This window comes from Podarcis filfolensis (assembly GCF_964270895.1).
Source record: "Podarcis filfolensis genome assembly, chromosome: 8".
Classification (NCBI taxonomy): domain Eukaryota; kingdom Metazoa; phylum Chordata; class Lepidosauria; order Squamata; family Lacertidae; genus Podarcis; species Podarcis filfolensis.
In genome coordinates, this window is record NC_139611.1 from 44,584,162 (window position 1) to 44,728,340 (window position 144,179).

The 144,179-nt window shown below is 43.3% G+C and overlaps 4 protein-coding genes and 1 long non-coding RNA gene across 9 annotated transcripts; 2 read left to right on the forward strand and 3 right to left on the reverse strand.

The window, feature by feature from the left end:
- The first annotated feature begins 460 nt into the window (after positions 1-460).
- On the forward strand, positions 461-18,958 carry TK2 (thymidine kinase 2). 2 transcript variants are annotated; one of them, XM_083626591.1, is made up of 10 exons: positions 461-751; positions 4,228-4,265; positions 7,349-7,423; positions 8,887-8,940; positions 9,933-10,022; positions 11,019-11,092; positions 13,849-13,937; positions 14,782-14,861; positions 16,312-16,392; positions 16,692-18,958. In XM_083626591.1, the coding sequence occupies exons 1-10, from the start codon at positions 577-579 to the stop codon at positions 16,788-16,790; spliced, it is 855 nt and encodes a 284-aa protein (XP_083482717.1). In that variant the 5' UTR covers positions 461-576; the 3' UTR covers positions 16,791-18,958. The 2 variants fall into 2 exon arrangements, with proteins under 2 accessions (XP_083482717.1, XP_083482718.1); XM_083626592.1 differs by lacking the exon at positions 16,312-16,392.
- Positions 18,959-20,364: 1,406 nt separating this feature from the next.
- LOC310768468 (uncharacterized protein) lies at positions 20,365-25,200 on the reverse strand. The gene is made up of 2 exons (XM_083626588.1): positions 24,641-25,200; positions 20,365-22,457 (listed from the first exon to the last, which is right to left on the reverse strand). The coding sequence occupies exons 1-2, from the start codon at positions 24,971-24,973 to the stop codon at positions 21,021-21,023; spliced, it is 1,770 nt and encodes a 589-aa protein (XP_083482714.1). The 5' UTR covers positions 24,974-25,200; the 3' UTR covers positions 20,365-21,020.
- Positions 25,201-28,654: 3,454 nt separating this feature from the next.
- BEAN1 (brain expressed associated with NEDD4 1) lies at positions 28,655-77,508 on the reverse strand. 2 transcript variants are annotated; one of them, XM_083625926.1, is made up of 6 exons: positions 77,014-77,508; positions 63,897-63,972; positions 59,872-59,991; positions 40,746-40,955; positions 39,836-39,968; positions 28,655-31,991 (listed from the first exon to the last, which is right to left on the reverse strand). In XM_083625926.1, the coding sequence occupies exons 2-6, from the start codon at positions 63,901-63,903 to the stop codon at positions 31,637-31,639; spliced, it is 825 nt and encodes a 274-aa protein (XP_083482052.1). In that variant the 5' UTR covers positions 63,904-63,972; positions 77,014-77,508; the 3' UTR covers positions 28,655-31,636. The 2 variants fall into 2 exon arrangements, with proteins under 2 accessions (XP_083482052.1, XP_083482053.1); XM_083625927.1 differs by lacking the exon at positions 77,014-77,508 and adding an exon at positions 74,650-74,674.
- Positions 40,826-44,228, forward strand: LOC310768183. 2 transcript variants are annotated; one of them, XR_014551197.1, is made up of 3 exons: positions 40,826-40,911; positions 42,412-42,632; positions 44,101-44,228. It is a non-coding gene; the product is annotated as an uncharacterized lncRNA (long non-coding RNA). The 2 variants fall into 2 exon arrangements; XR_014551198.1 differs by having other exon boundaries at positions 40,898-41,007.
- A 10,829-nt stretch (positions 77,509-88,337) lies between the features above and the next one.
- On the reverse strand, positions 88,338-121,766 carry CDH5 (cadherin 5). Of its 2 annotated transcripts, XM_083626586.1 has the most exons (14): positions 121,464-121,627; positions 106,646-106,714; positions 104,945-105,061; positions 103,750-103,949; positions 99,881-100,169; positions 98,292-98,408; positions 97,225-97,392; positions 96,023-96,210; positions 94,819-95,072; positions 94,224-94,354; positions 93,033-93,157; positions 91,535-91,643; positions 90,820-91,065; positions 88,338-90,536 (listed from the first exon to the last, which is right to left on the reverse strand). In XM_083626586.1, the coding sequence occupies exons 3-14, from the start codon at positions 104,949-104,951 to the stop codon at positions 90,028-90,030; spliced, it is 2,343 nt and encodes a 780-aa protein (XP_083482712.1). In that variant the 5' UTR covers positions 104,952-105,061; positions 106,646-106,714; positions 121,464-121,627; the 3' UTR covers positions 88,338-90,027. The 2 variants fall into 2 exon arrangements, with proteins under 2 accessions (XP_083482712.1, XP_083482713.1); XM_083626587.1 differs by lacking the exons at positions 104,945-105,061; positions 106,646-106,714 and having other exon boundaries at positions 121,464-121,766.
- Positions 121,767-144,179: the final 22,413 nt, after the last annotated feature.

The window sequence follows — 144,179 nt, forward strand, 5'->3', positions numbered from 1 at the left end:
TGTTTGAAGTGGTGCTTGTATGCTCAGAGTATCCATTCAGTCAGTGTTATAAATACATAGGTTCACGTTGCATTCCACATTCAGTCGCGTAAGTCCACAACATATGGGTACAAATTCCAGCGTGCAGAGGGGAACCTCTTGTTCACCCTGCGCCCGAAGTGACAGCAACAGTCTGCTCGATGGGGCGGCTTACTCGCAGGGAGGCGTACATAGGTTTGCAGCCCTAGTAAATGCAGACAGATGCATTCGGACGACAGAAGAAGGGAGACGCATCATCGTTTGAAAGGTCAGATGGTGTCAAATGGTCACCTGAACACCTCCTTCCCGAAACGACAACAATAACAACCCCCGACGCGAACAGCTTAGATCGCGATGGTCAACAATCCCTGCTGCGCCTTTAAAATTCCCGCTTTGCAAACGCTTCGCTTGCCTCCGGGAGCAGGCGGAGGCGTCACGATCTTGCACAGGAAGTAGACGGTCTGCAGTGGCGAGAGGGGCGGAAGGAAGCGGGCGCTGCATCGCTTGGCTTTGCACAGCTAAGCACCATCCTGCGAGAGCTGCCTCCGGACATGGGCGATGTGGTTGTTGCAATCGCTGTGCCGCCCGCCCCTTCTAGGTTCCCGGTGCGCGCGAGGGATTCGGCTCGCCTGCGACTTCTGCACCTGGAAGGGCAGGCCTGCAAAGCCTGAGCCGCTTCTGCAAAGAGATCCGCGCTCCCGCTGCATGACTGGATCTTCTCAAGACGCTTCCTGTAGGTCTGCTCCTAGTTTAGAACCCTGCATGTCTAATCAATATTATTTTTAAAAAACCCCCAAAAACAATTAAAATCCAGAGACGCTGTTCTTTTTCCATCAGAAACCTTCCTTTGCTGGTTTGGAAGATGCAAAACAGTGTCTGTAGTTCTTGTGCGCTCAAGTACTAAGCACAGTGAGCCTTCCTGTTGAGTGGACACTTTTAGGGTCGTGCTGTTAATGTTGTTTTAGCACGTGGATTTGAATTGATGCCTGGACTATTGTAGATACATGCCACAACCTGTATGTAAGTTTAGCTGGGAAGAAGCTCTGTTGAATTCAAATGAGTTTTATTTATGATTCTGCAGTAATGTGTAATGGTTACCTTTGGTTTTGCTTCTTCGAATACTTGCAGTTTCTGCCTCTGCTCCAACAACTCCCCTTTAGCATGTGTTTTGTGTGAAGTATTATATCACACAGACTCAAAATGGGTCAAGGGACCTGGGTTGTGCATAAACACACTCCTTAGAGGGTTTATTTACAATTAAGCAGGATACAAATTACAAATTCTGTTATATTGAGAGAGATCAAAGTTAGTGATATTTCTCAACTTCCCTTTGTACAGATAAAAAACATACAGTGGTTATACCATTTTACTTTCTATTCTGGCTGTGCACATAAATGATAGTGACTTGAAAAATATGAGGAAGCTTCTTTATAAACTTGGGTCATGAGAGCCAGTGTGGTGTAGTGGTTAAGAGTGGTAGATTTGTAATCTGGTGAACTGGGTTCACGTCTCCGCTCCTCCACATGCAGCTGCTGGGTGACCTTGGGCTAGTCACACTTATCTGAAGTCTCTCAGCCCCATTCACCTCACAGAGTGTTTGTTGTGGGGGAGGAAGGGAAAGGAGAATGTTAGCCGCTTTGAGACTCCTTCGGGTAGTGATAAAGCGGGATATCAAATCCAAACTCCTCCTCTTCTTCTTCTTCATGATGCACAAATGTAATAACTAAAATCCTTCAGTCAAAAGAAAGAAAGAAAAGTAATATACACAGATATAGGGATCTGCTGAATAGATAATTATTCTTATTCACAAGTTGGATGTGCAACAAAATATAGCATCATGAGATGCTTCTGAAAAAGTATTTGAAGCACTCTATTTAATACTGCCCTGTAATAGATTTCTGCAGGAAAGTATTTACTACCCAATTCCCCCCATGGAAGATGTAGGGTGGAATGGGAAAAAAATGGGTAGACATCATTAGGAGATAGGCATACGTCTTTGGAAGCAGTTTTCCAAAATATCTGTCTTCTCAGAAAACAGGCAGAGGGGAGATATGTAGTTATGCTTGATTCTGATCTATCTGTTGGACTGTTTATACACACACACACACACAGAGAGAATCACAGTATTTTAAAGCACCTGTCAGTAATAGGGGATGGAGCCCACAAATCATTCATCAGCAGGTAAATTTATCTCTCACATCTAAGCCTGCTACTGTAGGGTTCTGGAGTGGAGTGCTGCTGGAGGCCTCCCTCATTCCTTGACTGTAAACCTGCTCTGGAAGTCGTTCTTGTGAAGACCAGCTCTTCTTCACTGTCCTCTCTGGCATCTGCTCTTAAGCAGATTACTCAAGCTAATTTTGTCCCCTTAAGATTGACACAGGAGGATTGCACAGAACAGTACTGGCTTTTGTGAATATGCTGGGTCAGACATGTATGAGAAGGTCCCAAGGGTGTTGCTATGCCAGCACTTGACTTTCCCCAACCAGGAACATGGGAACTGCAGTGTTCTGACTGGGCTGAAACTTTTTTCTGGCGGAGTTTCAGAAATTTCAACCTATTTTCACACTTAGAAATGTGTACAGCTCCTGGGGATCTTGGTTGAGCTCCATGACAAGTGGTGCTCGTTTATGTTTCTGCTGTAATTAGGCCTGCAGTACAGTCCTCTCATGGGCCTCTCAACATCAGAGAATGCACATGGAAAATAACTAGGCCTGAATTATTGCCCCTCCCCCCTGCTATCTCTCTGTAAATGGAAAGTTAAACAGTGGAGATGCAACTGACAAAGGATTGTACTATGTGTGTTAGGAAGAGCTCTGCTAAATCACCCCAAAGGCCTGTCTTCCTAGTCAAGAATCCTGTTCCTCAAAGTGGCCAACCAGATACCTCCTCGAAGCCCACAAACATGGGCAAATAACCCTCTCCCACTGCCATTCACCAGCAAGTAGTAGTTGGAAGTATATACCTTCAGAACATAGAGGTTTTATTTAGCCATCAAGAGTGTTCGCCTCTCTGTGTGTGTTTGAATAATCTGTTGTTTAGCAACTTGACTTTGCTTTAGTCTGTGATGTTGATAATGCCTTGTGGTAGTGTTGTTCTTGTATGATGTGAGTCTTCGTCTTGTTGTTAGCAGTATACATAGTGTTGCCTCTACCACATCCTTCCTGTGCTGCAAGCTGTCTCTCTCAACATCTGATATGTGGAGGGCCTTGCAGTGTGCAGCTGAATGTGTTGCACCTGTACTCCTTTCAAAAGTATGACTTGCAGCATTGCATTGGCAACAAGAGCTCTTGCAGCAGACCATACCTGCTTTTCTCCTTGCACAAAAGACCTAAGTTGAAAGACCTAAGTCCTTACGTGTGATGTTTTCTGACCAGTGAGACATACTGGCTGTCCACTACTTCTAGCATGGCAATACATACCATAAGCTGAACGAACTGTTTCAAATGGGACCTTCAGCAAAATGTTGCAGTGTGTAATGCTTCCGTTGAAGATACTTCATTCCCACCTAGTTATTTGTTTCTACTCCCCAACAGTTAGCTTTCTGTGGCCGTTGAGCATACTCAGCCCTCACTTAATTGTTCTGGATGTCCCTTGCCTTTAGGGTGTCCCCCCACCATATTTTGTACACACTACTGCAAACCAAGGCTACTGATCTGCATTGGTTCCATGTGCAATGACACTCATGGCTTGAACATCAGTAATAGAATGATTTGAATTGTCTTATTTATTACATTTTTTGTCCTGCCTCTTTCATCCAAGTAGCTCAAGGTGTACATGATTCTTTTTTGCATTTTATTCTTACAACCCTGTGGGGTAGTTTAAGCTGAGAGAGATGCACCTCATCTACACTAAACATTTAAAGCACTATGATGCTATTTTAAACAGTCATGGTTTCCCCCAAAGAATTCTGGGAACTATAGTTAAGTGTGTTGAGATTTGTTGGGAGATCCCTATTTCCCCTCACAGAGCTACAATTCACAGAGAGGTGTATCATTCCCTCTTCCCAGGGAACTCAAGTAATTTTAGCTCTCTGACCAGAATAGGGGGTCTCATGGCAACTCCCAGCAACCTTAAGAAGCCACAGTTCCCATGATTCTTTGGGGGAAGCCATACTGTTAAAAGTGGTATCATAGTGCTTTAAATGTATGGTGTGTATGTGGCCTTATTGTCAAGGTTAATTTTCTAACTAGTGGTTTGTTTATTTTTTAGATAAACACATGGAAAATGGAGGACGGAAGAAGACAGTTGTAAGTACCGTATTTTTCGCTCGATAACACGCACCTGACCATAACACGCACATCGTTTTTAGAGGAGGAAAACAAGGGAAAAAACATTCTGAATGAAACAGTGGATGTATCATTTTTGTGCTTCATGCTGTGGCCACAGACATGTGATCTGATGGTGAATTTGGGGTGACCCAATGCAAAAATCCTGAGAATCCCTGTGGATCCATGCTTTGTAACCACGTTTTTGCACCATTGCAGCCCCAGGCAACAGTGGGTGTGTGATTTTGGGGGGGGGGCAGGCTGTAGCCATGGACATGCTATGTGCTCTGATGGTGAATTTGGGGCGACCCAATGCAAAGATCCTGAGGATCCATGTTTTGTAACCACGTTTTTGCACCATTGCAGCCCCAGGCAACAGTGGGTGCGTGATTTGGGGGGGGGGGCAGGCTGTAGCCATGGACATGCTATGTGATCTGATGGTGAATTTGGGGTGACTCAATGCAAAGATCCTGAGGATCCATGTGGATCCATGCTTTTTAACCACATTTTTGCACCATTGCAGCCCCAGGCAACAGTGCGTGTGTGATTTTTGGGGGGCAGGCTGTAGCCATGGACATGCTATGTGATCTGATGGTGAATTTGGGGTGACCCAATGCAAAGATCCTGAGGATCCATGTGGATCCATGCTTTTTAACCACATTTTAAGTGGGGAAGGAAGGAAAAATACAGAATGGACAAGGAGCACGAGAGGGGTGTGCAGAGAAGCAGCTGGCTAAGAATGCAGGAGAGGGGTATAACGGGAGGGAGGAAAGGAAGGCAAAAGTTTTCCCTCACCTACCCACCCAAGCCAGCCAGCTCGCGCTCTCTCTCTCTCTCTCTCTCTCTCTCTCTCTCTCTCTCTCTCTCTCCCTCCTGCATGTTTTCAGCAGCACCGGAGCACAGAGACGACACTCTGCTTTCCCCTCTGCTTGCCTGGAGGGGAGGGGCTTTCCCTGCTCTTTGTTCCGTTTGAGCAAACACAGCAAGGAAACAGAGGAGGGTGGGCAGTAAGACCCTGAGGCAGAATGCAGGAAAGCAGCCACTTCCTCTTTTCAGGTTTCCCTTCTCCGAGACGCGCGATTTGATTTTTGCCTGATTTTTTTTGCCATTTGGCTCCAGGGACCACACATTCGCTCAATAACACGCACAGACATTTCCCCTTCCTTTTTAGGAGAAAAAATCTGCGTGTTATAGAGGGAAAAATACGGTATAAGGCTTCCCAGTCCCCCAGTAAAGGCAATGTTCTTGATATTTGAGAAAGTTATAAAATGCATAGAAAGACACACCTGAATGCTGAAGTACTAGTTTAGCTTTTAATACCTTCAGTCATAAGGGATGGAAATAATTGTACTTTGTTGTTATTGTTGATTAATTCTTACTAAATATTTGGACTGGACAGATACTATGAAGGCATTTCGCCAAAAAGAACTTTTGAAATAGATGTTGGCAGCTGCCCGGATCTCTATAGCACAACAGTGGAAATCATTTATAAAGATCTGACTATATCCTTATGGTATAAAAATCTCTGGAATTTAGTTATTGCAGGAAAAAATAACATATAAGTTACAACTCTCATGGGGAAAGAAAGATCCTGATCATTTCTACTCAGTATGGTGGGATTTTATTTCAGATAGTTTAGTTTCAGATTTACAGGTACCTCTTCCGAGGCGTGCCTGGAGAAATACGGATGTTGTCATTTTAAGTAGGGTGTTATTATTTAACATAGGTTTTGTATTCTGTGCCTTTAGTTGGCTATATTATTGAATTTTTGTTATCGTTTTTCTCCATGTTTCTATAATAAATTGAAAACTAATAAAGTTTTCTTTTTGAAAAAACCCAAATCGCTTCCTCTGAAGCATCTCAGAAGTGATTCCACAATACAATAAAAACATATAAAAACAATTGCAGCTATACGAACTCTTAAAACCAGTTTCAGATCAATAGAGATACTGGTTGGGATAAAAATCTCCACATAGGAGACCTGTTAGAAGATTTGTTGCAAGTCTTCAACAGGTGCTGAAAAGACAGGAGAGACAGCAGCTGTCTGATACGTAACGGGAGTGTTTTGAAAAGGTTTAAGTGCCCCACATGTATGAACTAACACTAAAAAATCAAGTATAAAGTGGGATAGCATAGTTATCTCCATTTTACAGCTGGGGTGACAGAGGTGGTGAGAGAGCATGGCTTGTGTTAGGCTCTCAGTAGAATTTCCAGTGCAGGCCCTGAACTGGGACTCAGACCCTACCTATTGACCGTATCCCTTCGTATATTATATTTGATACATTTTGGAAGAACATACAAAATACTCAACTATCCTTTTACCACAGACTTCAGTGTAAAAAAAATCCTTGTGAAACAGTACTATACATGTGCAAAAGATTGCGAGCCTGATGTGGGAGAGCAAAATTGCTGATTTTCACTGCTCTAGTTCCAAGCTGTCACAGCAGCCTGGGATTAGGTCCATTGCTGGTGGCTGAATTGGTTTAGGATGCAGTGGCTCCTTGGTCTGCCCAGGTCTTGCCTCTCTCTCTGTCTCTGAAACACCCCATTTCATGGAGCCATGCTGGTTACTGACAGCAAAGTTTCTGCTGGTGGTAGCTTCTTCTCTATCCACAGTATCATTGGGTGCAGAGAAATCTATTCCACATCCTAAGACCCACTCCAGTGCAGTGGATCAGGGATTAAGATTGCTCTCCCTGCTCATCATGGCCTTCAGAAAACCAAACAGTGCGTTTTTTGTTTGCAACATGTGCAACTGTAAAACACTTGTGAAATATACATTCAGAAGAGGAGAGAAGTTAAAGCAAAAACACGGAAGTGACCTGTTAGTCTTTTTTAACTCTAAAAAAGTAACTTATGGATGCCAAGCTATGTACAGAAAAGTGTAGAATTTTCAGAGGTGAGAAGTTTACTTTTGCACCATTATTCACATTCTCCTTAGGGGAGGAATGCATTTCTCAGCTTTTCCTCCACTAAAGTTTTGAGCAGCACTTCTGTTTGCAAGTCTTTTGTTTGCTGACATTTAGTATTATGTATTGTTCCCCCCCCCCCACCTCTCTTACTAGATCTGCATCGAGGGGAATATTGCAAGCGGGAAGACAACATGCCTGGATTATTTTGCCAAAAATACCAGCATTGAGGTGATGTGTTTTGAGATTTCACACAAGTTTTCTGATGATGTTTGATCTTAGGTCACATCCGCACCATGCATTTGAATAACTTCTAAAGCAGATGGCTTGCTTCAAAGAATCCTGGGAATTGTCATTTAAAAGTGCTGGGAATTGTTGGTCTGTGACAGGTAAACTACAAAGGATTCTTTAGGGGCAAACATTGTACTTTAAATGTATGGTGTGTATGACCCAAGTCAGGCTCTAATCCAAAATACGTTTAATGAAGAAGGAAGCCCTGATAAGTTTCTTTGAGTTAAGCACGCTTAGGATATGGTTTCAGATTTATCCCTTAAATTTCTTTTCATTCATTCATTCATTCATAAATAAATAAATAAAATGTCAGTAGATGGGAATGCCAGTAGATGGGAACTGGTTTTCCTGGAAAGCTACACAGAGCAGGGACTAAATTGCCTTCCTCTGTACAGATGCAGCCTGTAGGCTAGCAAGTGAAATAGGCAGCTCAGTTGTCACCTAATGCAGGAGTACATTACATTCCACCCCCCCCCACCACCCATAATCTGCTGCAAACGGAGTGCAAACACAGGATCTCTTATCACATCTGAATTATGCTTTAATTGTTAAGTGATCCTGAGTATCTTGTAGAAGCAGCCCTTAAGTGGCTATGTTTAGCTTAGAGAAGAGAAGACTGAAGCTGGGACATAACAGCACTCTTCAGGGTTTTTGTTTATTTGAACCATTTATATGCTTCTTCTACAATAGCATCTAAGCATATTACAAAGTACGATACAAAAAAATACAATCCATTAAAACCATAAAGTCAAACATTAATTACAATGCCTGCTGGAATAAAAATGTCTTCAGTAGGTGCCAGAAGTTCACCAAGGGAGGGGCCTGTCTGACCTCAACCAGAAGGGAGTTCCACCAGAACTAACTGCATGGCTCCTGGTACTTCGAAGCCATGGGGGGAACACCAACAGTGACTCACCCCAATCTCCAGAAAGTACAGCGCCTGGAAGGGCTGCTGCATTAAAGAGGGAAGAGACTGTCTGAAATGAGAGGATATAATGAGCGTAGATTACAGGAGGTTAGGTTTTTGATTGAAGCTTTGTGATGGTAACAGCGGTTTGAGAATGGAACCAGTTACCCAGCAGTGGGTTCACTTCAGGCTGAATAGCCCCTGGATTTCCAGCATCAAGCAAGCAGTTGGATTAAATAGCCTACAAGGACCTTGCCAACTTTGTGATTGAATTAGGAATTTGGGGAAAGGCTGTAGCTCAGTGATAGAGCGCCTGTCACTCAAAGCATGCGGTCAAGCACAACCCCTGCGAAAAATGCTCCCATTATTAAAGCAAGTCACCCAAACCAGCTAAAACTGAAGGCAGCATCAGAAAAGAAAGAGCCAGAGCTAATAACAAATTAAGCAAAAGCAAAAATGTTTTATCATTTTTAATTTTTATAAATTTCACACTCAGGTGTTGACTGAACCAGTATCTAAATGGAGGAACGTTCGTGGTCATAACCCTCTGGTAAGCTATCTAATAGCAATAATAATACCAAAATAATGAGTTACTGTTGTTTTGTAGGCATGGTTCTGTTGTTTGAACGTAATGTGGGTTATGGTGGTGATTTGAAACAAAAATAAAGTGCAGCTGTGATCCTGCTCTCATAATGCTGCTGCCTCAGCTACCTGGTTTAGGAATGAAAATTTTGAATAGATAACGTCCCATGTCCTACCTTAATTGTTGCGCCCACTAAACAAAATGACCGTGCCATTGCTTCATCTCCTGGAGCTGCTAGTAAATATAATCCATTTGACAAGGAGATAATAAAAGGTATTATGGAGTATGATATGCCATATGTGCCTAAGGTTGCCCTACTTGGTTATCTGAAAAAAACTGATTTTGGATTCATAGGGAAGGGCTGTAGCCCAGGAGCAGAGCATCTCCTTTGCATGCACAAAGTCCCAGGTTCAGTCCTGAGAATCTCCAGAAAGGACTTGGAGAGACCCTGTCTGAAATCCTGAAGAGCCAATAGCAGCCAACAATACTGAACTTGATGGACCAGTGGTCTCGCGCTGTATATAGCAGCTTTCTATGTTCCTATGACTTGGAGCTCATTATAATCAGACATTCCACAGCAGCTCATTGGGAATCTTTAAGAGCTCCTCCCGTATAGCATTGTTATGGATCAAGATGGTTGCTTATTCTGTCCTGCCTCCTGAGCTCCTTTGGGAGGGAGGCCTGGAATATATATTTAATGAATAAATAATTAACCAAGAACTCTTTTATTTTACGAGCAAAGGAATCACAAGAAATAGATCTATCTAGAAATGGAGTTTACTTGTGAATCACTGAAATAATAATTTCCAAGGTAATATTTATATATATACCGTATCTCCAAGCTTTATTTTCTGTCAAAGGCTTCACTTTATTTTGTGATAATGCCACCAGACATTATTCTAACTATGAAAATGCAATAAAAATAGTGAGGAAAGCAACACTGCTTCTCCTTCTTTCAGGGCTTAATGTACCAAGACGCATCCCGCTGGGGGATAACGTTACAGACTTACGTGCAGCTGACTATGTTGGACCAGCATATAAAGCCAATGGTAGGTTTTGAACTACATTTGTTTCTTTTAACACTAGACCAGGAGTGGGAAACGTTTGGGCTCTGGGGCTGAATGCACATCTCAAGACCTCTTGCTTTGCCTCTTGCTGGTCCTGCTCTGTGCCTTCCTCGAGAGCTTTTGCCTGGCTGGAATGTGCCCTTGAATTGGTGGAAATGGTTCTTGCTTGCCTGGATGGAATGATGCGTAGGAGTGTAAAAACACCTGGTTTTTGCCTGGCTGGAATGCAGCCTACTGTGCAAAGGTCAGAAATTGGTCAGGAAGGCCTGGCCTGATCTCCTTTGGAAAGGCATTCCGTAAGGTGGGTGCCACCAATAAAAAGGCCCTGCTCCTGGTAATGTCTTGTTGTGGCATTTGGAACAAGATCTCATATGATATTATGTAGGAAGAAATACATGGAAGAAGGAGGACCTTAAAGTTCCTAGGTGCCAAGTCAGTTAAAACCAGCACCCTCAACAGAGTTCTTATGTTGCTCTGTAGAACGAGATGCACACCAGACTGCCTGTGGCCTAAGAGGCCCTTCTTGTATTCTGTCACTATGATCACAGGTTGGTGGGCATGAGGGATGGTGTCTTCTTAGTAGCAGCTCCTTAACTATGGAACTTCCTTCCAGGAAGAGTGTGGTTGGCCTGGCAAGCCCTTGCCTTCAAGCCCTTAAATGGACACAGACTATTCATTTGCTTCAGGTAGTTTTTTTGTTTTTAGAGTAATAAGTTGCTGTGGTCCTATAGGTTTCTTTTACTGTAAAAAAAAATTAAAATATTGGCTGGTTTTAAATAGTCATAGCATGTGTCTTAATCTTGTTCCTGATACAGCCGTTTTTCATGAATCTATGACATCCCCCCCCCATAGTATTGTATTCTGGCTTTCGTAATCCGTTTCCTGTTACAGTTTCTGTATCAATACTGTGTGGATGCCCTCCCTTGCGACATGGGGAAGGAAACGGCTAAATGTCTCTTGAAATCTCTCAATTTGCAGATTTCACCCATTAGAATGATGGAAAGGTCAATCCACAGTGCCAAATACATTTTTGTAGAAAACCTTTACCGAAGGTACAGTACCCAGTTTTTTTTTAAAAAATCTTGACTTGTGTTTGCATTTTGAAATGTTAGAACCATGCTTTTAGCTTATTCTCTTGCACTGGATATCTGAAATTTTGCTGTATTGTGTTAACTACTTCGATCCAGCATGGTGTGTTTTTTATTTGCTGATGCAGATGCCAAGTAAAGGTTAAGGTGGAAACCTGCTCCTTTTTATATTCTTGAGATTCAAGATTAATGTCATGTGCAAAATAGATTCTGAATATTTCTGATGTTCAGGCATGATTGCTGTGGTTTTATGTAGCCAAAATGATACCACCACCCACACGGAGAAGCTATGGCCGCTTCAGGGAAATGGCAAGGTTTGCAGAGGTTCATTTGTTGTTGTTTAGTCGTTTAGTCGTGTCCGACTCTTCGTGACCCCATGGACCAGAGCATGCCAGGCACTTCTGTCTTCCACTGCCTCCCGCAGTTTAGTCAAACTCATGCTGGTAGCTTCGAGAACACTATCCAACCATCTCGTCCTCTGTCGTCCCCTTCTCCTTGTGCTTTTGCATAGTCAATGAAGCAGAAGTAGATGTCTTTCTGGAACTCTCTAGCTTTCTCCATAATCCAGCGCATGTTTGCAATTCAGAGGTTCATACCAAAACATTTTACAGAAAAATCCTTTAGGGCAGAACTCCCCCCCCCTAAAAATACCCCCAGCCCAATGAGAACTGAATAGTTTCAGTGGATACTGAATGACTATTGGGGGTGGGGGTGGGGACATCAGAAAACGGGATGGTTGGCTAGAAGCCTTAGAAAGGAAGCACTCCACATTGCAGCATTTTGTTGCAGGTCCCACTAGTGTATTCTGAATAAGGATACCTGATGCAAGAACATGTGCTTCTCAGCTGGAGCCTGCCACCCACAGTGGCTACAAATGACATGCAAATTTTTGTCATTTCCTTGTGCCAAAATGTGCATGCTAGCTGCTATTGCTGCTGCCATGCTGTCATGTGACTCTGTGCTAAACAGGAATTTATATTCCTTCTTGAAAAGACCCCAGAATTAATGCATTTCTTTGGAAGGGGTAAAGGCACCTTCCTGTTAATCCACCAGGTGGCATCTGTGCTACATAGTCTCTGCTGATTTTCTGAAACGTGCTGGTTTTATTATGCAAAAATAAATCGGAAAAGTTCGGTGTTCGTCCATGGTCTGCTGCGGGGTGGGGGTGGGCGAATAACACTTGCTATTTCGTTTGCAAGTTAAAACATTCATTTGCATTGCTTTTTATATATTGGGCAGAACACGCAAGCCTGCTGACAGTCTTGTGTGAGCTTAGAGCCTACACATATTATTACTGTTTTCAAAATTGCCTTAAGAGAGTTGGCAGGGCCGGCTCTACCATTAGGCAAAGCAAGGCAGCTGCCTCAGGCAGCAGATGCCAAGGGGCAGGCAACAACCGTAAGATGTCGGAGAACAATGTTGTGAATGCCACACAGGCTCATACCTCATAAACTAGCCTACTGCCCTTGGGTGCAGTGGATGTGCTCTCCTATCATCAGAAAGATTTAACTACCTGTCCCTTTGGCTTGTGTACATTGATTTTAAGGGGATGGGGAGAGAGTTGTGCTATCTTGTCTGCCTCAGGCAGCAAAATGGTCTTGAACTGAGGAATGGCCTGTTTAGCGTTTGTGTGTTTAACTTCAGGAAAGAAGTAATGGATTTGTTGGATTCAGTGCATCAGGCTGCAATGCAGAAAGCCTAATGTGTTTTAATCTTCCTTTATGCTTGATTCAGAAGCTGCAGGTGATGCAGAATGCTGCAGTACAATAGCTGACAGGAGTGAGACCCTCTCAGCGCCTGTGCTCAGAGACCTGCACTGGTGGCTAGTTAGGGCAAGCCTGCTAGACTGCTGGCAGGGCAAGGTCAAGCCCTTAACAGCTTGGGACCAACTTACCTGAGAGATTGCTTTACCCCATATATGCCCACTGGGATTGCTTTGATCTGTGGAACTGGCAGTGTTGCAGGTGCCACAGAATGCTTGTTCTGCATTTGGAAGAACTTGACCTTTTCATGTGGCAGAACCCACCCTTTGGAACTCCCTGCCTATTGATGTCAGATTTGGCACCAGCTAAAAACATTTTTGTTTAGACAAGGCTACCTAGATATGTAGAATATTAATGTGTTTTAATCTGTGTTTAGCTTATCACTCATTTTAATTATTAATGTTTGGAATAGCTGTTTTTACTGATAATTTCATTGTTTTACTCTTTTTGTAAACCTCTTTGTTTTTTGTTTTTTAAACTATTGAGTGATAAGTTTTATGAAATAAAGAGTGAAAATCAGCATTTCAGCCAAAGAATATTTCAGGCTTTTGAAAGGGATAGAGGATGACTTAAAGATGAAGAGGATAAAAACCCTAAAATTACTCCACACCACCTCCATTTGTGGATTTTGAAACACAAATTGTGTATAGTTGCAGATAGTATTGCTTTCAGACCTGTTTGAAATCAATCCAGTGAATGTGTTTGATACACCAGTCAGCTTGTATAGAAATATTTTGGCTCGTTTGTGATTTGGTTAGAAGTCATTGCTGGTTTACAGTGAGGGTTTCCAAGGAGACAGATGCAAATTGTGTGTGCGTGTGCCTGTGTGTGTTGCCTCAGGATGGCACCATCTGTTGTATAACAGTGAAAGCTCTCTTTAAAAATATTTTTTATTTAAGTTGCACAGCTCTGTACATTTCCTCAAATATATCCATATTATGTGTTTCTTCTTTACAGTGGGAGAATGCCGGAGGTGGATTACGTGGTATTGACAGAATGGTTCGAGTGGATCATAAAGAACATGGATGTTTCAGTTGATCTGATAGGTAAAGTGCTTATGCTTTGGAAGTCCCCTCCCCCCCCGATTGTTTTCTTTGCCTCCAGGTTACTAGTTGAGCTGGCCAGATGTGGTAGCATTTTAGGCTTACCTTTTGCCATCAACCATCCTGTGGGAAGGATTCTTGGAGAGAGAAGGGCACAGGTAAACACCACCACTAAGCCTCCTCCACCTGGACCTTCCTCTCATCCCACCAGGATCCCTGTGGGGGAGGGGAGGGAGCGAGGGAGGGAAGAAGACATTAGGGCCCGATCCAGGTGAACTCTCCCTTCCCTCCCCAGCTGCCCTGTGACAAGCATTCTGACATTTTACATATTGATCTTATTCTGTTTGTGTTTGATAAAAATATAGTTTAATGCTACTTGTAAACTGCTTTGGAAGCATCTGTATTCTTGACGTTCTCTAGATTTGTAAAACACTGAAAAGCCTATTTAGACATTAAGTGATATATAAGTTAATAAATAATAATACAAGTGACTCTCAACTTGTGCGGGGATTACGTTCCAGGGGATAGTGCAGAGAGCCAAAATCCCGTGTAGTCAAAATACATTGGGTTCAATGTCAGGTGGGATTGCCAAAGTCTTTTTTTTCATGGATGCCTGCCCCATTTGTAAAAAAAATAAAATAATTATTGCCAAATGTGTAAAACTGAATGTGCACAAGTTAAATGTGTGTAAACTGTGAGATACCTGTACTAGATTTGTAAATGAAATACCGGATAGGCTGGGTGTAGGTTTTTTCCTGAACTCTAAGCCAGAAATGTAACTCATCTCCGAGCCTTCAAGAGCAGGACGGACCATTCAAAACCCCTTTCTTTTTCTTTTAAATGACAGTTTATCTACAGACCTCTCCTGAGACATGTTATGAGAGACTGAAGAGAAGATGCAGGGAAGAGGAAAAGGTTATTCCTATGGTAAGGAGGGAGTTTTTTAGCATTTTGGAATGAACTCACCCAAAGGGCCTTTAAAGGCTAACCACACCAGAACTTGACAGGGTGGAAGAAGAATGGAAAGAAAATGAAGCCTTAGTGCAAGGTGTGCGTTTTCTCTGCCAGAGGTATCAGTCTGGAAGTTTATTCCAAGTCTAATGCTCCTGTGATCTTGACAAGATTCCATAATGCCCCCTCCCTCAACTTAGCAGTTAGGCTTGGGGAAAAAGACTTCCATTGGATAAAATGAGAGGCTTTCCTCAAGCCAGATTGCTGCATGGGAGAAATCTGTGGGGATGGATGTAACTCTCTCTCTGTGTGAAAGTGTATCATTATCATCATCATCATCATCTCACCCTTCACCCCAAGGGCCTAGGCTGAGCTTCAACATTTTAAATTAAAAGACAACATTGAAAACAGTTTAGAAAACATAATAACGAAAACCCACAATCACATAAAATTGGGTAGGTCCTAAAATATATACATCCTGGGTGTCAAAAGGCCAGGGTAAAGAAATGCGTCTTCAGCATTTGCTGAAAACTGTATGATGAAATTGCCAGATGTGCCTCTGTAGAAAGGGAATTCCACAACTTAGGGGCTGCTCTAGAGAATGCCCTTTATTGCCCCCCCCACAAGCTGCTGAGTGTGGAGGAACAATCAAGATGGCTGCCTCTGCTGACTAGCACCCAAGAGTGTCTGTGGTGAAGGAGGTGGTCTTTCAGATATTTGAGGCCTGAATCGTTGAGGGCTTTGAACACCAATGCGAGCACCTTGAATTGGGCCTGGAAACAGTGCAGCTGTTTTAAAGCTGAGCTTATATGTCAACTAAAAGGAACCCCGGCCTGTTATCTGGCTGCTGCATTTTGGACCAGTTGACATTTCCGAGTCGTCTTCAAGGGGATCCCCACATAGAACACTTTGCAACAAACTAGTTTTGATGTTACCAGAGCATGGAGTACAGTGGCCAGCTTTGAGTGTGCAGGGGAGGGGGAGGGGGTTCCCCCACTTGCTTGGATGGGGAATGGATGAAGAGAGGAACACCCATTGCTGGCATGCAGCCCCTAGGAATCTAACCAGGCTGAAAAAGATTCCCCACCCATGTCCTAGAGTTTTGTGTCTACTGCATGAGGGGGGGAATTTTTTCCAGCCTGGGGGCTGCCTTCTTTCATGGGACACCTTCCAGAGGCTGCATCCATGATGGATGTTGGGTGCCGCCAGACAAACACCACTCGTCGGCCTCCATCCAAGAGGCTTATTGTACTTACAGGGACATTTCAGCCTAGAAGGGAGGGCACAGAGCAGGACTAGTGAGGAGGATGGCCTTGGCCAAATAAAGGGCTGGATAAAAAGGCCCGGAGGGCCGCATTTGGTTCCCAGACCTGAGGTTCCTCATATATTGTAAAGAAAACAAAATATTTTCTCCTTTTTTGGACAGGAATATTTAGCAGCTATTCACCAGCTCTATGAAGAGTGGCTCATTAAACAAACAATGTTCAAAGTTCCTTCCCCGGTTCTTGTAAGTATATATTAATGTTGAGTTTTTAAGCCAACCCCTTCCTCTTTTGGGGTTTAATGCCAGCACACACACCTTGCCCAGCCCAGCCCAGCCCAGCTGACCTTCCAGGGCTTTTCAAGCTTTTGACTGACTCTCCAGGAAGCTGGAGAAAATTTCATTTGATGTCTGCAGTGAGCAGTGATCTCTGCACTTTCTTAAGTCTTTAAAGCCACCCTAAATGTTAGCATCAATACAATGTTTAATGACATCACCCACAGCTTCTGAATGACACACTTCAAATGTTTGGTTTCTTTTCAAAGGTGCTTCAGGCTGACCACGACCTACAGGATATGATGGAAAAATACGAAGAGAATCAGGACCGAATATTAACCCTTTGCACCAGGCAGCATTGTGTATAGAAACAGATTTCCCTTAATGTACAGTTCTTGCTTGTAGAAACCAGTTCTAAGGAGGAGACCTGAGGAAAAAAATGTTATATGCACACCTCATTACATCCTTTCTCTGAATAATAATTATGAGGGTGTTTTTTTTGTAGGATGCAATATTGTACACTCCTTGTAATTGTAAAGTACCTTTTATGTTGAACAAGAACTTAGGGAAAAACAGGTTTTGTTATAAACTTCCATCTTCACCTGTAGTTATACACTGACAACTTCTATTATTCCAAAATGTTGCTGCTATTATAAAGCTATGTCTAAGACTGCTTTCTAAGAAGGCCTGTCTGAAATGTCCATGTATATTCAAATCTTACTCTTACTTAAAGGATTTTTTTTGTGAGTTGGGAAGAAAAATCAAGCACTGGGTGGACTTTCACACTTCTTTCAAGTTCCACTGTGGACTGTTGCGATGTCTAGATTAGCTCTAACTGTAAGAACCTTGCAAAATTTTGCAAAACCTATCACGTCTCCACTTGGATGTATATGTACAATGTATTTCCCATCTGATGATTATTTCAAGGGATAGGAAGCTGTGGTGTCACTGCTGGGTTTTTTCTCCCCTTGGCTTTTAAAGGGATGAGAGAGGCAGTTGCCATCATGCTTTGGTGCTTCTTTCTAGCTAGCACTTGGTTGTCAGAGAGGAAAGGAGGAGGGAAGGGCAAGAACTTGTCAATTACGCCTTGACTGAGATGAAGCAATGGCCGGCAGATGGCACCTGCGCTTCCGGTGGAGTTTTGTCAACATTGCCAACCTGGTTTGCAGAACCCTGCTGAATTGTGAGCATTGAGTTCTTGAAGGATGTTACATATAAATATGTCTGAGTACACCAGGCTGGATCCAAACTTAAGGTTCTGTTGATATCAATGTGCAAAGCTAGTCACGACTCACTTAAGTCCCATTGATTTCAATGGGATTTAAGTGCAACTCATCTGCGGCATCATCCTAGGCAGATCGATTTAGATGTCATTCCTATTACTGCTGGGCAAGCGTGTATAGGATGGTTGCTTTAGTCTAGATCCAGCCCTGAGAATTTTAAACTTAAAGCACGTATCTAGGGCACCATTGTGAGCCGGGCTCCACAGGTGTACTGCTTTAAGCTCTTTTGTAGATTGGTCACAATGTATGTTTTAACATGATGACAATAAATGCAGTTATTGTTTTATTTATATCCTGCCTCACCCCCCCCCCACCCCAAACTGGGACTCAAGGCAGGTTACAACAATTGAAACAAACACGGATAAAACACAGAACGCTAAAAAACATATAAAATAGTTGAAAAGTAGAATTAAAATGATATACATCTAGTAAAAAAACAGCACTGCACTATTAAAAGCCCTTTTCTTAAAAAAACAGCCTGCCGGAATAAAGCTCTTCACCTGCTGGTGGAAGGATGCCAAGGTAAGAGCCTGTCTTTTCTTTCTCGGAAAGGTGTTCCAGAATCTGGGAGCAGCTACTGAGAAGGCCCTCTTATGCATCCTCGCCAAATGTGCCAGTTAGGGTGGTGGGGCTGTGAGAGTAGGGCCTCCCCTCAGAGATCTCATGAGAGAGAATGCAGCCCTTCAGATAGCCTGGGCCTAAACTGCATACTGTGTGCAGATCTCCTATACAGTGGTATCTTGGGTTACAAACACTTTGGGTTACAGACTCCACTAACCTGGAAGTAGTACCTCGGGTTAAGAACGTTACCTCAGGATGACAATAGAAATTGTGCGCCGGCGGCGTGGTGGCTGTAGGAGACCCCATTAGCTAAAGTGGTACCTCAGGTTAAGAACGGTTTCAGGTTAAGAACGAACCTCCAGAATGAATTAAGTTCATAACCGGAGGTACCACTGTACGTATTCTGTCTTCCATTGGCAACCTAAGCCTAGTTGAAATAAGTGTGAATGTGGGTGCAAAATACTTCCAGTACAGAATATATCCCACTCGGGACACACTCCCATTGCAATGGAACAAGAGTATAAGTTGCTTTTTTTTTAATGTGTATGTTTTTGGCCAGATGGCTACCTAATCTGTGTAAACCTTTTCAAGAGTGTTTATGGAAAGTAACTGCAGGGTTTCGAAAACGCAGTGTCTCAAAAACATTTTAACATTCCTTCTACTACTTCATTAAATTTCTAGTGCTGTTTAAAGACATCTCTTGAATACTTACTTATATTAAACAGAGCAGTTTTAAAGCAGTTTGCTTAATTTATTCTCTTTGGAACACTGATTTCTGAGGTATAACGGATCTTAACTCTTAGATGAATGGGCTAGTTTTGAAATACTGGTGGAAAAAACCCACAGCAAACCCCTAGAGGAAGTGTTCTTGGGATTTGATTCAAATATACTTTTACACTTCTGAGCTGGGATAAGACTGAATAAAAATCCAAATGCCCATCAGAGGAATTTATAATTAGCTAGTTTAATGGTATTGCCAAATGACCTGATTTATGTCACATTAACCTAGAAACATTGCGGTCATGTTCCAGATTTATAAACCATAAAAGATGCAACGTTTTCCAAACATGTATAATTGTAACCAAAAGAAGACACTAGTCACCAGTCAACTTTCATCTGTTACTTGGATTGAAACGTCATCTGGGATTCGATCCTAAGAACCAGTTCACATGTGCATGTTCATTACCTGGTGACTTAGCAATGCGAATTGTCACTGACGAAATCCCCAATCTAGCCCCTTATCTGCATTCTCTTTAATTCCAACGTTGGGACTTCATATGCAATTTGCTTGCTTGCGTGTGTGTGTTTTTCAGTGGTCTTCCATACATATTAGAATGCAGTGCTATGCCAGTCACATTCATTCTGTAATGCTAAGCCCTTCCCGCTTGACAGTAGCATCTTTATTATGGAGACTGACCCCTCGTGAGAAGGGCCATAGCTCAGTGGTAGAGCATGGGCTTTGCATTCCAAAGATCCCAGGTTCAATCCCCAGCATTTCCAGGCAAGGCCGTGAGCCTTTCACAAAGCCCTGGAGAGCTGTTGCCTATCTGTGTAGGTAATACTGAGCTAGATAGACCCAACAGTCAGACACTGTCTAAGGCAGCTTCCTATGTTGCTAGATGGGAGTGCAACTGCTTATGTAGCCATGACTGGCTGTCAAGAGTTTACCTGGCAATGGTGTTGGTTGGGAGCTGCCACTTTAATTTCCCACAACATTCCAGTGTAGCATTATATCAGGGTCATTGTGGGAAATGAAAGGAGTACAGCAACTAAATTCAGCTGCTTGGAGCAGTGTTGTCAAAAAAATTAAAGGGCAGGAGTCAGCAATAAGCCCAGCCAAGGCATGGGACCCCATCAACTGCCAGGGGTTCATGCAGCTTCTAGTTCCTAAAACCTGTATGAGCTTTCTCCCATTTTTCTGTTCTCTCCAACATTCTGGGATGCATCCCTTTTGCCACTTGGAAAATACAGATAGGATTGATGTGCCTGCTTCTGATCGCCTGGCTCCACAAACCTATAGGTTCCCATTGCCTTCTGTGTTAACATTTTTGGGTTGTGTGTATTGCATTTACTTTTGTAAAGATTACAGGGAGAGAAATCATTTTCACACTTTTATTCCAAAAAAACCCCAACAACTCCCCCCCCCCCGCATTGATGCAGAAATAGTTTAGCAGAGAAATTTTATTCTTCTACAGAGGCCCACCAGTTTGCAAACACTGACAAGCCACCCTTTTTTAGCAAGTCTACCCATTTCACTTATACAGTCTGTGTTCTGCTTGAAATTTAAATCCAGCTGTTTGTGCAATAAGTGAGAAGGAGAGGGCTAGGGGTTCATGACTTAGCAGGTACCTATTGATTTTTGTAGGGGTCGTCTTGAGTAATGCTATTGGGACTAACTAGGAGAAAGGGAGCATCATGGCATTGATATGGGATATATATCTCAGTAAGGTTTAGGTGAGTGTTCTTTTTTCCTGCTATAGGACAGTACAGTCCTACGTAAGTGTACACAGAAGTAGATCTTAATTAAGTCAAGTACTTAATAAATAGGCACAGGATTTGGCTGTTTTATTTTTGTACCTCAATAGATTCCTTCTGCCCTCCTCTGCTTTCCTCTAAACTCCACTAAAGGCAAATGATGGTTGTGGAATGACATAGAAGGAAGCTGCTTGGCACGAGGCAGTCCACCACTTACACCCTCCGTTCTCAAGAAACCACCTGCTGTTTGGATGCAGAAGGCTTTGTTGGACTAATTTCTTAATCATCTTTGTTTATAATGACATAACCTTCTGGGCTAGTTTCATTCACTGGTACAACACAACGATCGGAGTCTGCAAAAGAGGAGTGACATCCTTCCCCTCTGCACTGAATGTTTGCTGGAGCACCGCCATGATATCCAACCTCAGGGTGGGTGATACAAGTTGAGTCGGGTGGTTCACCCATGTGCCTAAGGTACTCCACAGCTTCCCCTGACCGCGGAATGCCTACCAGAAGTCTCTCATAACCTGAACCACCTGTGGGACAATTGCACCCAGCAATATCGCAGAAGAGCTCTGATGAGTAGAGGTCAACGGTGAAGCCCTCTCTATCCCCACCAGGTTGGTCTGAAAGTTTCATCCTAGAATGTTGCAGTTCCTGGATGCCTCTCTTGCTACTTAGGAATTCTGGCCCTGCTGTTTCCTCTACGGGATACACAAGACTCTCTACACCATCTTCCTTAAGATTAGCCAAGGATGAGTCACAGGTTCCCTCTTTACTTGCATTGTTGCATGCCGCGAATTTATTGTTGTGTTGCGGAGTGTTCCCTTTCAGTTCTTTTGGCTGGTCTGTTGAATCTGATCCATGAATTGCAAGGCAGCTCATGGCATCACAGATCTGAGATTCAATAGTCTCCTGAGAGGATTCTTGGCTCCTGTAGCTAAAAGGGACTTCGCCTTCCAAAGCAACATCATTAAGTATAGCTAAGGCTTGGGGGCCACTGGCACCAGGAGAAAGGAAAGTGAGTGGCCATGGTTTATTTGCTGGTGGGCCCCGCCTTGACCCAGGGAATCCTGTGTTCTGAGTCTTGTCCTCTGAGGCTTTTGGATGGGTCTCTGCAAAGTGGAGCGGCTTTTGCGCAATGACAATGTCGCTGTATTTAATCAAGAAATCCTCGCTATCGGAGCTTTTGATGCAGGAGTTTGCCAAAGCACTTCCCTGGGCTTGGCTTGCATTTTGCTCACTTGTGAATTTGGAAGCAGCCAGCGGAGAGTCTTCCGTAGTCAATTCGAGAGAAAGTTCATTTCTTTGCCCACCATTTCCAGCTTCTTCAGAGGCCTGCTTGCTGTGGGTCTGCTGAAGATCAAGCATCTCACTTCTTCCTCCAATAATCATGTATTCCTTTCTCTGGCAGGGCCAGTGCTTTCTGTCTAGGTTATCTTCAGGAGAGCAATGGTTTTGGGCTCTTCTCTTCTGTAGGATATCCACCAGATCGCTGTCTCTTACATCCCCTGCAATTTCAAGGAGGTCTTCACACTGGATTCGTGCAAGGAATATTTCAAAGGCAGCTTGTTCTGTTTCCTCCTCACTGAGCTTCTTGGCCAGCGAAAACTCTGTGGTGGTAGTTGCAACGTAGCCAATTTCCTTCAGTAGCTTTTCTACTATGCCTTCTGGGAGAACAGATTGCACATAGTAGACAAAATTTCCTGTAAAAGTCTGGGGAGGGGGGAGAAGAATGATGTTAGGAAACAAGATGGATGGGGAAAACCAAGCACTCGGTACTGCTATGGGTTGTTGTAGCCCATACAATGCTCTACAATGTTGGAAGAACCATAGCTCAGTGTTAGTGCCCAAGCTTTGCATGCAGAAGGTTCCAAGTACAATTCTTAGCACCTGAATACTGAAAAATTCAGGACACAAAAGAAAAGTACTTATTCACACCACACAAACTACAGGATCCACTCTGTCAGCTTCCAATGACTACTAGAACTTCAGCCTTTCCTTACTCCTGTTTTTCTTTATGGCATGGCTGGGGAACCTTTGACACCCTCCCCCCAATGATGCTGTTAGGACTGGGTATTGTCAGTTCCAGCCAGCATGGCCAATGGTCCACAGATGGTGGGAGCTGTCATCCAGCAACATCTGGAGAGACACAGTTTCCCTGTCTCTGCTTCCCCCAGCACTCCAATTCGAAATGTGCCCATTGTTCCGAAAAGGTAGGTGGCCCCTGTTCCAGGCCTTATGGACAAATTAAAAACAAACAAACAAATCACCTGGTTCAGATTGAATCCACTAAAAAGTTCTTAAAAGGACTCAAAGATGACCTTGTCCCCAAAAACATCTTCAACACCAGAGGACTTAAAATAAGAAGAGGCAGTGCTTCCCATGGGGTTACTCAAGGGTACGCAGTACTGGCACCTCTTTTTTTGTTAAATAGTGTGGCACTTACTGTAACAAATTCATGGTGAATAGTGGCACCCATTTTTCTAGAAAAACAGCATTGAGAAGAGGGAGATATCCAGGAAATTAGCACACCTGTTATCTTAACATCCCTGTTCTGGGAAAACTGGTGGAAATAGATAATTATCAAGCATGCAGAAGAACAAGTGCTGCTGAAAAAGAACCAGTATGGCTTCCTCAAGGATAAGTCCTGTCTAATGATAATTTTCCAGAGTCTAAAAAAGTTTGTGGATAGGGATTTGCAACATAGCAACATTCTGCTTGTACAAAAAGCAGAACCTAAGTTGCCAAATATGTTATGCAGGTACAGCACAGCTTAGGAAATAACAGGATTTCCCAAGAAAGGCAGAGAAACCCATCTGTGAAATGGAGCAGTTGACCTGAACCCTATTAGAATGGTCCATGACAGGAATAGGTGCCCCCTGAAAACAATCCTAATAGCACACTTTTCACCATGTGCCAATTTTGTGTGAAATGAAAGGCACCCCAACTGTTTTTTCGCCTCCTTGAGTTCTGCAATCCCTCCCTCTAAGCTCCTCTTTCTGCCCATGATGATTTCTCTACCTTTCCTCCCTCATGAAGGTGAAAATGTAAGATGGGGGGGAAACAGTGGTGCGGCAACCTGTGGTCCTACAAAGAAGTTGGAATAGTTAGTGTGTTGGACTAGGGACAGGGAGGCCCAAGTTCAAATCCCCACTCAGCTGCAAAGCATACTGGGTGATCCTTGGGCCAATCAGTCTAACCTGCCTCACAGGGTTGCTGTGATGATGTAATGCAGGGGGTGGAGAGAATTGGACAAGGAATGGGGAGGCTCAGGGCTGACCCACATGCCACATTTAAAGCATATCCAACACACTTTTAAAGCACAGGACTTCCCCCAAAGAATCCTGGGAACTGTTGTTTGTCAAGGATGCTAGTAAGGACACCTCTGTGAGGGGAAAACTACAGACCCCAGGATTCTTTGGGGGAAAACCATGTGCTTTAAATGTGCATTGAATAATAATAATTTATTCTTTATACCCCACTCATCTGGCTGGATATCCCCAGCCACCTCTGGGCGGCTTCCAACAAAAGATTAAAAGTACATTAAAACATCAGTCATTTAAAATTTCCTTAAACTGGGCTGCCTTCAGATTTATGCTTTCATGTTCAAATCCCCCCCCTCCTGCAAAGCTTACTGGAGTGAACATTGGGCTAGCCACTGCCTCTCAACCTCGGCCTACCTCACAGGGTTGCTGTGAGGATGCAATAGGGCGGGAAGAACCAGGTACACCACCTTGGGAGGAATGAGTGGGGGTAACAATGCAAAAAATAAAACAAACTCCCCCCACCCCATGTCTGGCTGGGGTCGATGGGACCTCTAGGGCAGCAACCCCTGGAGGGCACCGCCTTAGCTTGCCCCTGCTGCTTCCTCCAAGGGGACCCGGCTGCCCGCTTACCTTGAGCGACTTGATCTCTTTCCTCCACGGGGAGAGGAAGAGGTTGACGCAAATCAGCTCCAGGAACTCAAAGGCTTTGAGCAGCTTCCGAAAGACGACGCCCCCCGTCTCCCCCTTGGCCGCCAGGCAGCTCTGGGCGAGGCCGGCGACGTCGACGCCCCCCGGAGCCCCCGCCAAGCCGGGCTCCGAGGCCAGCAGGCGCCGCGCGCGGCTCTTCACGGCCGCCTCGTTGCAGACCAGAAGTTTCCCTTCCGCCCCGTTGGCGCGGTAGAAGGCGAGGTAGTCCCGGAGCAGCTCTTGCGCGGCGCCCGCCCCGGCCGCGGGTCTCTTCATCGCGCCCAGCCAGCCTGCGCGGGAGGCGGAGACGACGCCTTCTCCCTTGAAATAAGGGCAAGAGGGGCTGAGGTCTTTTAGATAAAAAAATTAAGGCACAAACACACACACAACGTGCCCGAGCACTTTTAAGGACTCATCCGGACTGAGGAAGTTGTGGCCACATCGGAGCTCGCCCTGCTTCAGCCTCTTCATTGGCCTGCTCATTAATCTGCCCGTGATTTAAATGGCTACGCCGGCTGTCAGTCAAGGGTGGATCAAAAGGACTTTTGTTGCCGGCCCGAATCAGGAAGTGGTGGGGAATTCGAGGCGCGTCAAAACGAAAGTGAAAAGAGCCGCTTGGGATGGTGTCTGACGCTCTTGGGAGTCTGAAGAGTGGACGCTGGAAAGTGGCAGTCAATTTTTTTTCCCCTCGGAGTAAAACCTATTGAAATGCCAACTTGCGCCCATTGATTTGAGGCTGTGTATACAGCATATGTTCAAAAGACTTTTATTAAACCACATGTCGTCCCACCGACCCCCAAGAATCCTGGGAACTGTAGTTTACCCCCTACAGAGCTACAATTCCCATTACAGTACCCTAAAAAAACACACCTCCCAGGATTCTTTGGAGGAAATCATGTGCCTGCTTTGTGTAGAATTTAGTTAGTTATAACCCTATTTGTTGTACTTATTACCCATTCTTCAATCCAATGGTTCCTAGGCAAAATTCAACATTTATTTTATGTTAATTCATAAATGTGTGTCCCCATCCTTGTTCCCAAAGGAGGCCAGTAATAAAACAATAGCATTAAAAATGAATCAAACTTTAAAAACTTTCAAAAACAATTTAAAACATCTAAGAACCTTTCAGAACAACCACATACTGTCATAGCCAATAATTTCAGCGTTTTGAGGAAGAGTGTCTTTCATCCATCAAATGCCTGGATAAATAGGGATGTTTAAACATTTCTCCTGAATGTTAATAATGAAGCAGGCAGATGGACCTCACCAGGGAGGGCATTCCACAAATGGGGGACCCTTTGTTACTCTGCTTCAGGTGCAAAATATTGTTATGAGTTGGGAGGGTAAGTCTCCGTGAAACCTTGGGCCTCCTTCCAAGCCTTCCATCTGGTATCTGTAAAGGCAGAATGTATGCAAGGAAGCCTGCCAAACTACTCCCTTTGTCAAGGGAATGGCTTTAGCAGGCCAGTTAAGTGCTCATCAGCATCTCAGAGAATGAGCTAAGGGGTGGTGCTCTTCAGGACAGGTGGGGCATTTCCCCACATTCCCCTCACCTGGCTGGAGGCCAGGTGATCCTCTTTAGCCAGAGTTGTTGTTATTGTGCGCATGAGCTAAAAAGCTGAATGCTAGAAGCTGCACACAAAGAGTTTTGCTTGCACTGTGTTGGACTTTGGGGCTCCCCTGGAGCTGCTGTGAGCCCCTCCATCCTGTGCTCACTGTAAATAAAGCCATATATCCCAAAGACACCAGAGTCTCCACTGACCTTAATTCTTAGGAAACTGAACCCTGGGCAGGTGTTTGGAACTGCTGGAGTCGCTCACCGCTCAGAGATTGAGGTGGCCCTCATGGGCTGAGGGTTGTTGCCTATGTTAGCTCTACTCCAAGGAGACCCACTGAAAGTGATGGAAATGACTATATTAAGCCCCATTAAAATTTCAGTGGGTCTACTCTTGAGTATGACTTAGCTGTATACAACCCTTAGTGTTAGAATTAAAAACTGGCTTTGCAATGTTGTCTCTATTGAGAATTTCAATATTATCTGCCTAGCTCGGTTTTCCCTATTGCTGCAATATAATGGTGAGAAAAGTCTGCAGTTGCCCCTCTAAGGTGCAGTGATTTTATCTATAGTGAGTCAGGCAAACTCTGGGTAAGGCATACCACAAAGACTCCGGATCTCAACCACCTGCCAAATCCTACTCCATGTCAAGTTAGCAAGATAAGTGTTTGCTTTCATGATCTAATTAGACAGCTGCTTCAAGAGTCTTCCATGAATTGACCTGTGATTACTTTTGAGTTGCAATCAGCAACACCATAATGTTATAGAGCAGAAAGGCCTTATTCCCCAAAGTAGCAGGATGGATCTTTCGAGCATCATTTATAAATTAATAATCGTAATTTCCTTAAGGAGTCGTGATGATGCATTTGCCCTTCAATAGAAATATAAAAATGGGCTTTCACATTCCAGATCTGATAATTATCCAAGATTCAAAGAGAAGAGTATTTTAGATTGAAAACACTTCAGAGTGAAAACTATGAATGAAAACAGGCAAGATCCAAACACACTGGTGTTTGAAACTAGTGGAGGTTCGCCACACCATGTAAGGAAGGTAGAACTGGCTGGAATTTTCCCTCTTATTCCACTTGTTTAAGCCTTGTTCTGGGAAAGAAAAGAACATAGAAAGCTGTCTTATACTGAGTCAGGCCATTGGCCCACCCAGTTAAATATAGCCTACAGTAACTGGCAGCGGCCTTCCAGGCTTTCAGGCAAGGGTCTCTCCTAGTCCTACCTGGAGATGCTGGGGCTTGTACCTGGGTCCCTTTGCATGCAGAACAGATGCTGTACCACTGAGCTCTGTTCCTTCCCTATGGCCCTCACCCAGGCATGTGTGAGCAGCCAGAGCAATAGATGGAGGGGACACTGTCTGGCAGTCAAACCAGGCAACGGGGCGGGGGGGGGGCTGGTCCAGTGGTAGCTCGGCTAGCCTGGCTATTGTTGCATTGCAGCAGAATTGTTGGGAAGAGTGAAGGAGTGTGTCTTGCTGTCAATTTGTTGGAGATCTTAGCCATAGATCTATATAAGGCCATCATTGCTTTGCAGCTTCCAATGTCCCTAAGGTGCCACAAGCCTCTTCTGTTTTTGCCCTGGTGGACTGATATAGCTCCATCACCAGAAGTGACTATTATTATTATTACTCCCTAATGAAAGGAAACACAGGAAGGGAATGTGTGATGAATGGACACCTGTCCTACCCCCAGCTTGCACACAATGACAAAAGGGAGAAGATGGAGCAGCAAAGCTTCCACTAGTCTGACCCTTTCCTTCCAGGCAATTGTACAGATTGGGCCCAGAGGGAGAGGGCAGGGGTGACTAGCAATGAGGAGGATGGGTCACTCAGAAGGCATTTTGACTGAGGTTCCCCCTAAAACCTGTAGACCATTTTCAATTCGCGCTCCCAAAGGGGTGAACAAATAACATGATTCCAATAAGTAAAACAGTGCAGTATCAAAATTGCTACACACACACACACACACACACACACACACTCATTCACACACACTCATTCACACCACTCATTCAAAACCCATATACATGGTTCCCTCCCACCCCCAAATCCTAGGAACTGTAGTTTGTTAAGGGTGCTAAGAGTTGTTAGGGACTCTCTCAACAAACTACAGTTTCTAGGATTCTTTGGTGGAAACGTTAAAGTGGTATAAAAAGGTAAAGGGACCCCTGACCATTAGGTCCAGTCGTGGCCGACTCTGGGGTTACAGCACTCATCTCGCTTTATTGGCCGAGGAAGCCGGCGTACAGCTTCCGGGTCATGTGGCCGGCATGACTAAGCCGCTTCTGGTTCACCAGAGCAGCGCACGGTGTGGCTGTGACCATACTCACAGAATCATATATGAGAAATAAAAAAGCAGCAAAAATAAAGCACCAGAGGGGGTTAAGTCCCAAAGTCATGGAAGCATAAAACTGTCTTTACTTGGTTACAAAATTATATCACTGAGAGGGATAAACAAACAGCTTGTAAAAGGGCTTTCCAAAGTTCTGGTGCTGCAACCAAGTAGAACCTTTTTCTGCTGAAAGTGAATCCATGATCCATTGAGGAGCCCATGATAATCTTCTGAACACTCCAAAATTCTTTGGAACACCATCTGAAAAAACCCTTGCTTTATATCCACCTGTTGGAGCAAAGTTATGAGATAATTTGGATGTCTTTGTGGGGTTTAGATTGCATGTTACTGTTAATCACCAGCCATCAACAACAAACAACATTTTTATCCTGATGTCCTTCCAAGGAACTTGGGCACAGTCTCTTTTGCACCTTTCCCACCCTCACAACATCCCTGTGAGGTAGGTGAGATGTGAGCAACTGGCTCTCAGTCACCGAGGGAGCCTCACTACTGAGTAGGGATTTGAACCTGCATTTCATTGCTTTATAAAGACAACTGGAGAAATCTGAGGGCCAAGCTAGACATGATGTTAAAATTGGCATTTAATATACAGGATTTTTAAAAAAAGGTTTGGGGCAGGGGCTGATAAGTATTGGGGTGGTAGCAGGTCTCAAGTGGGGAATTTACTCTTTTCCTTCCTGAATTTTTCTTCTTCTCTGGAGCTGCTATTTGTCATGACCTCAGAGTCCAGCAGTGATCAAAGCTCAAAGCTGGAGGGCTTACGAGTCTCCAGCTACAGAGGAAGACTAGATTCACAGCTTTGAGCCTGCTCTTGGAGATCAGGAGACCCCCCCCCCCCGAGCTTGCCAGACAGGAGCCATTCCCTACCACTAGGGCCTGCAGAGTCAGAGCCAGGACTTCCACTAGCATCTTTTCCTGAGCCTAAGGAATCCAGTGCCTCCTGATGGTCACTGGTCCAGCAGTGTAGAGCATACACTGGAAGGGAGGCGATAGAATGGAGGATGAGTGCCTGTCTTCAGCCAGAGGGTAGGCCCTTTAAGAAGTTGAAGTTATCTACAAGAGGGTGGAGCCTGGGGGAGGTAGTCTGGGAGCAAAGGCTGTAAAAAGGCTGTCTGCTCACTTGGTGCTGTCCGTGGTTCTGCAACTCCTGACCTGACTTGCTCAGGGGGACACAATACTCTATTGCAGGCGTAGGCAAACTCGGCCCTCCAGATGTTTTGGGAGTACAACTCCCATCATCCGTAGCTAGCAGGACCAGTGGTCAGGGATGATGGGAACTGCAGTCTCAAAACATCTGGAGGGCCAAGTTTGCCTATGACTGTTGTATTGGCATTCCCTCCCCCCCCCCCCAGCGCAAATATTGCCTTTGGGATTTCCCCCAAGACTGAGCAGGGGAGGAAAATGTTAAATCACCCTTCCACCCCTGCTGTAACCCTGATAATCATCAGCTGCTACAACCCCACTCCAAGTTGACACTATTTGCATTTTTAAAAAAGAACTCTGCACATTACATGCAAATACACATTTAACATCAACTCTACTTTGGCTCTGAGTAGTTGTTAGGTGCAATTGCTAAACATGATCTTCACAAGCAGAGGCAGTATGCCTTTGCATAGTAGACACCAGGGACACAGTAAGGCAAGGCGATCCATCATCTATATGCCTGGCTGCTTGTGAACGTGTCAGAGACAGCTGATTTGTCCCTGTCAGAAACAAAATGTTGGGTTAGATGTACCTTAGTCTTATGCAGAAAATAAGGAGATAAGAGCTGCTTTTTAGCCCCAGTGATCCTGTGAGGGAGAAGAGGCTACAAAGCTAGCAATTTGCTGAAGGCCACCTAGGAAGCTGTGGAAATAAGAAGGGATTTGAACACAGCTCTTCTATATTCCAAACTCAGCACTCAAATGATTGCATCACATGCCTCTTTTTAGTAAGACCTCTTCCAGTAAAAATAGGGAAATGCATGTTTTCTTTTGCTTTCCAGTTCTTTGGTATGCAACATAATAATCATGTCTCATATCACAATAAATCTCCCCAGACAGCTTGATCACTGAGGTGGGTAGGGGAAAAGGTTTGTGACAGAAAGTAGATATAATATTTGGGTTTGGAACCGGGTTAGCTTAGAAATTTAACTGGGAAGCCTCCTGTCTCATTCTCTTAAATACACAAACATTTCCCTATTTATAAAATGAGGATATTCTGATACAAACTAAGGATATCTTTTTATCTCTCTTGAGCTGAACTCTACAGCTAAATGAAACACTGAATCCTCTCCTATTACTAAGTCACTGGCTTACATCTACTAACAATTCTTAAAAAGATAGATGCAACCCCTTTATCATATATTCCTTTTGTTCTAAGACATGCAAAGCACTGTAACAAACCTGACAACTAGGTTTGACCGTATGACATACATCTACATTAGAAGTATTTTAGTCAGATGTGCTTTCAAATGCTACAAAAAGACCTACAGGAGATACCCTAGCACAGGAGTTCCCAAACTGTGGCCCATGGACCAAGCTTCACTCAGGTGTGTCTGTGGATTTGTGGTTGAAGACGGGAGATGGCACATCCATTGCATTAAATATCCAGATTGATTTTTGATGGTATTGTTATTGCTTCTTTTATTTTGCGATATGTTACAATAAAGAAAAGAAACAATAAAAATACATTTAAAAGCTGTACAGCATCTAGTACAGAGCATTTCAGTTGCTACAATACGCAGAACAATCATTAAGATTGTCAGTTGGTCCATTGGGTGTGGAGGGAAGTTTGGGAACCACTGCCCTAGTAGATGCATTTATTGTTTTACATTTTAGGGGGAGAAGAACAATCTAAAACACAAAGAAGAATGTGCAGGTAAACTTTCATATTTTTCCCCTGTAAAAACAAAATCCACAAGTAGAAAATAGATAAAGTTTTGTTAAGTATTATGGGTAGGTGGGTGATTATCATTCCAGGTTATCACCCTTTCTTAGTCTTGAAGGATTCCTTCAGAAGCACAGGTCAGGAATCATTGCCCTTTTACATTATTCTGTTGAAAAAAGTCTGATAGTGTTCTGTAGAGGTTTTCAGTAAATCCAGTGGGACCAGTGGAATAGGGATGTTCTGTTCACACACAACAGTTTCGTAGGGAGGGGCAGCTTCCATCGGGAATGACGAGGATAAGGAAATGGAAGGGATGGGTTGCGGCAGGCCCTGCAGTCCGACCAAATACCCAGCATCCCTTTCTCCTGCAGCCCCTGGAGTCACCTCTTCTTCCCAGGGAATGTTTATAGCGGAGTCATTCCATCGACAAGGGTCTATCAGGGAGTAAGGTGGAGGGTCATCTGTAGGAATACAGATTTGCACAGCTCCAGGCCCCACACACTCATCATAGCTGAAAGAAAACAGAGCCTCAGGTTAGCTTTGCCACATAAATATCAGAGGAGAATTGTGCTTACAAGAGAAGAAGAAATGACAAACAGGGAGAAAAGTTTTAGCCGATGGCCTATCTATTCATAGCACTTGCTCTTAGGTTGGGAGGGATAGATCTGTCCATTTTCATTTTTCCCAAGCTTAAATTCATTTCTCCATATTTCTACAGCAATTTGTAATTAAAAAAAAATTATCATGAAAATTCAGCAGCATTTTGGAAAAAAATTATTCCAATAATCACATTTTTGTATGTAGTTTTACCTAATCTACGCTTTTTTTTTTTGCAAAGCAATGTTCTCTAATATAATGCATTTTTTGTATGTTGTGTTCACAAATATATGTGTTTTTGTGTACATGCATGTATATGCATTTTTGTACACACTGCAAAATTTGGCAAATCCTGAAGGATGGCTGTGTTATGATTCTATATTGTTTTGGAAAATGCAACTTTGGTAGGTTTGCCTTCAAATGTGATCTGTACTGAATCCCCATCCTCCAATATCAAGTCACAAGAAGCAGATTACTTCAGTGTTAGGTTATTACATATCATTCTATTGATTTCTCATGTTCAGGCTCTGTGTCCTGTTGCTTTTTAAAAACTAAAATAACACCATCCGCACAAAAGAGGGAGGTATATCAGCTGGGGAGAATTTCCTGAAACAGCCCAATGAGGACCACTGGAATGCAGGGCAGACTGTTGTTGGGGGAAACAGACTCCACACTGCAAGATTTTGCTATAGGTCCCACTGATGACAGTGATGTAAGTATGCACAGGAATGCAGTCTTAGGGTTATAATTCTTGTTTGAGCAATCAAAACCAAGCTGTTCTAATTCACTGCAGTCCATAACCTTGAGGCTAATGCAGGATTAATGCTTTCTGAACATACAAATGTTCACTCCCTGTGGGCTCCTGAGTAAGGAGTCTGCTTCATTGGTTTCTAATGCACAATTAAGGTTTCAAAAAGCTGTGGACACTGCTCACATAAACCTTTTGGAGGTAATGAAACATAGGATGCATTTCAGAAGCTGGCAATGACAGAAGGAAGACCCCTGGAGAAAGTCAGGGGTGGGGTGGGAGGATAGGATGAGGAAGTGGGGGGTTAGAGGAATACAAAGGTGATGAGGCAAGCATTTTTGCAACAAAAGTATCTGGGAATATATTAGGAACAAGGATGCTGTGCCATTTCCTAAACAGCCCACAATAAGAAATTATCAAAGACTCCATAAAAAAGGATCTCCAGAATTAGTTTCACTGAGCTAGAGGGCTGTTCTCTGTGTGAAACATGCTAATTTAGGTTCCCTACCCCAACCCCCAGGCACCAGTTGACAGAATGGTAGGTTAAATGTCCTTCACTGTAATTTTAAAGAGATGATGGGATTCTAATAACCCTACAAAGAAAAGATGTCAGATTTCCATTACAATTGTCTTTTTAAAAAACAGCATTGCGTTATAATATACATGTGTGTGAGAGGTGGGTGGGAGTTGCTGCTTCCAACAGAACTGTTGAATATCTCAGAACTGAATATCTCAGTGATGGAGCACATGCTATGTCTTGGGCTCAGTCCATTGCCCAGTGGTGGCAGCTTTCCACTGGGACTGGTAGGGTGGAAGGCAGGGAGCCAGAGCCAATGGCAGGTGTGGCAACACTGAGACTATGAAGGCAACACTGAGACTAAGGAGGAGGCTGATGAGCAGTGCCACTCTCTGGGCTGGATGTAAGAAAGGAGGCAGATATATGGGGAGTTGGCTGAGGGCACCCTGAGGTTGGTGGGGCTCTGCCCACTTGGCCCCATGGACCAGCTTCCATTGCCATGACATTTCCAGGTAGGTAGAATAATAGAACTGTAGAGTTGGAAGGGACCCTGAGGATCATCTGGTCCATCCCCTTGCAAGGTGATGAGAAAGACCTTTTCTGCCCAAGAGCCTAGACAATTGTTTCACTCTATGGCAGACAGTGTGAACTAGCTGGATCAATGACCCAGCACATAGACAGCTACTATATATGTTCATAGCAGGTCCTGATTCCAATCTTGGCGGCTTGTAGTAGCAGTGTGATTTGTCATGTCTCAGTGGAAGTGACTTTACCACACACACACACACCTAGGCAACATGAAAGAGCTTACTAAACAGGCTGAAATTTGTAAGTTTTGATCTTGAGAACACAGAAGAGAGAAAATTTTGAAGATGCTCCTTTTTACACAGGCATCCCCTTGATCTTTTGATGCGAGTTTCCTATTTTAATTGCTATGCTCTTTTAATGGGATTGTTCCATTGCATATTTTAATTACGGATGTTTATATTCTAACATGTTAATGGGAATGTTTTATGGTGCGTTTTAATTATGGATGCTTATATTCAAATTTTTGTGTACTTGGTTGTTATATTTGTTCGCCGATAAACCTTGGCTTAACACCACCTACGAAACTTCCATCTTATTTAACTACCTTATCTGTGGTGACGCACAGGTATGCCTTTATAAAGGCTAGATTCAATGTTTTCCCATCAAACGTGTTGGGTAACAGACTCTCCAAAGGACAGATCTCACTCCTCTGTGACTGTAAAAGTGGATCTATAGAATCGTTATACCATATAATCTTCTGTTGTCCATTACATTCGGCTTCACGGTCCAAGTTTCTGGCCCCATATTTATCGAGAATAGCTGATAGACCTCAGGAAGCCCAAATAATATACTTATTAAACGACGAAGATACAAGTAGATCCCTTGCAGTCGCTAGATACCTGATTAATGTTTTATTTCAAAAGAGGAGAAATGGATCTCTGTATGACTCTGACAGCTTAGCTAAACTTAAGTACCATCAATAAGTGCCAGAACTAAGACGCATACCCCCCAAAATCTGATGGATTTGAATTGCAGTTTACATAGAGGGAGCTTATTGTGTATAGTGTTTACTTAACTGAAGTAAAATTGGTTTTATATGGGTGTTTTAATTTTGGAACTGTTTAAATTGTATTGTTTATGGATAAATTTTGATGTATTGTTTCTGATATGGGCCAATGGCCGCAATAAATCAATCTATCTATCTGTTATATTTGTAAACTCCTTGGAAGCTTATTCTGGAATTAAGCAGTATATAAACAAACAAACAAAAAACTTCTCATGCAACTAGTAAAGGGAAATCATGATAACCAGAAAGCACATGGAGCATGCTCTAAGAAGTTGGTGTGTGCATTTGTGTGTACAGAATACAAAATCCAACCCCACTTGGACTCAAACCAGACCCGAGATCCATAGTCAGGATCTCCCCCATTTCTGGTAGCATAGAGCTGAGTGATCCTAGAGAATTGGTGAGATCGATGGGGCATCTACTCTCCAGTCACACAAATGGGAAGGATGATCCTGACGCTTTTTGAAGTACAAGCTAAGAAACGACGTTGATGTTTTCTGTAAGGGTTATGTGTCCAGCTCACTGTCAATGGCCAGTTCGCATAGGTAGTAACAGTCTAGGACAATATTTCAATGATGAACCGAACAAGGCTTCAAAAGGCTCATATGATAACCTTTTCATTTCACAGTTGTAGCAGGGAGAAGAGGAAGTCAGTGTTACTCAATGTCTTGCTATTTTGCCAATAAAGTCAGTGGAACAAAAGTTTTTGTCTGAATCATTTTTTGTTTTGTCTTCAGTTTGGATTCTTTTCATTACTGTTCTGTTGCTGAGTTTTAGCTGCATTTGTCATCTGTTTCTAAGGCAGAAGGAATGAAACACTGAAAATCGTTTTTGCTTTTGCATAGGTTGGTTGCAGAATGTGGGTTTTCAGATTTTGAATTTTGGGACTGGGAATTGGGATGGATTTTATGCTACAGACTTTATGACGGCAGTTTTATTTTGCAGGCTCAAAGATCCCACTTACACCATATATTTAAAGGACTCATATCACTTTAACAGCCATGGTTCCCACCCCCAAGAATCCTAGGAACTGTGGTTTACTAAGGGTGCTGACCTTACAGAGCTACAATTCCCAGCACCCCAATAAATTAGTTACCAGAATAATTCATGACTGTGATATTAGAGTGACTTAAAAGTATGGTGTGGATGTGACCTAGACATTGCTGGACTGCCAACCCCCAATCAGCCACAGCCAGCATGACCAATGGTTAGAGATGATGGCAGCTATAGTCAGCAACATTTGAAAGGGTGCAGGTCCCCAAGCACGGCTTTACTGAGACTCTAATGGAAACAGTTGTAACAGATGTTCTGGGAAGTTTTTGAGAATTTGAGATCTCTGGAAGCATTAACCGCACCAGCACAAAACAGAAACTATTGATAAAGGGCAGCCGGATATCATTTGAACCCTCCTTTACAACAACAACAACACCACTTTGCATCTGCCATTTTAAAAAAATACCTCTCACATCAAATAAATCTGCCATGCTCACAGAGATCCTGGGTCCATGAGAAAGCCATTAATTCACCTAAAGGGATGATTATAGATATCACTACCATCTAGTTAGGGTTGTCAAGACAAATTGACCGCATGGCTTCCATCTGATTGCCTTGTGAGCATGGCAGGATTATGATTTTTAAAAAAGATAAAGAAATAAAACTCAAATGAGAGCTGTAGCAATTTTCTTAAATCTAGTGTGAGAACCGATTAGGGATACATCTAGAGAGATAATCAAATTGAGTCCTAAATGAGATTTCAGTCATTTGTACATCAAAGCAATTAAATTATTAAACACCCCTAAGGCATCTTTCATAAATTAATTTCCCAATTAGAATTTTATATAAATAGTGTTTCTGCCCTAGACGTTGTTCAGAAAACACACACACACACTGGCTCAGATTCATCCTGCAAACTGCTGAGTGGTTATCTGTGTCTTGCAAGGGCTTAAACCCTAGAAGATGCTAATTCTCTGCCATATGGTGACTTTGGTCCTGTTTCAATACCTGTCACTTTAGCATTCCTGGAGGGATCATTTCTGGGTGAGGACCTGACAGCCCCATTTAGTTATGCAGTTGTAGACCTGAGAAGCAATGTACAGTTTGCAAGTGGTGAATTGGCCCTTAGATCCAGTTACAGATAGGTAGCCGTGTTGGTCTGCCATAGTCAAAACAAAAAAAAAATTTTTTCCCTTCCAGTAGCACCTTAAAGACCAACTAAGTTAGTTCTTGGTATGAGCTTTCGTGTGCATGCACACTTCTTCAGATACCTGAAGAAGTGTGCATGCACACGAAAGCTCATACCAAGAACTAACTTAGTTGGTCTTTAAGGTGCTACTGGAAGGAATTTTTTTTTTTGTTTTGGCCCTTAGATGTTTGGCTAGTATTACTTCATAAAATGGAGGGGATCTTAGCAAAATTGAAAAACAATTTTGCAATTCGGTATTAAAACCCTACTCCCTGCATATAACACAAAGCAAACTCTGGGTTTTCAATTTTGGACCTGAGGATGCCAGTAATGAACGAATGAATAAATAAAGTTGTGTGTGTGTGCACGTATGTGTATGTGTATGTATGGCTTTTTCATTACTATTTGATGCTGCTCTGTTTCAAATCCTCATCTTGGATCAGTGGAGTGAAAAGCCAATCACACAATTCATTTAAGAATTCAAGCTGTCCAGAGGAGACAAGTCAGCTTGCCCTTCTCATACGATAATAACTCCAACTGGATATCTATTCATTCTAAAACTGTAGTTAAATAACTGATTGTGCTTATTAATCGATTCATCAGACAGCACCATGAATTACACCATTCAGCCCTCCTCTTTTGTTTTTCTTGCCCACCTCTGCCAAAGAGAATATGAGACACAAGGCATACCTCTTCTGCTCTGTTGGTGATTTGGAAACTATTCATTCAGCTTCCACCTTCAGAAAACTATTTTAAAAATCCATTTCTTACTCATCAACTTCTACAACATAATGCTTTCATCCATGGGAGCACTTTTGAAAAGCATTCCTTTGGAGGAATATAGGCAGGAAATATTATATTAATTTATTATTATTATTATTTTAAAAACCCACACCATTTATTTTTAGTGAATGAAAAAGCTACGGCTGGCAGAAAGCTAATGCTATTTATTCATTAAAAGCAGCAGGGTGGATTCTCAGATCCCATAACATGGAAATCCTTCGGTACAATCCAGAGGAAGTTGGGAAGGGCTGCTTTACATGGTACTTGATCTAGTGAAGCTGTATTTACAATGCTTATAGTCACAATGGCTATGTTCTGCCTTCACTGTTAAGAGGCAGTAGGCCACTGAACACTGAACTGCCTACAATTCCCAGAGTTCCCTGGGAAAGGAGGGATGGATTGTTAAACCACTTTAAGAACTGTAGCTCTGTGAGGGGAAGAAGTGTCTCCTAACCACTCTCAGCACCCGAAACAATCTTCAGTTCCTAGGATTCATTGAGGGTAAGCCATGACTGTTGAAAATGGGATGATACGGCTTTAAAAATATGTAGTGCAGATGGTTACTTGGAGGCAGGGAGAGGGGCAGAGAAGGAAAAGAAATGGCATAATCTTTTTTTTAAAAAAGAATAGAGGTGCAGGTACTGCATACCATTGAGTACCCCCTTTTAAAAAAGCACTGGGTGTAATGTGTGGGTGGTCTTTGCCTTTGCCCGAAATAATTCTGGGCCCCTACACTGTTCAGACAGCCTCATTTTTCAGTCCTTTTAACCCTGTTCTACAGTGGTACCTCGGGTTACAAACGCTTTGGGTTACAAACGCTTTGGGTTACAAACGCTTTGGGTTACAAACTCCGCTAACCCGGAAGTAGTTGCTCTGGGTTGCAAATTTTGCCCCAGGATGCAAATGGAAATCGTGTGGTGGCAGCAGTGGGACGCCCCATTAGAGAAAGCACGCCTCAGGTTAAGAATGGTTTCGGGTTAAGAATGGACCTCCGGAATGAATTAAGTTCATAACCCAAGGTACCACTGTATCGGAGAGCTAAACGAGAAAGACCATCTATTATCCTGACAAGTTGCTGTAACTACCGTGTGCTCAGCAGAAGAGCAACAAATGGAAATCTATAAAAGGAAGATAGCTACAGCCACCCCAGTTATTTATTTATTAAACGTCCATTCTTCCCGCTTTTTGCCAAAGGAGTCCAGGGCAGCAAAAAAACAAAATATCAAAAGATACAATTAAAACAAAACAAAAAACAAAACAAAAAATCCCCAAACCAGTTAAAAAACATTGAGTGGTATCTGATGCTAGTCCTACTCAGAGTAGACCCACTGAAGTTAAATGGGTATGGCTAACCTAGGCTCTGGTTCCTCAATTCTGAGTAGGCCTTAGATGGATAAAACCTATTAAAAACATTTTGGGGAAAAGTTTTTTGTTTCATTTAAGTTCTTAAAATAAATTATACAATTATAATGATTTAATAAATAAAATTGTAATAATTTAATATTTTCAATTATTGTATTTTTTATTATAGCCAATAATTTCAAGGTTGCCAGAATCCTGGGGAGTGTAGTTTACCCCACACAGAACTACAGCTCTCAGCACCCTTAACATGTCATGATTGTTAAAAGTGGTATAAATGTGTTTCAAACGTATCATGTGACCTAAGTCCCACTCCATCCCTGAAACTTGCCTTTGCCCTCATCACTCCTCACAACTCCGACTTCCACCTGTAGGTCTTTATTGCCTTCCCATCACCTGTTTCTCCCACATCATTTATAGCAGCCACTGGGGTTTGGAGACCCTGCCCGTGTCTCTCACCCACACTCAATGCTGAGAGCATATTCTGGTGGAAGAACATTGGGACTGAGCCCAGCAGAGCTCCCATTTCCACACCATTCATCCCAGTAATAAAAATGCATTCGAAAGGTGCTTACTGGGGAGGTGAGTCGGGGCAGGTGACATTGACCTGTGTCTCCACATAAGTGCTGAAATAGAAGGCTGGAGGGAACTCCTCTATGCAACTGGATCTTAGTTCTCCAACTGAGCCGCCGTAGAAGCATTCTGGAGCTGGAAGAAAGAAGAAAATACTGGTCCCACAACACCGCAAACAGGCATTTTGTAGATTTAAAATTTGTATGCTGCTTTTCAGACCTAAAAACCCCCCACACAGATCACATCTGCACCACCCATTTTTAAAAAGCATTCTCATATTGCTTTTAACAGCCATGACTCCCCCTCAAGAATCCTGGGAACTCTAAGCATGTCAAGAGTTGTTAGCAGACTTCTATTCTCTTCACAAAGCTACAATTGATGAGTTCCCTGGGAAGAGGGATTGATAAACCATTCTGGATAACCAGACCCCTGCAGAGCATGTGTGACTGAGAGCTCTTGAATGGATGAAATTCTTAAATCATTTCTGGAAACTGGTGAATTGCCTTGGTCTCTACGCCTTTCTCCACCAATCCCAGGTTATTTTCATGCCGATAGGGTCTCATACACACCATACATTTAAAGCACACTGGTACCCAATGCTTTCCAAGTTACTTTGGCACCTGAGGCAGAAAATCCTACAAGTGCTTCTCCCTGGGAGTACAATGCAATAAATGTAAGTCAAACAACCAGTGATTTGTACCCTTCCATGCCACCCCAAATCAGCTGCATCACTCCATCCAGTGGAAAGGCCCTGTTCAAACACACAAAGCCTGGCTCTGCTGTATCCAGTTTGCAAACTAAGTGTGACAGCAACAGAATGAAAAGGGGCTGGTGGGAAAACACACTGGAAACGTTTGCAGAACATCTATATTTTTGAAGAAGTTATTTTAAAAATCAGAATAGTTCTCTTACTGTAACTGGCATCCCTCCTCAGCTGGAGATGTTGAAAGCACCTATTCTTTCGCAGGCTGCCGATGATGATGGCCACGCAGGAAAGGAAGAGAACTGCTCCAATCACTACACCAGCTACCAGCACAGAAGAATCCGACATGCTAGTGTCAGCCTTGCCTTCAGTGAAGTGGGTAAACTCAGTGATGGGGATGGTCTGGTTCAGATAAATTGCTACACACCAGTGAGGAAGAGAAGAAGAGGGAGAGTTGAGGCGATACTACTGGTAGGGATGGGCAAATTGGTTTATTTTGGTTTCTCTCAGTTCTTAATTTTTCCAGTCTTCAGTTTAATTCTCCACATATCCACATCAGTTCATGATTTTTTTACATGAAAAAACAACTATTCTCTCATATGAACTTTTGCATGCAATTTTACCTAATGCACATATTTTTTTTACCACTTGGGGATTGAACCTGTGACCTTCTGCATTAAAATCAGATTCTCTACCAATGAGCTACAGTCCACCCATCACCAGCTAAAGTCCATTCACTTATAAACACAATTGTGCAAAGCAATGTCCCCCAATAAAATGCATGTTTGTATGATATTTTCACAAATATATGCATTTTAATCCACCTTTTACCCCAGTATATGCATTTTTGTACATGTTACTTGGCTGGAGAATAGTACTGCAGAATTCAGAGAAGTGCCAGTTTCAAAGGATAGCTGTGTTTTGGTTTGTAGATTGATTTGGGAGGTGTGGATTTTGCAGGTTCACCTTTAAATGCAAACTGAACCAAATTTCTCCTACATCTCATACTACAACATAGTAGGCCCATCTGCTCCAAAGAGCTACTGTTTTGATCAGACACACGAAGGAGCCCATGTTAACATAAAACCCACATCCCTATGGAAACCTAGCTGCTCACCAATGGGATATACCCAACAGGATGAAAATGGAGTGCGCAAGTTCAGGGAAAGGGTGCAGTGAGGGGCAGACACAGGTTCATCACACCCAAACCCTCACCGGCCACTGGCAATGCTCGTGTAACCAGGTGGAATTGACACCACCAAAAGGGAAGGCGTAAGGAAATTCAACTCCATAGGAAGCAATGGAAGAAGCAGAAATGAATTTTACCAAGTTCCCCCCACCCCACTGATATGTCCACAGTGGCACACGAGAACTCAGGATATGATGGATCTCAACAGCCAATCACAACACAATCCCTCATCCCTCGTGCTACACACCCTGTGAAAATAAGACCACCAGTGATGGGTTCTCTTTAGCCTGCTTAACAAATGTGCCTGGGGAAGATATAGCCAAATGTCCCATTTTGCAACTATGCAAATTTACTCACAAGTAGTCCCATTGATGTTAGTAATATTTACCTAGGCTGTGATACACTGTCTCCTGGGTGATTTGTAAGCTTCCATTTGCATTCCAATTTCACCTGTAATGTGCAGCTGGCAGCCTAAAATTATTTTTATGCTAAGTCCCTGCATTAACACCCTATGCAGCAATTAATAAACGTTTCCTCAGATGCACTCAAAAGGGATATATTTAAGGGAGTACAACACAAGCCAATAGACAGAAAATCTACCTTCCAGTGACCTTGACTAGCTCATATGAGGCGAAAGAGCTGGCCACCCCTTGAGATCACTAACTCTGCCTCTTATTTCCATGCAGCTATCAGATAATGGCCTCCGCCTGGTGCATTGACATCCTTATTAAAGAGTCAGAAGGAATCAGATTGGATCACCAGCGGCCTGCAAATTGAGAATGTCAGAAGCAAAAAAGCGTGTCGCCGCAAAGGAGCTCTGGAAATAAATCTTTTCAGATGCCTCTGGCTTCAGGTTATTATGTTGATGTCACAGTACCTTGTATAGGTGCTGCTTCAAATTAAGCAGGTAAACAAAACAAAGCAAAACAAAAAAACCCTTCCAATCTTCAGAGCCAGGGCATCTTTCATCAAGATGATAAATATTGCTACAGCGAAACAAATCACTTGGGAGGCAAAGCGGCACATGGTGTATGATGCTGCCCCTCGCCCCCTTTCTCCGGCAGAAAAACCATTCTGAACTCATGCAAGCTTTTTTAACGGGGCTTCAGGTCCCTTTCCATAAACCATTTCCAGGCACTGCAATAATTCCAATGAATAGGTCAGGGTGGCTTTGTTTGTTGACATCAGTAGTGGTTTCTTCTGGCCCACCTGAAGTCAGGAAATAATACTCTGCCCCAAATTTTGTCCTGCGATTTTTCTGGGTTAATGGGGTTGCAAACAGATTTATTCTGGAAGCAATTAACATGGACATGAGTGCTAAACGTCTGCTAGATTTCCAAAAGTGGCTTCTATATGTCGTGTGAAAGATCACATACGATGCAAAAATGATTAGGTTAGGAGACATAGGGAAAACGGAGTAGTGGTGCCTGAATGCCTCTTTAGTTTTGCTCATCTTTGCTGTGCTGTAAGTAGATTCTGCCCTAATCTTCCCTCACCTCAAAGATCTCTGTTTACTTTCGAAATCACATACACATTGGTTTGAAAAAGTCCCATTCTAAAACAAAAACCCAGCTACCAAAGAGAAATAAAATCTACCCAAAGTGTTACAGGGTTTTTTTTTATGAAGTCTGCAAAATGAGACAGGAAGGATCATGTATGAATTTATGACCCCTGTCATAATGATCGCTGGCGACATTAGTTATGGCCTCATTTCCTCTGACTCTGGCACTGAATGGCGTTTTGCTACTCTGCTGCATAAAAGATGGAACGTCGTCAGTGAACAATGTGTTCCTCAGCACGCTTTGCTAGTGCACCTATCTTTTTTAAAAAAGAAAGCGATTATTCACTATTTATTAGGCTCTGCAGCAAGGAATAAATCCTTGGCTCGTCAGTAAAATTCTCATGCTGTGTTTGCTGCATGTTCAACTGTAAAGTCTCACAGTAAAACAAAAATTCAAATTGATTAAAGGATGAAGGAGAGGCAGAACAGCACTGCTAATTTATTCACCGTTCACTTTGAAGAAAAAACACCTTGAGCATCTATTGCAGAAGGTGGGGGAATCTAAAGCCCAGGGGCCAAATGTAGCCCTTCAGGTGTCTGTCTCTGGCTCCCAGGACTCTTTCCAGGCCCTGCCTGGCTCCCTGAGTGCTTTGGCCAGGCTGGAATGTGTCACTGAGTTCTGATCATGCCTCCTGCTTGTCTGGATGGAGGATAGAGAGGGCTATGTCAATCTGTGTATGGAGACACTAGCCCACTTTAGAAGGGGGGGGGGAATGTGCTTGTTGCTCTGCCCAGTCTTGCCTTTGCCCGCTGCTAACATGTGGCATCCAGAAAGGAATGTGATACTTGAGCCGAGGAAGATTCTCTATTCCAGATCTATTGCCTAAAACTCTTTGTAGCAAAGCCTCTGGTACAATGAGTAACAGAAACCATGCAGTTCAGAGAAATCCAGAAGCAAAGAATGGATGGCCGATAAAGGTAAGAGGTAAGAGGTCCCCTCTGCCTTATATTTACTATCTGAGATGTCTGAGGACTGGGGCATGGCAAATCTCACCAAGTGATTTTCAGCTGTGCCCCCCATTACATGTCCTCTCTGCATTCCTTATACAACAATATTGCCCCCATTTGATGTACTAAGGGTGCCAGCTTCCCCTCCTCCACCAAGCTGCATGCTGGGAGGATAAATGTAATATTTCCTCTCTAGTGCTGACATGACAGTTTCTTTAAATATTTTTACCAATGTTGAAACTGGGTAGTGTCTGTGATGTGCAAAATGTCATCCTGACTCACTGCAGTGGCACACCGTTGCGTCTCCCCCCCGACTCTGACTCGTTTTGTTCTAAAAATATGTGAGCACCAAAAATAAGCAAGTCAACCATTCTAACAAACCTGCTCTACTTGTTTCACATATATATAAATACACACAAACACATCTTATCACAGGCTGTTACTGTGATGCGTTACCAAGCCAACATTAATGTGGAAAGCAGATTGTCATCAGCTTTCATTACAACTTTGATTAATCATCTATACACCAAGATGCACATATTGTTACCAGTAACGTTGCTGCCACAACCTGCATGCTGAAACAAGATCTGCTCTGTAAAGGGGAAAATCAGCAGGAAGTTTTCTCTCTGATCCATAACTGAAGATTGAACTTCCTTGTTATAGGATCAATGGCCAACCAGAGGCCTCAAGGAAGATGTGCAGGTAATAGACCCCCCTCTCTCACAATAGTTCTTTAGAAGCTGGTCTTCAGTTGCTTGTAATCCTGGAGATTGCATTTAACAATCTTGACCGGTAGCCTTAACCTCCAACAGTGTGGATGGCACTTAGTCTTCAGATGAATTATTCCACGGATGTGCAGGAAGAATTTGTGTTCACAAAATCAGAAGGCTGCTGGGAGGAGGAATGCTTCAGGAATTTGATATACGTGAACTCCTAAATGTAATGGTCTGATCTGTAATTTCTAGACTAATGTGCAGATCAGAATTCAGCTGTCCACTGGATTTTGCACTTCTCTGAATGTGCACTTGGATGCAGAAATGCTTCTGAATACCAGCTGCTGGAAACCACAGGAGGGGAGAGGTCTCCTTTTCTTAAATCTTCCTTGTGGGTTTCCCACAGGCATCTGGTTTGCCACTGTGAAAACAGGATTCTGGACAAGATCCCATTGGTCTGATCCAGCAAGCTCCTCTTATGTTCTTAGGTTAAATGTTTAAACACCTTTAAAATCTGCATTTAAACATTTTGAGATGATTAAGAAATTGCAGGTTGATGTAGAAATGGAATAGTATTATGGGTAGGAACATGCAAGCCAGAAAGAGTGACATAAGCCAACAGCAGTCAATGGTTACATCACCATTCACAATACACAACATCCTCCTTGTTAGGCCGTATTGCAGCTATAAAAATGAATGTATTGCCAAGAATGTTGTTTTTGTTCCAAGCATTGCAAATAATTGATAAAATGGATTGTTTCAAGAGGTGGCAAAAAGACATATCTAAATTTGTCTGGCAGGGCAAAAAGCCCAGAATTAAATTTAAGATATTAACGGATTCAAAGGAAAGAGGGGGGTTTGCCCTGCCAGACTTTAAACTTTACTATGAAGCGGCAGCTTTCTGCTGGCTGAAAGAATGGCTACTTCTTGAAAACACAGACATTTTGGATTTGGAAGGTTTTAATAACATTTTTGGGTGGCATGCATATTTGTGGTATGACAAGGTTAAAGCACATAAAAGTTTCAAAAATCATATTGTCAGAAAAGCACTATTAAATGTCTGGGTCAGATATAAAGACTTGCTGGAAAATAAAACTCCAAGGTGGCTGTCGCCAATGGAAGCTAAGGCAGTTAAAAAGTTAAATATGGAGTCCAAGTGGCCAAGATACGGGGAAATTTTGGAAAAGGAAGGGGACAAATTGAGATTGCAGAGTTTTGAGAAATTAAAAGGGAAGGTGAGAGACTGGTTGCACTATCATCAAATAAATGAAGCGTTTAAACTGGACAGTAAAATTGGCTTCCAGGTGGAAAAATCAAAATTGGAGACAGAACTGTTAGAACCCAGTACTAAGAATTTGTCCAAAATGTACAACTTGCTGCTGAAATGGAATACACAAGATGAAACGGTTAAATCGGTCATGATTAAATGGGCTCAGGACATTGGTCATAATATTTTGTTTGCTGATTGGGAAAAGTTGTGGACCACCGGGATGAAATTTACGGCATGTAATGCCTTAAGAGAAAACATTATGAAAATGATATATAGGTGGTACATAACCCCAGTCAAGCTTGCAAAGATTTACCATTTGCCTGACAATAAATGTTGGAAATGTAAAGAAACTGAAGGTACATTTTTTCATCTTTGGTGGACTTGCCCGAAGATTAAGGCATTCTGGGAAATGATCTATAATGAACTTAAAAAGGTATTTAAATATACTTTCCCCAAGAAACCAGAGGCCTTTCTCTTGGGTATTGCCGGCCAAGGGGTGTTAAAGACGGATATAACTTTCTTTATGTATGCTACAACAGCAGCTAGAATACTCATTGCGAAGTACTGGAAGACGCAAGAACTACCCACACTGGAAGAATGGCAGATGAAGGTGATAGACTATATGGGCTTGGCAGAAATGACGAGCAGAATCCGAAACCAGGGAAGAGAAGCAGCGCAAGAAGAATGGAAAAAATTCAAGGACTATTTAAAGAAATATTACAAAGTTAATGAAAGTTAGAATGATGTTGGACTGGAAAGTAAATGGTTACTATTAGTAATGGTTAAGACAAGGAGAATAAGGAAGAATAGTCTAAATTTAAATTAAAATAAGGGAAGATTTGCTGAACAATCGATAAGAATTTGGAATACAGAAAGGGGAGGCATGAGGAAGTCGGGGAAGATAGGATATGAAATTAGGATATGAAATGATACATGTTTTTTGTTTTGTTTTTGTTTTTGTATGTTTATGTTTGTTGTATTGTGTTTATATCGAAAAATAAAAATATTATAAAAAAAAAAACACAATACACAACATCCAATGGATGAATGTGAATATATTATTAGATGTGCATACTAAACATGCTTTATTGTTTTCAGACCAATCCGTACACCCTGGGGTGGAACAACATACACAGTTAGCGCTAGACAGGTATCTGCTACAGTCAGTCTTCCATAGCCAGATGCATTTCTACCAAATAGCCTTCCTCAGTGGCAAACCAACAAACCTGAACAAACCGCTTGACCACAAACCTACAAGAAGCCCTTGTGAGGCATGCTCATGTTTTTGATATGCTGTTCTATCTAATTCCTTTCCCCAATTTTTCAGAAGTTAAAGCTGTGTTGTATTATTGTGCATTAATACACAATTGTGCATTAGTACAATAATATTGTGTATTATTGTACATTCCTGATCTTATCTCTCTATGGCGTAGGATGTACTTTGGTAAATATTCTGGAGCTTTATTTTTCCATATTAAGTTGCTCTTGGCCCTTTGAAGTAGTACTGTGTTTGTTTAGTTTAGCTAAGAAGTGATTACTTTGGATGAATACTGCATGAATGAAATTAGAGAGAGAAAGCTGATATGCAATTTTTGCCCATGTATTCCCCAACTCATAAGTTCATATCCTGTGTCATGTGTCTGAGTCCTCTATTATATCCCTTTTATTTGTTTTTATGCATTTCTATACTGCTCTTTTATTGGCTTTGGGTTATGTTTTTGTTTTAACGTTTTAATGACACATTGTTTGTTTTTTAGACTATAACCATGTAATTTTTTTTTAACATTAAGTGGTTTATAAATGCATTTATATAAATAAAATGAATGTCATGGTTAAGGTAAGGATAGTGTTTCAGCAGTTTCACTGAGTGCTATTTATTGCATTCTACCCTTTATCTTGGTCTCTGTTTATAGTACAATTTTGGTTGGTGTACATTCCATAAAAATTTCAAAACCCCATCTAATATCACTGTGAGGGTTTAAGTAGAAGTCTGAAGTTATTTCTCCCTTCGCTGAGCTTCAGAGGTTAAAAGGTTTATGCTTTACCTCATCATTTATTAATTTTCATCACCAGATAACCCAAATAACCTTCATTTTGTGTGATCTAAATTACTTTGCATTTTCTCTTGGGCTCAGTCCACTGGGGAATTCGATTGCACAAACCCCATCAAAACGGCTGAGCGGCTAAAGAGCGTAATAATCCATTTCTAGTGACTGGTGCCCCGAGTCAGCAAAGCCAGTTTTCAAGTTCTTCAGAATGCTACTTCAAACTGGATTTTAAACAAAACAATGTGGAGAGGAGGAGATACAAAGATATCTCTTGGCCAAGCTCACCCCTAAATGAAAAAAACTGTATCGTCAGAGAGAGAGAGATTGAGAGAGATACCAAAGAAGGGATTTCTACATGAACCCCTCCACAAGCTGAATGAACACATGGATCAGGCTTGCGGGGGACTCTAGTCTAGCACAGATCACAATGTTCTCCTATCACCTGGATGTTAAAAGGATGGTTTGAAGGAATTCTATGCACATATGGATGTTCCACAATGCAAGCAAGGACTCTGCCCAATTAGAGTCCCTCCTCAGGTGGACAAACTCTACGCACAAACATGTGGATGCACACAGAACTGCATCCAACATTTGTAGAATGCAGACCTTGAGGAGCATGACAGGGGGCAGGGCTGGATGGACCACATTGCACTGTCACCCCCACATCACACTTTCTTTCCCAGAGCCTGATGATACACAGAAGGAGGGTAACTGGCAGCCAGGACAGTTCTTTTCGCTGATGAGAGTTGTGGTCCAGAACATTTGGCAGGCACAAGGTTGGAAAAGGCTTCAGCCATGTTGTCTGAACAACAGGCAGATGAAAACTACAGCTGAACATTTTTTTTTTAAAAAATACAACCCACTGTGCACCAAAACCAATACCTGAGGCACTGCAACACAATTCTAAAACACATTAGCTGTCATAAAAACACGAGAGTGGATACACAAAGCAATTCAACTGACAGGGAATAAAATTTTTTCAATACTGAACTAGAAATACCACAAAATTGAAACAGTATGTTCACCCTAAAGCAATATGTTCACCCTATAAAGACTGGGTGAAAAACAATAAAAAGTTGTTGTCTGGTGCCAAAAATATATTAATGTAGATGCAAGAAGGTTCCAAGAGAGCACATTCCATAGCTGAGAGGCCACAACAAGGAAGGTCCTGTTCCTTGTAGCCACCCGACAGAGTGAGGGGGCACTTGAAGGAGGGCTTCTATTATTGATTTAGGGGGTTGCCAAGATACATATAGGAAGCGGCTATCCTTTAGGTAGTGGGGGTCCCAAGTCATGCAGGGCTGTATTAGTCAAAACCAACACCTTGAGTTGGGTCCAGAAATGGATTGGGTGTCAGTGAACTGCTCTGTTGATAGGCATGAGACCAGGGGTCGGCAACCTAAGGCCCATGGGCCACAAGTGGCCCATGGGCGTCGTTTAACCAGCCCATGGACCCCCGCTGCCTGCTCGGGGACCCCCACTGCCTGCTTGGTTGGCTCCCATGCACCACACTAAACCGGCGCAGAACAGAGCAGGGACCACATTCCGCTACACTGGCCAGCTTCCCATTGGCTGCAGGAAGCTCCTGCAGCCAATGGGAAGCTGCGCACGCCTCCTCCATGCCAGAAGGAGCACTGGAAACAGCGTTTGCGTATTCGTGCACACGCACGCACTTCAGCCCACTGCAGGGTCTGCGGGACAGTGAACCGGCCCAAGCCACAAAAACTTTGTCAACCCCTGCATGAGACAATCACACTTTCTATTATAAGGGAAGCTAATGCCACACATAAAGTGGCTACTGTATATGTGACAAACAGCAAAAGCACATTGGAAAGGGCAAAAATTATTACAAGCCACACTGGAGGATCATGCAGTCAATCCTGTGCATCATCTTTTCAGATACGATCACAACAACTTCCTATTTTTCAGGATAAGTTCTACCTCCATAGCCACATTCTCAGCTTCTGCACATGAATTCCCATGCAGGGAATTGTGACACTGATTGACGACTAAATAAGGGCAACCCCAACTTCACAGGCGTGATCATATGCTATGTGAGCTGATGCCACTTGACAAATCTGGGCCCTTCCTATTTGTTTTTGTCAGGGTTATTGGCTGCATCGTTCATTTATGCTTGCTCTGTTTAGCACCCGAGGGTCCTTTTGAAATTCACCTTCGCATCTGCTATGCATCAATAAGTTCTCTGCTCAACTGCAATTTCAGCCTCCACTTTGTAATCAAATGCTTAATGAAAAGATAAGAGTGATCAACTTGAAGATGGCTGGGATAAAATGTTCACTTCTAATTAACAGTGACTCAAGGGCCATTCTAGGAAATGCTCCTGTTGAGCTTCTCTGTACATAGACTGAGACAAGCAAGTTGGAATCTTGTTACCGTGGAAAATTAATACAGGCAGCTTCTGGCAATCTAGGAAGCAACCAACCAGAATTCATATGAAGAGCCAGAAGAATTTCCGAGCCATTGCTTCTTTTTTCTTGTCCCCTGTAAGGGTGTAGTGCAGGGGTTGCTAAGATGGTGTGCTTCAGATGTGGGCTACATCTCCCATCATTCCTAGCCAGCATGGCCAATAATCAGGGACGATGGGAGTTGTAGTCCAAAACGCATGGAGAGCACGACAATGGTTACCCCTGTTAAAGTGGATAGATTGCAAGGATGTGCATTGGGGACAATTATATTCAGGTCCCTGTTCAGTTGTGAGGCTTAATGGATGACCTTGAGCTAGTCACTTTGGGCTATGCCTGCACCAAATGAATTCAGTGCAGATGAAGAAAATCACATTTAAAAAATAGACGAACAAATGGGTTCTACAGCAAAATGTTATGAGCATGCTTGTTCCTTACTAGGCTTATCCCACCCCCAAAATATGATGTTGTGCTTTTGCAAACTTTTGATTCCCCCAAGCCTACTGATCTCTTCCTCTTCTGTGTGGGTGATACTGTTTTGGCCATAAAAACAATTAATAGCACGTGAGTATTGAAACAATTACAATAAGAGATCTTACAAGAGATCTCTGTTTTCTTGTCTTCATGTTTCTTTTTTTAGCTAAATTCTAAATGAAAGGGAAAGCGGAGCAGCACCAAAAGGCAAAAAAGCAAAAGGGCAGAGAATTTTTCAACCGGTGTGACCCCCCCAGAATATATTGAATTTAATGCACACTGTCTTTTTTGACAAGATACATCTCCCCCCCAAATACATTTGCCCGTTCCAGCAAGGAGTTTTCTCAAATTACCCCTTCTCACATGGAATCTCCCAAAGGAGTTTATCGAACCACTGAAAATCTCTGAATAAAAGCTGGTTGGCAAGGCTGAGGGCAAACAGGGGAAGGAGGGTCCCCTAGTTGTTCAGAAAGGGAAGTGGTGGTGGAAAGGAAGCACCCAGGGTCAGCTCAAGACAGTTCGCTGCCTGAGGCAAAGACAGGAATGGCAGTTAAATCTTATTTCAGCTCTCGTAAGGGGCTGACATTCTTGTCTGTTGCTGGCGAGTATAGGGCAGAGAGGGGGATGCTGAGGCCTAGGTGTCAAATGAGGCCCTCCAGACCTCTCACCTCAGGCCGTTTGAGCCACACCCTTCACCAGCCCTGCACTGCACCCTCCTTGAATGTTTTTGCTTGGCTGGAATGTGTCTTTGGACTGATAATGCTTCTTGCCTGCCTAGATGGAAGATAGTCACTATTCAAAAGCCACAATTATTGCTCTAGTCAATCTTGCCTCTGGCCCTGCCCCTGCCCCCCAAAATTTGCCCAGAAGGGAAGGTGGCTCTTGGGCTAAAGAAGATTCCCTACTCCTGGTTGAGGGGATGTGGGGCAGGCTGCACAGCACATATAGCTCTCTTCTTCAATACTTGTTGCTGCTTCCTGCACCTCAGCATTTGCTGCCTGAGGAAGGTGCTCATTCTGCCTAGTGATAGGGCTGGTCCTGGTGGCACCAAGCACCAGAGGAAGCAGAAGAAGAGGCAAAACCTCAATATGGTAGAGCAGAAAACCACGAATCTTTAATATTTTTAGTAGGCCTATGCAATACAGCTGTAGGCAAATAGGGAAACCATTTCAGACATCCTGCTGAATGTTAGGGGACACTGAGGACATAATTAGCAGGCGTGGCCCCTCCCATTCTTCATCTGTATGTATGGGGGGGGGACAACTGGAATGAACTAACTGGAATAACTGGAATGAACCAAGGCCTTCAGATTCTGCATCTGATTACAACAATAGATTTTACCATGTACAGTGGTACCTCAGGTTACAAACACCTCGGGTTACAAACACTTCAGGTTACAGACTCTGCTAACCTGGAAGTAGTACCTCGGGTTAAGAACTTTACCTCAGGATGAGAACAGAAATCGTGAGGCGGCAGCAGGAGGCCCCATTAGCTAAAGTGGTAACTCAGGTTAAGAACGAACCTCTGGAATGAATTAAGTTCGTAACCAGAGGTACCACTGTATAATCTTCACTTTGGCTCAAAATGTCAAAAATCCAGAGCCAAGAATTGTGCCTCATTATACAAAATCTCTCACTTTCCCTGTAGGCATGCAGTCCTTGCACAAAAGTTCACATGACACAGTGGATGGAATGAGGTTCATTGTCTCTCGATAAATGACACTTGCGCATCCTCCCCCCCCCACGGTTTCCTGGTTATATAAGCTTTAAGACGCGAACAATGCTGATAAAGACATGAATATGTACAATGAAAAACAGGCTGCTAAATTATCAGCTAAACAAAGCAAATGTTTTCCCCTTCAACATAGCCCTGGCACAACACAGATCAGAACAACTTTTTTTTTTAAAAAAAGCCTTGATTTTATACTACTATAAAATCTATCGCCCTGATCTCGCCAGTGTGATCCATGCAACGGTCACCTCCAGGCTTGATTATTGTAACTCACTCTACGTGGAGCTGCCCTTGAAGCTGACCCAGAAACTCCAGCAGGTGAAGAATGCTGAGACGAGACTCCTTACAGGGTCTTCGCCGCAGGATCACATTCATCCAGTGCTATATCAGCTTCAATAATAGTAGTAGGAGTAGTAGTAGTACCGTATTTTTCGCTCCATAGTGCGCACCGCCCCATAGGATGCACCTAGCTTTTTCGGGGGGGAAATAAAGAAAAAGATTTTTATTCCACCCCCCGAGCTTCCCCCGACCCCAGCCCCCAGAACAGCCTGCTATCCGCAAGCCTAGGGAGCCCGGCGCGAAGTCGTGCCAGTCTCCCCAGGCTTGCGGAGAGGTGCACGAAGCCCGGGCGCGCTCTTCAGCGCGCCCCAGGCTTCGGAATGCAGGCAGCTCTGCGCAACCCTTGGGAGACTGGCGCCACTTCGCGCCAGGCTCCCTAGGGTTGCGCAGAGCTGCGCGAAGCCCGGGGCTGCAGGCAGCTCTGCGCAGCCGCCGGGAGCCCGGCGCAACTTCATGCCGGGCTCCCGAGGGCTGCGCAGAGCTGCACGAAGCCTGGAGAGCGAGAGGGGTCGGTGCGCACTGACCCCTCTCGTTCTCCAGGCTTCAGCGAAAGCCTGCATTCGCCCCATAGGATGGCACACACATTTCCCCTTCATTTTTGGAGGGGAAAAAGTGCGTCCTATAGGGCAAAAAATACGGTAATTTATTTTCACCCCACCCATCTGACTGGGTTGTCCCAGCCACTCTGGGCAGCTTCCAACATATATAAAACATAATAAAACCTTAAACCTTAAAACACTTCCCTATACAGGGCTACCTTCAGATGTTTCCTAAATGTTATATCCTTAACATCTGATGGGAGGGCATTTCAAAGGGTGGGCACTACTACTAACTGAAGCCAATGCTACAGTCAAATTTTGCTTTCAAAACCATGTGTTCATATGCCCATCATGCACTGACATAGGGAGCAAGCTTGCACTGACAGGTGCTGATGGGAGTTGTAGTCTAAAGGGCTACAGATTGGGGAAGGCTGCTCTAAGAAGTCAGTAGAAGATAAACTACCACTTAACCGTTCTCCTCCCAAAGTTGGGTCCACTGGTAGCAAGACACTTGGCTGTACCCAATTAAGTTCTGTTCAGAAGACACCCATTGAAAACAATAGACCTAAGTTAACCATGGCTATTAATTTTAAGAGTCTACTGAGAGTAGAACCAACAGTGACTACAACCCTGGGCAACTGGCAAGAGGAGAGGGGAATCAAGGTTTTCCTACGCGGGTTATTTATAGTATTTGGCAGGAAATTGTATGTGTGCAAAATAAAGAAGTGTAAAGAAGTCTCATCTTTCCTAAGACTTTGTTTGGAGAGCAGCACTGCCCCATCATTATCATCAGCAGCATCGTCATTTCTTAAACTCGCTGTTAGCATTCCATTTCCATCTAATGAATCGCCTTGCCAATTTCGCCTTCCTGAACCGCTCCCATTGTAGCAACTGACTTCTTCCTCGGCAGACACTGTGGTCATCTGGCTTCCTTGAAAAGCTGGAACAAAATGCTCTCCATCACTTCCTTTCATCTGGCCATTAAATAAATGAATACAGGATATTAGGTTAAGGCGTTAATGACTCAGCAGACCGGGGGTAATTTGGAAATTGCTTCCGATCTCAGCTGCGGTGATGCACTGCCAACATCCTTCTCCTGGCAATGTCTCTTTCTCCCATGGACACCCACCCACCCAATGTCTCCCAGATGTCTTGGCATATTGGGAAAACCTATTCATTCTTTGAGTCATCCATGTATGAATGCATTCTCAGAGAGGGGCAAAGGCAGACACAGAAGACATGCTTATATTAAAGTGAAGGCATTTGAAAGCATGAGTTGTCCTCCAGCCTATACAGAAAGTATCCACAGAGCAATATGATAGATTGCCTTAGCAAATTCAAAGTGAATCATGCTTCTGAGAAGACATGTGTGTGTAAGAAGGAAGTGTGAAATGCTATGCTGGATCAGACAAAGGTTTGTCTAGTATAACAGGTGTGTGCAGTCAGCAACCCTAGGACCTAATTACAAAAGCCCCCTGCAAGAGACCAGTCATCCAGCAAGAGCAATCTGTCCCTCTTGCAGCAGATTGCTCAGTGGGGAGGAAGAGGGAGACAGAGATGGGGAGCAGAAAAAGAAGAAGGGAGAAGCCCCATTCACCCCTGACTTTGGCCCCACCCACAGTCAGCATGCAGACTGACATTACCTCTGAGGAAATGTTCTTTATAGAAAAAAGGTTGGCAGCCACTGTAGGCTAGCATTCAGTTCAGCAGCCAACCAGATGATGCTAGAGAGCATCATCCTCTTAAGTGGGCCGTGGAAGTGGGATCATCACTTCCATGACCCACTTCCCAGAAGGTGGTATTCAGCTACTGTATATAAAGCCCCCATACGCAGAGGTTCTGTTTAGCAAATGGTCATGTCCCACCATGTCCCCTGGCAGGACCAGCCTTGAAGCGTGTGAGACCTCAGCAAAAGAGGAAGATCCAGCACAGGAGTCAGTGGAGATTAATAACTCACCTTGAAAGATAACTAACATCAAAGAAGCTGCACGTCAGGAGGAACCAATGCACCCTGACTGGTTTTACCTCCTCATTAAGACCTCAAGCACAGACACAGTGGCATGTCTGTATGGAAGTACAAGGTCCATTAACAGCAGGACACTCCCTGAACTCCTCTTGTGAATAGGATGCTCGATTCCTCAAGTGCTCTGCATAAGGGCCCTGATTATAAGCCAAGAAGTGGTGGGGCAGCCACATCAACCATTAAGCTGCTCAAATAAAGACAAACCAGTGTGGAAGCAACATCTCTTCTTGCCTCTGTTCCCTCTTGGACAGCACCCCTGTTCTAAATCTCCTGAATTTTGACTTACTGGACAGTTCCTGATCTGTGTGGCATACAAAGTAACCACTCTTTCTCTGAGCCATGACCCTTTCCCTGAAAAATCCTTCCATGATTTTAAGAATTCCTGTAAACTACTGCCCTTCATCGCATCTTGTGATAATGACTTCCATAATTTCTTACATGTTGTGCAAATAGTTCAAGGTTCTTTATTTCAAAATATTTGTTTCAAAATTACAGTGGTACCTCTGGTTACGTACTTAATTCGTTCTGAAGGTCCGTTCTGAACCTGAAACTGTTCTTAACCTGAGGTACCACTTTAGTTAATGGGGCCTTCCGCTGCTGCCACGCAATTTCTGTTCTCATCCTGAACAGTTAGCGGTTAGTGGAGTCTGTAACCCGAAGTGTTTGTAACCTGAGGTACCACTGTACTTACAAAGATATAAAACATAATAAAACACACTTATTACAGATAAAGAAATACAAAGTATAGCAATACAAAATTTAGCAAAATCATTTAAAACAGCACAAGACAATTATAAAACGCCTCCCAGAGTTTAAAAGAAATGTTCAGCACCAGTCTAAAAATGGGAGGACTTCTCTGGGAGAGTTCCAGAATCACAGGGCCAGCATAAAAAAAGCCTCTGTCCCTGGTACTAACCAATTGGAATATCTGAAAACAACAAGGCCAACAAGGGTTGGACCTTAAGCCTTTAGCACCCCTGTAAGGGAGTCTAGGCTGAGAGAAAGTAATGAGTCCAAGCTCATTCAATCAGCTCCAAGTCTACATGAGGATTTGAACTCAGGTCTCCACTCCAAAGTGCTATATGGGGAATGGCCATAGCTCATGGGTGGAGCATCTGCATTGTATACAGAAGGTTCAATCCCTTGCATCTCCAGGTATGGCTGGGAAAGAACCCTATCTAAAATCCCGGAGAGCCACTGCCAGTCAATGCAGACAATATGGGGCTAGGTGGACCAATGGTCTCACTCAGTATAACGCAGTTTCCTATGTTCCTAAGCACCACACTGCACTAGCAAAATACTTTGCAAACCAGGTAAATGAAAACATGCAATTATTTAAACATGCCACCCCTAACTTCTGAAAGCATTATAGTTCCAGGACTGCATTTTGCTTTCCCTGAACCTGTAGGTTGGTTCTAACAGAAGGAAGTGAGGCAGATAGAATGGGACTTGCCCAAGTGTTGGAATATGTGAGCAGAGTTTGGCCATCCACCCATCGAGGAAACCTTCGGATCTAAGACCTGCTGACATAACTCCTGAAAGGGTGGACTCACATAACCAGGAAATCTCTTCCTGAAAGCCCACATTGTTAGTTGGCATTGTTAGTTCCAGAAATGGCCAATGAAGGACTTCCTCCCAATGCAAATATCAGGATCAGATGAGGGATTTCCTTAAACTGGCTGCTGGAAAAGATTGCATTGCCCCTCCCCTGTAGAGATCCTGATAATTATCAGCTGCCTTCCATTTGAAGCAATTTACATTACATCCCCATCCTGGGTGCATGATAATTGCAGAGACACATTAAACATCTCATGCAGTTTCGCCCTTAAGTACGCTCTTTTCTTAAGTGCACAGAACAAATGTTAGAATTAGGAAGGATGGAGTGGGGAGGAGTAATACAATGGGGAAGGAATTGGCATGCAATGTGCTTTTACGGATGTGAACGGAATCCCAGTCAGTCAATGTTGTGCTCTCTAAAATTGCCAGCTGGTTGCAGATACCATTAATTGATCCTATTACAAAAGTGCCTGACTCATTATGCAGTAAAGAGTTTACTTGTGAGTAGCACATGGAGGATTCAGCTGACATCTGCTGTCTTGCTGAAGCCATGCACACTCCATACTGAATTCTGTCTTCCTGTCAATGGTAGGGATATTTCAAGCAAAAAACAAACCCATACATAGATGCATAAAAAGAAAAATCTAAAAGACAATTATATTTGTTAAAAACTAGATTAAAACATCCCACCCAAGCAAAAGGGCCATAGATAATTCAAAGTCAATGGCCTGATAAAAAAATCAATGTTTTGCCTAGTGTCTAACAATATGTTAACAAAAACATCAGGCCAGCCTTCCCAAGGAGAGCATTTCACAAGTGGGGAACCACTACGGAAAAGCCCGTTTTTGTGTTGCCTCCCTCCGGATCTCCTGTGGGGGCTTCTGATAACTATTCCAGGGTCCAGGTCAGTTCATAGGAGATCCCAGCACATTGAATTGATTCTGGAAACTGACTGGAAGCCAGTGCAGTCAGGCCAGGGTCAGTGTCTTACCCAGGTGAGCAACCTGGCCACTGAATTCTGCACCAACTGCATTATCCAAGGCATCTGCAAAGGTAGCCACAAGTAGACTACATTACAGTAATCTAACCTAGAGGTTAGTATCCCTGTCCAAATAGGGGCAATTGAACTCACACTTTTCCATCCATTGGGAAGCGCTTGATGGGATGTATTTGTACTGTGTGTTGTTGTCCTTTTCCCTTAATTAGTATTTACCCACATTCCCTTAGTTCAGGAAATCTGAGGTCCACTGTGGGCATGAATGCAGGTGTTTGTTCAGTTGTGCAGGTGGCCAAGTTGTCTGATATGTCAGATTTGCACAAAACAATAGGTTAAAAAAAGGTGTCATGCCCAGCCACACCAGCACTGGAGTGAGAGATGGCACCCAGCAAAATGTCACCACACATTTATTTTATTTATTTATTGAATTTATATACCACCCTATACCCGGAGGTCTCAGGGCAGTTCACAGAAAAGATCACAATATATAAAAATAAAATAAAAACAATAACCCAATAACCCCCTGCCCAAATAACACATTTAATAATAAGAATAAGAATAAGAATTTTATTATTTATACCTCGCCCATCTGGCTGGGTTTCTCCAGCCACGCTGGGCAGCTTACTGCATATATCAAAACATAATAAAACATCAAACATTAAAAACTTCCCAATACAGGGCTGCCTTCAGATGTCTTCTAAAAGTTATGTAGTTCTTTATCTCCTTGACATCTGAAGGGAGGGTGTTCCACAGGGAGGGCGCCGTTACCGAAAAGGCCCTCTGCCTGGTTCGCTGCAACTTCGCTTCTCGCAGTGAGGGAACCAGCAGTAGACCCTCAGAGGAGGATCTCAGTGTCTGGGCTGTATGATGAGGGTGGAAACGCTCCTTCGGAAATACCGGGCCGAGGCCATTTAGGGCTTTAAAGGTCAGCACCAACACTTTGAATTGCGCTCAGAAACACATGAACAATGTGCTTTATCATGCCCACAGTTGGTTAACTTGAAATTTCATGTTGGATTCCCCCTTTACTGGATCAAATCCACTGTTTAACTGCAGAAGAATCACACGGTACAGCCATATTTGGGTGCATGGCTTCAGAATGATGAAAGTGGTGAGTTCACATAATTAAATGCTCCCCTGTCTCAAGAACTCCCTGCTCAGGGGCAGCTGCAGTTAACAGGTTATGGGGAAGGTTAGGCTAGCCTAGAAAGAGTTCTCTCTAATGTGCTAACTTTCCTAGTGGAGGGTATTGTTGACACGCAATCCTATCATTTTGAAGCTGTATGGTCCAAGGGGGGCTGTGCTAACTCTTTCAAAGTGTTCAAAGGGTAGTCCAACCACTGTGGCTGTGGGAACCCAGCCGAATGGGCAGGGAATAATAATAATAATAATAATAATAATAATAATAATAATAATAAGCTATAGAGGTACCAACCAAACCACCCAGTCCCATCTAAGGTCTCTGGCCTGGTCAGTATGAATATAACTGATCCCACTGAAGAATATCCTGAAGGATTACTCACTTGAACAGGTGATCTTGATGGACCCATAGTCTTTGCCACAGTTCTTCTTGAAGTGGCAACGCAGGCAGTTCAGCAGGCACTGAAGTTCCTCCTTTCTGCAAGGCTGGATGCCCTTTTCATCTGGGCGGAAAAGAGAGGAAGGAAAAAAAAGGGGGGCAGGGGCAGGTTGATCAAGCAGTGAAATATGTACATTAACAAGGGCTCAGATCTTTGCAAGACTCATTGCTTGGGTGAGAGTTTTGTTTTGCTGTCTTTCCATACAACTCAGGAGCAAAAACCAGGCTTTGCCTTTCCTTTTATCAGTCAGTGGGAAAACAGTATAGGACAGGACTCAAGCAAACCTCTGCTAATTTGAATTGTGTCTCTAAGCTTGGGCATTGTGAAATTCAAAAAAGTGCAAATTTGGAAAGATAATGTGTGAAATGAATCTCAGCTATCTTTCCAAATTTGGACTTTTTTTTAGGAAGTACGAGAAAGGTATGTTTATATTAAAATGTGAATGCCAACCACCACCATCTTTAGTCACGGGTGATGGGAGGCCACAGTGCAGTCAAAACCTCTGCAGGGCCACAGGTACTTCATCCCTGCCATGAAATATTCTTGGGGAAGGGTGTGGGGAGCAACCAGTCTCAGAAATTGTCTCCCTGCCTCTTTAAGCCCCAGGCAGACAGAGAAATCACATCTCTGTCTTGGCTGGCTCAGCATTCACAGCTGGGCCCTATTTTCTGCTGCCAACATTCACTGGCAGTTGGAAGGCAGAGGGCACAGGGGGCCCTGGGCACCTGCCAGTTTTTCTAGGGTGGGCTTGGGTGGGAATTCATTTTGATATCCCAATATTTTGGAATGTATCCAGTCCTAGTCCTACTCAGAACAGACTCAATGAACTTAAAGAAAAATACCTTGGGTAGAGTGGGATTATATGAGTTGGTGGTATATACATAAATCAAATAAATACCGGCATCCTTGCCACCCCCTGGGCTCAGGCCACCTTCATCTCTTAATACTTTGGCACCATGCAATGATGTAATGGAATAATTTGAAAGTGAAAATAAATGAGAGGCTGACCACAAACCAACTGCTCTTTGCAATCAAGGATTAGGAGACTGGTAGCCCAGCCTTCAGCCAGCCGTGCAAAAGGCAGGCTGCCTAAATCAGGTTTTTGTTTCTCTTCCAGTCTATTTAATTCAAGGCCTTTGTGTCAGCTTTCATAGCCCAAAGCCCATGCAGTTAGGCGTAATTGTTTGTGATTTGCAATTCTCCATACAGCTGCTCCAGCAAAAGATGTCAGTACCCCCAATGCATTCCCCAAATATCACTGCCTCTGACCACACGCTGGTTTTGTATGGCTTAGGCAGCCACAGGCTTGCAGAAACCTGGAGGCCCAGCTTTGCATGGAGACCCATAATGAGATCAGTTTGGCTTCTGTGCTTTTAGCACTTGGCGGATAAACGTTCTCTGCACAGCCAAGTCATTAGTAGCAGGTATCTAAAAGTCAGAATCTTGGAAACAAGGGCATTTCCCCAACAAGGGCAGTGTCGACTCAGCCTCCTCTAAGTCACACAACATATTATACCCCAATCTAGCACTCTTTACAGGAATATTAAAAACCCCCAAGACAAGACTGTCTTAGAAATAGCTGCCCACAAACTTACTAACTAACCTACAACTATTTGAGTAGCCACAAATACTTAACGTCCACAAATATTATGATGGCCCCAAAATGAAAAACAATATTCCAGTCTGCAATAGGTTTTATTTATTTTTTGGTGGGGAGAGTTTGAACTTTATTGCTAGCTGGCAAGAAACAGTACTGAGGTGCTATGAAGGTTGTTTTGGAAAGACTGGTGCTGCTTTAGACGACCACAGGGTCTATGTCTCTGCTTGCTTCCCACCTGCTCAAACTGTAGGTTTCTAACAACGCAGGCGGATCAGCAGAGCAGCAGGCAGCAACACAGAAAAACACGTGTTTTTCAGAACACACAGCTAGTCTTGAAAAAGCATCCTTCTCCCTTCTCAACAAAGCAGCAGCTAGTTATTACAAAAACAATTCAGGTTTCTAGTACTCATCTCTCCACTAGGAAACTGACCCTCTGAATCTTTAGAACTTCCTACTGCTCAGAGAAGTGCAGATTACAACAATCCCCTTTATTTGCAAAGTTTAGGGATGAGTATGGATCCTTATGTAGGTAAAATAGTGCCATCCATGCAAGAGGGAGATATCAGCAAACTTGGGGGAACCTCATGTTTTGCAGAAATCTCAAAAATCTTATTTGGTAAAAAAAATCTAATACCCAATGATGACTGGGCATGTTCAGTAGACACTGAATACTGAGTTGCTGTTGGAGCAAAAGATGGAAAACTGGATAGGGGGGATGGAATGGAGTTTCCTGGAAAAGAGCAGAGCTAGCTATAACCCTGAATAGGAATATTCCATTTTTATGGATTCACAAGGCCCTTTCTCGTCTCAGTATGCAATCTTATTGCTGATATAAATCGTATCATATTCAAGATTTGCCTGCTTCATGTCTCGTCTGTGCAATAACCTGATTAGTTTCCAAAGCCATATGAAAATATCCTCACCTTCTTGTTGTTGCAGCCGCTTTCCTTCCCACCCCCACCCTCTCCTTATTATGAAATGCTCTTTGGCTTCACAGTACATGGAAGCTGTGTTTGAAAATAAAATTGCACCAAAGCTATCAAAACAGGTCTCTGTTGTATTAATTGGAAGTGTTAGAGGAGGGCTCTGGGGAATGATATGATATTTAAGGGAACAGAAGGCACAAAGAGTGACTTGTTTAGAATCTGATGGCAGAGGACGCTGAGGCACCCTCAAAGGAGGCAAGCAGGAAGTGACCCAGAAACACACGTCCTCCTGAATCAATTCACAACAGGTGCAGAATATCAGAAAGTTCTAAATTAGCTGCCTATGCCTGGGGACCAACGAGAATCACAGTGTTGAGTTGATTAACTGGTCAGCTTTATCAACACAAATTTAACAACTAAAAAGGTCTGGCAAAATGCAGTTATTTATTTAATAATTTTAAAGCACCACTTAATATTTTAAAACCTCTAAGGGGTGTATAACATTTAAAACAATCTGAAATACAAAGGAAGATAAAATAAAACCAGTAAAATCATAGTACAAAAACCATATAAGAACAGGAATGCAGGGCATCCAAACAAGTAAATAACAACAACAGGGTCCAACCTTAAGGGTCAAGGAAGGCCTGACCAAAAAGTCAAGTCTTTACAATACATCAGAAGCAAATGATGGAAGGGTGGTCCATAGTACAGGGGCAACAGTGGAAAATGCACGTTTTTAGGTTACAGCTCTCTGACGTTCTGTAGGGTGAAATGTGGTACCACAGGTACAATTGCCCCAGATGACTCAAGGGTCCCCAAGCGATAGTAGCTCCAAGGAGAAGATGAACCTAACTCATTTCCAGTAAACCTGTCAGCAACAGATTCTGCACATGGCTCCCTGATCTGTGATGATTAACCTTTGCCAAGGAACTACCAACTCCTCTGAAGATGAAGAAAGTTCTGAACAGCTTCCAAGGACTATATCATGGCAGCCTCAAGCCCTGCCAACTAGAGCACTGGTCAGTTGGCGCTCTCAGAATGTGTGGCTTCAGTCTTGATCCTCCAGGGGAGACTGTAAAGCTGTGGAAGGTGCTGCAGGCCATTGCTGAGGCAACTTGCTCCTCTTGTTCTTCACTGTAGGATCACTGTCCAGGGTCCTGAAAATCTTCCTTCTGTTTTCCAACTCAGCACCCTTCAGAATCCTGACCTCATCCAGGCACAAAGATGACTTGGCCAGTCCCGCCTCTTTCCCACCACCACTTTTCCCCAGTGATGGCTACTGCTATGGGTCAGGACACTACAACAGTCTTACACTTCAATCAATAGGAGAGAGAACAAAGGAAAGGAAATACTGGGTGACAAGCAAAAATGGGAGTAGAAGACTGGGAAAGTTGAGGATAACGAGGGATGAATATAAGCAGAGAAAATTTCTATGTACTTACGGTTCATTTCAGCTGCGGATGAGGACAACACAGGTAAAGCCAAAGGCTACAGAAATGGTAGGTTTTGAAGAGGGATCTGAAGGAAGAAGGAGACCCAGCAATGATACATCTGCTGTGTGAAAATCTGAGAACATTTTCCATGCTTCAACGAAGACCGTATTAGTCATGGTGAGGCAGCTGGGCACCAGCATAAAATCCTAAAAATGATTCTCTGAACCCTCTGCCCCCCCCTTTTTTGCCTTTCTGTTCAAAACAGCAAATCATCCAGGAGAAATCACTCACCTCCCATTTAATAAGAAATAATAACCATTTTGGAGTCATTGCTGAGCCTCAGCAAGCAATATATATTTCTAGGCTGAGTCCTCGACTGATGTTTAAGACACCTCTGAGCAGAACAACACCACAGTTCAATATGGAACTGGAATATGCTCTTAATCCCTCTAGGAATCCATACAGACTACGAGTGCAGGAAGGATCATAAAAGTGTTCTCTGTGAAGGACATGACACTCTGGAGGGCTGCAGAGCTTTCTCAACAAGTCATTTCCCATGAAGGATTCAGCTGCTCAAAGGCAAGCCACAGTTGATTCATTCTGGACTGGTTCAGATGTTATGCTGGGATATGAGGATGCTAGAGGAGGGTTGTATTTTGAGGTATATTTTGCCAGAATCTTTCTGGTGCTAGAATCTGAGCCAGCACACCAGGCTCTATAGGGTAAACTCACGCTTTAGACCAGCTTCCCCCATCCTAGTGCCCTCCAGTTGTTGCTCACTCACTCCAACAACACCAGAAGGACTCCACCTTGGCTACCCCTGGGTTAAATAAACAACAGTTCCAACAAGCTCAGAAATTATGGGAAACTGGTTAGTTTAAAAATCAGAAGCAATTTTTTTTCTGTCTCCTTCATGCAAAAGAGGAGGAGAGGGGATGCTTGCCCCAGTTTGTTTACAAACCCTAAATTCTGAGGGAATGTTGGGGCCCATCAGGGGTTCAACACATCACCCCAAGCAGACAAGCTACACCAGCTCTGGAGCTGGAGTAATTTATTTCTCTCCCACTGGAAACTGGGAGCATGTTGGGGGCCTATTAGAAGAATACGTAGATTCACAGCCCCTCTTGGCACACCCCTTAATCACTCCTAGAATGCTTCCTCTGACATTGGAGAGAAGCCAGTTGTGGACTTTTCTGCAGCCTTTCAGTGGGGGCATCCAAGGTTGGATCTCCCTTTTGAGGGTAGATCCATCTCTTTTTCCTTGGAAAGAGAAAGATGTGGTTGTTCTTACAGCTCATGTGATACCCTCCTGGGGCCCCCACATGATTTCAGTCTGAAAAGTGGTTTATAAATCTTTTAATAACATTTAAACAAACAAACCACCACATCCCTTCTCAAATATTAATAATTTAAGAGACAGCCAAATTTGCACAATTATTCTTAAGCTGAGGCTCCCAAGAAGCTGAATCCTAAGCCAAATATCTACGTAATTATTTAAAGCAGGTGTGGGGAACCCTTGGTCTTGGAGAAGTTGCAAGACTACAATGCCCATCATCCTTGACCATGCTTGCTGGGGCTGATGAGAGTTGCAGCTCAGCAACATCTGGAGGACTAAAGGTTCCCCCCACTCTTTTCACCAATATAGCTGAGGCAGCATACACTATGAAAATGGTAAAATCCAAATTGCAATTTTAAAAAATTGTTATTTAAAAACATCAAAGCCAGCAAGGTATTAACCCCCCCACACACAATTAACAATATAAAGAAACAAAAACTGCAGCATCTAAAAGCCACAATATAAGATAGAGGAACGGCAATAAGAACGACAAATCAAACATTAAAAAGCCTGCTGCCGTTTGCCACTTTAAAAGCAGCTAAGTTTGACACATCAGTAAGTCTGCAAAGGGCACTCTTGAAAAAGGCATTCCCCTGTGCCTGCAGGACTGCAAAAGCAGAGCCTACCTATCAAAAAGACTTACATAGGAGATGGGGGTCCTGCAGGGATGGTGCAACTAATCCTCTTAAGTTAGAGCAGGGGTGGGAGTATTTTTCAGCCAGAGAGCTGCATTCTCTCATAGGCAACATTCTGGGGGCCACAGGCAGAGCCAGAGGCCAAAGTGAGTGAGGAACTGGTGCAGAGGTTTCCACGTATACCCTACCATTTCTCTATCCTCCACACAGGCAAACAGGAGGTACTATCCCAATTCAAGGATATATTACACTCTGGCCAAAATACTCAAGAAGTGTTTTAGCAGGGTCAGAATAGGGTGCATAGCCTCTGGGTAGGCGGTGTGGACTGGGAAGAGTCCCACCCCTGGTCCTGAGGTTTTGCCACGCCTGGATTAGAACCTTCACTTGTCATATTCTGAGTTTCTTCTGTACTTCCTATGGAACCACTGAGAACACACACAGCCTGTAGCTTATATGCTCCTAATGCCAGTCCAGAGTGGTGCTCCTGGTCACTGAAGGCAATGTAGGAAGGACATGCAAGTGGAACAAGGGTCTCTCTCTCTCACTCACTGTGCTGGGCATCTCATTTTCCCTACCTGGAATGTGGGAGGGAGGCTGTACTTTTTACCAGAGGTGACAGGATTCACACCTACAGTGGAAATGCATTAACTAAGGAAGGGAAGGGGGAAAAAAACTGAGGAAAATGAGGGAACCAACCCCGCTCAAGGATTCCGCTTGCAAAGCAAAGGAAGGCACAGCCATCGCCACACAAGCTTTCACCATAAATAAAAAACCCTTGCCTCATTCTTACAGTGTTCAGTGGTCACAAGCAATATTTAATAAATGGTGATGATGATGGCAGGAGGAATGGAGGTTCTACAACAGTGGTTCTCAAAGCGGGAGATACCTCCCCCTGGGGTTACCTGGGAGGTGGGCTAGAGGCAAGGGTGCAGCAGGAGGATGCTGGAGGTGTAAATGACTATCTGACTTTGAAAAGCTGGTACCAACCTGAACCAATTTCATCAATCTTGTTGAATTAACTGAACTAGTTTTAATTGGATTTTGAATATACATGCAATTAATTGTTACTGTTTTGAATTTTATTGTGTTATTATCTTCCCTTATAGGGTAGGGTACGGGGCACTGGGGATGAGGTTATGGAACACTTCTTGTCATTATGCAACAGCATCAATTTTGAAATCATGGTTGATGTACCTAAGGGAAGAGGAAAAGGTCTGTATAACTACCCTGGCCTGTCTTTGCCAACCTGGTGCCCTCCAGGTTGCCTCCATCATCACCATGCTGGCTAGCGCTGATAGAAATTGGAGTCCAACAACATCTGGAGGCAATTTCACTCTGTTTCGGGGCAGTCCTATACATAACAATTCAGAAGTAAGCCCCATTGCTTTTTGGTAGGGCTTATATATATTGGATTGCAGCCTTAAACTACTTGGCTGCTCACGAATTGGAGGAGAAAAGAAACAGCAAAAAGACAAATCCGCCAGTCCAAGCTAAAATCAGTTATATGACTCAGACCACATTCTAATTAGTGTAATAGGAAAGGAGTTATGCCTGGCAAAATGTTGATACCTCTCCTGCCAACTTGCTAGACTTATGCAGATTCCACAGTGTGCAAGTCATCCTTGACACAAGTTCAATGCAAGGCAATCAGAAGCTACCCTCAAATGACCTTGACTGCACAGGCTGTGACTTTGGGGCAATGGGAAGATGGAATTATTAGCTTTGGCAGATACTTTCCTTGCTTCTGTACTGTGTTTTGCTTGGGACAGGTTTGTAACAGGGAGAAAAACACCTTTGTGTGGTTTTGTCTTGATTTTTTTTTTTGCAATGTTTAATGAAAATAATAAAAATTGCTTCAAAACAAAAAATTTAAACCAGGTAAAAACGGGCATGGCTCATTAAGGTGGGCTAGAAATATTGTAAATAAATGAATTCAAGATGAAACCAAGAACACAATGAATAAAACCCAAAAATGGGAAAATAGGCAGTACACCCTTGGTAAATACATAAAAGCGGTAAAGAGGACAGAGCAACAACTTCACTCCCCCATGGGAAAGTGGAACAAAACAGAACAATAAATAGGCAGCCAGGCAGCATGAAAGTCAGGAGCTAATTGGACCCCATAAAAACCGGATCACATTTGCTAAAAGATTTCTGAAAGAGACAAGTCTTGGCTGGACGCCTAGAATAATATAGTGTATGGGAGGTGATTCCATCAATCCTTGGCATCTCCAGATAGAGTTGGAGGAAGAATCTCTGTTTAAAACCCTGGAGAGCTGCTGACAGCCAGCGTAGACCAGGGACAAGCTCCTGTTTCAGCCAGAGGGCCTCACTCCCTGCTGGACAACCTTCCGTGGGTCATATGTGAGTTATGGGTGTGGCCAGCAGCAAAAGTGGATGGAACTACCGTTAATTTTACCTTGATACGGTAGACTAGTTTCTATGCCTATACATACAACCCTCTCAATCATCCACCCAGAGCAAGAGAAACTTGCTTGTTTTTGCCAGAGTCTGGCAAAACCACTCAATGAGGGTGGAAAGTAGGGCCAGTGGGGGTCAGGACCAGCCCAAGACATTTTGGCGCCTGAGGCAAACCACAAAATGGCACCTCCTCCTTCCCAGGGAAGAAGGGGTGAGTGAAGATCTACATCAGGAACAAGGAGGAAATAAAGATCTACATCAGGATCTGCTGCACCTGTCGCCTAAGGTGGCTGCCTCCCTTTGCCTCATGGGTAGACTGGCCTTGGTGAGGGTTGTATCAGGGAGTTCCCAGGGCCAGATAGAGGCCTGGAGAACCGCATTTGGCCCCCAGGCCAGAAGTGTCATACCCTAGTGCAGATTGGCCAAATGGATCTGTGGTATCTGTCTCGGTGTAAGGCAGATTTCTATGTTCATTCAGCAACAGCCCCTGGAAAGAGGCCTCAAATGCAGAACAAATGAAAGCAGCCCTTAAGATGCCCTGGTCCAAATCTCTTTAGGCTTTAGATATACCAGATATTTATTTGGTCCAATGTGCTGAGTCCTGGCACCCTCAGACCAAATTCAGTCTTGCACATATCTGCGGAGCAAGCAGAGCAAGCTTCAGACTGGACAAACGTGTCTGTTGCTTCCTGCAGCAGCATCCAGCTTACAGAGGGATTATTCTGTCTTGCTGGATGAAGGATTTGGTTGGGCAGGACTTAAATGCTTTCTCAACCTCTGGCCTCTCTGGTTCTGGTTTCTGGAGCCCCAGATTGCACAGGCGCCAGCTGTACAAGCAGGCATGATCTGAAAAAGGGCGTCGAGCGGGCAGTGCCTTGCATGCATTTAATCAAGAAGGTGCCAAAACTGGGGCAGAATTCCTTGTAGAAAGATTCTCAGCTGGCTCTTAAAGGCCCTGCTCCCAGATGGGTTAAGAGCATGGGAGCTAAGCAGCAGCTGCTTAATTAAGAAGCTCTGCCCTTCACAGTCACATATGCCACTTCTTTCAAGGCCAAGGGAAGCGCTGCAAATGCTGCAAAGCTCAGAACCAGGAGACAGCGAGGAAAGACAAGACTAGGACTCAGCCGCTGTTTAGTAAGTAGAAGACCCCAGGTGCAACTCCCAGCATTCCCAGGGCTACATCCATGCCATACATTTAAAGCAGAGTCATGCCACTTTAATTGTCATGGCTTCCCTCAAAGAATCCTGGGAACTGCTGTTTCTTAAGGCTACTGGGAACTGGAGTTCTGTGAGAGGTAAACACTAAAGCAGATCTGTATGTATTAGGGCTAGTCCATAGTGGATAGTGGCACCCACCTGACCTCCTGACAGCTGAGTCACTGCTGCTTACTGGGAAAGAGAATGGGGAGGTGATAGGGAGGTTGGCATGGTAGAAACGCACTGCCAGGAGGGCTGAATTGGCTCTGCTGGTGCTTTTGCGCTGTGCCAACCTCACCACAGCCTTGCCCTTTCCTTCCCAGCAAGGAGCAACAATTCAGTTGTTGGGAGGTCAAGTGAGCGTGCCACCCAAAACCAGGGCTGTTCCTTCAGAATATGCTGCTCCTGACCTAAGTGTCAAGAATTTAAGCTAACCTATACTGAAATTAAACACAAAATCCATGTTAAAGTATTTCCTTTCTGGGAATTGAGGACTGCCAAGTGTTCCAAAATAAGCAACTGAGACACATTCTTGGTCAGGGAGCAACCTAAATGGACTACTTGTTGCTGTACTACAACTCAGCCACAGCAAGGAGAGAAAGGGGGGAAATCCTTTGTTTGGTTTTAGATGATGTAGTTGTGTTTTGTGTTTGTTTTCTTACAAGAGGTATCCATCCTTACTTGACATTCCTCTTAAGATGCCAGAGACAGGAAACCTGCATCCCTCAAGAAGTTGCATGCCTACAACTAACATTCCTCTCTGTTGGCCATGCTGGCTGGAGCTGATGAGAGTTGGAGCCTGGAGGGCGTGAAGGGCTACAGGTCCCGCACCTCTCTTTTACATATTTACGATAAAATAAAGACTTAATGTAGTCAGCATACACAAATTCAATATTAGTCCATATTATTTTAAAAGAACCATACTTTGTTTCCTTCTCACCAGTCAGCAAATAAATCAACATGAATCTGTACTATTTAATCATCATCATCACCATCACCATCATAATCTTACATAAGATTCTAGATTGCACCCAGTACTGCAAATGGTGGCAGGAAATCCTGTACCTCCAAGTTCCAATTCATTATGAAGTTACTCCATCTTCCAGTAAACTTTTTGTGTGTCTGTGTTCTCTAACACCGACATAATTTGTTAATTCGATCATATCCACAATAACAGAATTTTGTATTAACAAGATGTCTCTTCCCCCTCTTGCTTATTGTCTCCTTTCCGCTGTAAGAATAGCATGTTCTAATCATCTGCTGGGATTATTGGTCTGACATAACAAAATAATACAGTTAAAGGGTTCAACGATAGGGTTCATGCCATTTCCTTTATGTGATTAAGAACTAGCTTCCAAATGTTATGACCCTAGGACATGTCCAGTAAATATGACCTATATCTGCTTGCATTGAATTACACTGCCAGCGGTTATTATTAACCCCAGGGAAAGTTCAGTTGGATCTCAATAGAGTAAGACACCACCAGAATAACAATTTGTAAGAGCGTTCTTTAAGATTCACACTTTGGCATTCACACTTAAAGAGGCCTTTAATGGTGGTAACCAAGTTCTAAACCCATTTTTAAATAGCTGCAGAAATATTCTGCTCTAACTCGTTCCCCCTGGCTATCACGTGTGTGTATAGGATTGCACTGTAGTCCTATTCACATTTACCTGGGAGTCAGTTCCATTGAACTCATGGGACTTATTTATTAGATGACAGTAAACGTCCAGCTTCAGCAGTGCTATAGCTGTTCCAAGGTCATTCCCTGGTTCTCTAGTGAATCAAGACCTTTGCAGTCATACTCACACTCATCATCATCCTCATCCTCATCACTGCTGTTATTGTTATTTTATTGCCTTCTGGGCATATGTTTCAAGGCAATGCACAAAATTCAGTACAAAACTGCTGAAAGAAATAAAAGAAATAGCAGCAGAGAAATTTCAAAACGGCCCAAAGCAGACACCCATAACAGAGATTTATTTATCCAGCTGGGTAAAGCCTGTCAGAAAAGAAATGCCTCCATTTTTGTCTGGTGCCTGTTGTATCTCAGTGTTGTTCTACAGAACAAGAGCAACCACCCTAAAAGCCCCCTCTCTCTTCTATTGAATGCCACACTATCCCCATTCTCAACTTCAGAAACACCTATCTTAGAGGAATATAGGCTTTGCAGATTCACCACTCAGAGCGTGACAAAGTAAATTCAGTTAATCTCATTGGGCTCCTTTGTGTGTAACAGCAACGTTCACACCTACAGGAAGATTCAACCCAGAAAGCGAAGATAGGAAGCTGCTATATTAACTACTGGTCCATCTAGCACAGTATTGTGTATGTTGACTGGCAGCAGCTCTCCAGAGTTTCAGACAGGAGCCTTTGCCCAACCTATGCAGAGATGCCAGGGACCAAGCCTGGGACCTTCTGCATGCAAAGCAGGCGTGCTCTGCCACTGGGCCCTTGAAATGATCTGCTTCCTTCTATTTTTGTTTCCACTTCCAGATCAGGAAAGCTGGTTTCACAAGCTCTTCCCAGCCTGAATGACCACCAGACCAACCAATCTTGTTTCTATTTGGCCAGGGAGTTCAAGGCGGTGTGCGTGACTCCCCCTGCCCCACAATTTCACTCTCACAACAACCCTGTGCGGTAGATTAGGCTGAAAGGCTGCAATGTCACCCATTGAACCTCATGGCTGAGTGAGAATTTGAACCAGGGCCTCTCCAGTCCCAGCCCGAGTCTCTAACAGCTACAAATGAAAGAAATTGCTGTCAATGAACCTCAATAGTCGTAAACCCAGTAAGCTCTATGGTAGTGATGTGGCCATCTTTGGTCCTCCAGATGTGTTTGGACTCCAGCAAAGGTCCATGGTTAGGGATGATGGCTGGTAGCTGTAGCCCACATGGAGGACCACAGGTGCCCCTGCCCTGGTCTAGGGTGCCCAAGGCACAAGTGTTGTTCACCTGACTTGATCCACTGTAATCTGCTGTGACAGGCAGGTTTGTCCAATCAGACATAATGAACAACTCCTGGCAGGGGAGAAAGATGACAACACTTCGTTTGCTACACTGTCCTAAGAGCAAGTGTACCTGCACAGCAAATTTCAAACTACCAAGATACAGACACCACACACATACATTAAAAGGTCTTCAAGTCCCAGGCTATACAAAACACACACGTATATGTCCACTGAACATATAAGGGGAGTAGGACAGGATCTTGCCTGTTGGTCACACACCCAGCACTGATGTTGCTGCTAGCCATGTCCGTCAGGTGACTACAATGTTAGTGAGGAAGGGACTTACTGGCATGCAAGCAGTCAGGGATCCTAACTGACACATAAATGATAAACACAGAGTTGTAGTTTCTTATTAAGGCAGAGCAGGCAACTGCCAGGAGGGGATATGGCCAGTGAATTGGGACAACCCTGCTCAAAGAGAGGGGATGGGTGGACAACTCTTCTCTTTTATTTAATGAGGCTTACATTACCGAAGCTGGCTAAAAGTTTGGGCAATCTTATAAACAGCTCTGTGAATGCAGCAAGGCTTTTGCTCTCCCCTTTCCTGATCGATTTCTTTGTGGGAATTTTCAAGGGAATGTTCTCAGAGTACAGCAACTGCTGACTATTAAAGCAGCTACTGATCTCCCACACGGACACATGCACACATGCACTCTCTGGAGCAAACAAATTCGTAAACACTGGCAGATTACTTTTGCCGTTTGGAATAATGGCTGCCTCTTCCCAGATGGATAATGCTTCCCAAGAAAAGAGAACGGTGGAGGTAAAGAACTTGGTGTGTGTGTGGGGGGGAGAAGAGTCTTAATAACAGTTTGTTTTGGTTTGCACAGCAGATGTCATTTAGTGGTACATGACGTTGTCAAAGCACACCCACTCAGTTTACTAGCCAGATTTTAGGAATCCATTAAACATTCGCTCCAGTGAGTGGAAATAAAATCCAGTCATTCACTTACATTTTGGAAAGCCTCCTGTTTTAGGGAGCAATGTGCACAGCTTTCTGGTCTCTTACAGGGCAATCCTATTCATGTCTACTCAAGCATAAGACATGAGACTTCAGTGGGGCTTACTCCCATCTAAGTGGGCAAAGGATTTGCTGTCTTAAGGCCTCATAGGGGCAGAGACAATTGTGGGCTGTGTAAGTGAGCACGCTAAGGGTGCAACTCTGCCAGTTACCAAGGAAGATCCATGCCCACAGGATTCAATTAAGTCTTTCTTCTGAGCAGACATGGTTAGGATGGCACTGTGATTCTCTTTGCTGCTCTGCTTTGCCACTGCTCCCCACTGAAAGGAGAGGGGAGGTTTCAGACAGTCCTGGAGGACCCTGGACCCACCCAGCACTGATTTGCAGCAGCTGGCCTGACAATGGACTTCCGGGTAGAAAGGGAAGGTTAAGGGGGGGAATGATGCTGGGTTGATGTGAATGGTTTTTGGGGTTTGTTTATCTACTGGTTTGTGTTTATCTGCTGTTTAGTGGGTGCGAGTTTATTGTCTGAAAATGGCTAATGTCTTTTTGTTACTGTTTAGGGGACTGGTGTGTTGCTTTTATTTTCCTATATGGTGTATGAAATGTTAACGTATTATATGGCCTCTCCTGATTTGGATGTTATAGAGAAATAGATTATCCATATACTGGTGACATCTCACACCAGACTTCAAAATGATCACTTCCAACAGTTTCATGTAGATGTTAAATACTAATGGGTACAGGATGACACCCTGTGCCACCCCACAATGCAGCTGCCAGGAGGCCAAGAAGTGATCACCCTGTGATAACTCTGAAACTGACCCTGGTGAAACAGTACTTCAGTACTCATCTCACATGGCCAATTCAGGAAGGTATCTGTTAAGTTGCGGGTGAACATATCAGACAACACAGCGATTCTTCAAACAGCTCTTGTTTATTCACAGGCCCAGAACAGCACTGAGCTGAAGGGTTCAGCCAACCTGCTTATATAGAGTTCAACTACAAAGCAACAGTACCAACTTTCTGTAACTATCCAATCACCGAATGTCACTTTCAATTCCTTATTTGCATATGTGGACCTGAGTGAAAACTATCTACAGTATCCCCCTGCTGGCTCAGGGTGAGAACTTCAGTACATAACAGTATCATGGTTAAAGACACCAAAAGCAACAGAGGAAGAGTAATAGGGTCACACTCACTTTGCCTTTCTCTCAACAAAGGCCATCCATCAGGGTGACCAGAGTTGATTCAGTCCTGTAACCAGCTCTGAACTCCAACTGAAATGTGTCAAGATAATCAGTTTCACCCAAAAGTCACTTGCAACAGTCACACCATCACCTTCCTCCATCCCAAGCATATGATGTAAACAACAGGAGCCTATTGACAAAAATGTACTTCAGTCAGTCAGTGACCCTAAAAGGTATCTCACACATTATGAACAGTTTTACTGAAAGAACACAAGACCTACCCAGATATACACTTGCACCCTGTCTCACACTCAGAGAACAGCAACCCTCTGCCAATTACAGTTTCTCACCCTGCACAGGAAATGCACCTGACTTATGCCCTCACTACATTCAGTCTCTTCCTGGTTGAAATCAAAATAGAAGAGTAGTAGTGCCCTTGTCCTGGGGACAAAGGGGCTCCCAAACAGAGGGATAAATAGATAAATATATAAACAGAATGATATCATCAAGACAATACTTTGGGGCAGAAGCTCAGGGTTCTGCTTAAGAGAATGAGCAGGAAAACCCCCAAAATGCAACGGGCTTGGTTTTTGACATTTTAAATTGATACATAGGGCAATCTGAAGTCCAGAGCCTAAAATTATCCTAACTGCATCATTGCATGCAGTGTATCCGTCCCAACCTGGCATCTTCCAGATGTTTTGGACTACAACTCCCACCACCCAAGACCATTGGACATGCTAGCTACAGCTGATGGCAACTGTAGTCCACACCTTCTTGAGGGCATTAAGTTGAGGAAGGCTGATACAGAGGATTGACTTGTCCTGCTTTCGTTTAAGATGAGTTAAGTATGGGGCCTTGCATATAGTGCTTTTAATATTTTATTACAGCATCTGCCTTGCATGCAAAAGGCCCCAAGTTCAGTCCCTGGTGTCTCCAGGCAGACCTGGGAGACTCCTGCCTGAAACCCTGGAGAGCTGCTGCCAGTCAGTGTAGACAATACTGAGTTGGATGGGCCAACAGTCTGACACAATATAAGGCAGCTTCCCATGTTCCAGTGTGCCTCCAGTGTGAGAGAGCCCAGCACGCCTCTAGGTAATCAGTTCTATAGTCAAACTGCTCTACCCATCAATTTCCCCCCTCCCTTATGTTCAATGGAAGTCCACCATATTGTAACTTAAGCCCATTAGACCCAGTCCTACCCTCCGGGGCTGCAGAGAACAAACCAATTAGATGTATACCAGGTTTTGAAATGCAGTTGTCTAAGTTTACCAAAACCAAAACAAACCCCCACTCTCCTTCTGCTACCATTTGTGCAGTTATAAAACACCCAGCAACGATTAGCATGTAAATATTATTTTATTGTCTTTCTTTCCTCCTCCCATCAAATAATATCAAAGTAGGAAACAGAAGCCCATCTGCTTTCTCGCTGCAAGTGGCCCCATCCCGTGTGCCAGGAATGGAGCAGGAAATGAGAGAGAGAGATGCTTTTGTAGCTGTACTTACGCATGCAATGTGTTACAGATGCTTTAAAAGTTTCAATAGAAAACCCCACTGCCGCTGACACAATTGTGCCAAAATGATGTGTTTCACTGCAGGGCTCTTAGACACCACATGCTCATCAGCACAGGTGCTCTCCTCCTCCTCCTCCCTTCCTCTCCCTCCAACTATACAAAACCAATTAAGAAGGGAGGGAAACACAGACCAATTCATAGATGTGACTAACAGGTGTACATGCAACACATTTCCCCCACCCCATGCAGAGATGCAGGCTTTCCCTTTCACCCACTTGAGCTGCATAATCGGGGAGTGGTTAAAAAAAGAGGTTTAATCCATACTCTAAAAATTTAGACATACAGTACTGCATTCCAGAGCGCTGTTTCTACCCTGCCTGCGTTTCCACGTTGCCTGGCTGAGTGCAAAAACATGGAAAGGGTTATATTATTTCCGATAAAATCATCTGGATTCTCCTCCCCAATCAAAAGGTGAATTCCCATGAAACAGACATCCACCCGTTTAAATTTAGCACAGCCCTCTCCAACCTTGCGCCCCCACCCAATGTTTTGGACCACATCTCCCATCATCCCTGAGTGCTGGCCATGCTGGCTGGTGCTGATGGGAGTTGGAGTCTGACAACATCTGGAGAGCACCGGCTTGAGGAGGGCTGACCTGGTGCGTGGGCATTGCAAGGGATGCGCGCCCGGGAAGAACGATGCGCGTGGGTTTCGTCTTAAGGATGGATGGAGGAAGGAAGCCTTTGGAAATGCAGGGTGCAAGTGCACAGCCGCGTGGGCTGGCGGGGAGAAGCCCCGGCAGCAGACCTCCCCGCCCGCCCTCCCTCCCGCAGGATCCGTCGCTCCGTCCCCTGCCTCTTACCGGAGCCCATTCAGGCGACCGATCTCTCCATGCGCTCCGACGGCTGCAGCCCGGCGACGACGGCGAAGGCGGCGGGAGAGGCAGACTTCCGCTTTCGCCGCCGCCGCCGCCAGCCCGGCCAGAGCAGCGGCGAAGAGGCGGAGGCGGGACGCGGCGCTCCGTGACCTCCGACCGCCGGCAGCAGCAGCGCCTTCCCAGTGGCTGCGGCGCGGCGCCGGGCTGCCGGCTGCCGAGAGAGCCCCGCGTGGCCGTGCGCTTGGCGCCTGCAGGCAGCCGCCGCTGCCGCGGCATCTGGGCTCCCTCCGAGGGCCCAGCCCGCCGCCCGCCTGCTCAGCCGCCCGGTCCGCCTGTAGCAGCAGCGCCTCGACGTGGCGGAGAAGAGGCGGGCAGCGGAGCGCGCCGAGGGGACTGGCGCCGGACGCCCCCCCCCCACCTCCCCGCCAGGCAGCGGCGCTTCCTCGGCTGCCCTTCTCAGCTGGGGTAGAAGTTCTGCTCAGCCAAGCGCTCCGGAGGAAGTGGAAGAAAGCGGACCTTTAGCCACAGGGAAAGGAGGATGTGAGCATCTCGAGTGCAGAAAGAAAAGGTGGATTTCCTCCCGGCCATCCCCCCCCAATGCATTCTGTAGCATTGATTGATTGATTGATTGATTGATTGTCTTTCTATGCCAGGTTTTCCACCAAGGAGCTCAAGGTGGTCCCTGTCCTCGTTCAATCCCCATAACCCTGTGAGATGGGTTAGGGACTGAGAGGCGGTGGCTGACCTGAGGTCACCCAGTGAGCATCATGGCTGAGTGGGGATTGAACCCTGGTCACACAAGTCCTAGTCCAACATTCTAACCACTGCATCACACTGGCTCTTGCGTTAGTAGCAGTATTTGATGCAAGAATAGCATATTAATGACGGATTTATTCCACACACTTTATCAGCTGTTCTGCAAAGCTTTCCCATTGTTATTACACACACTATGCCTTCAAGGCACATTCTTTCCTTCAAAGAATTCTGGGCACTATGGTTTGTTAACAGTTGTTGCTGGGATCTATAGCTCTGTGAGGGGTAAACTACACTGCCCAGAATTATTTGAAGGAAAGAATATGCTTTGAATGTGCTTTAAAGGTCTAGTGTGCACCTAGCCACATTATTGCCATCTGGAGGCATGCTGTTGTGCCGCAAAACCTGTGATTTAGCTGTTATTGCAGGGGGTTGGACTAGATGACCCTTGGGTACCTTCCAGCTCTACATTTCTGTGATTCTAAAAGGAGGACAAAAACAACAACTCTTAGAATATTTATGGTATAAAAAGTGGGATTGTGTCTAACTGCCCTGAGATCATGTGGGCACAAGCCATCCTGAATGCACAATGAAAATGATGTCTTTGCATTGTTTTCTCTTTACCTAGTGTTCTCTAGGTCAGTTCTAAGAAATCATTGGATGAAAATAGCCCTACGATCAAAAGCAATTTCAGCTATCAAAAGTGACAGTTTGGAAGCAATGCATTAATTAGGAAATGATTAGTTCACAGCATGATTGCTAAGAATCTAAGTCTGGAAATATATGCTACGCTGTTAGCAGTAGGACTTAAATCAAATTTATTCTGTGGTGATTGAGTTGGTTCCCCAGCTATGACTCAGAACTTTTCAGGTGATGCTGGTTCTATCCACTTTAATATGACTATTCCAGAAAAAGAAATCAGTTTGGCATTGCAATATTTTGGCTCTGGTTCAGCAACGCAGCTGCACCATCTCAGGTGTATGAATGTTTCTTGCTCTCTTTTTCTTGTAGGAGTGGCATTAAAAAAATAAAAATCAACAGATCAAACTAGCAGCCAAAAATTGCCACCTAAAGGGACAATTGTGATTTATTTATTCATTTCCAAACTTCACTGAAAATTTTAAAAACAATTTCCAAACACCAAGTGTTGTATTCCAAGATAAATACATGTGCAGTTGTTAAGTCTTGTATGCAGTCATCCAGAGGGTGGATCTAAAATGTTAAGATAATTTATCTGTAGTGGCTGCTGTAACTGAGATGGAAGGGGGATTACTGTACAATAAATGATATATATCAAGGCCATTTGGAGTCAAACCCATCTTTCTTTGTTAATCCTCTTATCGCCCTCCAATGGTGACCTAAGCATTCCATAAGTGCTACATGTTCTGCACATATTATTGGGTCCAGGTTTCTGTGGTGGGAGGGTTTTCCTCCTCCAACTGGAAGCAACTATTTGTCTTGCTGCTGTCATAAGAAAGAAGACCAACTCTTTATGCTGAACACTTGATTGATATCATTTTGCATTGACAGTAGGGCTAACCTGGGATTGGGTACAAGATGTTGCCCTGTAATGTTGGATGGCAATGGAAAAATTTGGGTCCAGAAATCTTTAAGAAGCAGACACTCCCATCACATGTGGAGGAATGTGCCTTTAAAAATACATCCTCTCCAGCGTAAGAGCAAAAGAATAGTTAACTCTTGAAAGGCATAGGGACATCTAGTGCCCTCATATGATCTTTAAAGAGGTTTCCTGCAATTTAGCCAAAATGGTAAGCAGTGGGTGTTTAGACCATAAAGAGCTCCATTTGTGTTCATCAGTTTGTTGGCCTAAGTTGGTTTCAGCACTTCTCTAAGACTCTGCCCAGTGTCCATTTGTGGGTCCAATAATGTTTTATAAAGTAGAGAAGCTTCATCTTGAAACTCTGTATTAGATCTAATTCCTAATGCTTCAGACTTCATCGGGGATCAAAGCCCTTGGATTTAACAAATGAGTGAATGTATTGTATACAAATTTGTTGCATTTGGAACCAATTAGTTGAAATATGAAGAATTGATGCTTTTGAATTATGGTGCTGGAGGAGACTCTTGAGAGTCCCATGGACTGCAAGAAGATCAAACATATCCATTCTTAAGGAAATCAGCCCTGTGTGCTCACTGGAAGGACAGATCCTGAAGCTGAGGCTCCAATACTTTGGCCACCTCATGAGAAGAGAAGACTCCCTGGAAAAGACCCTGATGTTGGGAAAGACGGAGGGCGCAAGGAGAAGGGGACGACAGAGGACGAGATGGTTGGACAGTGTTCTCGAAGCTACAAACATGAGTCTGACCAAACTGCGGGAGGCAGTTGAAGACAGAAGCGCCTGGCGTGCTCTGGTCCATGGGAGAGTGTCCTATATCCTGAATACTCCTGCTCTTGCCCATTGTTTATAATGCCTATACTTGTCTGTATAGCGGAACCTTAGGTGGTCTAAAATAGGTATATGAGGGGACACTGCAGTTGCCAGCTGCACTTCCCATAGTTTTCAGACTTGAAAGGGAACCTGCAAGAATGGGTTTTCCAGTTTTTTAATTGCTGCTCTGGAGGGATGCAGAAACGCGAGCGCACAAATTGAAGCTTCCATGGGAATGTTCTCCAATTGCATCCAAGGTATCTCAGTTGAATTCTGGACTAGCTTTAAGAGCTGTTTCAAGTGGAATGCCTTGAAAGAAGATTTTTAATGTGGCATCCACAGTCCACTCTTTTTGCATTGTTTGTGAAGTATTTGCTACCTAAATGGGTAATTGTACATTGAGGCTCCACTGAACTTTACACCACAATACCACTTTAATCAGCCATGTCTCCTCCCCAAGAATCCTGGGAACTGTACCCCAAAGAATTAAGGGTGCTGAAAGTTGTTAGGAGGCCCCTTCTTCCCCTGAAAGAGCTACAATTCCCAGAGTTCCCTGGGAAGAGGAACTGATTGTTAAATCATTCTGGGAATTGTAGCTCTGTGAGGGGAACAGGGGTTCATGAGTTTCAGGCACAATAGCCTCCCTAGCTGATGCCCCTGCAGCCTCTGACTGTCCAGGTTGTTGCTAGAGTCAGGGGTCATGACACCATCCTGCTCATCTGGATTTTGGCCTGAAAGATCACGGAAAAGCATAAGTTGTGACACTGCACATCACTGCTGATCCCAGGCACATCTGTTAAGGTGGCAGCCTTAGCTTCTCATTTCCTGGCTTTGTGGAGTTTGGGCCTACATGAGGTAGTCTTAACTCTGGTCATAAACCAGCAGGGTTTTTATTTTTTATTTTTTAAAAATGAACTGCTTTCCTACTGAGAATATCACCTCCCACTTGGCACTTTGTGGTGGTTAAATGGAAGATGGGACTCTGAATTTCACACTGCTGGAGGCCATCCTTGCCTCTTGTTAAGTGCATGCAACTCATGACACATTTTAAGCAGGGAGCACATTAGCATCCCTTGGACTTGAGAAAGGGCACATTTCCAGAAGAGGTGGAAGAAAAAGAATTCTGAAGGAGATCATTTCAAAGCTAACCAGTTTATCCTCAGGTATGAAACTCTGAGAACCCCCCAAAAAGAAATGGCCTGTCAAGTTACTCAACTTTGCAGCCTTTTGTATTCTCCTGGATTGTTCTCTGTTATGAACTGAAATAGAGAATTCAGTTTCACAGCTTTGGCTATGAAGTGTCCATAGTTCCCTTATGAGAATGTGACACACATTTCTCCTCTGACAGTATGTGTTTTAAATAAGCTTGACCTGTAAAAAAGAGGTGGTAAGATGATCAGCCAGGACTTCTTTATATTTTGGAGGAAAAAGGAAGGGCAAAAAGGCCGAGGTCCTAGGTACACGAGAGAATAGCATCCTTAAAGGGCTGCCAGCAGATTGAGACGATGGACAATCCATTTGCAGAGGGATGTGAGAGAGGTTTAGAAGACCAAAAGGAAAGGATGCACACAAAGAGGCTCATTGAGGGTCATGGCATACAAAATCCTGCTAGAAGAAAGAGTCAAGGTTTAGTAATGGATAAAGGAAAGGGGGAAAATCATTGTTTCTGAGAACTCTTTATGCTGCCTAAAGAAAGAGAGAGCAGAGAGCAAAGCATATGTCAAGAGCTACTGGATATAAGACACTTAAAATTCATCCTTTGCACTTTCTGAAAGGGCTGTTGGTAAACAAGGCCATGCTTGAAAGGCTGAATGCATTAAGACTGACCTTCATGGAGAACAAAAAATATATCTATGGGGGGCAAAAAAATATCCAAGGGTGGCTCAAAACTGATATGATATTTTACAAATGAAGTGGTGAAAAGGAGGAGGAGAAGGAGATTGGGTGCTGGAAGTATGGTAGGATACAAGTGATTCCCCCCCCCAATTTTATCTTGCCTCACCTCCAAATATGCTGCCCTGCTATGAGTTTAGGGTGGGGGTAGGGTGTGTGCAAAATCACTTCTAATTCCTGGATCCAGCATGGATTCATTTCCTGGAATAACCAGGCTAGCTTCCTGGTGAGGTAATGGCCTAAGTATGAGTCGTTAACATAACAAAGGAAGTGAACCTACAGTTCTACAGTTCTATGATTTGATGACCCTGTGCCTGAGTGCTTTGCTGAAATTTCCTAAGTGCTGCTAAAAAGAAGAAAGTGTTCTCCAAAGGGGAAGCTGCAAAGACAGCCTTTGTGTGGTATGTCCCCCCCCCCCCGTTTCTACCGGCAACAGCACTGCTGATAAATTGGGTGGCAGGTCACTCAGGAAGTCTTAGCAGGCCAATTCTGAAGGAACGTAACACAGAATTTGAGTTCATAGATTTTGCCCCCTAATCCACACACAAAATAATTCTATGGGGTGTGATATAAGGCAAAACGCTATGCTGGAACCAGTTTTGGCATTCTGAAGAACACAAGGACAGCCCTGCTGGATCAGGCCAGCGGCCCATCTAGTCCGCCATCTTGTTCTCATAGTAGCTGGCCAGATGCGTCAGCGGGAAACCCACAAACAGGGCCTGAGCACAACAGCACTTTCCCCTCTTGCTGTTTCCAGCAAGTCATATACTTGGGATACTTGGGCTTGCCTCCTGTTTTTAAAAATACAGCAACATTTGGAACAAGGGGTCTTCCCACAGATGTGTCACTGTGCTCTGAAGGGTATCAGCAAGCAGAAAATGCACCCAATGGCAACTTGGAGAAAAAAAAATGTGAGGTTATATGTCTGCTGGTTTTTCACACAAAATGTATGGAGCTGCCAGTGGCAACAGGCACATGTGTCAGAGGGAAAGTGTTGTATGAAGACCTGCTGATAAGGACTGCCATATAAAGAGAAATGGGAGGCATGGCATTTTTGCAGTCTGGGAAAGAAAGAAAAGGCATTTGCAGAGGGGCATGGAGACTTTACGTAGCCCAGTGCTTTCCTTCTAGGAAAAAAGGTGTCGGTACTCACCATGAAGTTGTTACAGTAAGTGCCGCACCTTAAAGAAGTGCTTTTCTTCTAGAAAAAAATGGTGACGGTATTGCGTACCCTTGAGTATCCGCAGAAAAAAGCAGTGACGTAGACTTTTATTTTGTGTTTTCCCATAGAGGGTCAAGATTCTTTTATAGAGACCAAGAGAGCTCTTGAAAATTCAACAGCATCATCTGCAAACAAAGGTTTGTTACGAAGCTCACATATAGCTGTTTTTCAGTTTGAAGGACCTGTTGGATTGCCTTTATTATGATTTGACAATGGCCTCAGAAGTTTCTAATCCTTTTTATCTCTTTTGCAGCACCATTCATTCATTCATTCATTCATTCAGTCCTTTTATTGGTATGCCACTTTTCCACAAAATATTCATGCTCAAAGCAGTTTACATCAAAGGAAGAAGGAACACATTTCAAACAAATACTATAAAAAAAGTCATAGTAACATAGCAAAACAGCAGCAAATGTAAAAACATACAAAAATCCAATGCCCTGGCAGGGCTTGCTGATGAAACCTGCTATGGGCTACCCTTAACTTTGCTTTTCTGGAGTATCAAGCACCTGGATCTAGACCAGGGGTCAGCAAACTTTTTGAGCAGGGGCCGGTCCACTGTCCCTCAGACAGACCTTGTGGGGGGCTGGACTATACTTTGAAAAAAATAATAATGAACGAATTCCTATGCCCCACAAATAACCCAGAGATGCATTTTAAATAAAAGCACACATTCTACTCATGTAAAAACACACTGATTCCCGGACCGTCTGTGGGCTGGATTTAGAAGACGATTGGGCCAGATCCGGCCCCCGGGCCTTAGTTTGCCTACCTATGATCTAGACACTTCTTAAATTTTCCCAAATACCCCCATCCTAGCATCTCTCTTGGGTCGTTGTTGGAAACTAAAATGTGGCAAGAGCCAGGTGCTTGGCACTGCTCAGAGTGCTGCCACTGCAGCCGGGTAAGCTTGCCAGGGCCCATTGGCAGAGGTGGGGGGAATTGTCAGACAACCTGGAACTGTCCCAGAATTCATTGCTGTGAACCAGCTAGAGGTGGCTACTGGCTTAGATGTTCCCCCTCCTTCTTGCTGTTGTTGCCTATTCACTTGCACTTGCCCAATGAGCAAATGAGAGGAAAGAGAAAAAGAATAGTAACCACAGCACATCTTGTCCTCTAACTCTAGAAGTTGTTGTGATTAGGCCCAGAATTAGGCAAGGGAATGAGCAGTGCCAATAGTACTGAGTTGCTAATGGCCCTTTGTGTTAATGACCTAGGATTGCCTCCCATTATGGGCCTTGGTGAGTACATAGCTAATGCCAACCCTGCGAACAGCTCTTCCCAGTGCCCAGGGCAAGTCTACACATTGTCTGAGGTGGCAGACTGGATTGTACCATGTCAGACAAAATTTGGGTAGGGACATTTTTAAATCTTCTTCCTCATAAAGAAAAATAAAAACCTTCCTGTTCAAAACTAGGAGATTAGGAAGGAAGAGTCTAGCCCAGTCTTGTTCCCTGTTCTGCTAGTTTTCCATTTGCAGGGAGTTCTGTTTTTTAAAATGAACAAGAAAGCAAAAACTTAGAGGAGCAAATTTGACCTCTGCCGTATTTTCTGAAGTGATACCTGCCATTCTATCACCTCAAGTCTACCACTGCATTCCCACTTCATTCTGCTGCATGCATAGACCACGTTTTAGAGGCAGCGCAGGGCTATGCATGAAAGCATCCAATCCTGATGGCAGTGTACTCAGTCTATGCAAAGAGCAATGGCAGGGAACAGAATTGCAGAAGTGTGTTGTCTTAATTATGGCATTGCTGGAGCTGAGTGCCACCTGCTGCTCATTTGTGTACATGCCACAACTAAATATAGATATATGCTGATTTTACTGAAGACTCAGTTACATGGCTGTTTGAGGACCAAACTACCTATGTTACAAACAAGATCCATGATTTCCCAATGTATTTGTTTACACAAAAGAAACCTGGAGAGGCGATGGGCAGGCACTGAAGTGGAGCAGCAACAGTGTCGGCTGGTAGACAGTGAGCCTGATGGGGCAGGAAGGAAGCAGCAGGGTCCTTGCTAGGAGTGATGAGACACCCCTCCCTGATGTTTCTGGGGTGCAAACTTTCTTTCTTGTCCTTGTGCAAGTTATTGGAGAGAGCAATCCCTCTGTTAACTTGCCTAGGGGAGAGAATCTCATGACCCCCAGCAAGGATACCACAAGAGTAAGGTGGATGTGCTTCTTCCCTGCCAACAGCCATTTTTGGATCCACAGTATACACAAGTTAATGGAACTAGCATGCTCATCCCTGAGGCCCCCCACTCTTGTGTGCTTAATTAATTCCACTATCAAAGACCTGAAGGGAGCCAATGGCCCATCATGTTAATGACAAAAGGATTGTGGGTTTATGTTTCCTTAATGGGACTGAGCGTTCACTTTGATACTGACCATCTGAAGAGAACAATCCCCGCTAGCCATGCCACAATGGCTATGGTCTACCTGCACTGAAAGAGGCAATACAGTGGTACCCTGGGTTACAGACACTTCAGGTTATAGACGCTTCAGGTTACAGACTCCGCTAACCCAGAAATAGTACTTCAAGTTAAGAACCTTGCTTCAGGATGAGAACAGAAATCGCATGGCGGCGGCGTGGCAGCAGAGGGAGGCCCCATTAGCTAAAGTGGTACCTCAGGTTAAGAACAGTTTCAGGTTAAGAACGGACCTCTGGAATGAATTAAGTTCTTAACCTGAGGTCCCACTGTATGTCTCCAAATACCAGTGGCTAGGATTCACAAGTGGGGAGAGTGCTGTTGTACTCAGGTCCTGCTTATGGGCTTCTTGTAGGTCTCTGAATGGCCACTGGGAGAACTGGATGAGATTTTTGGCCCGTTCTGTTCTTTTGCTGAACTGTTAAAATCTTCTGGCCAGTTAGCTATTATTTATTTCATTTATATACTACCTTTCCATCATTGCACCCAGGGCGGTTTACAATTTTAAAGTACCGCATTTTTCGCCCCATAGGACGCACCAGCCCATAGGACGCACCAAGTTTTTTTGGGGGGAAATAAAGAAAAAAAAATTATTTCCCCCCCCAGGCACTTGTGGGGCCGGCAGCGGGGAGAAGCGCTCTTCTCCCCACCGCCCGCCTGCAGACCAGGTCTGGGGACAGCGGGAAGACGCGCTGCGCCTCCCAGCTGTCCCCAGAGCTTGCGGGGCAGGCAGTGGGGAGAAGCGCTCTTCTCCCTGCCGCCCACCTGCAGACCAGGTCCGGGGACAGCGGGAAGACGTGCTGCGCCTCCCCGCTGTCCCCGGAGCTCGCGGGGCTGGCGGCGGGGAGAAGCACTCTTCTCCCCGCCACCCGCCTGCAGACCAGGTCCGCAGACAGTGGGAAGACGCGCTGCGCCTCCCCACTGTCCCCGGAGCTTGTGGGGCTGGCGGCAGGAAGAAGCACACGTCTCCCCGCCGTCAGCCTCCAAACCACATCGGGAGACAGTGGGATGGCGGCGTTCTGCCTCCCCGCTGTCCCCCGACCTTGTGGGGCTGGCGCTGCGGCTCTCCTGAAGCCTGGAGAGTGAGAGGGGTCAGTGCACACCAACCCCTCTCGCTCTCCAGGCTTCAGCGAAAGCCTGCATTCGCCCCATAGGACGCACACACATTTCCCCTTCATTTTTGGAGGGGAAAAAGTGCGTCCTATAGGGCGAAAAATACGGTACTCAGAGAAATGATATAACATGTAGAAATGGAAAGGAGGGGACAGTCTCACTGGACTGCCTCCCTCACACTCTTCAGCTGGGTCAGGTGTGTGAAAGGGAGTATGGAAAAGGTAAATGACTCCAACTGCTTTCAGCAGGAGTGCTGGTTTGAAAGATGAACGAGGCTTCCTGTACTGAGCCTTCCTTGAAGGGCATGCAAGACGATCCTGTTTCTGGGGTTGTAATCTGCATGTCTCAGGCCAAGGGTGAATGAGTGAAGAAGCCCAAACCCTATTTACATAAATGCAAATGTATGGTTATCGGAAACAAGACCATGCCATCAGGTCTCACTTGTGACCAATATATCACAATGTGTTCATTGGTAGGTTAGAACAGAGCCTATGCAGGAAGAAATGTGCATTAGCAGATTCCATCAATGCAAATAGTACCCTTACAAAACACAAGGTCTTGAACCTCCATGAGAGACCCAGAAGGTATACAGCTGTATCTGCACAGGCTCCAACCCAACCTTTTGATGAATATTTGGAGGTTGTGATGGGTTTGCAACACTGCACACCATCCCGTATCCTTTTACATAGGTCACATGAACATTGCTCCAATCACCTTGCTTATGTGATGCCTTCACCAAGTGCAGCCACAAGCTCCTTCTCAGGTGTGCCACAGTTCTTTGAAGGGAATTTTCATTGACACCTTGGAAGGCATAAATAGGCCAGCACAAGTGATTATTTCGAAAGGTGCCCAGGGGTGAAACATAATTCAGCAGCTGTTCTCTGCTACTTTGTTTGACAAATATGCTGGATGTTAGCAATTATTTCGCAAAGCATCTTTTAAGTCGTCAAGAACAATGTTTGCTAACTAGGCCATGTTTCACTCCCTAGGCTACGAAGTGTTTATTTTATTTTGAAGAAAATCCCCCCTGAGTTCAATGAGCTTACCCCTGAGATAGGCACTTTTTTGTGGTAAGTGTGCCATACAGTAAGACAAATCCAACAAATGAGGGAGTGCTGCTCTAGGAACACAGGAACAATATCACCTTATATTGAGCCAGGCTATTAATCCACCTGTCTCAGTATAGTGGATGCTGGTTGGCTGGGTTTCTCTTCAGGGTTTCAGTCAGGAATATTTCCCAGTCCTGCTTGGAGATGCCAGGGACTGAATTTGGGAATTTCTGCATGCAAAGGATATGCTGTGCCACTGAGCTACACCCCATTCCTCAGTACATTTATAGCCCTTTTATGCCTTGGGGGTGACATACAAACATAAGGGAAGAAGTGGTTCCTCAGCAATCTGATAAGCAGATTTTATCATCCGGTTTGTAGATTCCCCTGCTTTTAAATGCACTAAAGTCACCATAGGTTTGCCCAAAGATCTTACTAATGAGCAGACAAATGCAAGTATACATGAATTTGGCTTTTATGTAAGTAACCCTCCCCACCCACAACATACATACATACAACTTAAATAGGAAATGAAACTATCCAGTGCAAAAACCATTGATGTACAGTAGAGTAGCTTTTAACACAAACAGATTACAAAATACAAGGATCACAGGACGCTTTAAAAACTGGATATTGTTTACAATTGCCTTACAATAGCTTTAAATGATTTTATAGTTAACCTCACTGGTTAAACATCACATACATTAATTACACCCAACTACTTTCATTAGTAGGAATATTTTGTTAAACAAATAATAGCCATACATTATTTAGTAGAACCATACTTATATGTATAGTTTGGATTTTGCATGCTAGTGAAAATGAGTATACCCTGCTCACAGAAAAAGTAAAGGTAGTCATGCTGGCCCATTAGAAAAAAAGAAAATCTGTATGAGGGCAACCAAAATATCACACAATAGGTGGCAAGATTTGGAGTTTTTCTTAAAGAAGTCTTCATTAGACAACATGGTAAACAAAAGAATGGGGATGGTGGCGGGGGGGAAACTCGGCAGATGAAGAAGCAGTAGATATCTGGGCACAGTCATAAGGTAGACTGGGGGAGGAGGTAACAGCAATGGAGACGAGTCCACTGGGACAAGTGGGGCACTGCCCCTCCAAGTTCAGTTTGTCCTCAGCTGACCCCCACCTAGCTACTTCCTCACAGGTCCAAGAGGTAGCACAGGCTGTCAGCCTCCTCATCCTTCGTCTCAGAGTTGCCATTGTCTAACACAGCAGACAGGAGAATGGGGATAAAACTAGAATTAGTTGGCCCCTCCTATCACTCGCTTTAGTGCCCCCTACTGTTGGCCTCCTTATCTTCTGCTCTTCCAGTCTCAATGGACACCAGCCTTCACTGGATAACAGGCAACACAGCACCTGGGAAAGGTCTAGGCTAGTTTTGGAAAGGTCAAATCAATGATGAATCTCCTATTGGTGTTTTGGAATATTCATGTTTACAGTACCTGGAAGAAGGTGTGGGGGGCACCAGCAAGAAGAAAAGTGTTAAGATAGTTTCACAGTTAATGAGGCTTGTAACTTGGAAAAGTTCCCTGATGCAGCTGAATTTCTTCAGCTGTGTTTGAAAAAAAAAAGCATTAAAAATGAATAAAAAGTTAGCCTGTATATACATGCATAATGGAAGTTGCAATCACATGAAACCTACACTCGAGACTAGGAAATTTGCACTCCCTGAAGTCCTGGAAATTGTTCCTTCCAGAATCATGGGTGGGTTTTGACTTAAAAGGGCAGATATTCTAAGTAACTAAAATAAGCAAGAAAGGATCATTAATGCTTGGCTGGGAAAGAGCCACACTTCGAAATGTGTGTGTGCCTTGGGATCTAGCCCTGCCCTTGCTTTTCATACATGTGTCAGAGTGCACCAGAAAGGACTCTATGTGGCCCAATCAGGGTCCTCCCTCATGTGCAGGATGCATTAGTATGCTCATGGAGTCCCTTCTGAAGTGCTCAAAAGTCATTGCTTTTGCTGTCTATCATCCTGGTCATGTAAACCTGCTCAGAAAAAAGTATGTTGAGCTGATTTAGGTATTGGGAATGCAGGAATTGCTAGTTGGTTCCGTCTTCTGAACCAACATTTTCTTAGCCACATTGTCTGTGGCTAAGGCTGGGGGAACCTGTCAATATAGAACGCTCAATACAGAAGATCTTCACTGGGTTCCAGCCCATAAAGCTCTGCCAGCATTTTAAACCTGGGACCCCAGTCATTCAGAAAATCATAGTCGATGTCAGAGTCTGAGGATCCTGATCCCAAAGAGCTTAAGGATTCTGCAATGGACTCAGCCCCTTCATAACCATATATGTGGAGAGTGTCATATGGCAGCAAATCCCCGTCGTTGTCAGCTTCGTCTTTTTTCATCTCAATCATAATGCCCATTTCTCCAGTGCCCGAGATCCCATTTCCTGGGGGCTTTTGTACACGGGAGTACACACAAGGCCTGTTCTCCATGGTCATCCTGGGTGACCTCATGCTGGTCTGGCGGACTGAGTTGAGGACTGACACATCGTAGCTGGTGGTGTCCATTTCACCACCACCTTCTTCATCGTAGGCCACCAGCTGCTCGTGGATATCTGTCACATTCTTCCTGAGAATGTTCAGGTCTTTCCTGTGTCGCTTCCTCATAACTATTAGCACCATAATCACTGCAAACAAATCATAAATTAGTTGCAGAATGGAGAAGCAAAACAAGCATGTGGCTGAATAGAAAACGTAACCTGATTCAACCTGAGGTTTGGCAAGGTGGGAGAAGTAACCATCTCTGAAAAATGGTTGCTACCGCATGACCTTAAAGAGCAAAATTACTCCATTTTCATATCCCTTTCTGCCACCCCTTTATGTTCCTTATATGTAATAAAAGGGGTCTTTCCCCCTTTCCCCCTTTCCCCTGGGAAGGCCAGAAATGTGAATATTTTTGAGTAGATTTACCAATGATGGTGAGGATGCAGACCAAGATGGCAAGTAGTGCTTGGACGCTGACTCCCATTTGTTTTGCTGGCTCTTCGCAGAAAGTGAAGTCCCCTTCCTCGTTGCACTTGCAGACATGGATGGCAAGGGTGTTTGTGCTGCTCTGCTGGGGTGAGCCGTTGTCAGAGATGATGATAGGCAAGTAATGGGTTTTGACTAGTTCCCGATTAAACTGTCCGTATTTGACGGTGACATTCGCTGTGCTATCTGAGGAAGGCAATAGCGTCTCATTAAGTGAAAATCTCAAATGGTGATTGCCTTGTAGGAATGCCAGCAGTCTGCTCCTGAGGCTCCTGAGGCAAAGTAATCTTTTAAGGAACCCAGAAAATGTCTGGGTGGCCAGGAGTCATCAAGACTTCTTCTATACAGGAGTGGTTTGTTTTGGGAAATTAGCAGTTTTAGAGCATCAGTTTGATTCAGTGTTGGTCATTTGTTCTGTATTTTTTAATTTTGTGATGTTTTAGTGTTTGTGTTGTACATCACCATGATAGTTTTGAATGAGCTGGCAGTTTAGAAATGTTCTATAAATGATTATACAATATATACAATATATAGACAGCCCGAAATAATTTATAAATAGGGACAAGCAAACCATGAAGCTGTATTTGGAGCATGGCTAGTTAACATTCACACAATGTTTCCTTTTTTCCACCTCATGAAATCCACAGAAACGTACCGTGATTGTCAATTAGAGTGAAGTTGCTCTCTTCAGACACCAAGGAAAACCTGAATTTCACTCCTGGTGACATTTCATCCTTGTCCACAGCAGAAATCATGATAACAGTCTACAGGAATTGAAAAGGTTGTCGTGAATACACAGGGCCATCTTTCCCCTCAAACAATTGCCCAGGAAGGGACTTCACATTATGAGGTACAGTCACTCCCTGGGAGCAATTTGAAAAATATATTGTACCACACAGCCACGGGCTTTTGTGGAGCAGTGTAACAGGTTAAAAAGGTTAAAAAGAAGAAATAGCCAGTCCTTGAAGCACTTCATAAGTACAGTTGTTGATTATGTGGCTTCATCTGCAGATCAGTTTTTTCTTAGTTATATTTTATCGAAAATTTTCAGTGAGAAAAGAAAAGAAAAGAAGAATAACAAAACAAAAGCAAAAGCAAATATTAAAGAAAAATATAAAAATACTTGAAATTGTGATACAATATGAAATAAACAGTTTTGAAACTAAGGGCAATAGATTCTTAATATTATTTTTTGTTGAATAAAACATTAACTATAGAAGCTAAATTATTGTCCCACTGCTTAGGTAAAATAGGAATCTCCAATTCTTTATTCTATTCATTTCTCAGATGCTGTATGTCAAATTGATTAATTGAGACCAGGTATCTGTGGAAAACATTCACCAGCTTTTTAGTCTGAGAGGATTTAACCAATTGTTTTATTATCTTAGGTGTATTAGATGCTGTAAAAGCTTCCAGTCCAAATAAAGATGTTAGCATATGGTGCAGCTGCAAATATTGCCACTGGGCTGAATCAAATAGGTGGTGTTTTTCTTTTAATATAGCACAAGTATAAAATTCATCACTCTCATCTATTAATTGGCCTAAAGTCAATATGCCTGCCTCCATCCTGTTCTTTCATATTACCATTCCCCACCCCACCCTGATTTTTAAAGTGGGATTTCCCCACAAAGTCAGTTTAGCATAGGAAAATCGGTCAATTTTTACTAGACATTGTGTTCCATATTTTCTAGCTGACAATCTTGTTTCAGGAGAATCCTGGGTTTTACTATATTGTGATCCTAGTGCAGTCCATCAAGATAAAGGAGCTATACATCTATATTCTAGGGTTGCCCAAGTTGGGAAGTTATCACTAATTTTGGGTTTCAAATTTCTAGTATTTGTCAATAAATAAGCTTAGTGATATAATACCAAATCCTCCTTGTTTTATTTGCAGTTGCATTTTTAATAATGATACTCTTGGAGGTGAAGAACCCCAAAGGCATTTCCTTAATAAGGGGTTTAATTTTGGGAAATATTTTCTGAGAATATATCTGCAGATCTGATATGCACATAGGTTTAAGGGGGGCAAAATGGGAAGATTCAATCCAAAATGTGGAGCAAATTGGAAACTTCCCCATCTGACTTCCTAGGCTGGCAAGGATTGCTGGTCTGTGCGGCTGAGTAGTGTTAGCAGTTTGGTTCTGATACTTTACCTTTCCTGGTGCGGCATTTTCACACACTCTAGGATTGTAAACATCAGCAAATTCTGGTGCATTGTCATTTATATCAGTAACTTTAATGTAAACTGGTACGTGGGTTTCCAGATTGGGCACAATTCCTGAAGCAAGAAGAAAATCACAGATTTATCAATCAGACATCCATCTGAAATCAAACAGAGGCAACCAGTATTCACACCACATCAGTGCGGTGAGTGAATCAGAGCGGAGGAACCTTGTTGGCTGGCCTCAACTCTGAGACATGTAAGAAGTCTGCAGAGAACTGCCACGTGTAATGCACAATTGTTTGCTTACGGCTATCTTCATGAGATCTGGAATCCTAAAAAGCAGGGTTTTGGCTCACATAGGGTTGTATCCAATTCTAATATCCATTGGATGCAACTTGCAGAGAGCTGAGGAATATGCTTTTCAGATGGTTCATTCCACGTAGGGACAGCAAATCTATCAATTTTAGTTTCTGTCAGTTTCTAATTTTTCCAGTCTAATGTCCAGCTCTCCACATTTCTACATCAGTTTGTGATTTCCCCCCTCCAAAAACATTATCATGAAAGTTCACCAGTATTTTAGTGCAAATTTCTCCCAATATGAATGTTTTTTTTTATGCAGGACCTACTGTATGTATTTTTTCAAAGCAATTTCCCCTAATATAACATGTTTTTGTATGGCATTGTCACCAATACACACATTTTTAATGCTCACTCTATGCATTTTTATAAGCATGCCTTGGTGAGAAACCTGCATTGCAAATTTCAAACAACTGTGAATTTCGAAGGATGGCTGTATAGCTATAGTTTAGGAAAGTGTGAACTAGGTAGATACACCTTTAAATGTGAACTGATTTGAATTTCTCCCTCCCTCCCTGCATTCCGTGATGCTGTATTATCATGCAAATATGGGTTTTTAACATAAAATCATATTCTTGTCAGAATTGGAGGAGTGGGGGAATGAATCAGATAGTAAGACCCTCATGATTGGTGCCATCCACTTGGCACAAGGCCTTGGGATGGTCCCCACTGAAGAATGGCTTTCATGGCATGGATACAACAGTAAAAAGGTTCAAAGAGGGAGGACTTGTATTTTGCCTTCTTATTGCAATCTGCAAAGAAGAGGGAATGGCTGGGTGCCTCACTCTTGTCAAATTCTCTAGTGACATAAGTTCATACTTACTGTCTTGCTCCAGTTCATTGGCTGCCACAGTTATGTTATGCCAGGCACTTTCTTCCCTGTCCAAAGGCTTCAAGGCAGAAATATATCCCGTGGTGGATATTTTGAAATAATTGGATCTCAGGATGTGATATCTGTGTAGGGTGCATTAAAAAATGGTATCAAAGTAGTATCTGAGGAGGAGCCAAGGCAGAGACAGAGTTGGGGCTGGGGATGAGTTGTTGGAAGGGGAACATGAAGCATGGTGCTCTCTCCCTCCCTCACGGTTAGTTCAGGGGCAGGGCATGCAACCACGAGGAGGAGGCGGCTCTGCCACTGCCCCAGCCCCAAAGGCCCAGTCACATGTGATGGGGGTGCCTAGTTGTGCCCCATCAGAAATGTGCATCTGGGGCCACGGCCTCATTGGCCCTGCCCAGGCTATGTCTCTGGTTTAACAACATCTGGAGGGCCATAGGCTCTTCATCCCTGCATTATACAGTATAAAAATTCAATTCTTAAACACATTATCATGGGCTGTATTGTGGATAAAGTGTTGTTGCAAGGGATGCAAACTCAGTTGACTAAGCACTTTTTGGGTACAGAAGAAACTTTCTGTTACCTTATTTTCCGTTTTGCTCTATCTGGGTCATGTGCCGACACAGATCCGATAACCTTTTTGATGTCACTTTCTTCTTGAACTTCAAATATATAGAAAGGTTGGGAAAAGACAGGTGGTTCATCAACATCGAGAACTTTGATGGTTACACTTGCAATACTCTTGGATCCTTTCGTTCTGGAATATGCATAGTTAATGTCGGCATCAGTTGCTTCAACATCAAACTTGTAGGAGGATACCTTCTCAAAGTCCAGTGGCTAAAAACACACACGCGAACATTATCAGTACACAATAAAAAGGGACACTGTGTATACAATGAACATATTTTTTATATTTAGGAACACAGGAAGCTAGGTCACTATTATCTACACTGACTGGCAGCAGCTCTGCAGGGTCTGAGACTGAGGTCTCTCCCACTGCTACCTGGAGATGTTGGATATTGAACCCGAGGTGTCTGCATGCAAGGCAGATGCTCTACCACTGAGCTGTGGCCCTGCTCCTATGGAGAGAGTTATATTTATATTTCTGGTCTGCAAAGCCCATTTTGGAATGAACCTGGAATTTAATGGAAACTCTTGCAAACTCTTCTGGAAGTTTTGTACCCATGTAGATTTATTTAGTCAATTATTAGCCTGTTGTGTGAGAGTGGGTAATAATAATAATAATAATAATAATAATAATAATAATAATGGTTATTTATTTATACTCCGCTCATCTGACTGGGTTTTTCAGCCACTCTGGGCGGCTCCCAACAGAATTAATGATAATAATAATAAAAAAAACGATAAAACACCAGACATTAAAAGCTTCCCTAAACAGGGCTGCCTTCAGATGTCTTCTAAAAGTCAGATAGTTGTTTGTTTCCTTGACATCTGATGGGAGGGCATTCCACAGGGTGGGTGCCACTACCAAGAAGGCCCTCTGTCTGGTTCCCTGTAATCTCACTTCTTGCAGAGGGAACTGCCAGAAGGCCCTCAGAGCTGGACCAGAGCTGAACGATGGGGTTGGAGACACCCCTTCGGGTATACTGGATGTGTCTAGATGTATGAATGGATGTGTGTGAGAAAGTGGTTGTCCCACCCGTCTTTTGTACTGGCCCCACCAACCATGGGCATGTGCTCCCAGAAAATTAAGGGAAGGTAGTTCTTGGTCTCACAAAGATTCCCCACCCCTGATGTAAACAATGATACACTGATCATCACCATACCTTCTTAGGTCTAATTATTCCTTCATTTGTGAAGGGGTTTGGTTCTATTCTGAAGGTATCTTGGTAAGGTCCTTGGACAAAACTGTACTTTGTATTTCTGTTCTGTGGCTCATCAATGTCTTCAACTTCCAGTCTACCAACTTCACCGTCTAACCTGGTATTTTCAGGGACTTCAAAATGGAAGTTTTCTGGAAAACAAACAAATAAAAGTATGTTGGAATAAAAGGAAAATCAGAACACACGTTCTTGCTAACAAAAGGATCATCATTTTTCTCATTTCAGTTTTTATCACTAAATTGTGTGGCATTGGCCTTATGTGTGGCCATCTTGAGTGTTTTCATGCTCTGAGGCCTGGGTATCCTTTTGGCTAAGGGGCTGCATCGGGATCAGCTGTTGGAAACAGGGTGCCCCTGGAGTAGCTTACATAACATACTTTAAATAATGGACAATGTGATGAATAACAGAATATTTGGCAGAAACCAAACTGCAGCAGAATGGAAACAGCACTGATTGTGACAAATGCAGATCACAACAGAAAGTGCAGCCTTCTTACATCCCCATTTGAAATATTCCTGTTTATTTTTAACCAATTATGTAAAACTTGAAATTCAGTATTTTTGTATTTAGAGGCCCCTTCTAATTTGAGGCCCTAAACTGTAGCTTCTGTGTGTAAATCTAACTGTTTGCTGTAGACCCACCCATTCATTCTTTGTTTTCACTGAATGAATGGGAAATGATGATGTGTCAGTTGGTGGTATGGACAGAAGGCTGTGTTAGCTTCAAGGAACACAGGGCTGTAACCAACTTAGCCCTACTCAGAGCTGACCCACTGAAATTAATGAATTTAAGTTAGGCGTGTCCATTAACTTCAATGGGTCTACTCTGAGTAAAAGTAGAATTGCATAACACCCATAGAAAGAGTCAGACCATTGATTCATCTAGCTTAATACTGTCTACTCTGCCTAGCAGTATGCAGTGCCCCCTGCATGGAAACGCTGGACAGCCACTGCCAGCCAGTGTAGACATGCTGTACTGGATGCATCAGTGGTCTGACATGCTGTCATGGAATATATAAACGTTCTAAATATCTAGTCAAATTTGGAACCCACATTGCATTACATTCAACTGAATGCAGTTTCCATGAACTGAGTTAGGAGCAGATGGCTTCATCAAATTTAATTCATTGATTTCGCAAAACTAACTTTTCCTAAATGTTGGGAAGTTGTCGTTGATATCAGTCAGTGAGATGCGGACTGTAGCAGTGCCTGATTCTTCTGAGTGTAGACCGTGGCCATCCACTGCTTCTACCACAATTGTATAAACAGGGGTTTTTTCTCTGTCCAAATCTGGTACAGCTGTGTAGATTGTTCCTGTAAAAGAAAAGCAGAAAGCTAAACATGCATCTGCCTCATCTATCACCTCAACATTTTTTTTTTACTATTAGATTAATCTGTATAACTCAAATTTCTACTGCTTGCCTTTAATTTAACATTTATTTTTAATTTTAAAAACAGTTAACAGAATTTTGACTCCCTCCCTCAGATCACTACTTGCCAGTTTTGGTTGCCCAGCAGTCTTCTCCAAAGCAGTCCTCTCTTCTCCCTTTCCATCCTTCCAAGGTAAACTTTATGTGTGGTGTGGTCTACCTACCTATCTTCTTCAAATCTAGAAAAGCCAGCTGTCATTGTTTGCTCCTCACCAGCAGATGAGGGGGTGAGAAATCCTTTGAACTTTTCAAAGATCCTTCTAATCCCAAACTTTGGTGGTTTCATATCTATTGGTTTGGAAGCTAAATGGGACCACCAGAAAGCATAGGTGCCAACTCCCTGGGGCCCTGAGTGCCTGAGCTCCCACAAAACTCCCCACGAAGGGGCTGGGCACCCACAATTTCAGTGCCAGGGCCATGCACACTGCATGGCACTCACAGCCCCAGGCACCCATGTTTGCAGGGCCAAGTTGGCACTCCTGTCAAAAAGGCATTGGTTTCTGCTTGCTTGGAAGACTCAGCAGGTGGGTATGCAGAAGTATATTATTTCACAATGAGTCTGAAAGTTCTCAAAGATGAACAAACTGACTTGACAGATGATGTGGTGTGGCCTGCCTTCTACATAGAAGTTTCTTACTCAGGCTTGCCTGTTAGTGTGAGCAATAAGAGTGCTTTGTTCTACTTATGGATCTCAGACTTCCCAGGACTAGCTTTCCTGAACTGGGAGGAGTTGAGTCTGGCAGGAATACTTTTCACCAGCTGATTTATTGATATCATACCTACCAGTATCATCTATTTTGAAGTATTGGTTTCCCTGAATAACTTTGTAGGAAACACGAGTATTGCCAAGAATTGTGGGGTCATCAGCATCTACAGCTGTCACTTTGGTGACTGATGTTCCTAGAGAGAGCAAGAGCAAGGGGGGGGGGGAGAGATTGTTACCAAAAGATGATACTTCATTATTAGGGTTTAGATTCTGTTCGTGTAAAAAACTGCCAACAAGAACTGTGATGAATCTGCTTAAAGAGGTGTGAAAAATCGACTCTCCTGAGAAAAACCTTTTCCTTGGTCACCACTTTGAACCCTCCTATTTAATGCTGCTGTTGTTAGGACATTTCTATCCTACATTTGCTCCAAGGCACTCAAGGCCATGTAAGTGTACACAGTTTTTCCTCCCCCCCCCATTTTATCACTGCCACAACCCTGTGAGGTAGGCCAGGCTGAGAGACAGTGACTGACCCAGGCTCCTGGTCCAGAACTCTAGTGCACTACTCCACACTGGTTATAATAAGAATGCTCAATCAATCAATCAAATAAATAAATGTATAGCCTGCTCTGCCTCCCAAAGGAGCCCAGGGTGACAAACAAGTGATGAAACAATAAAAATATATTTAAAACAATTCCAATGCAGATGTAGACTGGGAAAGATATCAGCTTAAAAGGCTTGGTGAAAGAGGAAGCTATTCTGGGGCTAGCCATACAAGTGGCGAGTCAAGGATGGAAAGGGTTAACTAAGAGAAGGGAGAGGTTACTTACAGACCAGGGATCTAGGGTGGGTACTCTATGTGTGTGTGTGTGTGTGTGTGTGTGTGTGTGTTTGTGTCTGTGTGTGTGTGAGCGAGCTCTCAAAGAACATTATGCATCTAAGTGCTAATCTGGGCTTGGCTGAGCTGGCTAGATGTCTCTTGAACCTCCATCCAGGGCCATAAATCACTGCACACGGCTAGCTCCACATGACTAGAGTGGCTCTGAGCCATGGTCTGTTTCTGCAAGTATTCAGCGTAAGAAACTAAGGGAGAGTTAGCTTTCTTACTGCAACTGGATGATCTATGCTTCTTTTCATTTATATTAGGGGTGGGAAACCTCCGGCCTCTGAACCCATTTCTAGCAAATTCTGCCCACTTGCCAATCATGTGACATCATTTGATGTTACCCATCTATCATTTTTATTTGTCCTGTCACTTTCCACATTATCTGGGGCTTTCCCCTGGTTAAACTTAACATTTTACGTATCTTACATTCATTTTAGATGCTTTAAAGACTAAGCCTTAAAGGAGACTTAAATTTAAGAAAATGTTAAATGTTTGCAGAATACATTAAAAAAATGCATATTTTTTTTTAAAAAAAGTTTTGCTGGTCTTTTTGCTTTGTTGGTCTTTCAACCTGCTGACTTTTGCCCCTCCCTTTTCACTTCTGGCCTTGCTTGCTATTGGGCAGAGAAACAGCTTACAACTTCTAGGGTCCTAGGTTGGCTAGGTTTGAATCTGTCCCTTGGGCAGAAAGTGACTCCCCATGCCTAGATTCTGTTAAGGTACTCCTTTTTTTGCATGCAAGCACAGTAGCATTTTTTTAAAAGAGAGAGATGAGCTTACCTAGTGGTGACATTTCCAAGACAGAACCATTAAACACTTTTTGTACAAAAACTGGGGCGTTGTCATTGATGTCATAGACTATGATACGAAACACGGAGGGTTGTTCCAATGACTTATTGGTGAAACGGTCAAGAATGTGAGCCTTCAAGTGGTACTCAGCTTTCTTCTCTCGGTCCAACCTCTCATTTGCAGACACATCTCCCGTGCTGTCTTCCACTCTAAACAGAGTCCCAGCACCTTCCCCTTCAAGAACGTATTTAGCATTGGGATTCCTGATGGTTGATGTGATCTAAAAAGTACAACAAAGTCTGTAAATAAGAATTAAAATGTGAAAGCAGAACAAAATTGTGTCAGTCAGTAAGGAATCCTAGGAACACAGTCTCCAGATGCTGCTGAACTACAACTCCCAGAAGCCATAAGAAGCCTAGCCAATGGCCAGGGACTCATAAAACCCATTGCGCAGGTTGTATATATGTGTAAATAAACCATATTTATATAAGGACACCAAAGTCTTTGCTGTGCCTCATTTCCAAAAGAAAACACAAACCCTGGGTAAGCTGCTTGGAACCCCTAGAGTCTCGTCCTGCATGGAGATAGGGGTGGCATACAACAATATAGTCAATGGAACAATACATTATGAAATCCCCTCGATTGACTGCATGTGACTCAGGCAAAGCTTTTCAGATGGTGTTCATTGCTGAGTTTGATGCTGTCCTTGATGGAGGCAGCTGTATGTTTTCATCTCCCTGAATGTTAGCAGGGTTCTGTCAGGCTGTCATAGTGAAGTGAAGGGGACCTTTCTGGATCAGTGCATTTGCCTGACAGGCTGTGAGTACTGCAGCAAGTACTGTCTGCTAATGTGAGCTTGTTCTGTAGGACATGGCGAAACTTCCTCTCTTTTCCTGGAATTGTCCCCAAAGAGAGTTCCTTCCTTTGTATGTTCGCTCATTCGTCTTCCAAGAAAGGAACAGCATATATCTGATTCCTTCTCAACATGCTTGTGTTAGCTCTCAGACCTGCAAATGCATCTAAACTTTGCTGAAAAGTCATAGTGCTACAATACTAGGGCTTCGTAGAAAATGATAGATTTCCAGCTTTCATGGCTTTAGGTACTTTCATGTAGATTCACGGGCGAAATAATTTCCTGGAACTGCTGTGGTGTGCACTGCTTGTTTAATGTTTGCTGGATAATTTCTATTTCTATTTATTTTATTTATTTATAAAATTTCTATACTGCCCTTCATCTGAAAATCACTTGCTGTTTACAATATATAAACACAAAAATGCATAACATAGTAACAAACAAAAACAATATCCCTTCCCACCCAGTTTAAAAGGCCATAAATTGTTTAATTAGCCAGAGGCCTGGGAGAAGAATGTTTTTGCCTTACATGTAAAGATATGTAAGGAAGGTAGGTGAGCCTCCCTTGGGAGACCATTACACAAGTGGGGAGCCACCGCAGAAAAGGCCCGTTCATGTGTTGCCACTCTCCAGACCTCTCGTTGAGGAGGCACATGAAAAAGGGCCTCAGAGGATGATCTCAGTGTCGGTTCATATGGAGAGAGGACATCCTTGAGGCATTGCGGTCCTGAGCCATTTTAGACTTTATAGGTTAAAACCAGCACTTTGAATTGGGCCCAGAAACTAATTGGCAGCCAGAGCAGCCAGGTCAGGATTGGTTTTATATGCTCAAACTGTCTTGCCCTAATCAGAAGCCTGGCCACTGAATTCTGCACCAGCTGAAGTTTCCAAACCATCTCCAGAGGCAGCCCTATGTATAATGTGTTGCAGTGATCTAACCTAGAGGTTACCAGAGCATAGACGACAGACATTAGGCTATCCCTGTCAAGATAGGGGTGCTGCTGTGTCTCCAGCTGAAACTGATGGAAGGCACTCCAAGCCACCAATGCCATCTGAGCCTCAAGCAACAGCAATGGATCTAAAAGGACCCCCAAGCTGCATACCCACTCTTTCAGACGGAGTACAACCCCATCAAGAGTAGGCAACATCCCAGCCATCTGGTGTAGGGAACCACCCACTAACAGTTCCTCAGTCTTATGTAGATTGAGCTTCAGTGAGGCAGGCAGTAAACCAGCAGAATGTCCAATCTGTCCCAATTGCCCAGGGCCAGGAACACACACTCTAGATCTCCCCCCAAACTGGACAGAGAGTTTGAAGGGGGAGAGAGAATCTCTATAGACCACAGCAACCCCCCTCCCTGATACTGCACTGAATACACAGGGGAGCTCCCAGGTCTCAGTGATGCAGACCAGATTGGCCTCCTCATCCATAATCAGATCATGAGTGAGCGAAGTCTTCTCAGAGCTGAGCTGGCATTCAGCAACAGCAGCCACAGGTTGGATGAGAGGCTGGCACACAGGCAGACTATAGAAATGAAAAGGAATTTGGAAAAACATAGGAAGCTACTTCATACAACGCTGGACAATTTGTCAACCTATCTCAACTCTGCAACTCATAGGCAGAGATCTTCCTCGTCACTAGTTACCTGCTTGTAAGAACATAAGAAGAGCCTGCTGGATCAGGCCAATGACCCATCTAATCCAGAATCCTGTTCTTGCAGAGGCCAACCCAGAGGCCTATGGGAAGCCCAAAAGCAAGACCTTCATGCAACAGTATTCACAGCAAGTGTCTTGGGCCATGGAAGCAGAATGTAGCCATCCTAGCACAAGATGTTGTACATGACATAATGTTTGCTGACTGGGAACAGTTGTGGACCACAGGTATGAAATTCACGGCATGTAATGCCTTAAGAGAGAATATTATGAAAATGATATACAGGTGGTACATGACACCAGTCAAGCTTGCAAAAATTTATCATTTGTCTGATAATAAATGTTGGAAATGTAAAGAGAATGAAGGTACATTCTTTCACCTTTGGTGGACGTGCCCAAGGATCAAGGCTTTCTGGGAGATGATCTATAATGAAATGAAAAAGGTATTTAAATATACCTTCCTGAAGAAACCAGAGGCCTTTCTCCTGGGCATGGTCAGCCAATTGGTGCCAAAGAAGGATAGAACTTTCTTTATGTATGCTACAACAGCAGCAAGAATACTCATCGCAAAGTATTGGAAGACACAAGATTGACCCACCCTGGAAGAATGGCAGATGAAAGTGATAGATTATATGGAACTGGCGGAAATAACTGGCAGAATCCGAGACCAGGGAGAAGAGTCGGTGGAAGAAGATTGGAAGAAATTCAAAGACTATTTGCAGAAACATTGTAAAATTAATGAATGTTAAAATGATGTCGGATTGAAATGAAGCGGCCTTAGCAACAAGGTTAATAAGAATATGTAAAAATTGATTGATAACGGATGAAAATATAAAGTTATAATATGTTGAGATATAGAATTAAGATAAAAAGAAAGAGGGTAAGGATTTGCTGAATTAACCATGTGAATGGGAATACAAAAAAGGGAGGTGTGAGGAGGTCGGGGAAATAAGTAAATGAAATCTAAGATATGAAAAGATTGATTTGTTTTTAACTATTTTCTATTTATCTTTTCTGTATTTTGCATTTTTTTTCCTATGTATTTTTGTACTTTTTGTATTTTTCCTTTTTCTTCTTTTTTACTTTGTAACTTTTTTCTTTTTGTAAAACTTTAATAAATATCTTAAAAAACAAAACAAAACAGAATGTAGCCATCCTAGCTAGTAGCCACTGATAGTTTCTTTCAACTGGAGACTCCAGGAATTGTACTTATGCCTTTCTGCATATAAAGCACATCCTTTACAACTGAACTATGAATTGATGATTCATCAATCGTTAATTGTAAAAGAACAGGGTAAAAATTACATTCATTTGGGAGGATGGGCAGGACTGAAATTCAACAAATATATTCTTACCCTCCCAACATGATGTGGTAGAGTCCCATTGTGTTCTTCGATAATATGCATTTTATTCCAGATCCACTCTCTCTTTATGCGCTTGTTAATATTGCTGTTAACAGCAGTCCTTGTGAAATCTTCTCCATGAGCACTAGTGGGAACCAGCATCAAAGAAAGCAGGAGAAGGCAGCATCTTGCCATCTCTGTGGAAGAAAGCCCTGTAAAGCAATACAAACAATGACTACAGATGTTGTTGGGATCTTTCCAATGAAACTCTCCCCATACACCTGAAGGCCTATCTTGTCTAGCATCCAGCTTCCTACAATGGCCAATCAGATGCCTCTGAGAAGCAGGGCATGAGGACAATAGCTCTCTCTCACTGTTGCTCCCTAGTAGCTGCTATTCAGTAGCATGCCACCTCTAAGTTTGGTGGTATAGTGGTACCATAGGTTACAGATGCTTCAGGTTACAGACGCTTCAGGTTACAGCCTCCGCTAACCCAGAAATAGTACCTTGGGTTAAGAACTTTGCTTCAGGATGAGAACAGAAATCACGCGCCAGCGGCATGGTGGCAGCGGGAGGCCCCATTAGCTGAAGTGGTACCTCAGGTTAAGAACAGTTTCAGGTTAAGAACGGACCTCCAGAACGAATTAAGTTCTTAACCTGAGGTACCACTGTATTATATCACCACCAAAACTAGTAGCCAATGATAGTCTCCTCCTTCTTGAACTTTTCTACTAACCCCTTACAACCATCCATTGGGTGGAAATCACCACATATTCCACCAGAAAATTCCAAAAATGCCTTCAAGTAGATTTTCTATTTGCCTTGCCCCCCTCCCCTCCTCTTCCTGGGACCCTTATAAGGCAAAGCTGCTGCTTAAGTATTTCTTTTCAGCAGGAACACAGATATGCTGGTTTATTAATACTTTTGAAATGTTAAGATTTTGCTTTGAATCGTATCACTTGTGTTTGTATTATTTTGCATTTGCATTATTGTATTTGCATGTATTTGTTTACTCTTTCTGAGCTGCCTTGGTGGCCTTTTTTTGGTCAAAAGACAGCATATAAATAAACAGCAATGTAAAACAGCAAAGGGTGTGTGGTATTTCAGGCAGTTTTTTGGGGAAAACAGCCTACAAACAATCAATTTAACTGAACTAATAACTAAATATATTACATTAAGAGAGGAAACTGAAACACAGGTCTCTCACCTGCCATCTTTCTGCACCTCTTGGCAATGTCTGAACCAGCCTAGAGTTTTACAGGCCTCCAAAGTCTGATGGTTCAACAGAGTGAGGCCACACTGAAATCAGTTAATTGAAGAATAACTAAGGAGATAGTACAAGAATACTTGGCTAGTTTAGATGTATTCAAGTCTCCAGGGCCAGATGAACTGCATCCAAGAGTATTAAAAGAACTGGCAGATGTGATCTCAGAACCACTGGCAGTCATCTTTGAGAATTCCTGGAGAACAGGCGAAATCCCGGCAGACTGGAGGAGGGCAAATGTTGTCCCTATTTTCAAAAAGGGGAAAAGAGAGGACCCAAATAATTACCGCCCAGTCAGTCTGACATCAATACCAGGGAAGATTCTGGAGCAGATCATGAAGCAAACAGTCTGTGAGCACCTAGAAAGGAATGCTGTGATCACCAATAGTCAGCATGGATTTCTGAAAAATAAGTCATGTCTGACTAACCTGATCTCGTTTTTTGACAGAATTACAAGCCTGGTAGATGAAGGGAACGCAGTGGATGTAGCCTACGTTGATTTCAGCAAGGCATGTGACAAGGTGCCCCATGATATTCTTGTAAAGAAGCTGGTAAAATGCGGTCTTGACTATGCTACCACTCAGTGGATTTGTAACTGGCTGACTGACCGAACCCAAAGGGTGCTCATCAATGGTTCCTCTTCATCCTGGAGAAGAATGACTAGTGGGGTGCCACAGGGTTCTGTCTTGGGCCCGGTCTTATTCAACATCTTTATCAATGACTTGGATGATGGACTCAAGGGCATCCTGATCAAATTTGCAGATGACACCAAACTGGGAGGGGTGGCTAACACCCCAGAGGACAGGATCACACTTCAAAACGACCTTGACAGATTAGATAACTGGGCCAAAACAAACAAGTTGAATTTTAACAGGGAGAAATGTAAAGTATTGCACTTGGGCAAAAAAAGGAGAGGCACAAATACAAGATGGGTGACACCTGGCTTGAGAACACTACATGTGAAAAGGATCTAGGAGTCTTGGTTGACCACAAACTTGACATGAGCCAACAGTGTGACGCGGCAGCTAAAAAAGCCAATGCAATTCTGGGCTGCATCAATAGGAGTATAGCATCTAGATCAAGGGAAGTAATAGTGCCACTGTATTCTGCTCTGGTCAGACCTCACCTGGAGTACTGTGTCCAGTTCTGGGCACCACAGTTCAAGAAGGACACTGACAAACTGGAACGTGTCCAGAGGAGGGCAACCAAAATGGTCAAAGCCCTGGAAACGATGCCTTATGAGGAATGGCTAAGGGAGCTGGGCATGTTTAGCCTGGAGAAGAGGAGGTTAAGGGGTGATATGATAGCCATGTTCAAATATATAAAAGGATGTCACATAGAGGAGGGAGAAAGGTTGTTTTCTGCTGCTCCAGAGAAGCGGACACGGAGCAATGGTTCCAAACTACAAGAAAGAAGATTCCACCTAAACATTAGGAAGAACTTCCTGACAGTAAGAGCTGTTCGACAGTGGAATTTGCTGCCAAGGAGTGTGGTGGAGTCTCCTTCTTTGGAGGTCTTTAAGCAGAGGCTTGACAACCATATGTCAGGAGTGCTCTGATGGTGTTTCCTGCTTGGCAGGGGGTTGGACTCGATGGCCCTTGTGGTCTCTTCCAACTCTATGATTCTATGATTCTATGAAGGGACGTGAAATTTGTGGGTGGTGAGCTATTGTGGGCCTCCAACGGCCATCAGGCTCAGCTAGCATGACTAGAGCTAAGAAATGAAGAGAGCTGTAGTCAGCAATATCTGGAGGACCCTGGTATATCACAATACATCTAAATACTATGGGAGCCTTTATTCTTGTGATTACCTTAACCTGCCCAGATTTTGATGAATCATGGGTGTGATGGGGTTGCAGCTGCATTGTTTTATCAGGTGTGGAAGTGGTGGTCTATCTAAGTTCACATCACTGCATTCTCATTGCAAACATGCCTGATACCAGGTGACATTTATTGATTATAATTTATGAAACACCACCTCAGGGCCAGTCCTATAATTAGGCACAGTGAGGTGGCTGCCTCAGGCAGGTGATGCTGGGCACTGGTGGCTGTGAGTTGTGTGTAGAACATGCTCAATTCAAAGGGGAGATGAGCGGGTTGTGTAGACAGTACTGAACTAGATGGACCAATGATCTGACCCCCAAAATGGCAGCTTCCCTGCATCATTGAAAAGATGGCTACAGTACTTCTCGTCTGCCCCTTTCCTTCCATTTCATTCACATTCATTTCTTTTTACATTCCGAAAACTTGCAAAGGGTTTCACTCCTTCCAAGTGCTTTTTTGAGCAGACTTTGTGTCGCCAGATAAAATACATTTGTCTCTTCTTGACTTTTGGGAACTGGATTGTCAGCCCCTTCTTCCCTGGAACAGTTTGTTTGCTGAAGCCAATATACCATTTCTCTTGAGGTTTTCCAAACCAGCCACAAGATTCCTCTAATATTACAACGTTTGCATCATGAGGAAAAAGTTTGGAACTTGCATGTTTCCACTTGCAAATCCCTTCTTGCCAGTAATTTGAGAACACAGGAAGCTGGCTTGTACTCTGGGCCCCTGCATATTGGTGTTTTGTTGCAGTGGGTATATTCTGCAACATGTCATTGACACAGTAGAGAACCAGCGGTGGATTTATCCTGCTCTAGTTTGCTCTGCGACACTTCCCCAATGCTATTGCATTATTGCTGTCTGGAGGGGTTGTAGCATAACAAACGTGGGGCACCCCCCCATATTTGTGGTATAAAAAGTTACGGGATCTCAGCAGAAATTTATCAGATATGCACTGATTTGAAGTGAATCAGTCTGATCGTCCCCAAAGGTTTGCAGGTGCAAATAGTATTAAAAACAGGATCATGTCATTTGTACAAATAATCATGAATGTGCAATAAAAAGAAAGTCTGGAAGGGCCCTGAATCAGACTACCGGTCCACCTACATTGCTATTGGCTGCAGTGGAGGTGGGGAACATTTCTCAGCCCAATGACTGCATTTCCTCATAGGCAGCCTTCTGGGGGGCACATGCCAGTGGTGGGCAAAAGTGGGTGAAGCAATGGATGGGACTCCTAACTTTGTACAGTAGGGTACATTCCAGTGATGCAAAAGTCCCCCCCCCTTGCTTGCCTGAATAGAGATGTGTTATCACAGTCCATGGACACTTTCCAGCCAGGGAAAAATACTCAGAGGGCATGGAGCAGGACAAATGAGGGCTATGACCTGGGGAAATCCCAAGGGCCATACAGAGAACCCTGGAGGGCCACATGCTGTCCTCAGGCCTCAGGTTCCCCACTCTCATCTACAGTGACAGATAGCAACCTTCCAAGGTTTCAGAGTTTCCCACCTCTGCCTAAAGACTAGAGCAACTGAACCTGAGACCTTTTTTAAAAATAATAATAATAAAAAGTGCTCTGCCACTGAGCTGGGAGTCCTTGCTGGATCAAATTAAAGACCTGTTTCAGACAGGGCAGGACTCATCATATCATGAACCACACTGACAGCAGCCCAATGACCCATCTGGTCCAGAATCTTGTTCTCACGGTGGCCAACCCAATGCCTATGGGAAACCCACAAGCAGGGCATGAACTTAACACTGCTCTCCCCTCCTGTGGTTTCCAGCAACTGGTATTCAGAGATTTGACAGTGGAAGTAGAACATGGCCATCAGGATTTGTAACCATTGATAGCCTTATTCTCAAGTTCAGTTCCTCATGTTTCCACATCATTTTGCAATTTTTCCTTTTAAATGTCCTCATGAAAATTCACCAGCATTTTAGTGCAAATTTCTCCTGATAAACACATCTATAATTTTTCCTGATATACAATTTTTTGCAGAGCTATTTCCCTGAATATAACACATCTTTGTATATTATTTTCCACAAATATATGCATTCCATACACATTTTACCCTAGCATATGCATTTTTGTTTACATTACTTGGCTGGAAACTGCATTCCAAAATTTGGAGAAATGCAAATTTCAAAATATGGCTGCATTTTAGTTCATGTGTTATTCTAGAAAGTGTGAACAAGGTAAGTTTGCCTTTATTTGTGAACTGAATTGAATTTCCCCCTCCATCCCTATACAGACATGAGCAAAACAATGACTATTCTATAGTCTTGTACAGGTGAGGGTTGGGAAAGGTATGCTGGTATTATAAAAGACACAGAAGGAGGTTGTGGATCATGCCCTGAATCTACATATGATGGGCACCACACTTGATTAATTTCCATTTATGCATGGTTACAATCTCATCTACCAATCTAGTGTTGACAGAGGATTTGGATAATGAGTGAATATTACTTCAGTAAGCGAAGCCTCATGATACTCAGCTAAAAGAGATAATAAAGACACTTTCAGATATATGTGCTTTTTTCTTCACCACAAGGCATCTATGACTGGATGAGCAATGCATTTATGTTATATAGACAAAGGGCTTTATTGCAACTCCTAACATAAATAGAATGCTATTACTGGAAGAAACCAATTTTCTGCTTGCATTTACAAAGGAGTTCGATGGTTTTTTTTTTCATTGAAAGAGTCCTTTTAGTTTTTGGGTTTTTTTAATGTAAGAATACATTTTGTAATGTTGGAAGGTTCTTATTTTTAGAAGTTCCCAAGCATTTTAAGAAAGTGTGGGGGGGTGTATCTTAAACAGTGTTTTGTCTTGCTTTCTGTCCCTAACTTTCACTAGGCTGAAATTAGGGACACTTGATATGACTTTTCTTTGGTTCATTTTTATGGATCAGGGCATCAATCTTGCTTGTGTTATATTGAATTATCAACCTCTCAGTGACCCCTTACCCTGCTTGTGATGTAGAATGAAACATCAGGCTTTTTGACTGATTGCAAGGAAGCATATACTGATAAACTATTTCGCCACCAGGAAAACCTTCTAATCAGTTTCCTCAGGGATTTGTAAGTTGGATTTCAAACAAACACCGATTCCATTTAAGGCTTAATTGATAACACTTAGAAATAGTAAGATAAAGCTTGTTTTGCCCGAATGTATGAATTTGCCCTGCTCACCTCCATCGATACCATGATAATCTTGAGGAACAATCATTAAACTTTATAGTTGAAAGGAATATTTTCCTGTCCCCTTTTGCAAGTCAGCACTTTCCCTCCCATTTTACATGCAAGTATATGAGACCCCAAATCATGTTCAAGGGCAGGTTTTGCACAGGTTCGGGCAGCACCCTAAAGCTCTAACAATTTCCACCCTACTTCATGCTCCTCTGAGTTTTAGCACTCTGCTGGAGATCAGACCAAGATCTCTATTGCCTGACAAGGTGATGGTTTCAGTGGTGAGAGCTTAATTCTCACAGATATAGAAATCTTCATTCTGACGTTTGGTCCAGAGCCTCTATCCTTATTTTTCATGAGTCCCATAACACATGCCATGTTCACTCTCTATGCTTATGCTTCTTAGGATCCTAAGGTCTTTTATCTTTAAGCGGGAGTGCTAGGAATGTAGCTACAGTAAAATGCTGCTATGGTGTATATGTCTATGTTTATCTCACATGGTTTACTGTCTCTGTAGTACGCCTACTCTCTTTTCCTTGTAATAATTCTTTTGTTAGTTCTTGCTGTGGAAAGTTCTTTTTTTGGGTATAAGGGTTGGAACACTCACACTTTTAGAACAATGCACCTTTGTCTCCACATACAATGCTCTGTTTCTCATCAAAAAGGGTTTGTTAGGGTTCTCATGCAAGCTGGGCATGTATGAGGGTTCAGAATAAACATATAACAGGACATTTGGGATATACTGTATGTATCCAGAAGGCCATCAACTGACTAGGAAATTGCTCTGGTAACCAAATTTTCTGGAGCACTATGCCAAGGAGCAAAGAAACTCTTACTATATTTCTGCACCTCATCTGTACCCTCTCTCCCAACCAAAGTCTTCTATCAGCTTTTATACATGCAACTTTCTTCAGTCCCCTTCTCCATTCATGATGCCAGAGATCTGGTAGTGCTTTCATTCATGATCAGGTGATCTCAAGGATTGACTCTTATCATGTGCTTTACAAGAAGTTGCCATTGAAGGCGGTTCAGAAGCTAGAGCTAGTGCAATGACTGGCCTTGATTGTGTTTTACTATGAACCTGAGCAGCTACCTTATTGTATTAGTGTTGTGCGGGGAGTGGTTAGGCTATATGCCTGAGTCCCTTCTAATTCCTGGATCCAACAAGGATTCAATTACTGAAATAGGCAGGCCAGCTTCCTGGTGAGGTAATGGTCTAAGTATGGGCCATTAAGATGGCAAAGGAAGTGTCTCCATGACACAAGGGAAATGGGTACCTCATTCCCCCAGCTGGCTTGTAGTTAGAAAGACAAAAGTCCCAGCTGAGGTGTGTGCAAGCTAGAGGCTAGAAGCAGGCTGGGCAGCTGAGAGACAGAGTCATGCCTGATTTCTCCTGCGATCCAAGGCTGTGGCTATGGGAGAAGCAAGAACTTCTTGGAGTGTTAATGTTGCATGTTGAGACCTTTAAACCTTCCCCTTAAATAAATTCAGACAAGACTCAAATTTTGGTTTGGTTTTTTGGCAGAATTTAGGCCACAACTTTATTGATTACAGCAAGTGAGTGGTTGCATAGGCTCTGGTTCGACTAGCTCCCTGCACCATTGCGGGTAGTGGTGACCCAGGGCACCAGCATAGGTCAGCCTAGGGTGAACACCTGGATAAGCAGAAGGCCGGGAACAGGCTATCTCCGCCACCCAAATGCCCCCTAGACTCAGGCACAGGTACAACCCCCTCAAAGGGTTGACCAAACCATTGAGTCCCTGGATTCCTTTAACGGAATACCCTTCACATAGGGATGGTGAGAGCGTTCCCCCATCCCTATCACCTGAACCAGAGCCTATCCGCAACCTTACAAGTTGTGACGATTTGCTACGTGGCAGGCGAAACCCAAATGGCACCAGCCAATCAGCCAAGTGGGGAAAATTCCTGCCGTGCCCCTGTCCCAACAGCAGACAACACATGATGGCATAGCAAGGTCAAGCGCACAGTCCTATATATAGGGAGAGGTGGATGGGTGTTCCGATGCATGCACCGAAAGAGGAAGCTCTGGGTCACGTGCATAGGTATATATAGGTCCCTTGATCCGTTTAGCTTGCGTCCCATTGGCCTGATTAAACCCAGCATCAAGGGACCTACCAATTGGGTGTTGTGGCTATTCAATCAAACCCACCCACAACACAGGGTTTGGTTGCCAGGTCTCACCGCAACATGAGCCCTCTTAAAGGGAGGACCCTATCTGTGAGCGCCCTTCATTGTAGGCTCAGGCTGTAAATATGTGCAAATAAACCATGTATCCTAAAGACACCACAGTCTTTGCTGTCCCTCATTCCAAAGAAACCGAACAATACACAAAGACACTTGCATCTCTCTACAAGCATTCCACCTTGGTTGGTGGTGAGAATTCCACGCCACATCTCAAGTAAAGAAATGGACTATTGAGAAGCCCTTGTTCTGTGGTCCTTTACCACAGAGGGTGACATATCCAGCCTTTATCAGAGCTTCACCAGGCAACCTGTTAATCAAGCATTCATTCTGTACTATATCCGGTCTTTATTGAGCGCTCATTATGATTTGTTTGCTGCAACGTTATATGACAATGAGCAGTCATCCTGATTTGCTTGCACGGTGCTTACAGTCTTCTCATTAACTGAATGAATTGTTTACAGAAGTCACAGATCAATAAAATTAGATGCACAAATGAAACATATGACTAGTTAAAACAATTAAAAGCAGATGCATTTACAGTCCATTTTTTCCTCTTCCTCTCTCTCAAGCAGCCAGCAGAAAATTTCTCCTGATCCTCACTGAAGTCAGAATTTATTTATTTATTGCAACTACTCAGTGATCTAGAGGAAACATCCCATAAGCAAAAGAGGAGATCTTCAGGAGATCTTCCATGAAGAATTCTTATTAGAGGGAGAATCAACCTCTCTCTACATTCACTATACAGGCTGTAGCACAACCAATTGTTCATCACCCACTGTTCAGCACATTTCTGTCACTTTACTAACTGCAAAAGTCCTTTTTTAAAAGTGGAACTGTTGCCCCAGGATGACTGAACACTCCACTTTAAGTGTTCAAAACTAAGCTCCAGTGCAAAATAATGAAAGTCTAGAGGCAACCCCAGAAAGAAGATTCTGTATCACGCCTTCCAGTATTACAACAGTGACTATTTTGATTTCAGTCTCTAGTTACTGAGTTCTTTTTATTGCCACATTATTTCTCTCCAGCTTCCACATCAGGCATGTCTGATTAGCTCATAATTATGGACCATCAAAAGTTACGAAGAAAACATCATCTAGCTCTCTGTGTGCATTAAAAGAACCTCTAGTTATTTAAAAATTACTAGAGGTGATTATTTCTACCTTTGACCAAAAAGGGTCATTCCTGATATAGGCACTTTAGGAGGGCATTCAACATTCATGTAAGGTCTATTTTAAACAAGGCAAAATAGGAAATAAGGGCATTAAAAATGAGAAATGGCGATACCTTATCCTGTTGCTTCTGCTAGAGAATTACACCCACCAGATGAGTATTAGTGCCTTTGGACTTTGAAGCAACAGCAGAAATGGTCATCTTAGTTCATTCCATAAAATGCTGCACTAAGCAGTTTTGCAATTATCACAACATGTCAAAAAAGTTCAAAGTTAGTTTCCTTTTGGTTAGCTCTCTTCTCCTGCACCCCAAATAAAACAGAGCTTGCAATTTGAAAATGGAACACTGTCTTGATCAAAGTTCTGGTGGGCCACTATGAGAAGAGGATACTGAGCTAGATGAGCCTTTGGCCTAATTAAACAGGGTTCTTATGTTTTCGTTGAACCATGAACCTAAGGAATTGAGATGGAAGGAATTGGCAGTTTTGATTCTCCTGGTTTCTCATTTTTCCAACCTTAAATTTGGTTCTCTGCATTTCTGCAGCAATTTACACATTTTCTTTTAAAATATACTCATAAAAATTATTCAGCATTTTAGTGCAAATTTCTCCTAATAAATACATTTTGTATGCAGTTTTGAATAATGTACACATTTTTTGCAAGCAAGTTCTCCAAATGTAATGTATGTCATTTTCATCAACATACTCATTTTTATGCCTACTTTTACCTAATATATACATTTTTGTAAACACTGGTTGGCTGGAGAATTGCATTACAAAGTTTGAATAAGTGCAAATTTCAATGGAAGGCTATGTTTCACTTCTCATAATATTTAGGAAAGTGCAAATGTGATAAATTCTGCTTATAATGTTAACTGAATTAAATTTCTCTGCAAGGCCTGAAGAAAGAAAGACAAAACCTCTCTGTTCCTTCCTCCTCAAATTAAACTCTGTTTTTGTTCAGTTTTGCTCAGTAAAATGATATCAGGTATTTTCTCTCTGGACTTTGTGTTAATTAAGTGACTTTCACCTTCAATGTGTTTTTGAGGTCCAGATTCACCCAACCCTATCCATGTGTTTGAAACTGGGAAGGGTTGCATGATCTCAGGGATGGATCTAAATGTGTGGCCCTGTTGTACCCACGTTGCTTCATGAGTACATAGATATGACTTAGCAAAGGAAATGCCCATACCATGTTGTAAAGTAGCTATGAGTTGCCTCATGGCTTTAATTACTTCTACGATCACACAGTTGCTTTTAGTTTTACTTATTTCAGCAGGAAACACTTTTCACATTCAGATCCTTAATAGAACCTGTGCTTATTAGGATTTCTTGGCCTGGATGATGTTGTTGGGAGTGAGCTAGAAAAAGATGCAACATTTACAATTTGGCATGGAGGTGACAGCCAACAGTTTGCAAGCCTCTTACTGTTCATGAGATCACATTGTTTTGCATCCCCACCCACTTTGAGTTCCTTTTGGCACCCAAGAGCTCTGAGCACAGCAAAAAGTGTGCTGAGTGCCAGGAAGAAAGTTCACAGCTGGAGTGGCTTTGTAAAATAGTTCTACAAAACCAATCTTTTGAAAGGGAGTGGTTAGTCTGTAACAACCACATCTCACCATTCACGAAGGTTCTTCAGGAGTAGGGATGGGGAAGAAATTGGGTTCAGTTCACATTTAAAGGTGAATTTAACATATCCACACTTTCTGAAACAATACAAGGACTGAAATGTAGTCATCCTTTAAAATTTACATTTACCTGAATTTTGTGATACACTTGTCCAACCAACTAATGTTTATGAAACTGCATATATTAGGGGGAAGCATGCATAAAAATGAAGATATCCATGAAGATAACATAAAAAATGCATTACATTAGAGGAATTTGCTTGCAAAGATGAGTACACTAGGGAAACTGCATACAAAAATGTGTTTATTAGGAGAAATACACACCAAAGTTTTGATGAGGATTAAAAAATAACAATAACTCTCAAATTGCTGTAGAACTGTGGAGAACTGAGTTTAAAATTTGAAGAATGAGAAACTGTGACCCTGACTCTGCGGACGTGTTCAGTTCCAGCTCTGTGCTGTCAGAAGGTTTCCATGAGCTGACTGGGAAGTGAGGAATGGGCAGAGGATGGCCAGATGGCTGGCTTCCTGCAGATGGCAGAAGAATGGAAACTCCAGTGATTTCAATAGATACTATGGGAGACCTAAAGGTCATGCTATTCTATCCCTGGCAAGACAAAGACAATGGATTAATGTAGCTTGAGTAGGGATTGGGCAGGGAATTCAGGTTTGTTCTAATTTTAGCGAGAAGCTACTAAATTCACATTTCTCAAAACAATATGTGAACTGAAATGCAGGGATCCTTCAAAATTTGCCCTTCTCTGAATTTTGTGATGTGCTTCTTGAGCCAAATGACATGTACAAAAATGAATATATTAGGGGAAATAGAAATAATAACGTGCAAAATGCATGGAATTAGGGGAAACTGCTAGTAGAAACATGCATATTAGTGAAATCTACACACCAGTATGAGTTTATCATGCACTAAAATGCTGGCAAATTTTCATGTGAGAGCTAAGAGAACTAACAGCTAAGAGAACCAAAACTGGCAGATTCATCCAGCAGGGCTCTCCTGATGTTCTTATGTCCTGCTTCCCAGCTTCCCACTGGTGGTTATGAGAGCAGAATGCTGGACTAGATAGACCTCTGGTCTAATCTAGCAGGTAGTGGTGCATGAGGAGGGCAGGTCAGATTGCAGGAGATCATAGCTCTAGGATTCCCCCCAACCCCAACAGGAAAAAAGTGGGAAGATCTCATTGTCAGTGGTACAGCATTTGCTTTGGGTGCAGAAGGCCCCAAATTCAATCCCCAGCATCTCTAAGCAGGGTTGGGGGTGTTCACTTGAGAGCACTGCCTGTAGTCAATACTGAGCTAGATGCTTCAACTCAATATAAGATAGTTTCTTAGGAGCACTGATGATCTCCTGTGGAGCACCAGGGTAACTGGTGGAACTTCCTTGCGCCAGCAAATGATAAGGAGGCTTTCACATTTCTCTGTTTGTGTACAGATAAGCATAGAGGAAGTCAGAAAATGGGGGGGGGGGAAATGCTGGATACGCCCTCCTTTTTTCTTTGATGGGGTTCCTACTCCTTGTCAGAAGTTATCTTCCTGTATGCATCTGGTGGACTACTGTGAGAACAGAATGCTGGGCTAGATAGGCCTGGGTCTGATCCAGCAGGACTGTTCTCCTTTCCGGGGTGGGGAACCTGTGGCCCCCTGGAGATTGCTTGATTACAATCCCCCTAATCCTTGACCACAGGCCAACAACTTCTGGAGGACCACATGCTCCCTTTTCTTATGCTTTATGTGCTTATGTAGCAAAGACAGGTTGAATGATCAGACCCAGTGAGAAGTCTGATGTGGCATTTTATTCCAAGTGAAGTTTCTGGGATGCTTATAGAGCACTGCTTCATGTAGAGTGAATGGAAGAAGTTCATTTTGGGGGTTGCTAAAGCACGAATGCTTGCCCCAAAATCTGACCATGGTTATCTGTTTTGGTTGCAATGGCTTGTGCAGTTTGTTCATTAGGGAACTCAAGGCAGCAAACTCAGGGCACATAACAAGCAGTCGTACATCCAGGTACTAACCAAATTCAAACTTGCTTAGGTTCAGCTATTTCATGTTCTTTCAGACTATGCCTAGCTTGAAAAGGAGTATGTGTGTGTGTGTGTGGTTCACACCCATTATTCATATACACCCAGCCAAATCGATTGCATTGTAAGAACCTACCCCCCACCGCTATCACCGCTATCACTCAAGGATGGCTACTTATGCACCATCAAAAAAAGAGGACAAAACAGTATACAGGTCTACATACAATTTGCATATGCCAATGCATATGGAGAGTTAGAAATGGAAAAAATAATTACTGTCATTCAAAACAGTGCCTCCAGAAGCTGCTCACTAGATGAGGCAGAGCCGCTATGCTAGCTTCCCAGCAGGTGGGTTACTGTTGCTTACTGAGTGGGTGGAGAGGTCAGCATGGTGTAAAATGCAATCTGGCACTCCTGCTGGTGCGCTTGCACTACGCCCGACTCCCCATCACCTCACCCCTCCTTCTCCAGCAGCAGCCACCCACATGTTGGGAAGCTGCCATAGCAGCTCTGCCCCACCCATCAAGTCATTTATGAATACCTCTTGCCACAGTGTAGAAGACTGTGGTCAGGTGACCCCTGTTTGCTATCCAGGTGCTAATTGTTGGTGAGCAACTTAGCAACTTACTCTCCCTTCTTTAAACTGGTGTTGGACTGGACTTTGAGCAGTTCAAACGGGCAACACTTTCAAATAGACAACAGAAGTAGAACATGTGGGTACCCTAAAAGGAAGGGGTATGTTTAGATTTTCCTGCACTTTGCAGCCAAGTTTGTTGTGCTGCAAGAAACCCAACCTGCTTCTGCTTTCCCGCCATCTAGCATAAATTAACAAATGCAAACAAACACCCAAATAACATCTCCTCCCTCTGTTGTTGAAGAAGGGCACTCAAATGCCAATTACCACTGTGCTAGGAAGCCATGTGATTTCTGTTTTCTTGAGAAGAGAAGAAAGAGAGGGATTTCTCTTTAAATAGTATCTGATGTTCATACAATTCAACTTGGCAAAGGCAATCCATCAAAAATGCCTCCAAAGGTTAAAAAGACTATACAAATCCCTTTACATATATCCTGTTTTCAATTACTCCATTTTGCTTCAACAAAAGCAGGATATGAGGCAAGTCTATTCAGCTTGGCAAAGCTCTTTGCAAACTGTTAACTGTTTAAGTGAAAGTTTACCCCTTGATCTCTTCTGTTAATTTATTTATGGAACCCCAACTTTCCTCCAAAGAGCTCAAGGTGGTGTACAAGGTCTTCCACCCTTTATCCTCAGGACAAACCTGGCTGAGAGAGAGATAGGATGACCAGTTCAAGGTCACCCAGGAGCTTCATGGCTGCGTGAGGATTTGAATCCAGGTCTCCTCAGTTTCTTGACACACAAGGCATTTCCATGCCATCATTCCTTTGGGGTGGCTTTTGATCACGTACCAGCTAATTCAAATTGTGCAATTAAAACTGATTGGCAGCTCTTGTGAAACAGCCCCCACAACCCATCCCTCATAAACTTTTTGTCATAAGGAAAGCTATAGGAAAATGCCTCAGAAAGTGGGGGATAACACTTACTCTGACACTATGGTGAACAAATGGTAAACAAATGAGAGCAAATGCTCATTAAGTAGCCAATGATCTCTCTGCAAACAAATCAGGATGGAGGTTCAATAAACAGGTCATCTGTAAGGGACCAGAGTTTGTAGTCTGACCTTTGGGCTCTCCAGGGAATGGAGTAATATCTCAGGGTGACTTTCTGCTAAGTTTGAGAATGTTTGCCATTTGCTTTTCCCTCTTCCTCCAACCCCATCAGGCTCCACCCTCATGACACCGGGCATGGTGAAGATCTCACATTGACCTTCCACATGCAGTCATTTGCCCCCACAGAACCCCCACTTTGCCCCATTCCACAAGGGGCCCCTTGATCTGCCAGGTTCCACCTCTCTGCTCACAAGCTCTTTGCCCCTTTGCATCTTAGGATCTGAACAGTTGGCAACCCTATTCAATGCATACATGCATTTTCCTGCTTCTACATAAATTAAGCTTCATACTGTACAGTTTTTGTACAGTTTTTGCTATAATCTTCACATGAATGTTTGAAGCCTAAAACAACTTGGGACTTTGCATACGTGAAACTAACCAGTTATTCTGGGCTGATGTGTGTTCTCATTTCCCAAAACTTGGCAAAGTGAATTGCTCATCTGAGAACTAAAAACAAATCAGAATCCTTTTCTCCAAACATATATCAGTTTTTAAAATATATGTATTTAACAATAGATAAAAGACTGCATAGCTCTTTGCAGTGCTCTAAGTATTTTTATGCATTTTCTCAGTCATCATTACAACAGCTCTATAAGGCATTATACTAACATCCTAACACACACATATTTTGTAGGCTGTTTTGTCTAATATTCACATTTTTGTGCAATTTCCCCTAATACAATGCAATTTTCTATATTATTATAACATATATATGTGTTCCATGCACACTTTCTTCTGTTATATGCATCTTTGTATATATTTTCTGGGGATAGGAAAACTACATTGCAAAATTCTGGAGAAGAACTGATGTTGAAGACTAGCTGTATTTTTCATTCTCATATTTCAGGAAGTCTGAACCAAATCTCTTCCCTATCCTTTCTGAACCTTAAGCGTGGTGGCTGGGCACCTCTGTCCTGCAAGTCTAAGTAAGCCTTTTAAAGACCATTTTCCCCAAGCCATGCCTACCTATCCTGACATCATATATTTTGTCAGATATGAGGCAGGTAAAGACATGACTCCCTGATGGATTAAAGCAGGGCTTGCAGGTGTCACGCATCAGCTGCTTGGCAGAACCTGAAACCCCCTGAGACTTTGCCCTTTTGACTTGATTTCAAATGAAAACAAGTTTAAAAAGTTTCACCTGGCATCGTGGTGATGTCAAGTGACTGACAAGTTTGACAACCCTGCCCACCTTTCAAAGTGACCAACAAGGCTTGCGAGAGGTCAAGGTCTGGTTTACTAGCCAGACTCAGTTCAACACCCCTGCTTTAGGGAGAGTGCAGCTCGCACCAGAAGAGGCTGAACAGCACTCACTTGGGCAGATGAAACATCTGTTAAAAGCAATTCCATCTTGTCTGGCTTGTGCCTCAGTTTATTGTCCCAAACCAGTAAGATATCAAAGCAAGCTTTCAAGGCCTTTTTATCAATTTTTGATAGAACAGCCAATACACACACATATGTATCTGACTCTGTAAGTCTTATTTCTGATTCATCTACATATGTTCAGCAATAAGCTACAGCCCGTGTTTTCACATATTAGCAGAGTATTTGTTAGAAAGAAAATCTGACACTTTTACAGTAGACAAGTGTCAACGTATACATTATGCTTTTTACATAGGGTGGTACAAAAATACGTTTTACTCATAGCAGACCCAGTGAAATGAACAGACATGACTAGGTTTGGCCCATCAATTACAATAGGCTTACTTTGAGTAAACCTTAGTTGAATACTACACATGGTTTGGTGTTGTGTGGATGATTTTTGTTAAATAAATAGCTGGTATTGTTTCCCCTGAGCTGGATCAGGACCATGATATGAGGGAAGGGTGGTTTTAAGTCTTTGTTGCTGCTGTGGTCCCAGTCCACTCACCATCCCTCATTCTTATGGGCCCAGTCTAACTCAGGCTATTTCATTTAACGTAAATCAGCTACATGGTGCCGATCCACATGACAAAATTTAAGGCATATATTAGTTCTAAGGTCACAAACACAGGATACATTTGAAGCATGCTTATACCACCTGCAGTTCCCTGGCTGCTGAGGTTTGTGAGGAGACAGCTAATCCCCTCACAAAACAATTCCCAGCATGCTTAGCAAACTATGGTTCCTAGCATTCTTTGGGAAAAGCTTTCCTGTCTCTCAAACATTAAGGCTCTCCAGGTACACATTGGATAACTGAACATCTTTCTCTCCCCCACCCCTCAATTTCCTTGTTAAACTTTTATTGGCAGCGGCTTGGGTTCTTGGTGACCTGACCTGAACATCCTTTCTCAAAAACACAAATCCTCCATTTTGCCATCTGAGATTGTTAAGGCAACTCCAAGTAGTCCTCCCCAGCAACGCAGTTTGTGTACAATGGCAGGATCAAGAAAACTAGCTTGTTGTAAAAGTACATCCTGGACTATTGGACGCTTTAAAGCAGGTGTGGGGAAATCTTTGATCCTCTGGATGTTGCTGAACGACAGTTCTCACCATCCCTGGCCATTGGCCATGCCTGTTGGGTCCGATGAGAGTTGTAGTTCAGCAATATCTGGAGGGCCAAAGTTCCACCACAATGTTTTAAAGGGAACCTTAGTCCACCAAACTTTGGCAAAGCTGCTTTTAAGTAGCAGATTTAAAAACCCCAAGAACAATTCTCTCTTTCCTCACTCCCCAAAGACCACGTTTCTTACCTGGGCTGGGCTTTATTCCAAATCAGGAAGAATCCAAAATCAGCCTCCAAGCCTCGATTGGATAAAGTAGAGTGAATATAAAGAACTAAGTGAAATCCGTTATTTCACTGCATTAAGCAATACAGGGAGTGTTCAGCTTTACAGTCTCCAAGGTTTCCCAGCTGGGTGTCCGCCTTTTTCCCATCCTGCATCCTGTTATTGTTCCAAGCCTTACTAATGCCAGGGAGAGAAGGGAGTGGAGGAAACCAGATAAAAACTTTTTTTGACTCATTACTGGTTCAACTTACCTTCAGCCAGCTAGTCGCAAAAGAGGCAGCACAGGGGACAGGCCACAGGAGAGGGGTGGGGGAAAGACTTCAGGATCATTGTCATCATCTAACATCAGTACAATGTAAGAATGGTAACACCCGACTTTTATTAGACCCCTGAAAGAGAGGCCTGCGTTTTCCTCAATTTTCCTTGGCAAGCTAAGGGTCAGTTTAAACACTGCAGTCCATCGGCAGATGCGGCAGCCAAAATGCATTTCTCTATAGTGATGCACCATGAGTATAAGGTTTGAAATCTGAGAGGAACAAAGGGAGCTGCCTTAACAACATAAGAAGAGCCCTGCTGGATCAGGCCAAAGGCCCATCTAGTCCAGCATCCTGTTCTCACAATGGCTAAGCAGATGGCCACAAGCAGGGCCTGAGTGCAACAGACCGCTCCCCATTTGTGATTCCTGGCAACTGGTATTTAGAGGCACACAACCTCTGACAATGGAGGTGGAACATAGCCATTGACAGCCTTATCCTACATTCATTCATTTATCCAATCCTCTATTTGAGCCATCAAAGTTGGTGGCCGTCGCCGCATCTTTTGGGAGCAAATTTCATGACTTAACTACAGTATGTGCTGTGTGAATAAATACTAGCCTGAATTTTTGAAAGTTCAGCTTCATTGTATGCCCCCAAATTCCAGTATTCAGAGAGAATGAACATAGGTTCTCCTCATTTGCTTTCACCACATGGTGCGTAATGTTATACAGTGGTACCTCAGGTTACATACGCTTCAGGTTACATATGCTTCAGGTTACAGACTCCGCTAACCCAGAAATAGTACCTCGGGTTAAGAACTTTGCTTCAGGATGAGAACAGAAATTGTGCTCCAGCAGCACGGCAGCAGCAGGAGACCCCATTAGCTAAAGCAGTGCTTCAGGTTAAGAACAGTTTCAGGTTAAGAACGGACCTCCGGAACGAATTAAGTACTTAACCCGAGGTACCACTGTACAGAGTTCCCTGGGAAGAGGGATTGGTTCTTAAACCACTCTGGGAATTGTAGTTTTGTGAGGGGAAGGGCTGGAAATGTAGCTCGTGGCAGACCTTGGCGTCCCAAATTTCTGTGGCGCCCCGCGTGATGCCCAAATCTGGTGCCCCCTGCCTCTCCCATTGCACACGGTAGTGTTTGTGCCTGCTGGGGTGCTCCAGAAGCTCTGTGTCACTAGAGCTACCTCTGATATAGCCCACCATAACAAAGGAAAGAGTCACGCCCATTGCACCATCCACTTTCTTGTTTATGGCTTGTTTACAGGCATGTGGCCCACAGAAGGTTGCCTATGAAGAATCGTGGCCCTTCAGTAAAGCAAATGTGATCTAAAGAGCACCCCCTGCCCAGAGTTTAAACTAGCTAACCACTAAGGAGTGTGACAGTCCTGATCAGATGAACTCCCCAGTTCAGTGGTAGCTGCTGTTAACCTTTTAAAAACCAGCAGGAAATCCAACCCAGACTCTTCCAGTGCTGCATTTAAGCAGGAATGGGATGTCTTCTTTAAATAATGCAAGAATAATTATGCAATGCTGGGGATAGACGAGGAAAAAAGAGCTTAATTTGGAGGCTTCACAGCTCTGTTATAATAAATGTAGCCAAAGGAACCACATCTCTTTATAGGCGACTTTGATAACAATCCTGAGTTAGATAATCTCTCACCTCTGTTATTCACTACAGCTTAAAATGGATAAAGGGACTGCTTTTTCTCACTGCATTCATGATGACTGAGCTCTGCTTACATTATTTTACATTTTTATGACACAGAGCCCTAAAGATGAATTGCACTTTTAAAAAAATCTGTTTCATCTATTATTCAGGAAGGTTAAGCAACTAATGAGGGAACATTTTTCAAAGCCTTCTTGGCAGAGGCTGTTTACAATTAAGTTTCCTCATAAGAAAGTACATGGCTGGGATTCCAGGAGGAGAGAGGAGGAATCCAGGAAGGATGTTGAATGTCTTATAATGAGCTGAAGTTATTTTGCTGAATGCAACACAGCAAGGGTTGAGTTATTGATCCAGGCTACGTCTGTGTTCTGAGCTGCAAGCACGTCGCACCAAAGAGAGTTGTTAGGAGACTCCTATTCCCCTCACAGCGCTACAATTCCCACAGTCCCCTGTGAAGTGAGATTGACCATTAAACCACTCTGAGAACTGTAGCTCTGTGAGAGGAATGTGGGTCTTCTAATAACTCTCAGCACCCACAACAAGCTACAGCTCCCAGAATTCATTGGAGGAAGCTATGGCTGCCTAAAGTGATATAATAATGCTTTAAATGAATGGTGTGAATGTGGCCACTCTTTTTGGTGCTGGGTAAAGATGTTTCTTTTTGCACAAGCCTTTAAAATTTATTTTATTCTCTTGTCGAATAGTTTTAGCCTTGTGATTTCTGAGATTTATTACCTTGCTTTGATTTTGTTTGTTTTAATGTTGTATACTTACTGATTTTGGTCAGGGGTACCTTTACCTTTACTTATTGATTTTAATAAACTCTACCCACGGGTAGATACCATGGGTGGTATACAGCTAAACCGCTCTGAAAAAATAGTTTTAGCTGAGCAGTGGGACTCCCCTGCCCTCTCCTCTTCCAGTGGATGCCCTGTACCCCCCTAAATCTGCTCTGGGAGGTGTGTGTGTGTGGGAACGGATTTAGGGGTTGTGTGGAAAAATGAGACAGCAGTGAAGTTCCACTGCACAGACCTTGTGCTAGTGGAACTGTTTAGTGGGATACCGCCCCATGTAACAAAAGAAGGTACACTTTAGAAAACCTTTTACAAAAATCCAAGCAAATAAATATGCAGTGCAAAAGCACAACATCACTGAATTATACATGTACGGCTCCTGGCTTTGCATCTGCAGATCATTTTTCTTTTTGAGTTGCTATTCCATTGATGATAAGGTTTTTAAATCATTTTTCTCACTTACCTTATGCCATAAGCTAAGACTTATGGAGTGCTACTTGGTTTTTGTGCGTTGTATTTTAAGGCAAGCCATTCTTGCCCTTTTCATCCAGTGTATTTTGCTTCCTTATGACCATCTTGGATGCTCACCTGCTGTTCTTTATACTATGCTTTTGTACACTGTAGTTGGTTACTTTAGAGCAGGGAAGATCTCCAATTCCCAGAGTTCCCTGGGAAGAGGGGTTGATTTGCCACCCCCCTCACCAAATCTACTGCAGAATGCCTACTCTTTTTACATGTGCATACATGGAACCTTAATAGAGTCTTTTTTTAAGAAAAAGAAATAACGTCAGTAATCTAATGCCTTGAAACAAGGGGCTCTCGGAGAGGAAAAGAAATTTCTATATAAGGGCTAAGATGGAGCAATGGCACATCTTAACTGAACAGTGTACAAAAAAACCTCCTTGTTCTCATGAGTCAGAACATTATAATTGTTTCAAGGAGCTTGAATCAGAATCGGGTAATGATGCCGGTCACTTCCAGTTACTCTTTTCTCACCAAGTGTTGATTATATTCTAGAGCAGGTCCAAATTCAGTTTCCTGTAAGGAGATTTGCTAGACATTAAAACTGCATGATTCCTCAGCAAAGAGTGTTCTTTTTCAAAATGAATTTTTAAAAATTCTTTAATTTATTTCACAGATATAAGTCCTGCTCATCTTTGCAAAGCGGGGAAATTTTAAGGTGGAAGTACCATCAAAGTGAACAACACCACCATTTGCTCAATTAGCAAAAATTGCTCAAAAAATAAATAGGTGCAGAGCATCCCGATCTAGATTGGTTCCCTGTTGTTGGATCCCTACTGTTGGGGTGTGTGAGGGTAGGTGGGTTAACCCTTTGCTCTTTACTGCTGTCTTCATTTGGAACCGCGTCCTCACACCTGTAACCTGCTTGGGAATAAAAGTCAACAATAGTCTGCTCCCGCTCAGGGTGGACAAATCTGTTAATTTCGTTCTCCACGTTTCTCATGTCTCCATTCTAAAACTCACTTCTGCGCATTTCCACAACAATTTTTATTTTTATTTTAAACAAATCACCAGCATTTCAGGGCAAACATATCCTAAGAAACATGTATTTGTTTTGACTAATATACACATTCTTACGTCTCATTGCATTGTTATTGTGACGATGAAGCTATCTTAAAATGATAATGCGATGGAATAATAGTTCATCCCTCACCCTGGGCTGTGCTGAGTGGAGCTTGATGGGAGCTGGAGTCCAGCAACATCTGTGGGGGCCATCGGCTTCCCATCCTTGATGCACAGAAAACAGGCAGGATGCAGGAGATGATTAGGATCTCCCCATGTTATTGTTGTACTGATTAGTAGCGCTGTAGGGTGCTTTGAAGATCCAGGAAGGGTTTAATCTCTTTTTCCTGTGCTTTCTCTGCTCCCCCCCATCTGAATCCCCCTAAGGCTGCTATTAGCTCTACATCTGTGCTTCCTTCCCCCTCCTTCCCCACAGAACTCACAGGACGCGGTGGTGAATCTGTGGACCTGCAGGCATTGTAGAACTGCAATTTCAGTCACCTCTGACCACTGGCCATGCAGGCTGGACAGTGGTGGTTGGTGTACATAGGGACTGATGGGGAGCCCAGCAGTGGGTGGAGACACAGCCAACTGCAGGCAGAGACAACAAAGTTTCCTCCATCCTCCTCCCTGTTAAGTTCTACAAAGGCAACAATGAGCTAAGAAAGAGGAGAAGAGGAGGAGGAAGCTGGCATCAAATGTGACCTTCTGGATTGGTTGTTAGAAAGCAGGGAAGAGGGGGCTGGCTGAGGTTGGTGGAATGGCAACCCCTTAACCTTAATGGACCAGCCTCCACTGGGCTGGGATTGATGAGCAGTGGAGTTCAATAACATTTGGAGAGCCTGTGGATGTTCATCTCATTGAGCTTTTTCGAGGTGTGATTCTAACTGGGGCATAGGGGTGTGTGTGTTGAAACTTGCTGAGGAGGGAAAAGTTAAAACTTTCTGTGCAATGTGGCTCCACTGCAAACTGGGACCCCATGCTGATTTAAAAGAAAAGAAAAGAGAAACACTTGTGGTTGCTAACAATTAAAGTAACATATAGTTTGGCTCTGAGCTTTTAGAAATATCCAGCTGGCTAGTGTTGAACAAAGAGCAAATGGACTTGGGTCTAATCCAGTGAAGAAATCCTTATGTTAGTACAGTGGTACCTCGGGTTACAGATGCTTCAGGTTACAGACGCTTTAGGTTACAGACTGCGCTAACCCAGAAATAGTACCTTGATGCAACAACAGCAGCAAGAATACTTATTGCAAAGTATTGGAAGACACAAGAGCTACCCACTCTGGAAGAGTGGCAGATGAAGGTGACGGATTATATGGAATTGGCGGAAATGACTGGCAGAAATAGTACCTCAGGTTAAGAACTTTGCTTCAGGATGAGAACAGAAATTGTGCGGCGGCGGCGGCGCGGCGGCAGCAGGAGGCTCCATTAGCTAAAGTGATACCTCAGGTTAAGAACAGTTTGAGGTTAAGAACGGACCTCCGGAACGAATTAAGTACTTAGCTCGAGGTACCACTGTAAGGCAGTTATTCTGTGTGAAAGTAGCAAAGTGTTAGCCAATGCTAGCCAGTGCAGGGGTAGCCAATGCTCATCATCTCATTTGGTTCTCTCTCTGAGTTCTTAACATTTTTGCTGCAGACACATGGCTTCAGTGGCCTTGGCAACACCAGAAAGGCTTGGGGAAGAACGGAACTCCTTGTTTCCTTTGCTGAGCAATGCAGTTAGACTCAGTGCTTGAGTCCAGTGGGGTTTCTATCAAGAGGATTTCCTCTGTATACAAATCTCCAGGCTGGCTATAAATGGACGGAAACACATTGTATGTCCTGTCTTCCCAAAACATAGTGCAGGGTGAAGTTGTGCTTAGTGAGTCTTAGACCTCTGACCCTGTTCCTCAAAATGTATTTTCTTTCATTTTTTTTAATTAAAAAAACACACCCTTTTTGGTATATTAGAGAAAATTTGGAGAGGCATGTGGGGAGAGAGAGAGGGAGAGAGAGAGAGAGAGAGAGAGAAAGAAAGAAGAAAGAAAGAAAGAGAAAGGAAGGAAGGCATTTGCTACAATCACTCTTTAAGCAGTACTCAAAATATTGGGTTGTATCCAGTGTCACAAACCTATGTCCATTAATGTCAGTGGTTTTTCATTGTGTAAAACTTAGTTGGATACAACCCATCAATAACTGCAGAAGTCACATTTCCTCTAGTTGTTGCTGTACACTCAAAGAATATAGTTAGTATTTCCCTTCACACACATAGATAGATATAGATAGATGGACACACAGATGCTGCACACCCACCTGCGCATGCATGCACATACAGTACATATCTAGTATCCAAGCTCGGATCCTCCAGACACTTTCCCAGAGATGCTTAAGGGTAGGCATGGGGAACCTGTGGCCCTGCAGATACAATCCAGCAACATATGGAGAGCCAAGGTTTTACCACCCTTGCACTGCATAAACCACCCTTCCTCAACATGGTGCCATCCAGATGTTGCTGGACTGTCACTTCCATCCTTTCTGATTTTTGCCTGGCTGGAGCTGGTGGTTGTGTTGTGTTGCAAAGCATCTTGGGGGAACCAGGTTGTGGAAGGCTGACATAAACAAATAGGAGAGAAACATATCCTTAGCACAAACTCAGACCAGTATCGTACCACTAGGGCTGCCATGCAAGATTTCCTGTGAAGTATAAACAGCTGAAGTGTTTGGAATCAGAATATGGCAGGGGACTTGCGGTCCCCACACACTCCACAGAATTTCATTCCCCAGGGCTCCATGTAAAGAGGAGATGTCTATATTAAATCAGTTTGTTTGAAATACATATATACTTTAAGTTGCCATGCTACACTAGCTTTCCATATTCCTTTTTAGACATGTGTTTTCTGAAGTTTTGCTCTGAGTAAGGGGAAAGCTTCTATGCAGCATTCTGTGTTAATTACATTAGCCTGTACATGGGCGTAGCCAGGATTTTCGTTAGGAGGGGCAGACCTTTGGTTGGGGGGCGGGCAGAACCTCTGTTTGCTATGTATTTTTTATTGATTTGGAGGGGCAGATGCCCCTCCCTGCCCCCCCTTGGCTATGCCCATGAGCCTGCAATCTTTTTGCGAAGTCTAAACTAGAATCATGTTGAGAGGGTATTGAATTCCCAAATTCTTTAGATTATCAAGATAGATTAATGCACTTTTCTTGACCCTTTTGGATTCCAATCTGCCTTCTCAATTAGCTGCAATAACTACCTTCGCCTGCTGGCTTTTCATACATACTGTTCAGGTCTGCCTGAAGTCCAGCATTTCAAAAATGTAGCCCCACCTTTTGGAAGTGAACGCAGGCTTAAGGAAATGAGTAAAACACATTGGATCCATCATAGCGTAGGACAGATCTCATGGGAAGGCATAAGTTTAAGAAGTCATAAGAATGCGAGCTGAAGCCCAGGGTGTGTTCAAACATTGCTTTACAACCTAGCCTTCAGCAACAACACTGTATATAGTAGAATGGGTATTTGTCTATGGTCGGAGGCTGTAGTCTGTGGTCATGTTTATCTTGGTAGTGGATCACAACAGATATACAGTTCATTGCTGGGGGCAAGAGATTATTGCTAAAGAGACAGCTGCAATCATTTTGGCAAATATTGACCTCAGAAAGGCAAAATAACCAGAATCAACACCCACACAATACATTTAAAGCACACAGTTTTCCCCAAAGAATTCTGTGAACTGTAGTTTGTTAAAGGTGCTGGGCACTGCAGTCTTGTAAGGGACAATCTATAGTTCACAGGATACTTCGGGGTGGGGTGGGGGAGAGAGCCAAGTGCTTTCAGTGCATGGTGTGGCTGCTACCTAGGAAGCTGCCTTATACTTTGTCTAGGGATGGAGGAGAAATTCTATTCACTTCACAGTTAAAGGTGAACCTGCCTGATTCACACTTTCTAAAACTGAAGCACAGCTGTCCTTTGAAAGTCACACTGAATTTTGCAATGCACTTCTCTAGTCAAGGAAAGTGTACAAAAATGCATGTGTTAGTGCAAAAGGTACATAAAATGAAACTAAATTACAAAAGTACAGTAGAAAAAATTGCTTTGGGAAATTGTGCATAATAGGCAAAAATGTATACCAATGTGTATACTAGGAGAAATTTGCACTAAAATGCTAATGAATTTTCATGAGAATTCCTGGCTCCCCAAATTGCAAACTGATGTGGAAAGGTGGGCAACTGAAGATTGGTAAAATGAGAAAGCGAGAGAAACTGCTTCCCCCACCTTGTTCATAGAGTTGCCAAGCTGCACCTCAGATCTCCTCTGACTCTTTAAATGTGTAAAGAAGCCAGGGCTCCAAATGCAGCTTTATCTGGTCCAAGCAGCACCACTGTGGCCACACCCCTGACCAGTCCTGCTATGTACCCTCCTGGATTCCTCGAGGGTTTTTGCCTGGCAGGAATATGTCCTTGAACTCTGATAATGCTTCTTGTTTGCAAGATACAGAACACAAAGGTAGAAACTAACCTATTCTAAAAAGGTACATTTTGCATTCATTACTTTGCCCATTGGAAGGCTGCCTAGGATGGAATGTGGCCCTTGGCCCAAGGTTTATGAATTAGGAGGGCTCCCTCCCCAGTGGAATTGATGCAAATAGCTTCACATATTTGTTGGAAACACTGGAAATTGTAGTCCCCCTTGTGATCAGGCTGGGGAACCTGAGGCCCCCTAGATGTTGTCAGACTCTGACTCCCATCAGCCTCAGCTAGTATCACCAATGGCCAGGGTTGATGGGAACTGTAGATTCTGGCAAACCAGCAATGTCCCTGAGTCTACTTGGCTTGCTCTTTTGGTGGGTGCAGACAGGCATCAGCCCTTTTTGATGTTAAAAGTGACTGAGCACTTTTCTCTGCCAATGAACAAGGATGAGAGGAGTTGTGGTTCAATAACATCTGGAAGGTCATGGGCTCCCCATCTCTGATGGATGCTCTGCCAAGGAGCTAGAGTCTTTTCCATTGCCTTTGCTGTTGCCTCACCTTCTCCTGCCCCAGGTAAATTTGGTGGGCCCTTGACAGGCAAGGGGAAGGTGGCAGAGGGCTCCTGAGGTGTGGATTAGCATATCCTGTGCATATCCTGCTTGACTTGTACCTACTTATGAGAAATTGAACAGGCGTATTTGTTTTTATGAGCACACCTAGCAGATTTCCCACAGCATCTCTTTCTTATCATTTTTCTTCTCTTGCCATTAGCTTCCCTAAAAATAATGAGCTAAAGAGCAGTTGTGTGTGGCATCAAATACCATCAAGCTAAAATTCTAATAATGAATTCCCATCGGATTACAAATGAGGCTGATTGGAAGGCTATCAACATTTTGTAGCCTTGCCAATTGTAAGTTATGTCTGATCTTTCCATGGCAAGATGGCTATAAATACTCATAATCATTCTGAATTCTGTCAGGTATTGTACATTAGGCTTGTAATGCATTTAGTAGTGAAAAACATGGGGGTATAAATTATAGCACAGTGATGTGGGAGGAAATTGGCCACACTTCTGGAGGGAGAAGCCTTACTGATGCCAGTGTGGGTCTTCCCTAAGACGAGAAGGACTAGCAAACTCGGGTGCTGTGTAGTCAACCTGGGGCAGCCAGTAAATACTAAGGACAGCCTTTTATTCCATCTTCACAATGTTTCCGTGCCTGTTCATTTTGGACTTTTATGTGATATTTCACATGACACTGAAGCCACTTCTGGAAATCTAGCAGAGATTTAGCTGCCCCCCTGCATTTTTATTGTTTCCAGAAAAAACAACAACAGCCATCCATTTGCAACCCTACTACCTTGGAAAACCCTGGGAGTTTTGTGCTGATGAAATTTGTAGCAGTATGCTGACATACAGTTATTTCCTGCCACTTAAAATATGGTACATCAATCACAAAGTCATGGTTCCAAAGCAAGGTACCGCAGTGTAAAAGAAATGTTAGCAATCAGGACAGAAGCCCCAGCATTGTAACTAGTAAAAGTAATGCAACCTAAGATTTGAATTCGTGGAGAAAAGAATGGAATGGTGAAGCTTTTTCCCAAGCAAACCTGAGAGGATTGAGCATGCTTCATTGCCATGGAATACTATGAAGAAGGGGATAGGGAATGCAATGGAATGGAGTATCCGGGAAAGGGCACGGCTGGCTGGCTAGAACCCTGAAAAGAAGTAGTTCACACTTCAACATTTTGTTTCAGCTCCCTCTATTATATTTCAATTATTTGCGTCCCAGCATATTCAGCTGGGATATTTATGTATTTTATTTATTTTAATCCCACCTTTCTTCCAAAGAATTCAAGGTGGCACACAAAGGTAGCACACAAAGGTATCTTCTTCTCCATATTATCATGTAAGTTCAGTTGGGTTGAGAGGCAGTGCTTGGCCTAATAATAATAATAATAATAATAATAATAATAATAATTTATTATTTGTACCCCGCCCATCTGGCTGAGTTTCCCCAGCCACTCTGGGCAGTTCCCAATCAAGTGTTAAAAACAATACAGCATTAAATATTAATAACTTCCCTAAACAGGGCTGCCTTCAGATGTCTTTTAAAGATAGGATAACTACTTATTTCCTTCAAATCTGAAGGGAGGGTGTTCCACAGGGTGGGCGCCTCTACCAAGAAGGCCCTCTGTCTGGTTCATCTAGTGAGCTTCATGGCTGAGTGGGGATTTGAACTTGGGTCTCCTAGGTCCTACTCCAACACTCTAATCACTACACCACACTGACTCTCTCTGATGTGGAGCCATTTCTGTACTTTGGTTGAGTGTTCCCTGTTTAATACATGTGTTTATTACACCATGTGCTTATTACACCATGTGTTTATTACATGTGTTTATACATGTGTTTATTTTGCATATGTAGGTGTACATTTAGAAATCACAAAATGAACATTCAAAAGGTGTTTTCCGCATCACTGGCAACTGGGAAAGGCTCTGACCAGTTTTCAGAGCTGTAGCTGGCTGCGTTTAGCCTTTTGCATACAGCTAAGACATACTTGTGGCACTTTTAAAGGCTAATATGTTGTTGTTTCTATTTATTTTTATGAAAAAATACTATTTATTATTATTCAATAATACATTGTTTTCATCTTTATGGCACTACAAGCTTCTCCCTTGTTAACGAAGGACTGGGCTAATACATAGCAAGTGCATAAGATGCTGTTTCAAAGGGATTCTGCAATGTTGACAGTGTATGTTCAGGTTTTCATGTCAACTCCCAACATTTTTCAGTGGCTTCAAAGTACAGATGTAGACAAATTCTCCAGAAATCCCTTCCCATTATTTATATTTCCTTACAGTCGGCAGATGTGCCATTGTTATTCACATCAGAGAAATAAATTCCTGGATGCTGATGCCAGAAGTATCTGTGGGCCTTGACTTTTTATTTATTACAAAAAACTCATCCACCCGACAGCAGCTGCAAATGATGAGACAAGCTTAAGTCATCTTCTTGTTTGACTGGCTGATCCTTTGGGGAAATCTGTAAATAGTTTACTGGTGGCTTGCGATGAAAGTGAAGTGGCAAAGTGCCAACTTTGGTGAAATCCACAGGGGTCATAAATATTTTTAATCTGGGGATGCATTAAATAACAAATATCTGGCATTTAGAAAATTTGAATCTTTGAAAAATTGAAGTTTCACATCCATTGAAAGGCCTTCATGCAGAATGCAACAAACTGGTTGAGAGACTGAACGGTGAATCAAGATATCCCTAGTTTGATTCTCATCTCTGCCATGAACTCACTTCATGGCAGCCAACCTTGCCCACTGAACCACAGTATGTCACATCTTGCAATATGAGGTGGGGGGGGGATATACTTACAGGATATCTTTAAGGATAATGCATGTGACCTCCTGAGCTCTTGCAAAGTGCTCAAACACATTTTAAATCCTTACAACATAAAAAGGTAAAGGACCCCTGACAGTTAAGTCCATTTGCGAACATCTCTGGGGTTGTGGCGCTCATCTCGCTTTACTGGCCGAGGGAGCTGACGTTTGTCTGCAGACAGTTTTTCCGGGTCATGTGGCCAGCATGACTAAGCCGCTTCTGGCAAAACCAGAGCAGTGCACGGAAACACCATTTACCTTCCCGCCGGAGCAGTACCTATTTATCTTCTTGCACTTTGACGTGCTTTTGAACTGCTAGGTTGGCAGGAGCTGGGACTCAGCAATGGGAGCTCACCCAGTCATGGGGATTTGAACCGCCGACCTTCCGATTGGCAAGTCCTAGGCTCAGTGGTTTAGACCACAGCGCCACCCGTGTCCCCTACAACATGCTTAAGTTTAATTCGCGCATGAAGAGGTTAATGCCATAGATTTAGCTGTCTTGCTATGCTTTGCTATCTCACTTCTCCTCACCTTGTGAGGAAGGTAATCAAGCCCATTGTTTCCCCTTCAGTCTATCAAAGAAGCTCAGTGTGTGGAGAGAGTTTGAGTTGGTTGCTGCAGCTCAGACCGGATGGCTCTTACAAGCCATTGTTGTGTTCCTATACCAATAATTTAGGAACTTTCATCACTGTAACTAAGCCAAGCTGTAACACCTGTGTTTTCTGACTGATGAATGGAAAAACACATGAACCTGACATCTGAAGAATTTGTAAGTAAACCATTTTTAACTTTCCAAATGTGTGGTGTTTTTCTATGCTAGGGGAAAAACGTAACTCACAAGAGCATATTTTAAAGGCCTAACAGACTATATTTCCAGGCTGATTTTAGATTTCTGCTGGTGTCCTCTCACCGGCTCCAAACCTGGATCTTAACATCCAAGGACTTCTCCTTTTATATACCTATTTTTCCTTGCCATCAACAGTAAGATAGGACAGCATTATCTCCATATTGCAGAAGGAGGGCTGATGTTCTGACATTCTTAGCTCCTACACTTACACCAACTGTACATATTCCTCAGTTGTGTTCAGAAAAGGCCTACTATTTACATCCACTGTTCACAGATGATGGGAGCTTGTATTCAACAATATCTGGAGGGCCACAGAGTCTCCATCCATCGTATAAGGAAAGTCACAGCAGTTTCAAAATGGTATCAATCAATATACCTTTGTGGCATGAATATGTTCCAAATCAGTAAATAAGTCATTCTTGCTTTAAGCTTTGGTTGCCTAGAAATATGTTATTAACTGTATGTCAGGTTTAAACCAGTGTTGTAGATTATGCTGTGCATAAAATAAGAATAGAAACAAAGGATCAGCTGTGTTGGATCAAAAGATTGGTCCTTTAAATGTCACAAGGGAAGTGCTGTAGCTCAGTGGTACAGTATTTGCTTTGCATGCAGCAGGTTCTAGGTTCAATCCTCAGCAACTCCAAGTAGTACATACTGAAAATACCCCCCCCCATCTGAAAATATCCCCAATCAGAAACCCTTGAGAGCTTCTGCCAGTCTATGTAGACAATTCTGAGCTGGATGGACTAATGGTCTGCCTTGGTATAAGGCAGTTTCCTGAGTTCCTAAGTCAGCTGCTACAGATTTTTTTTTAAAAAAAGAAATACTAGCATTGCCAAAGATGACAGTTCCGCTCCCCCTTTCAGTTTTGTGGCATCAGCAACACAAATGTCACCACGATCTGTCTGTACTACCACCACCTGCTGCCTGAAAGATATATTGCAACCATTCTAGCTATCACAAGTGTTAATAGACAACACATAGCTATTCTTGTGAGCCAGCAATAGCCCATAATTATGATGCATTATGGCTGGGTGTGCACCCATACTGGAGGAGACAATGTTGAGGACAACTCCCCCTTTTGATCCCAACATCTGGTACTGGGTGGTTGCCCGTGAAAACTAAGAAACCATGTAACTACTTGGGTTATAGCTAAAACAAATTTTTTTTTTCCTTCCAGTAGCACCTTAAAGACCAACTAAGTTAGTTCTTGGTATGAGCTTTCGTGTGCATGCACACTTCTTCAGATACACTGAAACAGAAGTTGCCAGATCCTTCTATATAGTGAGAAGGTGGGGAGGGGTATTACTCAGAAGGGTGGTGGGAATGGGTGGTTGGCAGATTCCCACCACCCTTCTGAGTAATACCCCTCCCCACCTTCTCACTATATAGAAGGATCTGGCAACTTCTGTTTCAGTGTATCTGAAGAAGTGTGCATGCACACGAAAGCTCATACCAAGAACTAACTTAGTTGGTCTTTAAGGTGCTACTGGAAGGAAAAAAATTTTTTTGTTTCGACTATGGCAGACCAACACGGCTACCTATCTGTAACTGGGTTATAGCTGTCACTAGACATGCCTTCTATGAATTTGCATACCTTCCCCACTTTTATAGTGCAAACTTATCTAAACCAGCAGTGGGTGGAAGGTCGATCAGGAGCTACTGGTAGAACTCACAGTGACTTGGAGTTAAATCAGCAAGAGTTTCCAACTCCCAATTGTCCTCTTGTCAACAGTTTCAATGGCTGACATATACTGGCCATGGCAACCTGGAAATTAATAACTGTGAAGGTAGGTGCCTCTCTTTTCAACCCTTTAAAAAAAATGTCGGGCAGGGCTAGAGGCAAAAGTGGATCTTGTTAGCAAATGGAGTTTATAGTGGTACCTTGGGTTAAGAACTTAATTCGTTCTGGAGGTCTGTTCTTAACCTGAAACGGTTCTTAATCTGAAGCACCACTTTAGCTAATGGGGCCTCCCACTGCCATTGCGCTGCCGGAGGACAATTTCTGTTCTCATCCTGAAGCAATGTTCTTAACCTGAGGTAATATTTCTGGGTTAGCGGAGTCTGTAACCTGAAGCGTATATAACCTGAAGCATATGTAACCCGAGGTACCACTGTATATGCAGCAGCAGCAGCAGCAGTTAACTTCAGTTGAACAAATCCTTGCTTGGAGCACACCTTCAGCTGAAAGGTCATCAAACTGAGACTTGGTGTAAAATAAGAAAGCTTATGTTTATTAAAGGAAGTATATTCTTGATAGGAAAGAGTGCTATAGTCCTAGCTAGCTGTCTAGTTGGAGAAAGAAAGAACCCTTTGTTCTCAGGAGTATAAATTCAAAATGACCTCTCTCCTTGAAGTCCAGAAAAAGAATGTGAGGGGGAGCAGGGAGTTGTCAAGCTAGATGCAACCTCAGGTTTATTACTATAAACATCAAAGCGATAGAGAGAGGTCAATATAGAGATAAAGTTACAGGGATAGTCTTGAAAGCTGGAAGTCAGCTACTCTTCTCAGCACCCAAACTGCCAACATATTTTACCTTCATACTATGGACTATTTTCTTCACACACACACCCTTTCTATTCATTACCCAAACAAGTGCTCCAGTGAGGTGAAGGGGTGAGTGCAAAGCAGGGCTGGTGAGGGATGTGGCCCAAGTAAAGTTACATTCAACCCTTGGTCCTGAAGCTCCTCACCTCTTCTCTAAGCTGCCGTAGCACATGCCTGCCATATTGATCTTGTATGATAGTTTTTCCTAGAAAGCTTTGGATCGCTTTGTCTCTGAAAACCGATTTTCTTTCCCACAAAACTAAGGAGAAGTAAGTAAAACCTGGTGTGTCTTTGCTGGCCTGAAGATTTAGGAAAACACAGTACTGCTAGCCTTTTGCGTGGGGAATGTCATGTTTTTCTTTGGATCTTATGCTAACCTCAGAGTATATGTGGATTTGATTTAATACCTTTACTCGGATAGTTACTTAAACACAATCTCTGCAGTAAATCCCATCAAACGGTTTCTGCAGTGCTCTACTTAATTATTTCAAAGAATGAAAGTGACCTTTTCTCTATATTGGCTGTTTTCTCCTGTACAGTAGGAAAAAGAAGAGTGCTTGAGGATTTGCACATGTGAGAGGCTGTGTTCAGTCTATCCCAGGGTTTTCTCTTTCTTTCTTAATGCCAGTGAGTAGATCCATCATGGAACATAGGTTCACATTTTGTGATCACCTACTGCGGTTTTGAGAGGCAGGTCATTATATTGGATCATGCTTATAACTGTGATTCTTGTGCTAGCGAGGCTTAAGCTGACCCATATGTCTGCATGTTCCATGTTTTAAATGCACCACATTCCACTCAATTAAATGTGATCCATTCTTACCCTGGAGGTAGAATAGACTTTGAAGCTGAATTGAGGAATGAGTTAAAACTGTTGCATATGTGGGAAAAGGCGTGTGCGTGAGCAGTGTGCATCCCTTTTATGAGAATGGAGTGATTTATTTGCATTGGTGGTGCTCATCTGCCAGCAGATGGTGACATACCACTGGAGAAGGATTCAATTTTCATACTCCAGTTTGTTACCCGTGGCAGGTGGAGGCTGCCGTGTGTTGTCAGGGGCCTTCGGTGATGGAATCTATCGGTATCGACTTTCATATTGAGTTCTGAGGTTTTTCTAAGGTTTCTGCTCATGTCCAGGATTAGCATCCGACTGCAACATTTGAAAAAGATTTATAGCAGATGCATTCCAGCTGCTTTAAGTACAGATTACAGAGCCGTACACAAATGGCACTTCTCTGAATTGCAAAAAAGAAAAGAGAGCAAAAAAAATGATGCTGTTCTTCTTCCAAGAAATCTGGGGGAAGTTTTTATTAAGCTGCAAAGAAATATATATATATATCACTGAGATTCAATGTAAACATATATTTGTCCTATTAACTCACATTCCAGGAAAACTGGGGCATACTTGTGGCTGCTTTTGATTTTTTTTTTAAATCAAAACACAAGTCTACATACAAATGCACCCCAGAGCAGTGCACAAAAATATAAAAACCAATGTAATAACAGAAGGAGTGGTTGCTGGTCTGGTGATGCAGTGCCAAGTGGACCTCGCCACCTGGCACCAGTGTCACAGCCACTTATCAGAATGGGGTGGCCGGGGGCAGGTTGGGGGTGAGGTTGGGGTGGTACAGCCACACTTGTGGAACCAACCAGAAATGTCTCCACCATCCCCACCTTGTTACCTCCCTGACCCACCCCACACAGCAGCGATGCAGCTTCCAGGAGGCCAGATCCACGACACCACCACTCTTCACTGGCCGCTCTTGCAGAGCACAACATCCTCCATAAAAGTCAATGAAACTGAGGCGCAAAACCACAAAATGATTAAGGAAACAGAGTTCATAACACAAGTTCAAAATAGCTGGGATGATATTGTTACTTGGTGCTGAAAAGGTTGTAGTAGCAGCAACTGAATTCCCCAGGGAAGGGTATTGAAAAGTGGGGTGCCACCACAGACAAGGCCCTTTTCTTTGTACATATACAACACGCTTCACCAGCTAGGGCTACTTGGAGAAGAACCTCATTAGAATAGCTTACTTCTTAGGCAAACTGGTGTGGGAGGAAATACTCCTTCAGGTATTTATGTCCCAAGCTATTTGGGACTTTAAACTTAAAGGTGGGTGAGGTATTCACTTCCTTGGGGTTGGCAGCCTCAGGCCCCAGGGGCCGAAGAAGACCTTCCCAGCCTCTCTTTCTGGCCCTTGGGACTCTCCCCAGGCCACACCCCTCACCAGCCCTGGCTGCAATGTGTCTTTGAACTCTGACAATGCCTGTTGCTTGTCTGGCTGGAGAATAGAGAGGGGCGTGCAAGTGTGTGTAGAAATGAGTCTAATGTACAAAGGTGAAGTTTACATTCATTGCCCTGTTCCCTTTGGCCTCTGGCCCTGCCCATCACCAGCATGTAGCCCCTAAAAGGTTGCCCTGAATGGAATGCAGTCACTTATGCAGCAGATACACTTGGCATTCTGCCCCCCCCATGCAACTGCATAGTGTGCCTTTGGGACAGGGCTGGCCCTGCTGTCAGCCGAACCATAGGGCTTATCAAACCTACGCTGGGCTGTCATTCATGGCTAATAGACTATGTTCTGCTCCAGAGCTTACAAGTTGTCCAGGCCTGGCCTTGTGGCTTTGAAGGATTTGGTAGTGTTAAGACCTTTGGAAACAATGAATACAGCCATTGAAATGGCTGTGTTTTTGTTTTGTGAAGTATGAAAGGTAATATCTGCTAGTCCCGCTGGGAGTGTTACTAGCATCCTTAATAAGCAGACCTAAGAAAAATAAAAAATAAAAATAAATTGTGTGCAGCTGAAGCAAATGATGCGCGCAGCCTCCATGGTAAACAAGAAGCATGGGGCTCTACGGTGCTAATGTATTCGGCAGTTTTCCTTTATTTAAAGCGGCTGGCAGAGAGCCAAGGTAATTTAGACTATGGGGTGTTGTGGAGTTTCTAAGCCATGAGAAGGATTTTAGCTGCATGACTTACATTGACTTCAAGAGCTCAGTGAAAATGGATCTGCAACGGCAGCCACGAGTGAATTAATAATGCTCTCTCCCTTCACTTACTTAATGCTGCAAGAGACAGTTGGAAGCCCCAAAGGTTGGCTTGATCTGGTCCTTGGGAGTTTTGCAGCAGCAGAGTGCTCCGAAAGAGAACTGAATCAACACCCTGCAGCATTTTCCTAAAAGCATGTGCTAAAACTAGGCTGGATAAATAACAGCAGAATGCTCTTGAAATGAGTGAGAAAGAGATCACCGCTCCCTGGTATGAAGGATCAAGGGCCGGCATTGATGCTGGGGTTTGGGGCTGGAGGCGATTGAGGTTGGATCTAGACACATCAAAAAAGCGATTCAGTCAAACGTGTTGTAAACTTCATAAAGGGGAATTCCCTTTGGCGAAAGATGGGACTCCACAGCGCCATCTGGTGTCACAGTGTCGTAACTCATACAATGCGCTTTTTCTTTACTAATGTAGCTGAGTCCTGGGACTGGAGTAAGCAGCCTATTCATGGTGGAAAGCATGGAGCAAAAGAGGACTTGGCAGTCTCAAACAACTCGGGAATGTCCCTAAGAGTGTAGCAATCCCAGTAATTATTTCTCCAACCACTTTCTATGTCCTCAGAGGGCACTGTCTACCATCTCTCAGCAACTAGCCTGCAGTAAGGAGAGCCCATCCTCTTCAACAGGACACACTACTGGGTCTCAGCCTAACGTAAGGTGGGTCATGACAGCAGCATTACCAAATACATGGTAGGAAATTAAGAAGTGAATCCTCAAATGCATGTTTGGGTTAAAGGTGTGAAAAGGTTGAAGGCAACTGTTCCAGAACACCTCTGTTCACAATCACTGTTATGTATTTACTAAACTAGCTAGATGATCAATAGCATCTCTGTGCATTGTGCAAAAGGTGAAAAAAATGGAAAGGCAGGGAATTCAAGTGGCAATTAAACAATAAAAAGGGAGCTGAAATCTATAATGAGTAGCAAAGAAAGCCTTGAAATGCCAGAGAATAAAAAATAATAATACAAAATTGGCATTAGGGATGACACCTCACTATACCATTTTAGATGCCTGCAAAAAACATTTTCAGTTCAACAAGCCTCTCCAGATACATCATTTCAATAATGTATCCTAGTTTTTAACATTTGTTGATTTCATGAGAGCTTCATTGATGTTAATTTTATATTGTTTTATGTACACTGTTTGGAGTTTTATTATTAAGTGGTTTATAAATATGTTCTAAATACAAATAAATAAAAGGCGTCGGAAGGTTTAACAACCAATCCCTCTTCCCAGGGAACTCTGGGAATTGTAGTTCTGTGAGGGGGATAGGGATTCTCAGCATCCTTATCAAACTAGTCACCAGGTTCTTTGAGAGAAGCCATGAGTATTGAAAGTGGTATTGTAGTACTGTACTTTAAATGTAGTTCATGACTGTAGCCATAGTGATCCTGATGGACCTTAGAAGTTGTGATGGAACACAAGGCTGAGTACGATTTCTAAGTGACACATGACCTTAATGTGCAGTTGGCTCTTGAGTGCAGAGGATCTTCTACTAATTTCCCTCATGTGCCCTGGTCTGTATCAGAACCCTGGCATGAGAGGGGATATGGGAAATTCAACCCTTTGGCCCCTCCATTGTGGTCCTGATCTGGATTTGTGGAGGGGGAACTATGCATGCAATTTGCATTGCAAAACACAAAAAGTCCACATTGACATGAATGAGACTTTATTTGCAATGTATATATTTCAGATGCAGTCCCCCACAGATCTGAATCAGGACTGTAGTGAGAGACAAACGGTTAAAACCCCTTCTGCACCTCCCACTCTAGGGTTCTGATATGGATTGGGTTTCACATGCTGGATGTCTTGCCCCTCTCCTTCTAAATAAATAGCAGTATCTCTGATTCCAGGAGGTCAGGTGTGCTGCCTCCTTCCATGCAGGCTACTACTGACTCAAGGGCAGAAGTACGGTATGCAGTTAGGGTCACGCATAGCTTTTGTCATAGGTATGTTGGTGCACTGCTTATTAGGGACCAGCTTGATGGGCATATACGACAACATTTAACCACAGTAAAAAGAATATGCACATTTCGTTGTGCCAAGACAGTTTACTTGACAGGGTACATTACATTTAAGTACATATTAACACTTTGAAGGGAAAAAATAACATTGGAGACTGGCAACCTGAACCAACTCAGCAGTTTAGCACCTTGTAATCTCACTTCAACAATTAGCTAATTAATTTTTGACTTTGGAGCTGTCTAAACAGTGTTCTACACAGAAACTCACATTTGTAGCAGGCAGAAAAAAGGAAAAGATTTCTCTGTTCCGCCCCCTCCATTCAGAAGTTCCTCAACGATCCCAGCCAGAAGTTAGAAATGTATGTACATTTCCTTTGGGCCTGACATTAAATAAGCCTGCACAACTTTCTTAATCATGAAATTGGCTTCTTTAAAGTAATGGGGGCTTTTTCTCATGTACATTTCAGATCAACAGGCCAACTGAGCTGGTCTGGAACTGCAGTGGGGAGCAGAGTGTAAAAGCAGCCCCCACCCGCCACCCTGCACTAAGAGTCCTGATTCAGAGAGCTCCCTGAACCTCCCAAAATTCCCCACACCATTGCTAATGAAGATATCCCGTTGTGCTGCAAATGCATCAGAGAAAATGTCTGATGTGCCATTGCAGTCACAACATTACAGGAAAAAGAAAAAGGCAGCAATTCTTGTGTTCTTCTCCGGGAAGAAACAGAGAAATCAAAAGTGGAAATGTTCAAGGTTGAGAGCAGAATAAGAATCAAAGCAGAAGAAGATGGCGTGGAAGACAGTAACTTAATGAAAGAAGGATGTCCTCACCCTGAGCAAGGAAGGGAGAACGATGGAGAGAAGTTCATTCAGCTGAAAAGATATCTCCAAGGTCACTGTGAAGCTGTAGCTTGCTTGGAAAAATGCAAGCTGTGCAAGTTAGGTTGCCTCAGGGTGCCTTCATCTCTACATTTTTATTTTCAAAGATGCAGAACGGGGAAAGAGAGATTACACTATGTACTGTATTAGCACAGATCACTTCCCATATTTCTTCCCTCCAACTTTTTGAGGGGGTTTTTTTTTGGATAAAGTTTTTCTGAGAGTGGGGACTTTGGATAGTGATTCACACAGAATGAGGCTCAGAACAACTTTAAACTAATTGAACAATTGCTTTAGGAGCCGATTCATAGGCACAGGGTCCAGTTGAGGGATGTAAGGAGATGTCATTTTTTTGTTCCACCTTGTACATGCTACATGTAACACTGCTTCCATTTTTTCATTCCACTAATTCCAATGGATTTACTCCAAGTAGAATTTAGTTGGATACAACTTCATATGTGTACAGTGGTAACTTAATTCGTTCCAGAGGTCTGTACTTAACCTGAAACTGTTCTTAATCTGAAGCACCACTTTAGCTAATGGGGCCTCCTGCTGCTGCTGCGCCGCCGGAGAACGATTTCTGTTCTCATCCTGAAGCAAAGTTCTTAACCTGAAGCACTATTTCTGGGTTAGCGGAGTCTGTAACCTGAAGCATATGTAACCTGAAGCGTATGTAACCCGAGGTACCACTGTACAAGAATTAAGTCCCATACAGCACTCTACTTCTGCAACATAATTCTGTATGCATTAATAAAGAGGTGTTTTTAAGCTGTTACATGTTTTATCTGGTTATGTTCAGGTTATTTTAGGAAACATGGGGTGTATTATACTTCTAATAATGCATGTGAAATAATGCATGCGTATACTATTCAAGATTTTCTTCTATTTTTAGCAGCACTGGTAAAATAGCAGACAACCCTTAGTTTCTCATCAAGATCAAGCACTGAGACAGGAATTAGAACAAAATCCATGTAGATAAAGCTCAATAAGCCTGAAATCAAGGTTCTCAGAGAATTCTATCCCTAATTGCTGCCATTTTGTGATTTTTATGTTGTATTTTTTGGTATCTTTTGTAAACCACCCTGAGAACATCAGCTGAAAGAAATAAATCAGAAAAATAAAAATAAAATCTCTTGTCTGAGAAATAGCAGAAGGTTGCTCTGACTCCACATGGTTAAAAAAATAATAATGCTCTCCCACACACATGTGTGTGCATGGCATTATTATTGTTTTGCTTCAGGTGAAAAGATACCACATGTCAACCATGGACAGTAATTGACAATAAAGGGAATATGTACC

Bases quoted from the DNA above. Each gene is read 5' to 3' on its own strand.
- TK2 (XM_083626591.1), top strand. From the start codon at position 577: ATGTGGTTGTTGCAATCGCTGTGCCGCCCGCCCCTTCTAGGTTCCCGG. The intron at 10,023-11,018 runs GTAGGTTTTGAA...CTCAATTTGCAG, and splicing joins ACCAGCATATAAAGCCAATG to ATTTCACCCATTAGAATGAT. The intron at 13,938-14,781 runs GTAAAGTGCTTA...TTTAAATGACAG, and splicing joins TGTTTCAGTTGATCTGATAG to TTTATCTACAGACCTCTCCT.
- LOC310768468 (XM_083626588.1), bottom strand. From the start codon at position 24,973: ATGAAGAGACCCGCGGCCGGGGCGGGCGCCGCGCAAGAGCTGCTCCGG. The intron at 22,458-24,640 runs GTAAGCGGGCAG...CCCCCTCCCCAG, and splicing joins AAGAGATCAAGTCGCTCAAG to ACTTTTACAGGAAATTTTGT.
- BEAN1 (XM_083625926.1), bottom strand. The intron at 40,956-59,871 runs GTGAGTAATCCT...ACTGGTGTGTAG, and splicing joins CATCAAGATCACCTGTTCAA to CAATTTATCTGAACCAGACC. The intron at 39,969-40,745 runs GTAAGAGAACTA...TCTTTCTTCCAG, and splicing joins GAGGAGGGATGCCAGTTACA to CTCCAGAATGCTTCTACGGC.
- CDH5 (XM_083626586.1), bottom strand. The intron at 100,170-103,749 runs GTAAGAATATAT...TGTACTTTTTAG, and splicing joins TACCACATCATGTTGGGAGG to ATCACATCAACCATCAGGAA. The intron at 95,073-96,022 runs GTATGGTGATGA...GTGTGTTTTTAG, and splicing joins GAATAATTAGACCTAAGAAG to CCACTGGACTTTGAGAAGGT.